The sequence below is a fragment of the Panicum hallii genome, chromosome 9 (genome assembly GCF_002211085.1).
Source record: "Panicum hallii strain FIL2 chromosome 9, PHallii_v3.1, whole genome shotgun sequence".
Taxonomy (NCBI): domain Eukaryota; kingdom Viridiplantae; phylum Streptophyta; class Magnoliopsida; order Poales; family Poaceae; genus Panicum; species Panicum hallii.
In genome coordinates, this window is record NC_038050.1 from 56,713,448 (window position 1) to 56,830,836 (window position 117,389).

A 117,389-nucleotide genomic window follows, 5' to 3' on the forward strand; every position below is an offset into this window, starting at 1 on the left:
ATTGGTTTATCCAAACAAGGTCCCATGCGCCTATGCAAGGGCCGAGGGGTTTTCCGAGACGGCAGGACGCGGAAGAGGTCAACTGGCAACACGGACGATGAACAGTACACGGACCTGACTACCTGAGCCTGTCTTAAAACTTCTGAGGAATCCTGAGGCTTCGATTAATGCGTGCGTACGATCGAGGCAGAACCGCTATTAAAAGTTCTGCGCCAAGCTCTGCTGCGATGGCTCCTCCAGCGGCCCAGCGGAGAAATAAGATCTCAAGCTCTGTTGGGGTTGTGGGCTCGGCCGGTGGGCGGGCAATGGCCAGGCAACCATGCTCGAGGCCTCTCACAGCGGCCTTCAACTCACCCATCCTTGAGCTTCTCGCTGCCCTAGCGTCGAGAGGACAGGACGAGGACGAAGAAGGTTGAAGGCTTACTTGGCAGTCTGGCAATACGGATGCGAACCTACCTGAGCCCGCTTTAAAAACCCTGTAAAGAGTCTGAGGCTTCGGTTGCATAGGTACCCGTAGTACGATGCTGAAGCAGACCTGCGGCGGCCTTAAAGCTTACCTGTAAACCCCGAGGCTGGGATTGCGACGCTGCAAGTACGAGCAGATCAGCGGCCGTCGAGCACGATCCGAGATTTGGGGTACACGAATCCATCGCAGCGCCACTGATTGGCTCAATGAATACCAGGGCTTTACCAATAAATGTACAGCATCTGCGACGCATTCGTGCGACCATTCAAGCCATCTGCGGAAGGCTACAGTGGCGGCTGGCGCACGGTATCCTTGGGAGTGAGGGCGGCGTTTACGAAACTATTCATCATATTTATTGAGCCAATGCTCCATGTAAAAGGTGTACTGCACAGTTCCTTTTTTCCTTTTGGTAAATGGCAGCTCGCCCCCACCTGCTTGATAGTATGATACAGGGTGTCGTCGCTTAAATACACACTATGGATGGGCGGGCGACGGCCTGATGGTGATGGGGTTAGCATCTAAATGGCCAGAAGGTGAAAGAATCGACAAAAATGATTCTAAAAAGGAGGGATGAAAAAATAGAGAGAGAGAAAAGAGGAGAAATTACAGCTCTATGTGCAGCGGTTGAAGCAAAACAAAACAAAATCAATCAGCAAAACCTTCCGTTGCGCCTATGGAGCCGCCTCAATCTTCTCGACAGTTTCTAGTCTCGTCTTCCGTTTCCATCCTTTCATGGTGGCCACCAGGTTAACCAACCCGACTACCTGACTTTTGCTGTATTCCTGTAGAGTTCAGAGATGGCGGCTGCTTAAGTTAATTTGTCTCAAGTATAGCAATCACATGGTATCGATGGGGAGATGGAAGTTTTGCAGAGTTCTTACTGGATGAGACCGTGCCCAGTGAACGTACTCGGTCTCCGGCAAATAGTAGGCCTGTTTGATTGGCACAACAATTGTTAACAGCAATCCCCCTAGCCAAAATTTCACCAAGACAGGAACAAAATAAACACGAAGGGAGCAGTTGTTGGTGGAGGGCATAGAACTGCACATTGGTGAATGCTCTAGGCAATTAGAGCGTACCACCATTACCTCATACAGTACAAACAATGTTGTAAATAGCGGGCTATGAAGTTTAGCGGCAACCTTCTCTAAAAGCTGATATCAGGCTATAGCGAAAACTAAATCATTTAACGGAATGATAAAATAATTAATAATCACATATAAAATTGGTCTAACACCAAAAAATAAACTCTAACATATCTCAATAACTACCCAACGGTGCCCATGCTACGTTGTCTAGGGTCCACACTACGTTCATTTAGTTGTATCGGCTCTTTTGACTGCGTCGTTGAGCGAATGACACCACTAAAATCTACTAGCAACTTGACATTTAGCGCTGCTAAATCTCGCAAAAGCTACTTTTGCGGACATTTAGCACCGCTAAATCTCGTAAACCCCTTTAGCGGGCGTGGCGGACAAATGTTGCATAGCGTAGCGGTAGATCTCCTAAAAAGCTAATAGCGGGCTATAGCAAAGCTATAGCGGGCTATTTCCAACATTGAGTACAAACTATCTACTACTAATTCACTCTGCTTACCTTTATGAAAGTGTCCACAGTTTGCAGCTTCGGCCTTACATTTGCTGATACAATGTGCTGCAACCCATTAATTAGTACCTGAAAGAATATCAAAGCTCTCACTATGGATTCTTCCATGGCATTCACTTCATAAATACTCTCTCCATTCCAAATTATGGCATCTAGACATGGCATAATCTAGGTGCATAGCAAATGCTATGTATCTAGAAAAGCCAAAATAATTATAGTTTGGAACGGAGGGAGTCTGTAATAGATCTGAATCAAAAGAATAAAACCTGCAGGTCAAGCGACATCAATGCACGCCCTTCGTCAGTGCACCGTTTCACTCTAGAGAGACCTTCCACTAAGACTTCTGCTATGCTATCTATGCCATACTCCATCAACAGGTGTTGCAGCTGTGAAGCACACAAGTTAATTCACTTATCGTGTCAGTAAATTCATCATCAAATAATTCAAAAAAAAATGAAAGCTAAATATTATTTTCTAGATGGAGAAGTAGAAAAAACTCAATTATTCTATTAAGTTTGAACTTCTTAACACCATGATAGAAATAAGTAAAGTGAGGTCAACAAGAAAAGGGGAAGAAGAAAAACAAATAGAAGGAACTATCTGTTAATTTCTCACACTAACCTCCTTAGAAATTCCTCCATGGTCCAATCTTGTTTTGTAGTGTTTGAACTCACCTAATAACAAATCAACATATCTGCAAAACACAAACACCTAGTCAGTGGCGCAACTAAAAAAACCACACCAGTAATTGCAGTCTTTGCTCTTATTATGATAATAGCAATCAATTTCCTAAGCATCTTATACTAAGAATCAGGCACATCAAGTCCCTGTGGCCTGTATTACAGACATACATATTAGATCGCAGAATTTGCTATATATTATCACAACTTGCAATGCATTCAATTACTTCATACATAGGCTGAATACTTCAATTGTGAATTTGTTAGTACAGGGCCCAAACGTGCAATTTTGTCTGCAAGAAGTATAGCGATATATACACTAAACACCAGATGCCTACAAATTGATGGATGAAGAACAAATTCAATGATACATCCTACTAGCTGGTCTACTCAACTGCTGAAGGGAAATGACCACAAATCACCTTCCTGCAGTAATCATACAACAAAGGACATCAAGGCTGCCAACATTAGATTTACATGGTGAATTACTATAAAATTAATTTATAAATGATTATGAGGAGGTACCAGAGGAGGTTTTAAAGGAAGCATAACAACAGGAGCGGAAAAGGCCAAAACAGATACCAGAAAAAAAAGATCCAAATTGTTCATATTGAGAAGGCTTAAACATGAACATACCCATTGTGTTCTATTCCAAGCTCCTTTACCTCCCATTTAGCATTTGCAATCTTATCTGGATACCTGAAAACACATGCAGTACACATTCAATTGAGTATACATATGAGGTGATTCAAAACAATAATGCAGTGGCTGAGCAAGGTACATTGATATGACTCCTAACAGTATGTCAGCATCCATGATAATGCAAATCCCAAAAAAGAAAATTAAAAGGCAAAAGGGAAAAAGAGTGGAGACTGGATGATATAATATACCCATCAATATGCAAAAGCATCCGTGCACTCATTCTGTGAATGTGCTCAGTCAAATCTGGAACAGAATCCACCTACAACAAAGAAGGGTAAACTTTGAAATCATATTGCATCTTTGGATTTACAGACTGCCAAAGGGAGATCACCAGGATCCAAAAGGAAAAGGGAGTGCCGCAAAACGTCCCAAAAGTAAAGGAACGTACCAGTGTCCTATAGAACTCGTCAACAGAAGAAGTGTTATTTTTAGACAACACTGAGTGTAGATGGGATTTAGATCTGTTCAAAACTCGAGCAACCAATGATACTGTTTCGGCGGCTGAACATCTCTCCTGAAGAAAAAATAAGTTGACATGCACTTTTTAAAATGAGGACACTGAAACTAGGGAGTCATGTACAGGAGGAAACTATCTTTCCAAACAAGTGTAAAGAAAAAAAAGTATTCTGCCATACAAAATGCTATGCCTTCTTAAACACCTAACAAGCAGAAAGGTAACTTCAGAATCACAGATATTTTCAGTTCAGCCTGTTGAAGTCATCTAAAGAAGGTTCATTAACAGTGATGAACGCTCATTGGTTTCTACAAGTACAAGGAATAAAGGATATTATCATAAATAGCTTAAGAAAAATAAATAGTCAAAAAGGACCTAAAGTCTCATGCATACGTACGTCTCCCCAGGTATCCATCTAGATTCGTTCCCTTGTCAGTATGTTACCTACATGGTACACACACCATGAAGAAATTTATTATAATCTACTTTTGCCATCCACTCTCCGCCGCTCTCTTATTCTAGACATATGAGGTATATAATCGAATTTGCAAGTCCATGAGTAACTTCCAAAGGCTAGACACCCACCAACCCCTTCGACATTGCATTACAACTTGGCATGCAATATTTGTCTCCAAACAATCATGGTAAGCTAGTACTGTCAATCTGTCATATCATCACTTCAGCTGTGGCGGCAAGGAAGGCACACCATAGAAATACGAAGAATTGTCTCACAGAAATGTGCAAAATGTATTGCCTAAAAGTTGCACAGCTACCAGATTTTGTTGACTTGTACACCTATTTTGGAACAGTTAAAATTATAAAGACAATAAAATAATATTTGACAAGTTGCTAATACTATTGAGAAAATAGTGAGAACAGATGAATCATGTAAGAGCACATGGTACATCTTCGATTTTAGAGACCACAGGAATTGGCGAACTTGACGTTTAATGAGGCAAGCTCAAGTCAGATAAGCAAAGACAATTTCACTTTTGTCTATGACAGGCATGGTAAATATCACAAATCAGTTCCACATAGAAGAGAATATGTTAAATCTGCAAACGAGTTGGGATTAAAATGATTATGTAAGCATAATAATTAAAAACGGGCACTTACCTTTAATCCATAGGAAGTGAACATTGAACTGGGAGGCGCAGTAGGCATCACATCCATTTGACCAAAAGTTGAATTCATTGACAAAGGGGATGAAGGTGAATATGAAACATTCTGTGGTTTTGTCCACTGATCAGAGTCTTGTGAAATTTTTGATAAAGCGGCTTTAAGCCGAGCTGAATACAGCACAGCCATTAATAAGGGAAATTAAAAAGGTCATCATGTATATATAAGCAGTGATAGTCAAGAAATGTGTCCATGAGAACTTTTTGTCTAACTCTAAATTCTTACATGATTGATGATCTGGTAAAGGCTTGCTGCTTTGACTCCTGTCTTGGTGCCCAAATGTCTCATATATGTAATGATAAAAGATGCCAAACAGTTGGGAGATACCCTGAAAATTTTGTCGAGCATGAATAGAGATATCCCACAAACTTCTTCCACTTGCAGACTTGCAGTTGGCTACATGGCAAACGTACTGATGCTGAATGACATAACTAACCTTAAAAAGCTCAATATTGACAATGTCCAGCTTTTGCATTAGCCTGGCGTATTTGTCCATCATCCTGTTTCCAGTGGCAATTTAGCTTCGGAAGTGATGCATAGAAACATTCTTAAGTTAACAAAAGCATTTAATACCTTAGTAGAGAAAGTGACGAGCCTGTCTGCGATGAAATGTCTCCATCTTTCCAATGTGAAGAATTGCCTTTTACAATTTTCGTTTTCGGTATCCTACTAGGCAACTGACTATCTTCATCAATGAAATCCGCTAGAAGGTCTTCATTCTCTTCATCCAGAGATGGATTATTTCCATTGCCATGATTATTGTTAACTGATGAGTTGAAAAGCATATTGGACTTTGGGGATTCGGCAGAGCCATTTTCTATCTTAATAGAAAATGGATTTTCAATCTTAAGCCAAGAAGCAAATCCGAGCCCTTGCTTCCCTGAATTGGCTGTAGTTGAACTCCCATGGAAAGAATTTATTGGCAACTTGGAACTTCTACTGGTAGGAGAGCACAGTGCAGCACCATCACCAGTTAGGCCAGCTAAACTAATTATCTGTGAAGCTTCAGCAGACATTATTGTCCAAGATTCCTTTTCCAGTACCATCTTAAGCGCCTGCCAGAAGAATGACAAAACACGGTAAGTTAAAAACATTAATGCAAAAGACACAGAATGACTCACTGCATAGAGAACACTAACAGTTTGCAATTTCCATCTTTGCACTTAGTCCAAAAGGTCTAGAATAAAACACAGTACTGACTAGAGGAACACATGCATTACTAGAAAATAGGCATTGCCTTTTATTTTCCTATTTTTAGACAGAACTACATTCAAATGCTATTATTTATGTATTTTCTAACAGATTATAATATGGATATGATAAAGTACATATCAATTGCAAACAATTCAAATGCGACTGCAGTGACTTAAGGTGCGCAGCAACTGCAAACTGATTTTGTGCAAATATAAGCACACATGCACAGAATCAACTACAATAAATGGACTGCATATGCACCTGATGCCCAGAATCAACTACAACATATGAATCCTGCAATGCCAATGGAAGAAATAAGAGGTCCGAAAATGTTCCTAAAGACTACAAATGCCTCATGCACTGCATATGCTTTAAGTTATGACTACAGTTACACTAATGCTTAAGTTGAATACAAGTTATTTGACGTACATATATATTTTGCCGGTGAAAAGACAATACGTAGTTCAAACAGACAGTCTTCAACTTCTGGCGGAACTCACTAGCTTCAAACCCACAAAATGCTTCGCCAGCCAAAATGAAAATGGCGAGATCTTCATAGTTCTTCAGGAATTGGTATATACTAGTTGAACAAACAGCCGAACTAGATAGTAAAACAGATAAGCGACTTGTTGCCAGCTGCCAAAGATTTCTTCGTCCTCTTTGAAATGTTTGTGCAACAAGTTTTGTAGCATCTGTCCTCAGCTGATAGAATGGAGAACCCGTTCCTGATGTACTAGCATCAGGATTGTTGACCTCGGATGATGATGCTCTGTTATTTTTTTCAGCTACAGAACCATCCTGAATGACTGCTGCACTTGAATGACCCCTTCCTGAATCGACTAAAGTTTCACCACTATCCTGAGATGTGCCATTCTTGTCTGCTAGATCTGGGCCCTCGGACTCAATATTCTGAAGAGGAAACAAATAAATCATGAATAAGAGCAACAACAACCTGGTATTTAAAATTAGAATAAGCATATATTGCATCAGATCCACATGTATATAGATTATTGGATCTGAAGATATGTGCAATTACCTTAAATTTATGTCATACTGAAAACAGGAAAATATTAATCATATATTCAATACATATTTCAACAAAAAAATATATAGAACAGTTGCCAAGCTCCAACTCCACATATAGAAGACAGTTTAAAAGTGATAGCATTTGACATCAAAATATGTCATTTTAGGATTCCTAGCGGTCAAACTTTTCAAGCTTTGACCATCAATACATAAAGAATTACGTAGTTTGATTAAGTAAGATGGGTGTTGCTAGAACCATAATGAAAAGTACTTAATAATTTCTAATCATTTTTGTTATACTTTTCGAACAAATTGCTAGTCAAAATGTCACCTTGTACACCATGTGGATGTCCTAAGCATCATATATTTTGAATCAGAGGGATAAAAGAAGGTTTAATCAGCTGTAAGCGTCTGATTGGTATAAATCTATCTCATCTTCTTTTGGCTTTCCGATGTGACTACATAGTCTATGTGTTCAGTGAGGCAAAAACATAAATTTTCTAGTTTCTCATATTGGTTTACTTTGAAGTGCTGAGCCTTGGCAGCATTTGCCACTCAGCCCATAACTGTTAATCAGAGATATATGGTGAAGACTTCAACAATAAAAGTGAAGGCAAAACAATAAATGTTACCTTATATCCTGGGGAAAAGCTCATAATAGCATAATATGAGCGCATCAATGAAAATAAGCTCTCAAGGGTTCTCAACAAGCAGGGGCGAAGTTTGGGCTCAGGAACTTGAACACAAAGATCACTATATGTAAACCTGCGGGGGGGAAAAAGTTTGGTTAAGTGAGTGCTTGGAGAAACCTGAAATACTGTTTGGTTCTGTAAGGCAGGGTGGTTTATCTGTAGAATGCCCCTCAACACCCCCCCCCCCCCACCCCAAAACAGGAAGGCCTTATGTATGTTTTTTCAAAAACTGGGGTGCATCACAGGATCTCTTCCTGACCTGTTTCTAGTGTCTATTCCAAACTTTTCGAATCTTTGGCCAAAATACAACCAAACTAAATCATTGGGGGCCCAAAAATAATTTGCCACACAGACAAAAAAGAAGTGGGTCCACCACTGATAAATTCAACTATGAAGCTGTCTCACAAAGTACTAATCATATCTGTATTCCATGCAACATCCAAATCATTATAATTCTATTTAAGCTTAAAATGCAGCCAAAAGGACAAATACAAGGGGCTGAATACGGACCTATTTTTCTGCGTATTATTTCCAACCTCCTGCAATTACTTCACAATTAGAAAACTGAACATAACATATTGAGACATTGGTATGGGCAATCATAAGATTAGTAAAACAAGATGGAGCACGCTGATAAAGCAAATTTAATACCTCTTCCAACATTTCTTTCAGGACACAATGTGTCCGAGAGAGTACTTCCTGCAAGAAGAAACTCTGCATCTTTTCAGCCATGCCACTGACATCACCCATCAGTGCGTATGCATCAACAGCCTATATCCATAAATAATGTTATTCTAGCAAACTAGAAAAAGAATAATTACCATGTCAATTCAAGAACCCATGAAAAACAATCTTGTGGACACGCACAGTTAGATAGCTTTCTTCATTGAAAATCTGACAAACGCCAAGTAAATGGGTGTCCAACTTTTGGATCGTTCGAGCTAACCATGCCTGCAATGTAGTCAGAGCAGAAATATCATCACAAGGATAAACATGCATCAGATCAACAGAAATGAACAATGTAGATAACTCGCTTAAATTTGAAGGTGCGGAAGTTTTTTCCCTGTTTGAATATCTACATCTATACTACTGTACAAAAAATGAATTGGCGGTGCTGGTGTGTCTTCCATCCCACCACTCCAACAGGCAGGACCAGGCAGTCAGCATTTTTCTCATGCTTGTCATTCCCCATTACATAGCTACCATGACCTCTTGTTTACCCTTCCGATGGGACGATGTAGTGGTAGCCTGGGCTAACAGATGCCGTCTCTGAAGAAATTGAGATGACTGGAGCGATGAAGAGGGCGAGGGAAATTGATTTTTCTTCCACTGGTGCGAGATTGGCCAGCGTGAGGGGTCTATGGAGGCAGCAACGCTACCTGAGCAGGAGAAGAAGTAGCAAGAACAAGGAAGAGGAGGCAGCACTGTGTCATTGTGACTTGTGAGGAGAACTGGAGCAGGGGGACAAGTGTACCAGATGGGCCAGGAAATGCGGCCTGTTCTAATTTTCTTTCTTTTCTGTTCATTTTTTGTTTTTTGAGCCTGTGATAGACCAATGGATATTTTGTTTCTATTTAACATGAATCTCTCCCAGACTTGCACAAAAGCTGCTTAAAAAGTAATGGCACAAAGCTTTTCACATTTGTCAAAAAATAAAAATTCCCACGATATAACTTGCGTGGAACTAGGCCTGGATGCTATCTAATTGCAACTGGATAACATTAGCTACCTTATCTCTTATTTAACACCTATGCAATAAATGACCATATAGAGCAGGAGAACCAAAGATATTGATAAAAGTAATTTAGGTAGTTATACATGATTTATGACCTTACTGTGTTCATACACGCTATGACATAATGGATGTTTCTATTACCATAGCAATGCACTGATAAACAACTAGCTAATGGTAAGCATACGGCGTATTGGATGTTCCGTGGCAAAGCACGGGCAGTTAACTAGTACCAACAGAAATTCGGATAGACTTAAGACAACCGACACTTTTGAAATTGAAGGAGATAAACTGGTTATAGGAGGTGAGCATAGAAAAGGATAACTACCTCGATCCATCGTCCCATTTCTTGTACAGCAGAAAGGCCTGAATAATTCTCCAAAATTTGCAAATACTCGGGCAATAATTGGAATGCCTGCAAACATCAGTAAGATATCATTAGAAACCTAACATAATTATCGCTTGTTCAGGCCAAAAGCAACAAACCTATATTCCTAGATATGATTTATGAGTTTGAAATATCATGGTAAGATTAAAATCAACGGCTGCTTGTATCACCTTAGAATAAAGAAGTATAATAATGAAGCGAGGGAAAAATAACAATAGCCAATTAAGCTCACCTGGAAGTAATTTTCTTTATCAACAAAAGTTTCAAGTTCCATCTGCATGTCTAGTGCATGACGAAGCTCTGTAAGAACAGGAAGAACATCCTGCATTATGCAAAAACTAAACCTTTTTATTTACTCCAATTCAATGTGCCTAGAAGTAGTGATACTGGAAGAGAAGAACATTTAAATTTATTGTGTCACTAGGTCATGGTCTATAAGGAAGGGTTTAGGAACAGCCACAAAGCTTTCAAGTAGATGCTGCAAAATAATAATATATAAGAGCAAGCACCTACCAGCAAAGCTTGTTTCTTCTTTGATTTTACATTGACAACCAGATCCCTTGACACTTCATTCTTTGAAGAGGTTATATGCCTTCGTCCATTCTGAAACATTGATCCAATTGTAAGGCCTAGAGCCCAAGATATCCAAAGGTACCAAACAAGCCAGAAAGGACAAGTTTCACAAGATATTACCATGCATATAACATTTGCAACCTTTAAGTCTTGTTCTAGTTCCATCACTAATTGCATCCCCTTCACTGGCCAAAACTAAATATCAGTAATCTGAAATGTCCTTAAAAGGAAGTCATCAAAGGTCACATTTTAGTGGCATAACTGGGGCAAAAGTAGCAATAGATATCTTCATTATTTCACAGCTAAAGGGAATTAAAGTTTGAACGTGTAGAAGGAGCTAGAAATAAAAAAAGGAAAAATCATGGAATTCAAAACTATCATATCCTATGCAGAGAAAAAGATAACCAAAAATTAAACCTCTTATATAGTCTGGTGGGAGACATACCCATTTCTTCATGGTGGCCCATAACATGATGTGACAATCGTTCTGCAATCTTATCAAGTTGTGCTAATCTCAAAGTAGACTGCAAAGAGGAAAACTACGTTAGCAAAACAGAGCACATTGATTTGGTTAAGAAGCGCGTGCTCATGCAGGTGGAACAAGACGTTTGTTACCAATTATGGTTATTTTTTATAACTAGAATGCTTCTAAAAGGCAAAAGGGGATCGGTTCTTCTACAGAGTTCATAGCTCCCATTGCTGAAACCGTCACCAAGCCGTTACACACATAGCTGTGTGGACTTATGCATGCACACGTCACTCAACAGTATGGTACATACAGGTTTTCTCAGCATGTGCTTCGTTAATAATGCCTTACATGAAGAACATAAGCTTCGCCCACTAACCTGCGTATCAAAATAGGTGGCATCACCACCTTCTTCTGGAATACTTTGCAGAATGTACTTTATTGGATCGAACTCCTGCAAATGATCCAAATTTCAAACTCAAAACACACAGGTCCTAGCAGGCGCAGAAAATTACATCCATGCAAATGCAGCACCCACCTCCTCATAAAACACCTCCTCGAGCTCCTCCACGGGCTCCCCCTGTGGGTTGCTCCCGTATATGGAGACCAAGTCCTCCGAATTGGATGGAAGGTTGATCCTCTCATGTGGTGGCAACCCCGCGATCGCACGTGCAGCAGCTGCCGCCGCCGCAGCTCGTTCTGGAACCTACATAAGGTTCAACACAAATGTGAGCAACCTCTACCTCATTGATCCGACGCAGTGCGAGAGAGGGCGTCAAGGACCTCGGGGCGAGGAGGGGGCGCGGCGGGGATCGGGGGGATGAGGCCAAGGGAGCGAGCAGAGCGGACGGAGCTGAGGAGCTTCTCGCCGACGCGGGAGAGGTCCATGCCGCCGCCCTGGATCAGGAGCAGGGGCAGGAAGACGAGCGGGCTGGGCCCGAACTCGAACAGCTGGTCGCCGCCGCCGCCGAAGAGGGGTGACGACGAGGAGGAAGAGGAGGCTGAGGGGTTAGTGGATGGCGGCGGCGCGTCGCGTCGCATCTCAGCAGCGCCGCCGGCCGCCGCCGGGGACCATGAGAGGGAGCGCCGGCGGCGGCTCCCAGATCCGGGCGGTGGTTAGGGTAGGCGCGCGCCGGCGGTGTCGCCGTTCGGCTGGATCGCGCGGGGGAGAGGATGACTGGACAAGGTGGTTGGTCGCTTTGGGTCTGGGAATTCGCGGGCGATGTGCAATAAAGCGGAGAGAAGACTGGAAGAGAAGAGCGGTGAGGTCAGGTAGCACGGGGGCCCGGGCCAAGGAAGGGGATGACCAGTCCGTCCCTCGCTCTCGCGAGGGAGTGATGACTTGTCTCGTGCTGTTTTTCCTTTTTTGAGTTTCCAAATGCCAATGAGTGTGTTTTCCCCCATCAAATGTTATCTCATGTGCAATTTCCATCAATAAGATATGGTTATTTGTTTTTAAAAGAGAACCTGTTCCAAGGCATTTCTAATAGCATATGCTAGCAACTTTTTTAATAGGGGAAAACATCGTATATAATGTTTAAAACACATAATGGTCCATCATTATTGACCATACGTAAAATAAATGACCATACATGAGATGGGAAGAACTTCATGGATATTGACTATACATTGGCATGCTTTCACAAGCTCCCAATTTCTATCATCAGTGCACTGCAAGAGAGGCTAAAATCGGAACCAATATGTCCGTCTGAAAAGAACTTGCAAAAACAAATTGTTCGCATTTATTAAAATACAGTTTCATTCTTTACGAACCATATTGCCCAACACATAAAATATGATTTTGATTTTTGGATTTAGACCAACCATTAAATAAATCAATGGTAGCTTGCGGTGGTGAAATCTCAAACATAATATACTACATGGCATAATAATTTTGGCGTAATGACATTCGAAAAACAAATGTTGGATGGTTTCTAGTTTGCCACAAAAGCAACAAGTTTTACTTCCATTCCAATTTATCTTAATAAATTATCTTTCATTAATATCACTCCCCTTTTATGATACCACAAGAAAATCTCTATTTTGATAGGAATCTTCTTAGGTCAAATTTCTTGTGTAACTTTAATATTGTTATTGACTAGGCGTTTATAGTAACACTTTGATCATATTACCCCTCCTCTCATAAATACTTGATACTTCGATCAAAATATAGTCGGGCTTTTAAAGCCTTGGATATCAGTCAAAATATGGCCGAGCTTTTAAAGCTTTGATATCTGTAGCTTTTAAAAAGTTTAGTTTGGAAACACAAAAATCCATGTGCATACTTTTTCTTCAACTATACTTTCATTACTTATACTTACTAGATTATATCTATATTCGAATGAGAAAAAAACAGCGGTTGAAGTTAAAACTCGGAGACCATGAAATTGTCTTAAGTATTTTTTTACTGGACGGAGTATCTCCTAACTCCCGGTGTGTGTTTTTAGTAGCTAACTCCTAGTGCCGATGTCATGTGATAAGGCGATATGCACATTCTACATCTTATATGAAAGAACCATACTTTTTGTAAGCATATGTCTCATCATCAGGCAACCCCCCATCAGCTTTGGTTAAGAGTTTTGTTCGACGATTGTTTTTATCAAATATTTGTGATACCTAAAGTGATATGGATCATGGTCATAGTTCTCTTTTCGCACAATCCAACTTGATCCATATATTTTTAGCTTAAAATTATATAAGATAAAAGCCCAACCTTAAGATTATCTAAGATTATCCACAATAAAATTTAAGACCTTTGCCACGGCCCTAGTACACCTCGACAACTCCCACATCGTTGCCCATCCCTAACTCTCCCGTCCGACTTTTTCCCTGCTAACGCGGCTCCTCCGCTCGCAGACGCCGACGGTCAACGAAAGCAGCAAAGCCACTAAGCCAGGAAGGACAGAAACCTTACGACAGCAACAGCAGTGCAGAACACAGAACAGCATGATCTCTCAAGAAACATGATTATTATTACTTTCAGTGGTGGTGCCTCCCTCTCTCCTGGGAATTTACATGTACAAAGATGGTCAGTATGAACCCTACCAAAATTCGCTTCTGATCTGGCTACCCCTTCATGGCAGATGGGGAAGACGAATAAAGAATGATTATAAGTATATGGTGCAATTCATAGCCTGTCTCTATGAACAGGAAAAAAACGGATCAGTGATTCGGATTCCCCATCCTGCCAATATCCTCCAGCTTCACCAAGCTCCTTCGGAGAGGGAGATCGAGGAGGGGTAAAAACAATGCGTATTCACAGCAATGGTGCCTTTTGTGCTGCACCTCTTCTTTCGCGAGATCATGTCTGATTGCTGCATCAGAAAACTGGAAGTGAGAGCACTGTCAGATTGAAGGTGCACCCAATGTGGATCAAAAGAAATATCGGGCTGTTGTAGCTTCAGTCACGGTCATTGTCCCAACGGCTTCTGCTTGTAACCAGACTTCTGCCTTTCGAGCAATTTCACCTTGTTCTTGAGCTTTTTGTCCAGCTTTTTTATATATTTTTCCTCCCTTTCCCGGTCAGCAATGCCAGACCAGAACACCTGACCAGTTAATGGCCACAGCCATTGATCATTTCCAGGATGCATGCCGTCATCCGCTTCTTCTGCTAGATCCTCATCCATGCTCTTCAGAAGGGTGAAATCAAAGAACTTTACCCACATCTCAGTTCTTTCATCAAGTGGATGCTGCTCTCTGGTATCCCCAGTGACAGGGTCAAGGTAGACCATCTTCCTTCCACTGTGATACGCCCAAACATTTACAAGGACTTCCAAGATTCGACAATAGCAATGCCTTTTCTGAGGTAAAAAGGGAGCATCAAATTCAGCTAAAATCTCTAAGTAATATCGATAGTACTGCAAAAAAGATAAGGTCACCTCTGGTTCTGATGCTCCAAGCAAACATGAGGCTGGCTCAGTACGGTTCACATTCAAACTATGAAGTGAATCAACAAACATTCTGCAAAACGCAACCTAAATCAAAATAATGAACACAAAGTGAATTGTCTCGTAAAAATGATAAGCAAAGTGAGAGAACTCATAAGTTACCTTGAGAACATGACAAATTTCAAAAATGATGGGGTGGGCATCAACCAGCTATGAAGAGTAGACCAACGATCGCCATCATTGGGCATTGGTGGAAGGGCTGAGACATTCTCTGGCAGTCCATACATTGTCCTAAATGCATCTTCAAAAAGAGATCTGTGACAAGAAAATACTAAGATAATGCTCCAAGGAATCAAGATGGAGTTTGACAGTGCACCATATGAGTTATGCAAGTACAGCAAAGAGTGGTTGATAAGGTCCAGAACATGAGTTTGACAGTGGTTGAGTCATCGTTAAGCTATTCCCTAAACACATAGTTTAAGGAAGATAGCAAAGTAAGAAAATAAAAAAGAACATGCTCAGGCACTTGAAATGCACCTGCAATTGCCCGCATTTAGGGAATCGCACATCGACCAAAAATCAGAAGTCTGGTCAATATCCATTGTTGACCAGTAGTACACGATATCCCCATTATTCTCTCCAGCCGTAGTTTCCTCTAAGGTTTCTTCAGCACTTTCAGACAAGGATACCTGATAAGAGGCGATTAAAAGGCATTTATCTATATCCTTCTCAACGAAAAATAACTTGATTGTTTATGCCAGGATTAGCAGATCCAATACAAATATACAATAGTATCAGACATTCAGGTAATGCGCTATTTGACTACAGGTTGAGTGGTACTGCTAAATATATCCCAATTCGTATGTCCATTGTTGTATTATGTGCTAGCCTAAGAAATGGCTGACTGGCCAAATTAATTATAGATCTACAGATCAACTTTTAGTATCGATAATCCAACTAGAGGTAAACTGAAATACCATACGTATTGGGATTTGAGCATGTGTAGCAATATGTTTTAGCACAAAGTAATTTAGATCTGACCATTATTACCATACACATAAAGTCAGAATCTAAGTTCAAAAATTAGTTTCAAAAGATGTATATTTCCAATCTAGATTCTTAAAAACAATCTCGAGTCTGATCATCCAAATCTTCCTTCACACATCAACAGTTTACGGTGCAAATAACATCTTATTGCTGTTTTGAGGGTAGTTTTGCTACATGTTCTGGTTTTGTGACGTGGACAGGTTTTAGCCAGCATATGTACCTTTGAAACCTTTCTACTAACTTGCTTGCGAGACGAATAGTTGATATGATCAGATGAGCATCAGGACTCTAGATAGATTGTTTCAATTAATCTTGACAAAGATCTAGGAACTGTCAAGGACAAACATGGCAAGATCACCGAAGTCAACACATGAGATGGAGCCTCAACAGCACCAAGCACAATTGGGTTAGGTTGTCATGATTGGTTGCATGCGCAACACACTGAACCTGGCATATGCATCAGCCAAAACACTGTGGAGGACACTGTCAAAGTAGGGAACACTCAACGGATAACCAGGTTCACCAGATTGGGAGGAAGCACCTCAGTGTCGGAGCAGTTTGGGGAGGAGGGAGAGCACCATGAGCTTGCCTTGTGGAGCTGGATTCATGTCAACACAATGCTTAGGTCATAAGCATGGTAAAGGGAGGTGAGTAGCGGGAGTCCTAGAGACAGTCAAGTTGCTGATGGCAAGCTTCGCCATGGGAGGCCCTCATTGCAAATTCTTTGTTGATGTTATTAGAGGGAGCAACTACATAGCAACGGAAGCAAGAGATGGGAGCTGACACATGGTGCTGATTTGCATGCTATCACAACTAGTTAAATGCACCTAAGGGACAATTCGGAAGGTGACTCAATGCTTGCGGTCGAACCACTTCGACACCAGATTTTTTTTTATAAAAATTCAACACCAGATTGGAAGTGAGGTGGGCTCAGCATAGGGGTTACTCTCTGGTTTTGATTGTTCAGGTATGTCAAGAGATGGTTTGGTAAGTCAGTGTGAACTTAGACAGCTTGAAGAGTTCAAGGGTGTTATATGTACTATTCTTTATCTCAAAGAGTATAATTCTCAGAAAGCTGACATAACCAATATGACCAAATCTGACATCTACAAGAAATTCGTACCTTTCTTCCAGCAGCCCGCCATGACTGGAAACCTATCCATGGTAACTTATGTACAGTATCAACTCTGTTTGCAATAGCAAACATAGCACCCAATTCACAAAGAAGCTCACGATAGTATGGGTTGTCTAGAACTGAAAGCCTGGTAACAGCATCAACGTCATCTGATCTCGGTCGCCTGCCTCCTTTCGACTTGAGACAAAATGCAAAAATAGGCATAAGCTTTGAATGAACATGTTCACCAACATACATGAAAACAGAGAATTTATATGCTGTGGGAGGTAATAATTGTAATAAATTCCAACTTTCCTAATCCTATATATGTATTAATAAATGCAAAAGCATTCCATCCGATACCAACTACCGATCATTAGTATATCAGTTCAAACAAAATTCATGCCGGATCAGGGTGGTGGCAATTTACTGGAAATATCTATAAATAGAGGACACAAGTATATGTTCAACAATGCAGACAGACTGAACTGGGTACTCCAATGCTTCCCCAGTACAAAGTCTGAATATCTCAAACTTTATAGATAGTGGTAGAGATGATGAAAAATAAGTGATGGATAATATTATAGATCACCACATGGAAAGTGGAAAGTGATATGAACTTCCAGATAACGTGCAGTTAAGTAAATCTAACAAGACTTACAAGTGTAACACCACGGTATAAAGATCCATGGTGTAAAAATGGCCATGCGCCCTCTCCATTATAAATCTCATATATACACACAGGTTGCCCAGTCCTTTCTAGTTCACCTTCGTCGCGTTCATTTCCTTCGGGCTTTAGCCTTTCTGATTTTCGAGCATTTCTGTAGACTTCATCCCATGATAGCAAAGGTCTTTCCACCCTTTCATCAATCTACATTGCAAAAAGAACATATTTGATTTCTTTTGCTAATTTAGAAAAATTAGTCTCGATAGAGAAGATAGGAGAGGTCATGCCAAAACAAGGGGAAAAACTTGCCTCCTCCATTTCTCTCCTTTCAATGTCTTCAAAGATTTCAATTTCACTTAACTCATTCCAATCAGATAATCTAGGGTAATCATATGAAGAAGTGCCATTGGTATCAGAATAAGTTGTTTGGTTACTCTGAGGGAATTCTCTAAGAATATCGACAGTCTTTGTGCTAGTATGGCTTTCAACTTCCAACAAATTATTTTCTAGTGCAGTTTTCATCTCAAAAGGATCCCATAACCATGTTCTTTCTTGAACTTTAGAAACAGAAGATGGTAATTTCGCGTATGAAGGAAAATGAATAACACTTTCAAGAAGCTTAATATGAGCTGTAATACAATCATGTGCCAACATGTTCTTGGAAAGTAGCTTCCCTTCCAAAGCAACAGAATAGGCAGTATTCAAAAGTCTTTTTTCTCCTAAAATTTGTATGAAAGCTGAAGAAACTGTGCTTGGGTTGGCAGAATCGAAAAGGAAGCCATGGACACCGTCAGTGACCTGGAACAACAACACATCTTTAAAAGTAGTGTTAAAGATTTATAGGTGAATAACATATTATGAAGTGGATGAAGTGGCATACGTATTTTGTTATAGCAGTAAGATTTGGTGCAACAATTGGAATCTCAGAGGACATGGACCGCAATAACAGAGGAGGGAAACCAGGTTCTTCTCTTAAAGATCCATAGAGAACAACATCCACAAACATTAACAGGTTCCTAATATCGTGAGTCATGGAAAATTGCTTTATGGAGCCATCAGGTAACCCCATGTGTGAGGCAAGTTCCTGTACAACAAAAATAGGATGATATTAGCACATGACTTTGTAAATGCAAGAACAATGAATTACTCAACAGACATACCAGTTCCCGTTCTAACATGTTTTGATGAGAAAAGGAACAGTAGATACAGAGTGAGAGAAAGAGCACGAAAGGTTTCTTATGAATAGCAATTGTATTCAATATGAGAGCTCTAGGCCCCAACATATGCATGTAAAGGTGTGAGTAAATATACACAAAACCCCTTATACAATGGGGAAAGTACAGAAAGGTACACATACATCTAACAAGGTTAACAGAAAGTAATTAGCTAGAAGATGGATACTCATTAGAAATAAATAGCTGACCAAAAGCATGTCCAATAAAACATACAAGCTTGAGGGCTGAGAAATTCTGAGATCTTCCTTTAGTGAAGTTCACAAATGCAATGCATAGTTACTCTAAATGCCAAGAAAAATGTGAAACAGAAAAGGAAAAATAGGAAGGCTTGGTTGACTCAACTGCCAGTATCGTTTGACTTAGATGTTGCCATGGGCACAATATGGTACAGATATTGGCTGGACAAACCAGCCAAAGCATACGAGATAAAGACAACCCATTATTGAGATAGGGATGGTATTTCTAGGAATATTTTGATGGCAAGGCATTTCTCTCAAAGGTTACTGTATAACTTGTGGAATATTGATTACCTGGAAAGTGGAGTTGTAGGCATCAGAGCCATTTCCACAGAAAAAACCAAACTGCACTCTCAGATTTTTAGTTTTTGCTATATCCAAAATGTGTGGAGCTGATGCACGCATGACTGTAGCATAATCCCACGGTACGTCATCAAAAAACAAGTAGCTTCCAACGACCAAAATAACGACATCATCTTCTTTAATCCCATGCTGCTTTCTTATAGTCTCTTCAGAATGTGATGAGCCAAATCTTTTAGCAGCCCAGATATCAACTGGGGAACCAGAAATCACCAAAAAGTTCCCAGAATCAAGGGGCGAGTATAAGAACTGAAATCAGATATCTAAAGGTCAGACAGAAACTTCATTTCATCAATTATTCTAAAGTCTTAAGTTGTGGGTAGTACATACAGGAAGGTAGCTATCTGGAAACACAACATAAGCGCATGCATGAAAATGAGCCCTCCAATCCTCAATGACATTTGAAATGGACTCGTGTGACTCTGCATAACTTCTAAGATGTTGTCCAAGACTGTCTTCGTGTATAAGCCATACCACTGGTATAAGTTGAAAAGGTTCCTGCATAAGACTGAATACAATATGAATTTGCTAAGTGCCAAACAAATAAGTGCTACAGAAAAAAGTGAAATAAATTCCATGAATGGGAAATTACATGAACAAAATGACAGGTCATTTAATGGAATAAATACTTTCACAACGACAGGAGTACATCAGCTTTTTTTGTCCAATTGGAATGCTTATAGCTAACAATTTTTTCATTAGCAAAGCGTGTTTTTATGATATGCCAACCCTGAAACATAAGACATGCAGTAGTAGAATACTCACATTGAAACAACCCTTTTCCCTTCAAGAGAGGTTAATAACACAGCATTGTACCTACAAAATTAGGAACAGAGAATATAAGTTTAATAGACTAATAAGACATGGCACAAGAATAGCAGTGGAAGTACTCCACTCTTAAAGTATTAGTGACTCACTTTGACCAGTCGACATATTTCAAATTCCCGATGTTCACAATATTTACAAGGCAAATATTTTCCCAAATATCACGCGCTTTCCCATCCGTAAATGCTAAAACCTAATTCATAGCAACACAGTGAGTAGCATGGGGAATGAAGTATTCTCAACATAGAAGAATCAAGAGTGATTACCAAATGGTTACATGTTGCAGTCCAAGTGCGCAACCTAATGGTGTATTCACCAAACTACTAGACTTTTTGCAATCTATATAAAATGGTGCTGTATCGAAGCTCACCTCGACCGCATAACCCAGACCCACAAGACCTTTTGCAACAGTTGCAAGCATCAGAGATTGTGCATCTATATTCAACTTTCCAACAGCCTGAAACAGCCGGAGCCAAGTCAAATCTCCATGAGACCATGACATGCAGTTCAGCATAAAAAACGAATAAGCATTAGACCTGACTAATAGAGAAACAGAAAAACACGCAAAACAATACTATACATGACGTGCATATCTAGGTAAGCATGTCTGTTCCTCCATCTAATACTTAACTCTGACCAGTACACATTTCATTAGTAAATCCAAGGAGAGCTCTACCAGACCATTGAAAAAAGGTAGGCATTTCTCGGTGAAACCAAAATTCACAACTACAGCAGCGAAATGGTAGGTGGCGAGCGATTTTATCAGGGTTTTGGAAACTGCGCAGGTAAGTAGTGGAGCACTCACGAGGGCCACCCTGACGGGCGCGAGGCCGGCCCACCGCCGCCGCTCGGATCTCGCGGCCTCGAGCCGGCTCTCGCCGTCGAACGCGCGCAGCGCCACGCGCGAGGCCGAGAACCGCATCTCCCCGGCGCCGCCTCCCTCCGGCAGCGGCGGCGGCGGCGGCTCCCCGCCCCCCTCCGCCGCCGCGTCGCCGTCGCCGATGGGGAGCAGCTGCCACACGACGAGCAGGGAGACCGTGAAGAGCGCGACGAGGAGCGCGAAGAAGAGGTGGCTCGGGCGGCACGACAGCCCCGGGCGCCGCCGCCTCCGCGCCGCGGCGGCGGAGGAGGAGGACGACAACGACGACGCCGCGCCCGAGGCGCCCGCGCCCGCGGTGGGGAGGTGGTGCGCGGCGTCGGCGTGCGCCCCTCGCCGCCACATTGGAATGGAACACCGCGGCGGCGGTGACGGCCGCGATCGGAGTGGCACAGGCCAACGGGTGAGGGTCAGTGGGGGTGGGGAGCTGCTCGTTGCTGTTGCTGTTACATGAGACGCGTCCCGATGCGAGCCGCGGTCGAGTCGGTCGGGTTGCCGGGTTGGGCGCGGGCTCGGGAGTGGCGAGGTGGCCGAGGAGGGGAGGAGCGAGCATGCGGGTTGGGATCAGGCGCGGCGCGGAACGGCGGAAGGAGATGGCAGAGGATGGCAGATGGCCGGATGGGTGTGAATCCGTGGACCCGCGCGGCGAGAGTACCGGAGCTCAAGCCGGCGGCGTATGCCGTATAGTACGGTATACCTTTCTCCGTAGCGTATACTAGCACAAGATTCGCAGGACGTGGATACGTATAATGTGTTCGTACGATGAAAATGGTCTATTTTACACAGGGGACGGTGACGGTAGTGGAGAGATGCCAAACTTGGCTACGCAGCAAAGCGAGCAGCATTTCATCGTGACCATCTTATAGTATGTGCCTATGCGAAGATCTGTATATCCCCCAAACTTTTGTATTAGCTCTCCAACTTCACCCTCTGATCAATAATATGTGAGCTATTTAAAATAAAATTGACACAACAGAAATTGTATTTAGACGGACTAGCTGTGATTATGAATGTACTAATGTCAATAATACTACGGGAATAATTGCGGTCAGAGTTCAAATTATAGTCAAACTACACCCTATACAAATGAATGGAGAGGGCAATTAATCTACTTTGTTACTTACTTGCAAATGCTGGAATTTATGTGTTGTAGTTGTATTATTTATGTCATGGATATGCAAAGGGAGCCGGACTGCCAACTTCTTGAGAACCCTGCATCGTCCCAAGGGGGCGACTCGAGCGGCGCCGCCCCCCCACACCCAAACGGCCTCCTCCTCCTTCCCTCTAACTTGCCTCTGGCGGAAGTCCGTCCGGCCGCGATGAGGGCGGCGGCGTGCGCACCCTGTCCTTTGCCTCCTCCACAAATCCTTCCGCCCCCATCTCTTTTTCTTGCTGAAATTTGTGGCAAAACTTGTGGCTGCTGCCGTCCCTTCTCCGACGGGCCCAGATCCGCCCCGGCATGCCCGGATCCCGTGCCTCCCGTTCGATTGGGGCCGGTCCTTGCGAATCAGCTGGGGGCGCTGCCAATTTTTGTCACCGCCGCTTTCTCTGCTGGTGCGGGCGCTCGCCCCTGAGCCCCCACGTGCCAGGCCCGGGGCGCCCATGCAAGCCTACGCGGGCGCTGCGAGGGGTGGCTCTGTCTCGCTTCCCAGCCGCATCGCTTCCCAGCCGCAGGCACGGGCTGGCCACCGGCGGCCACGCCTGGCCGGTGAGGCTGGATCTGCCTGATCTACGGCGGGAGGATGCGGATCTGCGGCATTCTTGGTCACATTGCTTCTGCCTTCCCCTAATGCAGCCTACTTGTTCTTCGTCGGCTCGTCGGTTGTTCCCACTTCATCGGCGAGGGGCTGCCACTGCTTTGCGTCAGCCTGCAGTGATCCACAGGGTGAGTAGCTCTGGTCGCCCAAGGACGCGAGCGGTGCAGGTTCTGTGGATCCCGACGTTGAGCTTGCTGGTTCTGCGTCAACCCTCGGCAGCTTGTGGGATTTCCTGAGGTAAGTTGTTAGAGTTTTATCGTTGCTGCACAATAAAAGTACCACGCTCAGCACATGGGAGGGCCCCACCTCCACTTGGGGAGGTGTCCTACCTCTGCTTGCAGGTCTAGTGAACTTCTTGGTGTTCTTGCCTCCGCTACAGCTACTTGTCTTCAAAGGCAATCTAACAGCGAGCGTCGCGCTTGGTGCACGGGGAGGTCTAACCTCCACTCGGCCTACCATCTTGCAAGAATTTGGGATCGTCCTAAGCTGCGGGGCCTCCTCTCCCACTGGTCATGGTCCTTGATTTGTGCGGTTTTTAGCTTCATCCATGGTTCGATTTGTGCCCGCTTCCGGCGTCTCTATTTCGTCATCGCTCTCCTTGTTGGTGGTCTCATCAAATCAAATGTCGGGCGTGCTCTTTATTGCCAACCTCCCCTTTGAGGCTTCCTTCCCTTGTTGGGCGTTGGATGGTTGTCAGATCTGGGCACACGGGACTATCTATGTGGCACACTTCTCCTAGGATACGGCATGGGACATGGCCTACGCCCTACATCTATTATAACTACTCGTAATGCAGTAGGATTATTCGTATAGTACTGAAACTAGTCGGACACGGTAGGAAACTACCCAAGAAGTACTCGGGTAGAACTCCTAGGCTTGTACGCAATTAGAACTTCCATGTAAACCTATCCCCCAGACTATATAAGGGCAGACAGGGACCCCCATAGGGACAATCATCATCAAAGGCAATACAAACGTAACAGGATGTAGGGTATTACGCTCTCGGCACTCCGAACCTGTCTAAACCTTGTGTTCCTTTGCACCTTCGAGTTCCTGATCTCGGCAACACCCTACCTACAAACTCACCACCTTGGGGGTATCCCTCGGTGGGCATGGTGGTACTCACAATGGTGGTAGACGGGACCCGGATATACGGTGAAAGGTGCTGCAATTAACTTGAAGGGAGGTCGGTGTTTCCGGTGAAGCTTTGATTTGTGTTCTCCTTCCACCATTAGTCCCCTTTCCGTTGCAGCGGTCCCTCATTCCTTCGGAGTTTCCTCCCCTTGTGGACGGTGGAGGGCGGCAACAGCGAGACGTAGCTACAAGGGGTGGTGGGCAGCATATGGATTTTTGCGAAAGCCGTCAAGTACGTTGTTTGGTCGTGGTGGTCGATAGAGAATGATGAGTTACCTTCGGCCTGTGCAAGTCTTAATCTTTATTTCTTTTGGGAGATGTGTTTTCTCTCTCTGTAGCCTTCTTCTTTAGTTCATGCTCTTGTGTTGTGCTGCGCTAGCAGTTGCTGATGTTATTTGTGATTTGCCACACCTTATAATATATTGTTCAAGCTGGCAGCTTGCCGGCCGTAGTTAACCTAAAAAAATTATTTATGCCATATATTCACAGAATTTCATGAACGAGCATAGAGCATGAATCAGAAAAAGTTTTATTTTGTTGTGCATAGTATTTATTTTTGATTTATGACTTCTTCTCCTTATCTTCTTGGTTGGGTTCAAACAAATGACTTCTTAGCATAGCGTTACTCCAAAATCATAATTGCTAGAGTAGGTAGTATTTATGAAATAACATGGGTTCCTAACTGGAAATAAACCTTGCTATTAAGTTCCAAGATTAAGTTCCAAGATGAAGTTAATGAGCTTTTACGTTAAGTGACCCATAGTACATGAGCTCACTCGATCAAACGTGAGACTTGACATTGTTTCACACTTTTTCGATGTAGCCATTCCCAATTTTTTAATTAGTTTCATGCTTCGCATTTTACTTCTATTGACTTTTTAGGAAAGAGATTATTATTTCTTTTCTCTTCTGCTATGTCGAACAGTTTGGTTTTCCAGTGAGCCCGCTTCTTAGTGAAGAAGGCAAAGAGTTGACTTCTACTTCTGAAGTGTAAGGAGTTGACCTTCCTTCGCCTATCTCGGATTCTGCTACAGATTGGAACAATAGTTCACATTCGTTTGGGAATACCAAATAGAATGCAGTGTTTCATTCGAGATCGTGATGGAGGACATGGCTTACGATCATCGGCTTTGATCATTCCATGAAAAGCATACGAAATCCTTTGATTGTTTATAGAATCAAAATCACTGTATAGTCTTTCTTGTTCCACTTGCAAGGCAAGGAAAAATAAAATGTTAGTTTCGTTCACTTGTGAGGTTTTCCTTCTCGAAGAACGTGGAGGCACTCTAGACAATCTCATTACTTTTCTGAGAATGGTTTCTTTGCTGTAACGTGGGGGAGCTCGCTCTCACTGGCTCGTGGCCTTGATCACACTGGGGTCCACACGTCGGTGGGACGAATCCCCTTGGAGTACTGACGAGTAGATTCGTCCACTTTTCTTGCCCCCTACTACCCCTTGCCAAATTCTAACTCCGCCCCTTGCACATGCTTATGGCTAGTCAAAAATTTTGTGTGCTCTAGGTTATGTGTGTGTATAATAGTCATCTGCTTTCTTCCAAATTATTGAAATTTAATGTCATTGTGATTTTTCACTTGCACTGGAGAAATATCATGTTGTAAGAGGCAGAGATTGGATCCACAAAGTTCAGGCAAAACACAAGCGTTCGGGGTCAAAATAAAGCAGTAACCAACCAGTGGGCAGTAGCAGCAGCAGCAGCAGCAGTTACACAGAGCATGTTACAGACAGGACAACGTGATCCCTCTACGTGCAAATCAATAACACAGTAGCAATTCAACGCATCATCCACTTTTCCAAAGGGGGACTTCAACTCAGAAGGGAGAAAAAAAACAAAAGAAGAAGATCTTGAAACGCAAAATGCTTACAAACCACCGCGAACACGCACGCTCGGCGGCGTCGACCGGCGGCCAGCGGCGCGGCGGGACACATCAGTAGCTGCAGGCGTCGTCGTCGCCCTTGACGTCGCACCGCTGCAGGGTGCAGTAGTACGGCCCGACGGCGTAGGTGGCCTTGTGGGGGCTGAAGTGCGTGCGGCGGGACGGCTTCTGGCCGGTCTTGCCGCGGTTGAAGTCGGTGAAGACGGCGCAGCCGGCGTCGCCCGAGGAGGCGAGGCGGACGAGGCACCGGGAGGGGGCGAGGTCGACGCCGTTCACCTTGCTGGGCACCTCGATGTTGAACACGCCCTGGCCGTCCGTCGCGTCCGAGCCGTGGTGCACCACCCGCCCCCTGTCGTCCACGCACGTGATGCCCACCACGCTGCCTGCGGATACACGCGCGACCGGTTAGCCGGGCCGGAAACTAACGGATCGGTCGATCGTGTCAGCGCCTCAACGGCGGCGCGTGCGTCCTGGACACGGAGAAGGTGTGCGGGTGGGCGAACGAACCTGGGATTGGCCTGGCGTTGTAGGCGTAGGCGTTCCAGTTCGTGGTGCAGTCCTGGCACTGCACCTTGCCCGTCACCGTGAAGGTCGAGGGGTGGTAGTCCGGCACCCGCGCCGCGGCGCGCGCCGCCGCCGCGATGACCACGGCGGCCGCCACCAGCGCGAGGGCGCGCATGCTCCTGATCCGCGCCATCCCTGCCGCGCTCGCCTCGAACCTTTCTTTCGCGCGTGCAGCGGAAGATCAGACGACTGGTGTTTTGTGGTTGTCGAGGTTGAGCCGGGCCGGTAGCTGAGCCAGGCAATGCAGCCATGGGTCTTTATCGGGTAGGAGTTCTCGCCCTGGCGCTCGACGTGAGCCCAACTCTACGATGGATTAGCCGCTTCAAAAACTCTACGATGGATTTGGGCGGCGACGTGCGCGCCAGTTTCTGTCGCGGTCGGTCGGTAGGCGGTAGCTAGCCTCGGGCGCCACCCATCCGTCCGTCCGTCGTGGAGGCCACCAACGTCGGCTCCGGTCTCAGCCTCTCAGGCACCGCGCCCGTTAGTCGCGAGCACGCGACGGCGAGCACGGGAGCACTGCCCCAACCGACGTGTTGACCACCAACGAACACATACGGCAACAAGAGGTCAGCGGCAATCATGGGGACACACACGTCACGGCCCCAGCGCTGGTCTTCTTCTCCCAACCGCGAGAAGCTCGGCGCCCGCGCCACCGGGCCGAGCGCTGGCCGTGCGCGACGCGGCCTGAGGAGGCCGACCTGTTCTGTTCCTCGTGCTCTGCATCTTCCCCACGGGCACGGGGCGCTCCGTCCCCTCGCTAGCGCGGAGGAAAATTCAGTGGGGACGGGCCTGCTCGCCGAGGGCCTTCGCGCTCTCGTCCGAGCCGGGGTGCCGTTCTGGAACCGTTCCGGCGGGGCTGGCCACGTCTTGGTCGCGTCACTACACGCGCGAGCTGGGTGCCTGCTTCCATCTCGCGGTGAGCAGCTCGATTCTAGCTCAGAGCTTCTTCATCGCCGTGGTTGCTTGATCCCTGCTACAAAGAGGCCAATTTGGCTGTGTTGATTGCTTCTACTTTGCTACCTCCAACTTTCAGTTCAGGCAAGGTTACCCGTTCGCATTTCCTGGGGCTCTTCAGTGTCCAGAAATTTCAGTAAGGTGGCTGAGAGAGTGAGATCCTGGGAAACCAACCTTGTTGCCGTGGCAACCAACCTGACGAGTGACGACTATACAGAGCAACTCTGGCTTTTTAACTGCTGGATGGAGGGGGAATGCCACGTGGTAGATATTGAAGGACCACACTGGCACGCTGCTAGGCCGGTCGCAACAAGAAGGGAAGGATTGATACCCTGCAGTCTGCAACACGATGGATGGACAACTGAAGTACTGAACTGCAGTCCTGCAACCAATCCAGAAATACTCGGTTCTTCTTGTGGGAAGCTACAAACGTGACCGGTCTGAATTCTGATCATCATCGGCGGGCAGTGGCAAATCCAGCAGCCAAGTGAAGAGGGGGCTCATTTCCTTCTCTTCTTCTCCCTCCCCTCTTCTTCTTCGTTCTTCCCAAAAATAGAAGGAGGCTTAGAGAGGTATCCATTAATTTTGGAGAGGTAAGGGGCTTGATCCTGTAGATCCGCCCCTGTCGGCAGGCACCAGGCAGTTTCAGAATGCATGGTCATGCCTTGATGTGCCTTAAGCCTGCAGAAAACCATTTTCTTTGGTCTCGTAACGACTGGTTACTGGCGCCTTCCTGGGGATGCTGATTAGAAGCTGCAGAGCTTCGTATGCAAACCAACGCTCTAGTATTTACAATCTGAGGGGGCGTTTGGTTCCAGCTATAGAGGTAGTAGAAGGAGAAGCAGTAGCATGTGAGGTCTCCAATACTGGTACAGCCCAAACCCGTCATGTTGCAGCTGCACCAAACAGAGGGAAAAAAAGAGGTCCTACTACTCCTAGTATTGGCAAGTATTTCAAGTCCAGAACCAACCCAGGAGATCAACCTACAATAAAGAGTGTGCTTCAAGCAGAAGAAGTGAAGTTGAAGACTGATTTGTGTGTGACAAAATGGTTTATTGATGCATCTATTCCATTTAATGCAAGTAACTCAATGTTTTATCAGCCGATGCTTGATGTTGTGTGTGCATATGGTTCTGGATATAAGGGGCCAAATTTCAATCAGTTGTCTGGTCCATTGCTTGCAAAATGTGTTTAGGAAACTAGGAGTTTTGTTGATGGATTCCGCAAAACTTGAAGGGAAACTGGTTGCACTATTATGGCTGATGGATGTACTGATAGAAAGAAAAGGATACTCATCAACTTCTTGGTCTACTGTCCCAAAGGTATTATTTTTCTAAAGTCAGTTGATGCCACAGAAGCTTTCAAACTGCAGATTACTTGTTCAGATTATTTAAAGATGTAGTCAACTATGTTGGTCCTGAACATGTTGTTCATTTTGTCACCGATAATGCCTCAAACATGGTTGCTGCTGGTAGAAGGTTAGAAGATGAGTTTCCATCAATTTATTGGTCCCCTTATGCTGCCCATTGTTTGAATTTAACATTGTCCGACTTTGGCAAGGAAAATTTAGCGAAGACTACCGTAACTCATGCATCATCTATAACAAAATATATCTACAACCATTGCTATCCATTATATCTGATGAGGAAGTTCACTAAAGGTCATGAGATTCTTCGTCCAGCACAAACTCGTTTTGCTACTAATATTGTTGCATTGCAAAGCATATACAAGCATAAGGCTGATCTTCATGCAATGGTTATCTCCAAAGAGTGGACAACCTCTGCATATTGTAAGGAATCACAAGGGAAAAAGTTTACCAAAGCTGTGCTAGATCAATCCTTTTGGAAAGATTGTGCTATTATTTATTAATTATCAGAACCAATTGTTCGGGTGTTGAGAATGGTGGACAACGATGAGCGACCTGCCATGGGTTATCTGTTTGCAGCCTTCCATGCTTCAAGAGATGAAATTGTGAAGAGATTTCAGAGAAAGAGAGAATTTGTCAGGCCCTTTTTAGAGTACATAGATGCAAGGTTGCAGAAACACTTTGATAAGAATCTTCATGCTGCTAGCTTTTGGTTTAATCCTAACAACAAGTATAATGATGAGCTTAGAGAGAAGTACAATTTTACTACTTATGAGGTTCTTGATGTGATTGAGAAATATGCTGGGAAAGATTTTGCTCTTCGAAGTTCTTTAACAAGAGAGATGAGAATTTTCAGAATGGGAGAAGGTCACTTTGGGCGTTCAACTGCTAAAAATGATCGACAACACATGCTGGCTGGTAAGTCTCCTTGTGTTATATTATTGTATTTCCTATTACATTTCAGTAAGCTGTAATTCTACTTTTTTCACATATATTATTGTGTTATATTATTGTCTTTCCTATTACATTTCCTATTACATTTTAGGAAAGTTGTAATTTCTATAGCATGTCCTGCTTGAGGATTTAACATATATAAGCTCTATACTTAGTAAGAAAAAAATGTGAGATAATACTTAGTTACATCTTTCATGGCAATAGTTACACAAATTAAGCATGTCTGCTATGAGCCCTAGGCCGTATCGTGGTGCCCTGGCCTCCGTGTCAGCTACAAGCCCTAGGCACTATCGAGCAGGAGGAGGAGCCGAGCAGGTATCTCTGTGCTCCCATTTGCCATATGGTACTCGACTCGAAACTGCTGCAGCACCGGAAGAGAGAGAGAGAGAAAAAGAAACTTCCCCCTTCCTCCGGTCCGGTGGTCTGGGGTCGGCCGTGCAAACCTCCATGGATGTTCTCCCTCGCCGCGAATCTCAGCTACGACGATGATCTTCTCCACGAGATCAATATTTTCAGTTGACGATTATCCTCCTAGAATGCCTCCGGCCAGAAATTTCCGTATTCCATGAAAAACGCAACAGCACGTATGTGCTTCTCCTGAAGCAGCATCTCAGGATGGCGAAAGGCTGAACCCCTTTTTCTGGCTGCAAGAATTCCGGGGGCGTTTTTACCTTTCAAAAGAAAAAAAAAAGAATGCCAGGCAGTACAATGTAGTCGTGGAAGGAGCCCTGAAAAAGTGAGTGAAGAAAAGTCGGCATATCAATTGCTCAACAGGCCAGCAAGAGTCCAAATATACGCTCCAGTCCCAGGAAACGATGGATGGAATATGTCAGCCTACACCAGTCACCGTGACATATTCTTCGCTGCGAAAACTGATGGAAGCAAAAGAATTCAGGTTCGCTTCGGTCGACTCGACAGGCGAATTTCGGACCGCACAGCCATGTCTTGAAGCAGTGTAAGCTTTTGGGTTAAGCCAGCAATGTCATGAGAATCTGCCACGCTCTGCCCAGGGCAGTATTGTTCATAGCAAAGAGCGGATCTACAGATGGAGGCAGTCTTCAGGCAACAAGGCTCTCAAGAGTGATGAGAGCAACCCAAAAGCTGGTGGTGGTTCCTTTGCAAGGAAAGAAACGGCCAAACGAGTCAATCAGAAGGTACAGGATGTTTTTGACAGATTCAATATGAACAACCATCACCGCAAGCAACACAGCACGCCGATACGAAGCTAGCGAGGGAGGCTGGAGGCTCTCCTCCAACCATTGCACTACAAGAGTGCCAATTCTCCTGACTCCTGAGAGATCAGTCACGACGCCATATGTTCACCGCCAGATCATTTCTCAATGAACATTTCTCTCTTCTACTGTCTGTGCTGTGCTATGTTTTCTAATGAAATGAAATTTAGAAATCTCAAGAGAAAACAATGTATGGTTCTGCTAAAAACCAACATATATCAAAAACAATTAAAAGCCACCTGGAGACTAGACATTTGCTCTGAAACTACCAGCCAGGATTCTGCAGTTGTGTTCCCAGCTGGTTCCTCAGTAGCACTTCATGTAAGATGACATAAATGTTTCTTTATACAAGTCAGATCCTCCTTTAACCATTCCTCAAATAATTTCACCATGCGCAGTGCAGTCTAGTGATGGACAGTGATACTATCATAGCAGGGCCTGAGCGACAGTCTTGTAGACTTGTAGTCCTGCACAAATCTATTCCAGAAACAAAACAAATGACATTGACATCCAAAAGTAACAATCACGACCTTAACTGAGAAACTTCACATTCATGATTATTGAAAACAGATTACTGTCTGCCCAACTTCTGAACTGCCTTTACGAAATAAAGCTACCTGTATATTTTAATAAGTACTGATCCATATATCCACAAACACCTGCTGTTCCTTAGCAGCACAGAGACCCTAGTGTGATTGGTTACCACCTAGATCGGCAGTTAAAATCCTCCATTGCCACAGCATTAAAATTGAATCTGCACAGGTTTTTAAATCCAAACAATTTTCAAGTGAAACAGGTACTGGTCCCAATTTTTCTCAACTTGACAGCCGATGTACAATTCAAATTACTAGGTTCACATGTAGTTCATGATGTTAAAATGTTCAACCTAACTTCTTTTTGCAAACCAAATCCATTGTCCTCTTTGGGCAGCATTAGTGCTCTGGGAAAGCAAATACATGACATTTAACTAAAAACTGTTTGAAAACTGTTAATCAGTTAAATAATTTTAAACTCTGTACCGTCTACTGTTGTCGAGGTGGTGAGGGATGGCAGCGTATGGTATAAACACTTGTTAGTATTCTCAGCCCCTTGCTTCCCGAAAAAAAATAATTTGAGAAACATAATTTCATGCTTAGTGAGGAACAGAGCAATATGTCACGATAAACGGCACATAACTATCACCTGATAATTTTAACAAGTTTTTCTGCATTCATGGCGTGTCTGTGACTAAAATTATGAACCCAGATAGATAACTCAGCTACCATACACTAAATCCTAGGGATGTCATCACTTCCATCAATCACATGGTCACAACTTAAAATCAGGTTTCAGTTTGCACACTAGCCAATGCCAGCGCATATATTGGATGAGGGGTTTGGGCTAAAATTAGTTTTTTTTCCCTTTGTGTTCAAGCGCTAAAATGGCACCAAGATATAGTTGCGTAGAGTCAAATCAAGACAGCAACTGATTCTAATTAAGTGAAACAGGAACACAACAGAGATTGAACGATACCTAACGAATATGCATTCAATCAAAACTAAACCATGTCTATTGACACAAACAAATTGGGTACTTGATGCCCACTATAAAAACCCCAGGAATTACACAACATAATTCATATATTACTCAATGGAAGGAGTATACTGTTAATATTGTTTAAAAAGGAATCCATCTAGCCATGTTCAATCATCAGTTCATTCTTTCCATAACAAAAACTGCCTTATCCCCAGGCCAAAAACATTACAATTACAATAGCTTCAATTGAATTGCGCTGCAGATATCTCCCAGCTCCAAAGGGAAATTGAATCCAAATCTACTTATTCCTCACACATAAGATCTAGTAAATCAATAGTATTGCTCAGTGGAAGGAGTAAGCATTACTTCAAAAAGAATGTGTATACAATAGCTTCAATTGAATTGCGCTGCAGATATCTCCCAGCTCCAAAGGGAAATTGAATCCAGATCTACTTATTCCTCACACATACGATCTAGTAAATCAATAGTATTGCTCAGTGGAAGGAGTAAGCATTACTTCAAAAAGAATGCGTATATCTTTGACTCTTTGTTCAATCATCCTTTGTCATTATTCCCCTAACAAAAATTGCCTGATCCCCGGCTCACAATACTACAATCACATCAGCTTAGAATCAAATTGAATCACGCTGCAGATATCCTCCAGCTCCAGTGTGAAATCAAATTCAAATGTACCTATGCCTGATGCCGCAGACAAAATTCAACTCAAGATCCAGTAAATCTCAAACCGGAAGGCAGACAAAATCTTACGAGCTTGCCTTTGCTCCCTCCGCCGCAGCTGCTACAATCGTCCCCTGAGCGGCGGCCGCAGCCTCCGCATCGGCCTCGAGCTGCTTCTTGTTTCGCTCGAGCGCCTCGCCGACCTCCTTGGGCATGTACTTCTCGTCGTGCTTGGCGAGCACCTCGGTGCCTCGCAAGAAGCACGCGCACTCCCGCGCCTTCTCGGCCACCTTCCTCCCGTCGTCGCGGCGGAGGTCGTCGGTGAAGGGCTTGAGGAACCCCTCGACGACGACGGAGTGGCCCTCGCGGAAGAGGTCCGGCAGGGCGCCGTCGTACCGGACGAGCACGTCGGTGATGAGGTCCGTGACGACGAACTCGATCTCGGGGGAGGACGGCGAGGGGTGCGCGACGGAGCCCTCGAGCACGAGCCCGCCGAGGCGGACGCGGGACTTGGAGGGGTCGGCGGCGAACTTGGCGAGCGCGTCGGTGGGCGTGACGTAGAAGACGAGCTGGTCCTGGAACGTGGCGAGCACGGCCACCACGAACCCACCCGCGCAGGCGAAGGCGAGCCCGTAGGACCAGAGGCGGCGGGTCTGGAGCTGCCGCGCGCGCGCCCCGATGTCCACGGCGCGGGGGCGGGAGGAGGGCCCCGCCCGCCGCGTGGCGGAGGCGAAGGAGCGCAGGAAGGGGGCGAGCGGGGTCGAGGCGGGGGTGCCGGCGGCGGCGGCGCCGCTCGGGGTAGGGATGGGGATGGGGCCCGGGTTGTGGAGGAGGGCGGAGAGGAGGCGGCCGCGGGAGGGGAGGAGGCGCGAGAAGGCCATGGGGTCGGGTCGGGGTCTGGTGGGATCTGGATTCTGGCGCGTGCGGAGGCGGAGGCGGAAGCGGAAGGGGAAAGGCGCGGCCGCGCGGGTGGGTGGTCGGCTGCCGATCAGCTTGTTGCGCACGGCACGGCGCGCAGCGCCGGGCTGGGGCTCGGTCTCGGTCTCGCAGTCGCAGGCGTGTGGTGGGCAGCGGGTCGAGCGAGCCCAGCACGCGCTCCCTGCCTCCCCGGTCTTCTTCGGGGAGACGAGGGTGGATTCCAGAGTGTTTTTTTTTAAGATAACCAGCTGTTTCAGTAATCAGGGGAGAACAAGAGATTTTTGGTGCCTTTTGGTACTGCACGCCAAAAGTTTAGTTTTGTGTTAAAGTTTGTTCGCCGTTCCGTTGAGGGCCTGGAGGAGCTTTGGTAGAAAGACTTTCTTGTAAAATTCCCTCTGGGGGAAAAGGATTCTTGTAACATTTCTTTGGTGAAGCGTTGACTTTCGGATCCTAGCAAATGGGCAAGCGACCAGAGGATGCAGCGAGAGTTGGATGTGAAAGAGGAAGTCACGGTGATACGATATTCATTTTTTTTTCCCGAACGAATGAAGCAGCCATTCAGAGGCAGCCAGCGAACAGCAGCTGGTGCAGCCATTCAGCAGCCAGCCAAGGCAGCAGCTGCAACTGCTGCAACAATTCAAATGCTCGCTAGTGCAGCAATTCAAATGGTGGAGAAAAATTACAGCCGCAAAATGCATGATGTTGTACCTCCCAATACTTATCACACACATGCACAGAATTCAGTGGCAGCGCAGATCAGAGCCATCACCTAATCCATTTGATAACAGAGGTGAGAGCAACAACAAATCAGTCGTGACCTTACACACTACATAGCAGCTCAAAAATGTTTACCAATCACACCAAACCATAAAGCCCAGCTGCAATCCAATCACGCAGTGGCAGTATCATCACTGGCAGTAGCCGCTAACCAATCTGTTGCCGGATCATTTTCTTCACCCGTCCTTGTAAGGTAGCTGCCGTTCCCAAACATGTGGGAAATGGTCATTACTGTTCACCGCTTCCCTAAAAACAGCCGTGTCATGGGCGGCACCCTTCTTACCCATAGCGACAAATGTCCATGACACACACGGCCAAGACATTTTGGCTGGTGAACCCTTTTCTGTTTATGAAATCATCATATGCGTGCTCAGGGACTGCCACCATAATATGAGTTACATCTATAGTTCATATGCACCCATCACAATATGGTGAGAACTGACTTAATCTGAATGTTGGATCCCCCGGCCTAATAATCCTATGCGCAAAAGAGACCACAACATCTAACACTTCACTGAACTTCCTGCTCTATCTGACATTTGTCTTTGACATTGTCTTGTGCCACATGCCCATAGGAACATCCCTAACGCCACAATTGATTCACATTGCCGTGTAGATTTTTCTTTTTGAGGTAACAGGAGGGGTGTGAGCCGTGTAGATTTTAGCCCGTGCACCGCCACTAAGGTTGCATGCAACAATTTGAATAAAGCATGATGAAGACGGAAATCTTTGTAGCATTTCTTACTGTTTGCAAGGTTGAGCTACCCATCGACAGCCTGTCAACTCATGCAAGGGCAAGGGTCCATCTTTCACTCCACATCCACTTGAGCTTGAAGATGCATGCGCTGCTAACACACCAATAGCTGCACCCATGTTCCACCAGTTAGACCACCCATCGCCCAAATCTGATTGTGAGTGGCTTGTGTTGCTAGAATTTTTAGAGGTCGCATTCTTTAGGGAGACCTACAGGTTGCAAAATTAAATTACACAGCCATATAAGCACACGAATTCAAATATAAACAGTAGGGGATCAGTAATTGAACATAGTAAGCAGAAATAGGAACAAGGAAAAATAACCTGCACCAGGAAAATAGGAACAGTAGGAGATCAGTAGAGGATCAGTAATTGAACAACCAAATAGGAGCTTGAATAACCTGCACAAGGAAAAGATAAGTTATGGTTAACTTGTAGCAAGCACTGGTTTGGTGAAAACAATTAGCTAGAAGAGTAGGTGATACCTTGAATTCTTAACAACCACCTCATTCTTCCAGGAGAGCTACAGCTGTAAATTAATTCACACTGTCATTCACTAAATGCATGCTCATACGACATAACAGTGCATTTTGGCATAATAATGATCAAGTACGATAATACAAATTTATATGAATAAGTACCAAGGCCCATCAACATAGACATACATGAAACATAAGTTACAAGATATGGTCTAACAAAGTGCAAGTCGCAAATTCGCAACACATATATTATGGCAAATCATGTGGCCAAGGATACATTTAACTCACAGTACTGTGCCAAAGCAAATGAATTCAAAGTATCCATGGACCGGTATCACTGATTCACTTCTTCTTGATGTTATCCCAAGTCCATCGGAGCCATGCAATTCGGTGCTCTGCAGTCTTAATGCTCCTATAAGCTGCAAGTCGTGCTCGTGACCTAAATAGCTCAGTAGCTATAAAATATAGCTCGGACCCATTAGGGACACCATCCTCTTCTACAAGTTGCAGCATTTCTCTAACCTCCTCTTGCTCACGGCTGATTGCACTCCTTCCATACCTAGTCCTTTCAATCATGCACTCATATATGCGTTTGACATAGTACTCCATACTCTTAGTCTTCTTTGACAGTGGGCTATCAACAACGTGCTCCTTCCCTGGCCCAGACACAGAATCCACACTGGACCGTCCAACATTGTCCTCTGAGCAGCTAACATTTTCCTCCGACATTGGATCAAGTTTGTCTTCACTTCCAGCACTTGGTGTTCTATCTCTACCCTTGGGTCAATACCATGATGATGTCGAGGAATGTGCCAGTGCTGCTGCCTTTCCAAGGTACCCTTGCGTGGCGAGATGACACAAGGGTCCACTGATTTCTGAAATACAAAAAAGCATCAAGTAAGTTTAGTGTCCTTGCTGTTATAAGTCACTTTGTAAAGTAACTAATACATGCAAGTTTCTTAGGTATTACCGAAAAAATGCATAGTTGTATTTCTCTGTCTGTTGCTAGTATTACTATATATAACAAAGTTTTGGGGGTACATGCACGGGATGGGGAGGAATATGCAGCTCGCAGGACATTTGATAATATTGTACATGCATGGAACAGAATCTTTGCATTGTCGATCGCCAAGCTAGTAGCACTATGGAGCATGCATGGACACTTGGAGAGAAATGAAAGCATGGTGATTGTTTAAGTTAGCATGGTTCATCAGGTGCATCACCTCGTCGTGTCCACAAGAAACATGAAGTTCATGCTCCAATCCAATATTGACCGAGTATATATAGAAAACTGATGATATGCCAGTGTCATCGATTAGATGGACGGGTTTTGTAGTAAATGCCTAGCTCGCATGAGTTCGTTCTAGCGACAAAATTACTAAATTAGGCTGCATAATCCTCCACGAGTTGAGGTAATTCGGTAAGAAAAGAATGTTGAACTGGATGAAGAGGTCTACTAAATTAAAGTCTGGGAATACTTACATGGAGCAACAATCAACAGGCTTGCAAAGCTAGTAGAAGTATCGGGGCAATCGATCATAGCAAGAAATCTGACAGTACGAGACGAGATGTTCAAATAGAGGATGGAGGGGATTGTAGATTTGAGAGATAATCACCTTGGCGGGGCGTCTCGGTCTGCACAGAGGCACGAGCGGGCGGAGGCTGGGGATGGGCGACGAGAACACCGGCCGTTGAGGTGGGCAAATCTCCTCCGGCCGTCGTCCACCTCAACGGCCGGTCTTCTTTGACAGTGGGCTATCAACAACAAATCATTTATTTTAAAATTTGTTGTGTAGCAAATCTTTAGATTTTGAAATTTTGAGCAATTTTTGTATTCAAAACTTTTTGATGTAAAGACGTTTCGGTGTCCTAGAATGGATCTTACGTAAATATTTATGCGGATGAAATATAAAAACGCTTTGAATTTAAAATTATACTGTATATAATAAAGTTGTAGATTTTGAAATTCTGAGCAACTTTTGTATTGAACACTTTTAATTTGAAGACGTTTTGGTATCCATAGTGTAGGTACGACGGATCGCACGCAAGCATTTGTGCAAATGAATCGCGAAAGCGTTTTGAATTTTAAAATTTGCTCTATAATAAAGTTTTAGTTTTTGAATTTTTTTCAAATTCAATATTGAACAACTTTTGATTTCAACGCATTTTGGTGTTCCAATTGTACATTTAATGTTGCTTATGCAGAAGTAACGGATAGAACGAGTTGTGGTTTTATTTAATTAAAATCCAAAGGTCTTCCTAAAACAATTCCTGAGAGAGAACTAGGATGACGGGTTGATTTTATAAAAATGTAAGGTTTTCTTTGCAAATCTTTTTAACCAGAAAGATTGAACTGCGGGTTGATTTTGAAAAACATCGTGACTTTATTCGCAAAATTACTAAAAAGAGAAGGCCAGACTACGGGTTGATTTCTCTAAAGTCCGAGGGCTTTTTTGCAATCGGTGTAGGAATCATACATAGAGATTTGATGCACAGAACTACAGGCGGAAGCAAAAACAGTTTCCACTATGCAGCCAATCTGAAATGAATCAGTATCGTGGAGTGTTTTGTACTGTAGTACTGTATTGTATCTGACAGCACGGTGGTAGTTATGCAACGAAGTTCCCACAAATTGGCATTGCCAGCTAACCCAATGAGCTGTGTCGTGTGTTACAATTTCAATGAGGCGATGTAAGCGAGAGCAGAAACGGAGACCATGCCGATCGTTGAAGGCCTGAGAGATGGAACTTGTGTGGTCAAGAGCACGTCCCTTTGCAAGGAGCGTCGGTGCAGCGGCAAACAGGCTGCCCTGAAACCTCCCATCCGTTAAAACCGCGCTCCAGTACCATGATGTTCTTTATCCCTGAATCCTCCTTGGTCTCTGATAGATAGTCCGAGAACATCCGAGCACATGTTGGACCTCGCACCTAGAGTGCAGTGATACAAGAGTTAGCAAGGGAAAAGATTATTTACAGATAATCCCTACAATGGACTGAAGATAAGACTTGGATATAAAATAGAGACTAAGATAAGGAACACAGATAAATCAGGATTTGTTGCATTGCTGTTCCTTCCATCAGATAATAGCGGCTGCTGCAGAACTACACAATCTGGGAGAATATTGAATGGGCACTAGTATGAACTGCTAAAGGCAGAAGTAGAGCTAGAAGATGAGATTAGTGAGTTAGATAGACTATTCAATTGGTCAACTATTTGATCAGATAATGTCTGGCCATTAATGGATGTTTAGCAGAGCCATGGACATAATAATCAGCAACATCAGGGCAAGCGAAACATCATAAGCCTTATATTCTAGCTATATAAAAGTTAAAATAGTATGTATGTCTATCCTAAAAGTAAAAAAAGCCATCATCTGCAATTTCACACACATTTCTTGACAAGCCAAAAGAAGTTCTATTTTAATGTCTCATGTTAATTATAACTCCCTGTGTTGCTTGTGAAAAAAAAACTCGCTATGTTTTTCCTCCAAGAAAAATGATTAGTAGGTCATTTAGCACAACCATCCAATGGGGAAAAAAAGAAATGCCTCTGGATAGCAAATTTTCATAGATACCTCCCACATGAAGATTCCAAATCCTAATCCAACTCAATCACGAAAAGCCCTTAGCTGAATTTGTATTGTTATTCCTAGCTAGGCACAGCTAAACTTTTTGTGTTCCAAACTAAATTTTGACCAAAACATGAAAACCTGAACAAAGCAGTGCAAATAGAGGTCTACTATGCAGGCCAGAGCGGTGCATATATAGGTTTACTATCTATGCAGGCTAATATGATCAATCTAACGAAATTACAAAGGTAGGGCAATTAATTTAATCAGAGGAAGGAATATGTGGAGAACAAGCACGAGAACAAATTTAGCATCACCAAAGCTGTTGCTGCTTAACAATTCTGTAGTCTGGTGGACATCTAAGCATAAGGTAAAATGATAGTACGATTGATTCCCAAGGAAGATCCACGCCTCTACTGTGCTTCAGACAATCATGAATCATTTGTGCCTCAAACAACACATATAATTTTCCATTTGCATAAGTGAATCAAACCAACGTTCCTTGAGCAGCATTGTCGAGGGAATCAGATTCCCCTGTATGTATAGAGAACGGGGTAAAGGCAGGGTGCGGACTTTCGGATAGAAGTGAGAGAAACGAAGGCGGCGGATCTGGTACCTGGCTGAGAGCGCAGTGGAAGACGAGGGTGTCCTTGCCGCTGGCGGCCCGCGCCAGCTCCGGCATCCGCGCCGCGAAGCTGCCGCTGGCGAAGTGGTGCGACCCCGCGATGTGCGCCTGGTAGCTCCTCTCATCGTCCCTTCCGTTTCCGATCCGTTCCCCAAAATCACACGGAGAGGGCAAAAATCAAAATTCAGGCCTCCGATTTCCAAATCGGCGCGGCGTAGGGCAGCACAGCACAGGCGACGGCCCGCAGGCATACCTGACGTCGATGATGGCGACGCGGGGATTGCCGCGCGCCATAGACACCAGCTTCGCCGCCGACACGTACGACACGCTCCTCGCCATCCCCGCTCGCCTCCCCTCGCCGTGCGTCGTCTGCGGCGGCGGTTCTGTTCAGGTGAAGAATCAGAAAAGAGTGGTCCTCGAACACTTGTCTTTTTTGAAGAATCAGAAAAGAGAAAAGGCTGGTAGGAGGCCGCTGTTCTATTTACCGATCCATACGGCCCAACAACATCTTCCGACGGAGTTCATGGGCTCATCAGCTTTGATTGAGGAATTTTTTTAAAAAAAGGGTTTTTAAAAAATTAAAATTCGAAAAAAGGGTGGCAGTTGGGAAAATTTAAAAAATGGGTGCCTCCCGCCCGATCATCGGGCGGGAGGCGTGGGGCCGGGGACATCCCGCCCAACCAGAGGGCGGGATGCTCCAAAAGCTTTTTGCAGGCCTCTCCCGAGGGCTCCTTCGCGAATAAGAAAGTTTCTTATTCGCGAAGGGGTCCCTGAGGCAGCATCCCGCCCGGCCAGAGGGCGGGAGGCATTCCGGCCAGTGGGCGGGATGTTGAGAGCTATTTTTTTGTTATTTTCCTTTGGAATTTATGATTTACAATCTATTTGAAATTCAGACTGTTTTCAAATGCAATATTGATTCGCCATACTCTTTTGTATACATATAAAATTTTAATTCAATTTTACGAAGAAAATTGCTCTATCTAAAATTCGTATGAAGATGGTTAAACGATAACGTTTTGCAACGTAGAATCCGAATATTACGACAGTACGATAGATCAACCGATTAAAAAGAAAATAGTATCATACAAAAACAGTTCAAATATAAAAGGTTCACCAAATCAGGAGTATCTACTCCACATGTCCCGGACCTCGCGCTCTCTTGGCCCTCCCGCCCCTAGTCCTAGGCCGTCGGCGTATGTGGTCCTCCGAGTACGTAAATGCATCTGGAGCACGGTGAGGACGAGGCGGAGGAGGTGCTGGCGTGAACGGGTCATCCTGCGACTGTGCACCTGGAGCGTCATACGTCTGGGATGGATCAATGATGTCAGGGCCGGCGCCGCCGCCCACCAGCTCCGACCAAGTGGCGGAGCCGCCCTCCCAGTCGTCCCAGTCCGGCACACCGAATGGACCACCGTATGCAGGAGCTCCCGTCGACCATGCATGCTGAGCATAGCCATGAGAGTACGGTGCAGCTGGCCTCGAGCCTGACGGGAGAGACGTTCCTGGAGCATAGGCGCCAAACGTCTGAGGCTCCATTCTTGCAGGAGGAAGTCCCATCGCCGTCGAGTGTATGACTACAAAAAGAAATGAAATTAGTCGTGTAAATCAAAGGTGATTGAAATGGCAATTATGAAAGACTTACAGCTTGAACTAGCGGCAGTACCGCTGGACGCTGCGTGCGGTGCTGTAGAGGTCGACGGGCCAGCTGTGTACACGTGGGCGGACGCATGAGATGAACTGGAGGTCCCCACGTCGTCTCTGCCGTGACACGTCAGTGCACGTAACGCTCGCGTCAAGCTATCTTGAATCTTACGAAAGCTGTCCTTGTACTGTGCTTCCGGTACACGCACTCCACGTTCAATCAACGTGATCTGAGATGTAGCTTCGACCTCCGCGAAGTTGATCAGATCGATCTGCATACGTAATGGGATGCAGATTACTATTGGTATCAATCTTTTAGAAAAAAAATTTAATAATTCAAGTTGCGAAATACGTACCGCGCCACGCTGGTCCTGATCACGGTACGAGGGATACGTGTCCGAAATGGTCGGCTGGTGCTGAATACGTGAAACAGTGACGTACGGACGCGTGCGAAGGAGGTACCAGCGGAGGTATGCGCCGTATGACGCGTCCGTGTGTGGGTGCCACTCGTCCCACACATTGTCACGTGCGTGAAGCCACCCTTGCACGTGCTCCTGCATCTTGACGACCCAGTTCACCTCGTTGGCATGATATCCCCTGCGCGAATATCTGTTGCGAATATTTGAAATTCAACATTGCTTTATGATAACGAATATATAAGTAATACAAAACGAGTTATCACAAACTTACTCGTATACGTTGCGCGGCACGGCCTGGAACGCTCGAGGTACGAGAGGAAACTGCTGTCGTCGCCCGAACTGCCTCATCACACGCTCGACGCAGTATGGCTCGATGAGAATATCGAACACTAGGTTTGCCTTTGTCAGCCAGTACTCCTCGTCACGCGTGCAGAGGGAAGACAACCCATGCGGCGCACGTGTCTGGATAGCCGCAGCGGTGTACGGTGTCCAGATGACATCCTGTGGCCGCATCCGATCAAATTCGGACACGAACTGAGGGTATGCTTTTCGGACCTGCTGATGTGCCCAGCTCATCTGAAAAAATTACACAACTGCATCGGTACTCCTCGTATACAGAAACGTACAACAGTATATTAAAGAGCTTAAAAGAACTTACCCGTCGATCTGTCCAAAGCGAACCCATCGTGGGGCTATCCTCGTCCCACATCCCGTACATCTCGGGTGGACAAGGCTCCTCGCTGATTAGGGGACGTGCTATGGCGAATCGCTCGTACGACCATAGCTGCAGCAGAAGTGGGCAGCCTGTGATGACGGCAGTCCTCTCCGTCTTCAAACAGGCCTGGCAAAGACCTCGGTACGTCGCAGCAAGCACTGCCGATCCCCAGCTCCACCCAGGTATCTGGCCCGGCTCCGCATCCGCAATCGCGCGCGCGTATTGCATGAGCATCTTGTCCATGTAATTGCCGGTAGAGTTGCAGAAAAGAGTCCAGCCGAACAACCATAACAGATACGCCTCCAGGTATCGTGACACCTCGTACTGCCCAGCCAGAGGGTGCAGATCCTGAGCCTGTAATATATTTGTTCAAAACTTAGAGATACTCACATATGATTCAATTAAATTAAATAAAAAATAACTGGACGTACCCTAAATTGTATTACCCAACTCTTGGCGGGGCCGGGCAAATCAGGTACATTCACAACAAGTGGCGGGTTCGCTGAACCAAACCGCTCCTGCAGCTCCGCCCTCCAGAAAGGTGGCACGGCAACCGGGCCAACAGCTTCACCCGCAATGGGAAGCCCGAGCAGGTACGACACGTCCTGCAACGTGGGGGCCATCTCCCCGCACGGCAAGTGGAACGTGTGCGTCTCCGGACGCCACCTGTCCGCCAACGCTGCAAGTAGAGAGCGGTCCAGCTGCATCCGCTTCTTCGCGCCACCGTCTTGGCCGTCGCCGGCCTGAAGCATACGTGCGAGTGGCAGCAAACCAGCCTCACGTAACCTGTATATTTTGCATTGTGGTTACAATTATCTTACACGCTATACATTAGTTTCGTAAAAAAATATAAAGTATCACCTGTCAAGCCAGCGGTCGTCCAGGTGCAACAACTCCTTTGCTACACGAGGGCGCAACTCGTGAAGCTCCTGCCCCTCCACCGCAGCCAGGTACGACCTGTGCCGTTCGTCGATGTGCGCGTCAAGGAGCTCTGGTGTCTGCACCATATCTACATGAAAAATATAAGTACCGTAAGACATATTCCTACAAACAATTGAAAATACTAAAAACTATTTATAATAGAACTAACCTAACAAATTTTTTGTAAAACCTATTCAAAATACTGAAACCTATTCGAAATATAACTACCCTAAAAAATATATCTAAAAACTACTGCAATTATAAAAACTATTCAAAATATAACTAATTTAAGAAATATATCTAAAACCAATTGAAGATACTAAAAACTATTTATAACAGAACTACCCTACAAAATATTTCTAAAAACTATTCAAAATACTGAAACCTATTCGAAATATAACTACCCTAAGAAATATATCTAAAAACTACTGCAATTATAAAAACTATTCAAAATATAACTACCCTAAGAAATATATCTAAAAACTACTGCAATTATAAAAACTATTCAAAATATAACTACCGTAAGAAATATATCTAAAAACTACTGCAATTATAAAAACTATTCAAAATATAACTACCGTAAGAAATATATCTAAAAACTACTGCAATTATAAAAACTATTCAAAATATAACTACCCTAAGAAATATATCTAAAAACTACTGCAATTATAAAAACTATTCAAAATATAACTACCCTAAGAAATATATCTAAAAACTACTACAATTATAAAAACTATTCAAAATATAACTACTCTAAGAAATATATCTAAAAACAATTGAAAATACTAAAAACTATTTATAACAGAACTACCCTAAGAAATATTTCTAAAAGCTATTAAAAATACTGAATTCTACGTATAACTACTCTAACAAATATTCGTAAAAAATAATTAATAATTATACGATTATAATACCTCCAAACCGACGTGTGGACAGGGCTTCGCCGCTTCCTCTCCTCTCCTCCTCTCCTCTCCTCCTTTTCTTTTTTGTTGATTTTTGATGAATTTTATGAGAATTAGGGGGTGGGGGGGCTTAAATAGGTGGTGGGGAGACATCCCGGCCGTTGGAAGGGCGGGTTGCCCCTCCCGGCGACCTCCCGCCCGTTGGGGGGCGGGATGCCCCTCGCCAGAACGTCCCACCCGCTGGGCGGGAGGTCCCCCGCCCGTTGCAACGGCTGGAGGGCGGGACGTCCCTCGGAAGACCCCCGCCCGTTGGAACGGCGGGATGTTGGCTATTTTCGCGAAGAGGTTTTCCTCCCCCCGCCCGTTGGGTGGGCGGCAACTCTTATCCCGCCCTTTCATTGGACGGGAGACCCCTTTTTTCGAAATATTCCAAACCGGCACCCTTTTTCAAATTTTAATTTCTTTTTAACCCTTTTTTTAAAAAAATTCTTTGATTGAGAACCCCTATGCACACGCCTCCACTAGCCCAGCTACAATATTTATAAGCCCAATTTATAAGAACATACTGGACCAAAATTTAATTTTCAGAATTGGCGGGGGCCGCGCGAACGCGTACCCCCTCTACCACAAATTATGACGTCCACTCTCCCACTTGGGGAGATGGTAGACCAACGCACCCACCAAGTGCAATGTGGGCCATTGACCTAGGCCACGGGCCTTCTTGATCGCCCGTCGACCCCGTCCAGGTAAGTATGTTGGAACGAGGGCAGGGGCGATGGTTATGTAGCCTCCTCCCTCATCCCACCCTGCGTGAGGCAGCGTGGTGGTACTAAACGAAACGCGCCTCGCGCCTCGCGCCTGCCTCACCCTGCCGCGCTGATGCTGCCGCGGGAGGGAGTCGATTCGTTCTCTCCGTGGGCTGTTTCTGCGGCCCATGTGGAGAGCCCATAAGATTTTCAGACTCGTGCGCGCCGACCTCCTTTTCGGGCTCTCTCACCACACCGACCGGCGCCACTGCTTCCAAAATTTTTCCTCTCCTCTTTCCCCCATTCTCGGCGAGGCTCGGCCACGCAATGCCGTCGGGGTCGGGCTCCCGGCGGAGGCGGCCGCGGCGGGCGGGGCCCCGTCTTACTGTGGTACTAGTGAGCTCGTCCAGCTCGGATGAGGAAGGGGGCGAGGAGGAGGAGGAGGAGGAGGAGGAGGAGGAGGAGGAGGAGAGCGAGGAGGAGGAGGAGGAGGAGGAGGAGGAGGAGGAGGAGGAGGAGGAGGAGGAGGAGAGCGAGGGTCCAAGGAGGCGTGGCGGTGGCGGTGGGGAAGCTAGGGTTTCGGCGACGGAGGGTAAGGCAGTGGCGAGCGGAGGCGAGGCGGAGGGGCCGAACCTTCCCAGCTGCCCCATTTGTATGCTCGCGTGGACCGCCGACGGCGCGCATCGCGTGAGGTGAGGAGGAATTGTACGCTACATTGATTTCGTTGATTTGCGAACAAACTTGCCGTCTCGTGTGGCCCTGAACTTCTCGTAATTTGCCGATCTCATGCCACCGTGAGTTAACCGAAACCATAATGTTCGGAATCGGCTTGCTATAGCTTCTAACCAGTTGTAATTTATGCTTCAGATCTCATGCCACCGTGGATTAACTGAAACCATAATTTTCGGAATCACGAGCTCTATAATTGGGTGTAGTATGAGAGGATTTCTATGAGTGTACAGTTGCTATGTGTTTTAGAAGTCTCTTGTTCTGAACATAAGTGTATTGACTCACTGGAGATTATTTGAGCATATCACTCTGCCTGATAGGCAAATTTATTGAACGCTAGGAATATGACAAAAGAAATAGCATTAAGTTTACGATCTGTACCAGTAACTGTTATGCCAGAAAAGGGTAATTGTATGACTAGTATGGAACCGAATGTCCTGGGTCCATTAATCCACCAGCCTGTGAATTATGGTTGATCAAGGCAGGAAGCATGTCAAGGTCCATGGGTTTTATTATTATTTTCTAATCAATTAGGCATTTAGAAAATTGCTAAGGATAAAAAATTACACTTATTATGTGTTAGGATTTTGGACTTTTGCTGATTTAGTTGCACATACCTGCTTATTTTCAAATCATTATGAGTGGAGGGTCTTAAATTGCTAACTGTGTGATATGCCACATCTAGTTGCATTCCCTGTGGGCATGTCTATGGCCGATACTGCCTAGAGAGGTGGTTGCTACAGTGCGGCAAGAAAAAAGCACCGGTATGCTGCCTATTTAATTGTATCAGAATAATAATGTTATTTGGCTGAATCCTTCTGATTAATCAGATCCATTATTTGTATACTTATTAGTGTCCTCAATGTGGCAAGAGATATAAAGAAAACAACATTATCAACCTCTATGTACCAGAGATTGCTGTTCCCAATAATGATCTTGAAACGGTTAGTTACGCTTTACTTTTCATTGAAGGTATTGTGACCATCTAGTGATGCTTATTTGATTTATGCAGCAAGTATTGATGTTGAGAGAGAAAAATGAATCTCTTGAGAAGCAAGTAAGCTCCCTTTTCTTTGTACCATCTGCATTTTTACTTGAACCTGATAATAGTATAACTCTGTCCTTTAGCAATTACCACAGGTTGCATATCTTTTCCCAAAGCTTATGCGTTCTTTATGTTTCCATGCAGCAAGCAAAGTTACTTGAGGAGATAAAAGAGCATAAGGTACTTGCACAAAAAGTAGGGTTACCCTTACTGATGTATTTAAACTAAATTGAGCAATATTTCTGTGCATAAATCTTTTACACGCTCAATAGAGGGCCATAATTAATCCTTTTATGTTTCCTTGTATTACCTGTAGAGGCAGATTATGTTGCACCAAAATGTAATATACGAATCAACCTCGAAGAAACAGGTAGAGCACTAGTAACGCTCAATTTTTAACAATTAGTCATAGTAATAAAAGCTTCCATGTTAACATTTTTTACAATCAATTTTGAAGAAAATGACAGAGCTGACATCAGATGGAACGCCAGATGCAGAGCCAATTGCCTCACTTACAGAGGACATTGACCATAGAAATCTGTGCAGTTTCGTTCTCCAGGTCTGTTTTTAGTGCAATCTGATTACCTCTTTCTGTTATACTTGATGTTGCTATGTTGAGATTTATCTTCTGGTTCCATTTGGCTATGCGGCCTAATTTAGCTATACCTGTGTACTATTACTTATGAAGCATATGCCAGCCACTTGTCATTCCAACTTCAATCACACAGTCTATAACAGTAGAACTATGAAGGAACCTTATCATTCATTGACTCTATCAACATCTATGTTTTGTAGAATGAGTTTTTGGTTGACGGAGCTCGGGTCATGGGCATAGATGCATCAAGTCAGGTTATACTCACTTCTGGAAGGGGACCTGGAGTTGGTGCTGAACACATCCTGACAAAGGTGCATGTCTAAACAGATGCTTTTGCTTATTGAATTCAGGTGAATTATGCTTTTTACTGCAAATTTTGGTTGCTTATTGACCTTTGGCAATTGAATTCTTTATTTCAACAGATCAGCATGTTTGCTAGACAGGGAATGCAGAAAATCGACCTCCCTCCTGATACTAAAGCTATTAGGGACATCTGTATACTGCCTAGGGGGCATGCTGTTTTTGCATCACTAGGCAGGAAGTTGTCTCTTTTCAGGTCTGTAAATAAAGTGTGAGTTTTTTTATCTCACTATTGTCTTGCTAACATTTACTCTGATATCTGACCTTTGTGCTTATGTTTTATGTCTCAGCATGGCAACCAACAATGTTGTCCTTCAATACAATCTACCGGTGATTCTTTAACCTTTGCAATTTCACAAAACTTGCAAGTATTTTTATGCTCTTCTTCTGCTGATTCAAAAACTGCTACCAAAAGTTTGTTCCTGCATATATTTCTTCCTAAAGTATTTAAATACTATGGATGGTCCTTTCTGTTATTTAAGGCTGGCTATCTGCAGGTCTGTTCTGTTTCTGTTTGTTCTGTTGTTGTAGCTTTAGCTCTTGGATATCAGAAAATCACTTAGGGCAAGCACTTTAACCTTCAGAATATTAAACTAAACTGTGGAAAATGGAAAATGCCAGAGCACTTGTTTTTGACAGAGACATGTATACTTTTTTCTTTAAATTAAACTATGGAAAATGTGAAATTGCTTAAGTAGGTGAATTAGTGAATATGTGTTGCAGTTACTAAGTAAGAGAATCAGCGAAAACGTGAAATTGTTTATGATGACCTGTTAATCTTCTATGTTTCAATATCCTTCAGGCTCCTGGTTGGTCCTGTTCAGGGGATCATACTAGTTCGACTCATCTTTATACTGGGTTACAGGTTGACTTTTCAGTATGCTGTTGTGATTTTATTAAGCTTTTTGTGCACTTTGGAGGGTTGAACAGAAATTCTTCTATAAAAAAAATTTCAGAATGGGATGCTATTGGTCTTTGATATTCGTCAAACTTCAGCACCTTTGCATTGTATGATGGGTTTATCCACACACCCAGTCCATACAATCCGCTCTGCTGTAGATGGCAGTGGTTCCAGAAAGGTTTTCTCTGCTTCTTCTATAGGACCCTGCATTTGGGATGTTGATGGTGGTGAAGACAGGTATGCTTTAGTTTGAAAAGTCCATACACAGTTCCAATTGATGTGCTTCTCATGGTCTTTGAAACGTTGGATTTGGTTATTTGTAGTTCCAATGTTCAAGTTTGGGCTCTTTTCAGGCCAAATTTGCTAAGTGGGATGGAAAACCAAGGGGTCTGCATTTCTCTTGCATGCGCCCCTCCATCAAGTGATCTCCTGGTGGCTTCCTACCGCCCGAAAGTTGAGCTGCCAGATGATAGCGCCACACCCCAAGCGATTACACCACAATCACCAGCACCCACTGGTTCAGGAAAGCTAGGGCACCATACACTCCTAAGGAGGGCCACCACAACATCCTTTGCCAAGGACCAAACCTGCAGCGGTAATGTAAGTGACTTGCGAATGTCAAAGTCTGCAATCATACCATGTGGAGGCAATCAGCATCTCTTTGCTTATGGTGATGAGTCGCTGTACGGAGTCCGGACATGGCGGCTGCCTTCGTTTCAGACATACACTGATCTCAGGCCCCACAGACAACCGATCCTTGATCTAAGGTTTGCTGAAAGTTCAACTGGGGAGAGGTACCTTGGGTGCTTAAGTGCTGAGAAGCTGCAGGTTTTCACAGTTAGGTAGCACAACAGAGAAAACCGATTGACTTCATTCTTTAGCTTTGTTTTGCGGTAGCTTTGCATGCTAACAAATAAACATTGGCGATTCACTAACCCTTTGTTGTACAAGTACAGACCACTATTGCTCTGTACAGTTTTTGCTAAATGGTGTGTAAAACCAAGATGTGCAATTTTGTAAGAGGCTCCAATATATCACTGTCAAGGGCAGGGATTCCATGTTCTGGAGTTTTACTGATGCTGCATTGTGCCATAAATCAAGGGAACAAATGGTTACTCCCTCCATTTCAAATTATAGGTTGTTTTAGCTCTCTAGATACATTGTATTTGCTATCCACCTAGATATTAACTGTGTATATAGAAAAGATAAAACGAACTATAATTTGAAACAGAGAGTAGGAATTATAGGTGGGAATGGTTGCTCCATGGAGTGGACTGGACTTGCTACATCGACCCAGCCGTTGGGAGTAGCAAACTACTACCTCCGTATCAAATTATAATTCATTTGAGTTTTTCTAAATATATATATTTTGTTATGCATTTAGATGTACACTAGATATATAGTAAAATTATATATTAAAAAATAAAACGTTGTTTTTATTTTGCGGTGGGAGTAGCAATCTGTCACACTTTAGAGATGCTTCTTGCTATGCCGATATTTTCAGTTTGTATCGTACCAGTATCATCATTGCACATCACTATAAGACGTAACATCAGGCATTCACTTGTTCTTCTTGATACCCTTTCGACCAAATTCAGGACTCATTTTTTTCGTACCATGTCTTAATAACTTCTTTCGGATTGAAGCAATTTGCATCCTTTTCCACTGTTTATTTTTTACTTCTAAGTTGCGCTTAGACACGCGTTTGATTTGGATATGATTGGGAGCTGCAGTTGCAAATTGCAACGACCCTCAGCTCTGCAGTGTGTAGCGGTGCGGTAGTACAGGTCAGCACTCGGGGTAGAGCGCGTGGTCCCTGGATGAGTCGAGGCAGTAGTAGTACACCATGGAGTTCCGCTGCGCCCACCGCATGGCGGCCTCCTGCTGCGGGCTGAGCGCCGCCGACGACCCCGACGGTGACGCCGGCACGGGTCGGCAGCCCTGCGGCGCGTCCGCGGCGCACCCGCCGATCTTGAGGTCCGCGAACCGCGACACGAACGGCTGGTAGCGGTAGTCGGCGCGGTAGCGGCCGCCGTCGGTGGCCCAGTCGGAGGCGTCCCAGATGGAGCCGTACGCCCACATCTCCCGGTCCGGGAACGTGGCCTCCGTCTTCCTCTCGTACCGCCGGATCGGCACGTCGTCCACCAGGAACCTGCAGGCGAACCAATCGTGAATCGTCTGGCTTGCAGGTCATGTGACCGTACAAAACGAGCTACGAAATGTGTTGTCGGATCATCATCTTCCTGCAGAGAGAGAGAGAGAGAGAGTTACAGGATCTGGTCGGGGTTCCAGATGATGGCGTAGTGGTGGAAGTCGGCGGTGGGGTCAAACCAGAGGTGGAACCTCATCTCCCGGCCGACGATGGTGCCGTCGCCGCTGCCGCGCACGTACACGTTGGTCTGCAGCGTGTACGGCTCCCCGGGGATCGTCCCCAGCAGCTCCATGTCGATCTCGTCGTGGTGTCCCGGGTACTCCTCGCTGTTCGACAGCTGCAGCAGCCACGCATTGCATTTCATCAGCACCATGTCCCAGCGGAGCATCAGTGTTCACCATTGCATTTAGAGAGAGAGGGGGGGGGGGGGGGGGGGGGGCATTACTCACGTAGAAGGCTGTGTTGACGCCGGCGGTGTAGCCCGGCTGCACCCTGACCGACGCGCCGAAGTAGCCGTTCCGGTACGCCCGCGCCGACTTGAACCCGCTGCCGGAGCTGCGGTCCATCCACAGCGTCAGGGACCTGCCGTCCGGCGATAGCGTCTGGTGCTGCGGGCCCCACAGGGTCCGGTAGCCCTCGGAGAAGGACGACGGCCGGAGCGTGGCGCTGGGGTAGTAGCCGGGGGAGGGAGGCTGCTGCTGGCCGGCGCAGGGCTGCAGCTGCAGCGTGAGCAGAGCAAGCGTGCATGCCGTTGCCAGGAGAAGGGCAGCTGCCCGCTGCACCGACCTTGCCATCTGGTGATAGTGCTAGATGTGCCTAGTGATCTAGTGTGCGTTGCGTGTGATAAATCGATAAAATTTCGGTTTGCAAGAGGCTTTTTTTATAGGCGAGATCAGAGGCCTGTATGGTAACGGTCCCACGGAGTAGGAAAATGTTGTTAAGAATTCATTTTTAAGAAGAGAGTGGGGACAGATTTGTGAGATTAGGGGCCCAGGATGAACAAGTGCAGTGCACTACGAGTGAACATGATCTTGGCCCCATAAGAAAACGCAAGGGACTCGGATACTGTCACCCCTCACACAAGAAATGCGTCGCACGCTTTCTTACGTGAATCCTACACTTTTGGTTTGAGTTGTTCGCAAACTCTGATCGTGTGAATACTGAGTAACTGAACCTGGAACAGTAAGCATTTGGTTTGCGAACGCCTCCATGCTCCTTGTTTATTCTTCACACTGGCGGCCAAGTATGCTATGACGCCGCGCTTTGGGTTTATTACCCGCCAGCAGCAAAGAATAAAGGGTTGAGATTTGATTATCTAGTAAATTTTTCTCACCCCTTCCTTTTGATCCAAGTAAAAAAAAAGAAAGTTCTTTCCTGCATTAATCAGGCTTGGCATTTGTGTCCCAGACGGTCCAAATTATCGGCAAATTGCACAAATTCGACGAAAATGACTTGCTTCATCACCAAAAAAAAAATCTTAACTTGCTGAAAAAGAAAAAAACAATTCCATGTTCAGTGCAATTTTAAGTCATACACATGATTGCTGTTCACCATCACTACCGACACACGGTTCACTGGCATACTGAAAATGATACACCACTGATCGCCTCAGCTTGAATGATGGTCTTTCTCTTTGTGGTAGCTCACACCTTGGATCATTTGGCTAATCAGTACGCTCACCAGCAGCACTGCAAAAATTCAAAGATATGATTCGCACCAACTAGATCTTCGCTAGTGTATCACACTTGGACCGATGCTGAGTTAGATTGTACTCAAAGCGGCAGAGCTTAAAGTCGAGGACAAACTCTTGAAGCTCAACTGTTGACGCAGCATGCATCTGCACGGCTGCTCCTTGGTGTCGTCCTCATCGTCACAGGCTGCACAGGAGGGCCAATCATGAGATTCAGATGTCATCGTCACAAGCGCACAGAAAACTGCCTTTCTGAATTCTGAAGGTGAATGATCAGCTTCAGTTTCTGACTGTTCAGCTCGCTGCAATGGCCTGAAACCCCCGACGCAACTGGTGTTCAGTTGTCCTTAGAACTGGATTGAATTGGACCGATCACACTTGATTCTGCAATCTGCAGTGCTCTAACAAGATAACTGATAAAACAAATATTCTGCTTTTTGGTAGCCTCTTTTTCTTTGAGGTTTACTATTATATTCTACTGGCAAACATCATCTCTTGACTCTTGTGCAGATAGTAACTGGTGAAGAAAGTTTTCTGGAATGTGTTAAACTGCATGTCTTTTTTTTTTTGAAAATTTAAAACTGCATGTCTTACCTATTGGATCAGTATGATCGAGGTCTAGATCTAGAGAATCTAGCTTCCTGCAGATGCATCCATGTGGACACTACTCCTGTAACACTCGGAGCGAAATTAGATGCACCTATGAACGACCAACCCAATGAAATTTTTGTGGACCCATGCTTAAAATGTTCATAATCTTGAGCAACAATTAGTTATATGGCATATGCATCTTTAATACTCGGGCCCCTCTATGGCACTTGACATATACAGCAGAACACCGGGACCCCCCTTTAGTTTGGCTTCACTTGCCGACACCAACGAAAAAATGTGAAGCAGAGAAAAAACACAGCCCATCTACATGTTGAAATATAGCACATGATTTCTTCCTGGGAAGAAAGTAATGTGAACACTGCTTGAGCATAGAATAGTCAACAAAGTAATATCAGTTCTGGATTTCAGTTATAGTGTTCTTTGAACATTTGAACCTCTTCTTATATGTCTGGGACAATAGGGACTTTGATTTGATCTTCCATGATAATCTTATCAGAGCAACAAGGGAACAATAGGAAAGTATGATTTGATCTCACGATAATCTTATCACAGCCACTGCATGCAACTGTACCATTGTGGATTCGTGGTGTTGATCGAAATGGCAAATGGCTGAGAAGAAATCAGAGCAGCAGCGAGCTAAGACAGCAGAACTTAAAGTAGCATTGCGAGTCTTGGATGCAAATGCAAGTTCAGGTATATATAATATTTGAGTGAGATGGACTAAAAACACGAGTCATTGTGGAGAATTAAAGTTTTTGCGCACACCTGGCCATTTCTACTTCCACAGTTCAGGATGTTTGCGACGATGATTTCCAAATGTTCTTGTCTAGGTGCTCGAATAATCTTATATAAAATTTGCTCAAATCTGAAGAGGACATGGTGATCGCTGGGACTAACGTTAGGGACACGAAACTAGGCAATTTAATCAGACAAGTGAAAGAAGAATGCACTTGAAAGTCGGTTCATAATCTGAGACAAACCAAGCATTTCGTCGAACAGAATGGTGGTACCAACCTCTAAATCCTAACGCCATTGTGTGCCATGGTGGCACTACGGCAACGAGGAGCATCAGCTGCGCGGGTACAGCGTCCTGAGGGCGTCGACGATCGGGCGGAAACTGTCGCGAAGCGGGACGACGGAGACGACGCGTAGTCGCTCGTCTGCGGCGCCGGTGCTCCTTTTGTTCCTGGCAGAGGCGCGCAGCACCACCCGGCACATCTCCCCGCGCAGAGCCTCCGCGGCGGCGCGGGCCGAGCCCGGGTGTGCGGCGAAGAAGCGCGCGAGGTCGTCGGCGGGGCAGCCCATCAGGGTGCGGGCGGCGCGGTTGAAGAGGACGACGGGGACGACGCGGTCGTGCGTGGCGAGGGAGAGGAGCAGGCGGTAGACGCGGGTCGGGGCTGGTTGGCCGCCTCCGCCTCCGCCTCCGCCGCCGCAGGCGAAGCAGGAGACGGCGCCGTCCGGGAGCGCGAGTTCGCAGCGCGGGCAGGAGAGATAGGAGAAGTCGGACGTGTCGACCGCCATGATGGTGCAGAATGGCGGCGTCCAAGTCGCCGCCGCGCCGCCGTCACCGCCGGCGGTGCACGCGGCGAGCGGCATCTCTGACTCTCTGTTCCGTTCGGCCCAAGCCCAAAGCCCAAAGCCCAAGAGCTATCTGCTGCTTATCCCCCCCCCCCCCCCCGCCCCCCTTTTTTTCGATGTTTCGGGGCCCGTTAGCTCTCCGCACAAGCGGCCGCTTTTCCTGCACCGTTAATTGCCGATCGGACGGTCGAAAAACACGTGCGCTCTCTGGATAGCCTGGATCTGCGCCTTCTTCTCGACCTGGTCGCAAGCTCCGTTCGGACCAATCCCCCCCAATCCGGACACGTCTCCGACGTCGCCGCCGTGCTCCTCCGGCGAACTGCACCGGAGCACCCTCGGAGCTGCACGGCGACATCGCTGCGTTGCATCTGGAACTCCTGCGTCCCCATGCTGGATATTCGCCCTCCTTTTGGTAAGCCCTAGCCTTGGTCGATTTCGCTTGCGTCTCTAGTATGCGCGGCAAGAATTGAATCCTGCTGCAAGACCTATTTCCGTTGTTTTGCTCTTTCTTAGTCGGATTAGATGCAAAGCTGCATCTCCTTTGGCGGTTATTACCTATGTAGTTTCGCGGCCCTAGGTTTTTTCCCGGACGCTTGTGTCTGTAGCGTAGAGGATTGGAGTGGGGATCTTTTTGCGACGGGAGCGGTGTGAAATTGATCAAGCACTTTTTGGCAAGGATTCGTCGTGTTAAGGTGATGGTGGAGTGGGAGGAATTTTGAAAGAAACATAGTAAAATCTGACGGCATGTTGTAGTGTGTTGGAAAAATGGGATATTTCGTTGGAGGAGACTCAAGACTAGAACGCACTTGCCCGATGCTATGACTTGAGAGAGGGTGATGGAACTTGAGCATCCTGTAGTGAAGGTGGTGGTGATTGTGGGACTAGGGTTGGATCTCAGTCTGGTTTTGGCGTTTTGCTGTGGACAGGAATGAAGAAGAGCAGAGGTTGTGGTGTTTGTTGAAGTGTTGAAGGTGCCGATTGGCGTGGAGTTGCAGTTTGGTTGGAGCTTGGAGTTTAGAGGGAAGATTTCGTGATGAGCAGCCGCAGCCCGCCGCTGAAGGACCGCAGGATGCGTACCGAGCGCACCTCATACCGTGACGCACCATATCGGAGGGACAGCCGCCGTGGTCCGAGCAGGTTTGAACTTACCTAAGTCAAACAGGATGAGTGTTTGACATTGTTCATCCAAGCATTACTGCTAACTCTCGATATCATGTATATATTGGCCCAAACGCTATGTAAACAGGTTTTACACGAAGTTTAAGTTTGTGCTTGTGGTAGAATAACTTATTTGTTTGATTTAGATGTGAATGGTTTGAGTTATCCCACTATAATCACTTTGTGCAGCATAAGTAAAGGGCACTTGATATTGGATCATGATAATACTCTAATTTATCTGCAATTCTAGTAAAGAGAAGTGTGACACAATATGGTAACAGTGGTTTAAGAATGAGTTCATGTTTTTGCATGGTTTTAGAGGAAACAACCTCTGTGCGAGGGTTGTAATTGGACATGAGTCATGACAAGAATGGTGTAATTACAAATCAATTTATGTGAAGCTGTAATATAAAATTATCCAGACGTTTGGAAGTTTATGTATCCTATGGTTATTTCTCTGTCTGTTGTGCAGGTTTCATAATGATTTGTGCAACAACTGTAAGCGTCCTGGGCATTTTGCTAGAGAGTGTCCTAGCGTGGCTGTCTGCCATACCTGTGGGCTTCCTGGGTAAGAACTCTCCATTATTCTGCTTACACTGATGCTCTTATATGTTGCTAGTGTTGAGTTTTTCCATCATTCATTTACTAGCAAGTGCACTTTACTTGTAGTACTAGTACATACCATGTGCTTTAAATTAAAGTGCACCTGAGGTCCTTAAAATTTCGTGGATTCAGATGCCTACTTTTGAGAATTTACGGACCTACTGATGAAAATCCAGAAAATGTTTAAGAACCCCAAGTGTGTTATAATAACACTGTTGTTATAAGAATACCTTGTAGAACTTCCTGGGGTGCATGTTGTGCGTGCTCTGTAGTGTGGATTTCGTGTTGTTTGGTTAAGTTTAACTATTCTGGGGCATCTTGTGCGTGCTCTGTAGTGTGGACAAGGGGTGCATGTTCCCCAAGGGGCATAAGCCCATGTTCTACCTTATGTTATTTTTTATGTTCTTGTCATCCTGGAAGATACTTCTAGCATCATTCATTTATTTGTTTAATGAAGTTCAATGCATCTGTAAGCAATTCATTGTTGTCTTTGGCTCTTATTCCATGAGACCTGATCTCAGATTTGATTTGATTTTTATTATTTGTCAGATGATTAATTACGCTGACCTAGAAGCTTAAGCCATACATAATGCATTCCTTATGGCCATGCATCTTCATCTTTTGAGCTGATATAGCTTTTCAGACTAAAATTTTAATGTTGCAGGCACATTGCAGCTGAGTGTTCTTCCAAAGGTATCTGCTGGAACTGCAAAGAGCCTGGCCACATGGCTAACAGCTGCCCAAATGAAGGGATATGCCGTAACTGCGGCAAGTCTGGCCACATTGCAAGAGACTGCACTGCTCCGCCAGTGCCACCTGGAGAAGTGATCCTTTGCAGCAACTGCTACAAACCAGGTCATTTTCATGAGGAATGCACCAATGAGAAGGCCTGCAACAACTGTCGGCAGAGTGGCCATATTGCCCGCAACTGCACCAATGATCCTGTTTGCAACCTGTGCAATGTTGCTGGTCATTTGGCCCGTCAGTGCCCCAAGTCTGATACATTGGGTGAGCGGGGTGTGCCACCTCCCTTCCGTGGAGCCGGCGCTCCATTCCGTGGGGGTGGTGCTCCCTTCCGTGGCAGCTTCAGGGACGTCATCTGTCGTGCCTGCAACCAGGTTGGCCATATGAGCCGTGACTGCATGGCTGGTGCCTTCATGATCTGCCACAACTGTGGTGGCCGTGGCCACATGGCTTATGAGTGCCCCTCTGTGTCTCTCATGGATCGCTTCCCCCCACGCCGTTTCTGAAGGACGTCCAAGGGCAATTCAGGGTGTGTTCGTTTCCCTGCCTCTAAATTTTAGAGGGGTCACATCAAAGAGAATCTTGTCATTTAGAAGTATTAAATAAAGTCTAATTACAAAACTAATTGCAGAACCCCAGGTCTAATTCGCGAGACGAATCTAATGAGGTATATTAATCCATGATTAGTGGATGATTACTGTAGCATCACTGTGGCAAATTATGGATTATTTAGGCTCATTAAATTTGTCTCGCGAATTAACACCCATCTGTCAAAAAAAAATTATAAAAAGATTTTATTTAATACTTCTAAATGATAAGATTCTCTTTGATGTGATGGGTCTAAAATTTAGAGGGGAGGAAACGAACACCCCCTCAGATGACTTTTACTTACGGCCCTCTAAGTCAAGAACAATTTTATTTTTCATTTGCTTTTTATTTCTAAACTATAACGAATTCTAGCTACTTCAGATGCAATATTTAGCTGTAATTCTGGGATATGCTATTTAACTGTGATGTTCTGTTGAGGATAATATTAGTGGATGGGAATACTTATGAATTCCGAATTCATCTCAGTGAGATTTTAATCTTATTTGGACTTGAAACATCAGAGGACGTTTATTCTTATTAGGCTTTCAGTGTTGTAAGTTGTAACTGGAGCTCCCTGTGTGAAAACTTATGTCCATCAGAACAGAAATCGACAAAGGACCACACGGACGCGAGTTATACAGGATGCTGCTGATACACATATCTGGGCCAAGAGGCTGTGGAATAAAGTCTTAAAGTGTTAATAATGTTAACCAGACTTAGAATGTTTCAATTTGCCATGGTACATCCGAAGTTAACTATTCAGAACTGGACTGAATACCTAGTTAAAACTCGACTTAGAATATTTGGTACATCAGAAGTTAACTATTCAGAACTGGACTGAATACCTAGTTAAAAAGCGAAACACTGGGACACCAAGGCAAAGTTTCTCAAGAACTATACAGCAATTAATTCAAAATAATCAAAGCATGCGTCCATGAGAAGACTATCTGAGAGTTGCATTGTTATTGGTCAGCGTACAAGTTCCATAGAAGTTCACAAACACTTGAAAACACAGGGCAACGCAGCTGAAAGCTGAATGCCTGTTTCAGAAATCAGAACACCACGCATGCCCAGCCCAACTCAGGCAGATCTCCCATTTCGTGATGCCACAGTGAACTCGATCGATCATGGAGACACTCAGGAGGCACTGTATCGAGCAATCTAGTCCAATTTCGCATAGCTGAGTCCCTTGCCATCTCCTTTCTCACCATCATTTTGCCCAAGATCCTTCAGCTACATCCGGGAGGTCACGTAAAAAAAAGTTAGCTACTTAGTCAACTCAATAATTTATTTAGCATATAGTAATCTTAAATATTTAAAAATCCCTTGTTATTTCTAAGGTACCATAGAAAAATGTTTGGCAAAGCTGTCAACGTAGAAAAATACCTTTGCTAGGTACGCCTTGTGGAATCTGTAACCCTGAAAGAACAAAGCGCTCAGCATCAGAACTCTGACACTTCCATCACTTCTTAGTACCGCCTTTTGGCCTTTGTGTAAAAGGAGAAACTTACTCTATCAGTCCCATACAGATAATCACAGTATGTGAAAACAGAAGCAAAATTGCTTTGGCTCTGGCCTCCTACATAATGATGATAGTCATGGTATTCTGCTCCGCCATAGAATGGAATATACTTCGTCGGAGTGAATGGGAAATCAAAGCTGCAAAATTATAAAACTAATCACGTTTCTCCTCATGTAAGGATCACAAATACAAAGTAGCTGCCATGGTGTCATGGACAGGGGGAATATCTGCTGTAAAATAGTACAAACTGAGGTACATCCTAGCTGAGATGATCTCATACAGGGGGGAAAACAATTTTGTAGTTATAAATGGATTGTATACAAAGATGGAGCAAGCAAAAAGAACCCATATGATATGTTTGATATTAGTAGATCTCGATCCAAAGAGTTACTCTAGACTTGGTGACATGGTAGTTAATTTCTATCATATATAGAGAAACTAGAATTTTTCATTGTCTCCACCTAAAATGAAGGACAAGAAATGTACCCAATAGTCCAATACAATATGAGGAAACATGATGAGTAACTTGTGTCCACTTTATTATCAAAAAGAAAACCTAGATGCAATGTACTGCAACATCATAATACTAAGAAAAAGCAATTTCCATCCAATAAGATACAAATCAAGCAATTGTTTCTACGTGACCCACTGATAGACCTACGAGTCATTCAAGTGAAGCTGCACCAATGAATCAGCGAATCCTAAATTTGCCAAGCCGCAATATATTACATTTTTCTGTTCCTAGGTGCCTAGGTGTTGATCCCTTTCATATGTACAAGCGAGCATAAACATTATTAGTCAGATTTTGCTAAGCTCGTACTCTTCTCGAATACGCAGGAGAGCTGTGTATCATTATATTAAGAAGAAAATGATTTTTCTACTAAGCTTCGTAGTGAAAAAAGATCATTTGAAACATTCTGTTAAGGATTCATAGGTCGTATCCTTTTGTTAGTGCAGCAAAACTGTATGTAACAACAATTAAACTGAACATTTTGTTCTAATTCTCAAGCCATTAAATTTATGAAATTTTAACCTACAGCTTCAAATTCTGTAAGTTTGTTTTTTATTAACCACCAAAGACTCAAAAGAGTAGCAGCCAATTCTATCCATGCTATATACTTTCTTCATTACCAGGTCCTCCCAAAGAAGTACTCCCTCCATTCTCTTTTGATAGTCTTATTTCCAAAATTGAATTATTCTCTTTTGATAGTCATATTTAGGTTGACATCTTGGGAACAGTATGGATGGCCCTTCGATTCCCGTGCAGAGTAACTTCTCTAGAAAAAAGATTGGTGCGTGTATATGATAACATCGAAACCGAGGAGTCATAATTAATGAGATGATAAGCAAGGTACTTCTTCTTGGTCATTGTACCAAGATGAAATAGGACTATCAAAAGAGAATGGAGGGAGTATATAACTAGAAAAAAATCACTGCTAGGAAAACCCTAAACGGTAAACAGGTGGCTAAGAACTCTCAGGCAACTCAATCAGTTATGCAGACAAACTCTGTTCGCGGCCACCTACCAGCAGTCATTGTCAGTGTCCACCAAAAAAAAATACATCAATCACTAAGCAACAAAGACATCCACCTAAAACATTGCAATATCACTCTACAGTATCATTACAAAAGCATGCCACACCAAATCAATAGTTGTATGTTCGTTCCAAAGATAGGAAAAATAATATAAACTCCATACCCGCTGTGTGTATCGATAGCCTCCACCTGGCGGAGTACAATCCAGACCCAGAACGTGATCATGTGGCCTGGAGCGATGGCTGGCCCAACAAAGGAGGGGATGCCAAGTATCAGAACCTCAGCCCAGTGTGCGTATGGAGCTGCGAAGCCGATAGGTGCCGTGAACTCATGGTGGACGTGGTGGATTTTCTGGTACCCCCACTCCCCGTGGAGGAGCCTGTGGATCCAGTAATTGAGGTAGTCCTCAACAAGGAAGTATACCAGCAGCTGAGCGGCCATGTCTCCAAGGGACGGCAATGGAAGCTGCGTGTGAATTCCCACCATCTGCATTGATATTAAAGAGCATTTTTATATGAATGTATAATTTTAGCACGATGTGAAAAATGGAGGGAGCACCGGACGAAAATTTTCTTCTGCTTGTCAAGAGTATGTGAACTCAGGGAAATCTTCTAAATAGGACACAGCTAAGAAGGGTTCTTGGAGCAAAACCCAGATCAGGAATTCCTCAAAGGAGAAGAAAACATGCAGAGAAATGTAATCAAAATTCTTGCATCTGAGAACAACAGATCGATCAAGCGGGCACAGGGACATGGGAATCTAAGCGCAAGAACAGTAAGGAAACGCGATCTCTTGTACAGAAATCCGCCCCAGGACCCCAAATCTCATGAAGTAATCAGACACATTGCGCAGATTCACCGGGGGAGAGGGACAGGATGGGCGCGGACGGACCTTGACGGCCGGGTAGGAGACGAGCTGGAGCGGGCCGATGACGAGGAAGAAGATGCGGAGGACGTCCTTGTAGCAGCGGACGAACTCCGCCCTGGAGAGCCGCACCCGGGGCTGCAGCTTGTACGGCGAGACGGCGGCGGGGGCACGGAGCTCGAGGAGCGCGACGGGGAGCGGGGCCAGCGTGAAGACGACGAAGAGGAAGAGGATGTTGCAGCAGTAGAGGTGGTAGTCCGACACCCCCGCGGTGTACCGGAACCACAGCGCCTCGGCGGGCGTCATGGCCCGGCCCAGCGCCGCCTCCGCCTCCGCCGCAGTCGCGTAGGGCAGCATCTCCGGCGAGCACCCTTCTGCACCACCGCGGGCGGAGTGCGGGACCTGAGTGACCTGTCCGCAATTCCCGGGGTTCGTGCCGCCGCCGCCGCCGAGCAGCTCCCGCTTTCGAGGCGCTTCCGTTCGCCGGCGCCTTCCTTCCTTCCCCCTTGCTATGGAGGAGACGAGGAGAGTGAGTGGTGGGCCGGCGGAGAGAACGAGCGGCCCCCCGCTTTATGCCGGCCGGATCCAGTCCCTGGCGTGTGGGGCCGGGTGTGGGCTGTCCGGCGTCCGCGGTGCCGCCTTGGCGTGGTGTGACACGAACCTTTGGATGGATCCCATTCCCTCCTCACATGGGGCGCGCGCGTGGGTGGCAGGGCACGTGTGATGCCTCTCGGCTTTGGATCAGCGTTTGTTCTGGGGCGAGATGATTTTTGGTCTTGAGGTTAAAGACAAATCCAGAGGTGACATGAGAGTGTAATCTGTGGATGCATGAGAGTCATCTAATGCTGCGAAGCAATCTGGGAAAAGATAAAGCTAAACCGCCTCTTGGTACGCATGAATGCATCAATGGATCAAATGTGGTCATAAGTTATCCTGGAATAGAAGATACTTTAATTTACTCTAAGTTAAAGCGGTCTAAGATTGATCAAATTTATAGGAAAAAATATTAACACTATGACATCACATCAAATAGTAAATTATGAAAATATATTTTATAATAACCTAATTATTCTTATTTAATATTTAAAATATTATTATTATTCTCGATCAAACTTAGAACAGTTTAACTTAGGATAAATTAAAATAATTTATATTTTAGGATGGAGGGAGAGTACATGACATCTCTATTTTCTATGATAAGGAAGGTATATGTGTTTGAAATCGGTTGCATGATTTTGGTGGATTTTTCAAAAATGTTCGTGAGGAAAAGGAGTGTAGGAACGATTTTATACGAATTTATTTTCAGCCTCGTAAGAATATCAGTGCATTTACATACAGTCGTGGAAGATGCATTTGAAATTTGAAAATGGAGACGGTGCCTGATTGGGACAGGGTTTGTGTTCGTCATGGCATGCATTTACTCGTGCGTCAACATTGGAGTACACTGTACACAAGGACTGCATGGAAAGCCTCAGGACGCACGTACACGTGTGCATCCCCGCATTCGCACGTGCCGTACATGAAGGTTATGAAGTGAACATTTAACAAAAGTTCCTTTTTTATGTGTGTTATCAAGGCAACGCATAAAATTTACCTCATGAAGCGGGGAAAACTTTGGGCCTGTTTGTTTAAGTCTGTAGGCAAATTTTCAGCACGAAAAGCTAGAAGCTCAAATAAACAGTGAAATTCGTAAAACTAGAAAGCTGAGTTTATATGGAAAGTTAAAAAGCTCAGTTTTGTATATATTTTTTTAGCTTTTTGAGCTTAGAAAGTTAAAGGCATCGTATAAAAGCTATTATTGGCTTTTCAGAAGCAAAAAGTCAGCATAAGCTTTCCAGAAAAGCTCCAAAAACTGCAGCTCAAACAATCAGATCCTTTATAATCAGATATTATATTATTGGTGGACCCTCTTCAACATCTGAGTGCAGATTTTCATATGGTGTTGGGGCAAAAAAATGGACTGGTGGTCTACCGGCTGCCGCCCCCTGATCTATAACCACAGTGCCACACGCGACACACCACACGCTAGCTTTGCTCATATTTGGACAGCTCTGAGCTGTCGTGCCTCTCCTTTTTTTCCCTTCTCAAAAAATAGAGAAAAAAAGGATCATGTCATTTTCGGCCACTCTTTTCTCCTAGCAGCTTCCTGAAAAACATTGTTTTCATTTTCATGATAGGGGACTGGCTAGTTGGATTGTTGGTACAGTACTTATGACACAAGGCATGCATTAGCAATCGAATTTATGCTATTTTCATCGTGTGCATGCAGGACCGACTATGCGTCTATGCCATATGTATTCCGAGAAGATGTGATCATGGGCACAAAAAAAAACAAGAAGGCTATGCTCACTTCGAGATTAGATCCTGCTACATCTAACGTTTTTACTTGTGGAACATTAATTATTTTTCATACCAACATGAGGTAAAAGAATATTCATGAGTAAAAATATTTAGATGATGATCAAGAGGTGGGAGGGAGTTTCTATAATCAAAGCGGGGAGAAACCATGTTTTACATGTGAAAAGAACATGTGTCAACAAGTATAGAAAATTGTGAACTTCCAAAAAACGCCCCCGCATCGTCTTCGGAGGTGGCTCGGACGGCTCCCCCGTCGCGCCGTCCTACCCCCACCCCACCGCCGCTCTCTGCCTCCGCCACCGCCGAAGATGCCTGCCGGAAGTCCAGCGAGCGGCGAGGAGGGCGGCGGCGGGGCCGTCGTTTTCTCCGTCGTTCCCATCTCTCTCTCCATTCTTTCACCCCCTCCGGTCTTCCTTCCTCCTTGCGCCCTGGACATGGCCGGCGGCCAGATCCGCTCTTGTGGAGATCGGATCCGCGCGCTGGTGGGTTGGCCCCGTGTTCCACCAACCGTTCCAGGTTGATTACAGCGTTGGCCGCCTTCGACCTCGGCGGTGGTGGGCGAGCCCATGGCCTGGTTGCAGCGGCCTCCTTCAGAGGCGGCCACGGCGGCGGCGTGCGGCATTGCGACGCCCGTCTCGGCCGTTGCGTTGGCTGCCACGGCGGCAGCGGCTTGCGGCACGGAGGCGCTTGGCTCGGCCGCTGCGCCGGCGGCCACGGCGGTGGCGCATGCAGCCCGGCAACAACAACACATGCAGCGGCGGTGTGCGCGACGCTTGTGCTGTGCACACCGGCGCCAGATAACGATGGGGACGCCCGCTTTGGTCACCTGCACCACTCTTGCCGTTGCACCACTCTTGCCGGCCACGGTCAGGACTGCTGCCGTTCCTCTGGGGCTTGGCCGAGGTGCTGGCGAAAGCTTGGACAGCGACGTTTGACGCTGCTCCCTCGTTGCACCTCTCCGCCCCCGTGCCGGATGTTGCGGGTGAAAATCCAACCCATCTTGGGCTGGTGTCAGCGGCACGTTTGGCGACGTGACCTTCTTGAAGGCGACGCCAGGCTAATCAGGATGGTGGCGACGGTCATCGACAGGGTGTGCTACCTCTTCTCTTCCTTTCTTCCTCCTATAAATAAAAAATGTTGCTTGTGTTGGTGTGGCTTGTGTCGAGGACCCAATCCGACCAGGCAGGCTGTGCAAAGGTTCTAGTTGACGACCCAATCCGACCGGGCAGAGTGAGTTGAGGTCTCGGTCGATGTTCCAATCCGACCTAGGCAGCGGGGATGAGCCGTGTCTCCAGAGGCTCTCTGTCCGCGCAGGTGGTGCAGCGGAGATTCCAACGGCGACACAACGAAGGTGAGGTTTTGGAGCGGCTCGGTGGTACTATATCACCCTTGACGGCGAAGCAAGCCTGGATCCTTGGAGAGTCCAGCGGTAGGAGTGGCGAGGCCCCCGTGCGCTTTAAGATGGTGTCCGAGGAGTGGTGTGCGGCGGTGGATGTGGCGAGGCCCCCCACGCACGCATTTGAGTTTAGGTCTGGGTCGATGTCCCAATGCGACCTGGACGAGGAGTTGTCTCGGAGTTTCAGGATTCGGGGCGGTATTTCAGATGTTTGATGTGTATGGTGCGGCAGCGGCACTTCGGCGAGGGGTTCTGCATGGCGGTTGCTCTTTTGGTGTGGTGGCGGTGGGCTCCTCTATTAACTTCTGCCAACGTAAGGCCGGAGTTGGGAGATCAGTGATTGTGTGTGCGTGATCTGAAGACGACGACGGCATGATGGAGGAGTCGTGGTGGCTACTTGGCTTGCAGCGGACTGCGGCGGCCAGTTCTGCATGGCAGCGGTTGGTTGGCGTGGGACATGTCGGGGACAACGGCGCTCGCGAGGTGGGCTGCCTGTCGCCTTCTTCTTGGGTAGCGGTGGTACGGCGTGGTGGTTTGTTTTGTACGGAGTCGAGTTGAGTTGTGCAACCGTGTTGATGCTCCAATCCAATCGTTGTTGTTTGAGGCGAGTTCGAGAGGAGTTGTGCGGTCGTGTTGGTCGGTGATGGTGTCGTTGTTGTTTGTTGTGATGCCCAGTCTGGATGTTATTTCTTCTTTTTAATACAATCGGCAGCTCTCCTGTCTGCTTCGTTTCAAGAAAAATATAAAAAATTGTTTAGTGGGTACTGAAAATAGTTCCATTATAGTGGGTGGGTCGTGGATTGGTTATTCTCCATCAGCCGAAATTAAAATATTTCCCATATAACCTATTCGTGAAATTCCATTACGCTTTGACCCCATTTGGTTCATCAACTGAGCAAACGTATCAAGTGATTTCCGCTACTTGATTGCCAAGATGTAAAATGTGGGTATACTTGTAGCTGTGCTCTTTGAAGATTGTAGATTGTAGCTTTTTATAATCTAAAGTTAAAATGACAAATATGCATACTTTTTGTCAGATTCCACAATCCACCGCCAAGGTTGTCAACATGGCATATAGACTATTGAGACAGGTATGTAGCAGCGTATAGTTTTCATGCACGGCACGTCCGGTGAGCAAGAACAGACAGGTGTCATCGAGCAAAGCACGGGACGCAACGACTCGATCACTGAACCGCTACTGAACTGCGGTGCCGTTGGTTCCGTTCGCACATAGTTCCAGGGTGAACGCAGACACCAAATAAAAGCATCAGATCGACCAGAATCTGACCGGTTTTGTTCTTCTTGAGGTCACGAGTGCCCTACTGCTGATCTTGGTTAATCTTCTTGATCATGCAGGCCGTGCGTGAAGGTCATCGAGAAACGCCAAGCTCAATGTTCAGCTGAAACCGGGGCTGATGGCTACTCGATGAACCCTACATACCCTAATCTACATGGAGTAGAGTAGTTTAGGATGACAAGTTGCTTCGCTGATCTCGTCGACTTGTTTGGCACGTGAGTTCCAACCAATGACATCCCAACCCGACCTGCTTCCTTGTCTCTTGCTTGATCTGTCCGCTCCAGATGCGGACCGGTCATCATATATAATACAACGAGACGTGCTGTCTCGTTGCTGGGCAGAGAGAGGTGTGTGAAATGGAAGCAAATCCTTCCTGCACAACTCGTGACATGCGCAGGCTTGTCTCCTACGGGTGCTTAAAGAAAGTAAGCCCTGGAATATTCGAGCTGGCCCCTGCCACGGAGGGCGCGTATAATACCACCCTCTCAACATGCACGCAAAATAGCAGTTGAGCATCCGTTGTTTTTTTTTGGTATACACACAAAATGGCCCGTCTGAAATAATGTTGTGTGGATAGTAATGCTAGGATCTACTGTGATCTAAAATAATTGCCTCAATAAAGTGGCAGGGAAAAGTGGGGGGGGGGGGCGGGGGGGGGGGGGGGTGGGTTAGGTACATCATCAGGAAAAGTCTCCAAAATCTCATTGGTTTGTCATAAGCTGCCCGTTGGCCAATGAAGATTCTATGTACGAGATGCTGGAAGTTTGGTATTTATTTCGAGAGAAAATAAACTGATGGTTCTACTTCTACAGCTCTACCTTGGTATCGTTTTCCATGCCGAGCTTCCTGCAACAATTGAGTCAAGAGATAGATGTATGTATCAGACATTCAGACTGCAAAGTTGTCACAAAGTATGCAGCAGGTTCATATCATTGTTACCTGTAGTTCTACGCGTACCAAAAAGAGTTACTGGTCTGCATTAACAATCCTAGAATCCTAACAGTCTAACACTTGGTGAATTCAGGAGATCGTCTCATGGTTTTCCCAGTGTTGAATGTTCTTCATAGGCCTTGTCCTTCTGCTTTGCCCATTTGCTACTTTAGATTCTCTTCATTCAGTGTTCTTTCCTGTCTGCAAGCATAAGGGAGGACTTCACCTGATGTTCCAGAATCAGGAAAGACAGAAGAACTACACTGATGTTAGTACAAATCAGAACTAACCAGCATCTCGTGGTCTCCCATTATTTCCTCAATCACCTCACCGAGAACCTTCTCTGAACTGTTAGGAACAAGTGCAGCAAAAGCAGCTGGTTCCAATCCTGAAAAAAGAGAGGACGAAGAACAATCAATTTTATGAGACATGACCTGCAAGCATTCAAGTTCAGCCTATTTGATCATTGAGTTTCATCTAATCTGTTTCACCATTTCATAATTTAATGTAGAACTTTTGAATTACCAGTTTCTGGGAAGGCATTGATGAACATCATCATCTCCTCACCAGTCAGACCAGAAAATATGCATATCCTTGGCAGTGAGTCTGCAATCTGTGAATTGGACATGCATCTCAGCTAGAGTGCTGTATACAAATTCAAGGGTAGGAAACAGGAGCTCGACAAATATTGTACTATTATTTAAAAAAATAAATATTGTACTAAAAAGTTAGGTTTACAAATGTCTTTAGTGAAAACCTTCACAGCTTCTAAATTAGACTGCTCAGTGTGCATGGCATCCCACAAGGTTTGCTTTATCATCTCCTCTGTACAATGAATCACCTGATTCAACAAGTGAAAAGCATTGTGAGAACAAAATCAAACAGACTGGGTAAGCTTCCAGGATTGCATGTAGCAATTAAAAAGTGTAATCACACTGGAGGCAACAAGAAGAAGGCATTATAAACTGAAGGGAGGATGCTAATAAGTCTACCATTCTTGACATGTTTTACAACACAGCACAGATAGGATTTTCCTCAGAGTTCCACCTCATATGATTGTGCTAAAAAAGAGTAAGTCCTAATCCCTAAATTCCACTCATATTTATTTCCTTTCTTTTCTAACTATAGAGTACATATATGGGTTCCGTTCAAGTTCCATCTGCAATAACATGTAGCAGAACTACTCTCTTGATCACAGCAAAAGTTGGTAGCTAACCTAGTAAAAAATTCCTAAATCAACGGTAAAATTGCAAAAGTTACTACCGTGTCTGTCGGTATATGAAATAAACAAGTGACTGCATCTCTCTAACCAACATGTAAATGTAGATGAATAGGCTGTGATGCAACTGGAAAATTAAGGCATTCTTGCATATGCCAGTGGCTGCAGATGCAGAACTTGCCTTGAGGAATTCACCTTCAAGCTCTTTCAGGAAGGCCTGAATCTGCACAAGTTGTGGAACTCACATTAGTTGAAACTGGCAGTGCAACACAAAGTATTATTTACTAGTACTGCCCATGACACTAAATGCAATACATATCTGATATTTTATTGTATTCTTTTAGGAACATTGAATGCTCAGGTTTCTGGGCAGATGATGACATGGCTACACGGTTCCATGAAAAGTAGACGTTGGCCGTACAGAGTACATGAAAACTCAGGTACATGATATACATGTCGTGTGCTTGGTGGAATTTAACAGTGCACGTTATGTCTGTCCATTTTTAACTTTACTGCCGTTTTTTCCTGAACCAGAAACTGCTAAGGATCATCTTTCAAGTGCTCTGTTATTTCAAATGTATTAGTGCCAAAATGCAGAAAAATACTACTGTTCTGCAAATTGACATCGCTGATTACCTTGACAGTTTCCCCTTTCTCAAATCCGATAAGCAATAGCGCCTGAAATCCACACATAATATAGCGCAATGTCAGCATTTTTTCAAGTAAAAGCACTACAAGAACGCAACGATGTGGAAGAACAAGTGAGCAACCGCGAGCCGTGACTCACCGGTGGGCCGTACATGGGATCGTCCGCGTTCAACGGCACGAACTTGGAGTCCTCTTCCATCAGCTCGGCTGGAGCTCCTGGAACGCACGCGCGTCACATAGTCGAACAGAAACGAAGTTCGAAACTACCTGAAGCGCGCAGTTCCACGGCCACGCCAAGCATCTTACCTTCGGGAGGCAGCGACCGGAGAGGGCCACGCCACCGCCGTCTCCTCGGCGGCGCCACCAAGATGGGGGCGGGACCGCGCGGCGCCGGCGCACGGTGGAGGGGGATGGCGGCAGCGGAGCGTGCGACGAGCACGCGGTGGAGGACAATGGCGGCAGCGGGTGTCGTAGCCATCGGCGCCGGCGGCGAGGACGGGGAAAGTTATCCTCTTCGCTTGTGGCCTCTCTCTTTCGCTGCGCCTGCGCTTTGCCAGCGCGGCTCGTTGGTGTGTTGCCGCTGCCGCTCAACACCAGCCGTCCGATCAGCATCGTAGGGCTTCTGCATCGCGGGTGGTTGACTTCGCGCCGGCGAGCGCGAACCCCAAGGCGCCATGGGTCGCGGCCCCGGCCCAGCCCACTCGGCTACATCAGTTTGGACCTCGACGACCGAACCCGCCGACCCATCCATCCCCGAACCTGTGCCGTGCCGTGCCACGCCGCCGCCGTCACCGCCGCCGCGACGCCATGGGGAAGCGATCCGGCGGCAGGAAGCTGCCATTCTTCACCAGATCCTCTTCCTCGTCGTCCTCCTCCAAGCGGAATCGCTCCGCGCGCCGCCTCCCTTCCCTTCCCAAGCAGGACAACGCGGCGAGGGCTCTTCTCGCATCCCCCTCCGACGCCTCACCGTCCGCGACCCCGGCCACCGCCGCGGCGAGGCAGACCGCGCAGCCGCCCCCTCCCATCTCCGTTTCCGCGGGCGCCGGCGGTGTCGTGTCGGGTAAGGTCGGCAAGAAGAAGGGCAGCGCGCGTCTGTGGATGCGGCTGGACCGGTGGGGTACCTCCGAGATCGTCGAGCTCGACAAGGCCTCCATCATCCGGCGCGCCGGTCTGCCCCCGCGGGACCTCCGCATCCTCGGCCCTGTCTTCTCCCACTCCTCGAGCATCCTCGGTGAGCGCCCTTCCCCCCATTTAGACCCGATCGCTTTTGGTGGTGGCAAAACCAAGAAGACACATTGTGGTGTCGTACTAGTAATTTACAACGATTAATTCTGCAGCTAGGGAGAAGGCGATGGTCATCAACCTCGAATTCATCAGGGCGATCGTTACTGCCGAGGAGGTCCTCCTGTTGGACCCTCTCGCGCACGAGGTGCTCCCTTTCGTTGACCAATTGAGGCAGCATCTTCCTCTGAAGAGCCTGGTGGGTGGCAATAATGGTGGATGTGCCCCGGATGGCAATGGGGAAAAGCAGGACGGCTCACCTGGAGGTCAGCTGCCCTGTCTTAATGAGGCGACCGGGGCAGAGCACGAGCTTCCATTCGAGTTCCAGGTGCTAGAGGTCGCCCTCGAGATTGTATGCTCGTCGCTGGACTTGAGCGTGGCCGACCTTGAGAGGCATGCTACTCCGGTGCTTGACGAGCTGACCAAGAATGTGAGCACGAGGAACCTTGAGAGAGTGCGGAGCCTCAAGAGTCTTCTTACCCGTTTACTTGCCCGTGTGCAGAAGGTATCATTAAAGAGATATCATTTGTGCTTAATTCCTCTGTCTATCCGGATTTAAATTTTTTTTGGCCATTTGACTGTTCATTATTGTGCTTATCAATTTTGTAGATCATAAGCCCATTGGAATATATTTCTACTGAGATAATCCTAATTGATTAGTTTCCAACAGTCTATTCTATTGCAACAGTGGAGATGTCACTGAGTTTTTTAAACAACCCTGAATACTTTATGGCAGTGCAGCTTAGATTAGAATATCTTTGTATTACTCTTAGTTGCTTGGGCATAGAGTCACTAACTTGTATTAGTTTTAGATTGCCTCATACTTGTCGTAGTTGCTTGTGCACAGAGTCACAAACCGCTCCAGCGCAACATTCTGCTCTGAATCTTCTTATGCCCTTTGCAAAAGGAACTGCTTGATGCACTTGCTTCGTGTATCCTTTTTGGATTGGCAAAAGAGGCGTGACAAATAGGAATAAAAAGGGATCACACCAGCTGTTTTTTTTAATTACATTATAAGGTTTCTTCCATTCTCTCTTAAGCTTAATAATCTTACTGTTTAAATTGGATTGTTATGAGCTGGCAAGTTTTCTGTTGCTCTCTCATCTTGATGATATCTCATATGCTGCTATATTGGGATCTGTTATGTATTTTGTTGTCTTATCAGGTGAGGGATGAAATAGAACATCTTCTAGATGATAATGAAGACATGGAACATCTGTATCTGACAAGGAAGCAAGTACAAAATCAGCAGGTTGAGACTATAATGTCATCTGCTACTTCCAACAGTATTGTTCCTGCCGGAACAGGTGTGGCCAGGCTGAACTCTAGCTTTCGGCGTAGTGTGAGCATTGCTACCAGCATGCATTTGGATAATGATGTGGAAGATCTAGAGATGTTGCTTGAGGCCTACTTCATGCAGCTGGATGGAATTCGCAACAGAATTTTGTCGGTCAGTCCCTTTATCCATATTGAATTAGCGTTGTAGCTGTTCTTCTGGATTGTTGGTTCTGTAATTATTTGGTACTCTTATGATACAGGATCTACTTGCTATTGAAAGCATTTAGTTGCAAAGATAAAATTTCATTTCATTTTTTTGCAAAACATAAAGCTCAGTTTATATAAGGTAACAAAATGTCAGATGTTGGCTTATCTCTGATTTCTGGTGAAGAAATCATTTGCTTTGGTGTTTCCATCAAGAAGCTGATAAGGCATATGTTGTTTGCGTGATATTATTCGTTGTTCTGTTTCATATCTATCTTGATGTGGACATTGATTTCCCCTTGGAAATTTAACAGGTTCGCGAGTATATTGATGACACAGAAGACTATGTCAACATTCAACTCGACAACCAGCGGAATGAACTCATTCAGCTCCAGCTTACACTGACCATTGCATCCTTTGGGATAGCTACCAACACATACATAGCAGGGGCTTTCGCAATGAACATCCCATCCACTCTGTATAGCATCACCGATGGCAGCCTCTTTTGGCCATTTGTTGGGGGCACCTCATCTGGCTGCTTCGTAATCTTCATCGTCTTGTTAGGGTACGCCTGGTGGAAGAAGTTGCTGGGTCCTTGAACATGAAGTGAAGGAAATCCATGGGAGAGAGTCTGGTCATGGTTGCAGAAAGGAAGCATGCGCTTCTAGGTTAGAGAACCGTGGGTATAGCAAGAAAACCGTATATAACACCTCATGAGTAGTCAATAAGATGAGTACACTGTAATTTCTCATCGGCACAAGCTACAAGATGAGATGATGTAATGGTCAATATGCTGTCATCTTAATATCAGTAGATGTAGCACTTGTTGGCGATGGAAAAAATTGTTGCCATTAATTTATAGATCCGCAAGTGCTTGTTTTATGTACAGTTTTCAGTTTTTTTTCCTGCTCTAGAGCTACCATATTTCTTTTTTTTTAAGTATTGTGCTTCAGTTTTTGGGCAATCGCCAGGCCGGCAGGTGATGTTGTTTTGTCGACTATAGCCACATCCCGTGTCCAGTTTACTGAGCGATATTTGTTACCTTATATAAACTGACGGATTTTTTTTGAAGTAAAAAAACTAACGCAATTTTAGAAGGTATGTAAAGAGAGGAAGGGCTCTGATTTAGGCTACGGCACCAAAAGTGCTTATCTGCGGTACACATAGCATTGATAATTTTGATAGAAGTTTTATTAGTGTATACTACCTCCGTTCTAACAACAACAACAACAACTAATTCCAAGCGCTCCTATCCATAGCTAATTCCTTAGCGATATTCCACTCCTTAAGGTCTCTCTTAACCGTCTCGTCCCAAGTTAGTCTAGGTCTATCTCTACCTCTCTTTACATTATCGCCCCGCTTTAAAACTCCACTACGCACCGGCGCCTCGGGAGGCCTCCGTTGTACATGTCCAAACCATCTCAACCGATGTTGAATCAACTTCTTCTCGATAGGTGCCACCCCGACCCTATCTGGAATCTCTTCGTTCCGGATTCTGTCCCTTCTTGTATGCCCGCAGAACCAACGCAGCATACGCATCTCTGCTACACTTAGTTGCTGGACATGTCGCCTTTTTGTAGGTCAACATTCAGCACCGTATAGCATCGCTGGGCGAATCGCCGTCCTATAGAACTTACCTTTTAGCCTCTGTGGCACCTTCTTGTCACAGAGGACGCCCGAAGCCTGCCGCCACTTCAACCACCCGGCTGAAATTCTATGTCTAACATCTTCATCAATGTCTCCATCTTTCTGAAGCATTGATCCTAGATACCAGAAAGTATACTTCTTGGCCACCACTTGACCTTCGAGGCTAACGTCCCCATCCTCATGCCTAGTCGGGCTAAAGTCGCACATCATATACTCGGTCTTGGTCCTACTCAGTCTGAACCCCCTCGACTCTAACGTGTGTCTCCACAGCTCTAACTTCATATTAACCCCTACCCTACTCTCATCAACTAGCACCACATCATCAGCAAAGAGCATACACCAAGGGATATCACCCTGTATGTCCCTTGTGACCTCATCCATCACCAAAGCAAATAGATAAGGGCTCAATGCTGACCCCTGATGTAGTCCAATTTTAATTGGAAAGTCACTGGTATCGCCATCACATGTTCGAACACAAGTCATCGCATCCTTGTAGGTATCCTTGATGAGGGTAATATACTTAGTTGGAACTTTGTATTTTTCCAAGGCCCACCACATGACGTCTCTCGGTACTTTATCATACGCCTTCTCTAGGTCAATAAAGACCATGTGTAAGTCCTTCTTCTCCTCTCTATATCTCTCCATCAACTGTCGGACTAAGAAAATCGCCTCCATGGTCGACCTCCCAGGCATGAACCCAAACTGGTTTTGGGTCACCCTTGTCAATCCTCTTAGGCGATGCTCGATAACCCTCTCCCAGAGTTTCATCGTATGGCTCATCAGCTTAATCCCCCGGTAGTTAGTACAACTTTGAACATCTCCCTTATTCTTGAAGATCGGTACTAATATACTTCTCCTCCATTCCTCCGGCATCTTGTTTGACTGGAAAATTAGGTTAAAAAGCTTAGTTAACCATACTACCGCCCTCTCGCCCAGGCATCTCCACACCTCAATGGGGATGCCATCGGGACCCATCGCTTTACCTCCCTTCATCCTCTTCAAAGCCTCCCCGATCTCTGCCTCCTGAATCCTCCTCACAAAGCGTCTGTTGGTATCATCAAATGAGTCGTCCAACTCGAAGGTAGGACCCTCATTTTCCCCATTAAACAACTTGTCGAAGTATTCTCGCCATCTGTCCTTGATCTCCTCATCCTTCACCAGAAGTCGATCTGTCCCATCCTTGATGCATTTGATTTGGTTTATGTCCCTTGTCTTCCTCTCGCGGGTCCTAGCTATCCTATAAATGTCCTTCTCTCCTTCCTTCGTACCTAGCCGTTGATACAGATCATCAAAAGCCTGACCTTTCGCTACACTTACAGCTCGCTTTGCAGACCTTTTCGCTAATCTATATCCCTCGATGTTGGTTGCGCTCTTGTCGAGGTGAAGGCGTTTGAAACACTCCTTCTTCTCCTTAATAGCCCTTTGCACCTCGTCATTCCACCACCAAGTCTCTTTCACTTCCTGCTTGCCTCCCCTACTCACACCAAACACTTCTGAGGCCACCTTCCGAACACATATCGCCATCTTTAGCCACATATCATCTACATCTGCTCCTTCTTCCCAAGGCCCCTCGCCTAGCATCCTCTCCTTAAACGTCTGAGCCTCTTCCCCTCTAAGCTTCCACCACTTCGTTCTCGCAATCTTGGCACGTTTGTCCCGGTGGGCACATACCCGAAAACGAAAATCCGCCACCACAAGCTTGTGTTGGGGGACAACACACTCCCCAGGTATCACCTTACAATCTAAGCAGGCACGTCTATCCTCTCTCCTAGCAAGGATAAAATCGATTTGGCTCGAGTATTGTCCACTATGGAAGGTCACTAGATGGGACTACCTCCGTTCTAAATTATAATTTATTTTATCTTTTCTAAATACGTATATTTTGCTATGCATCTAGATATACACTGTATCTAGATACATAGAAAAATTATATTTCTAAAAAAGCTAAAACGAATTGTAATTTAGGATGGAGGAGTATATCCTTATTAAGATGACCGTGGATGATAGAGGGTGACAGGGTGTTAGCCAGTTAGGTTTGACAATTTAACATCGATCGAATCTAGCATCCTCTGCTACCGATGTGATTACCTTCATCATTTTTTTTTGTTTTAACTATATTTACACCCTGTGACAAGCTCAGGTAAAACTTATCCTTTTCTATTGACTTATCTCATTCTCGAAATTCCTTGTAATTTTGAGTGGGGTGCTGAGGAGCTGTCGGGTCTTGGATCACTCAAATTTAGTAGCTTCCGCAGCAAAAGAAAAAAAGAATAGTAGCTTTGTTGTGGTTTCAACTTGGTTTGTTTCTCAATTCTTTTATATTGATCTTTTTGTTGACTTTATAATTCATTTTCCACCAAGCTAATGGTTAGGTAACATATTCTACATATGTATTTTTTTGTAAGGTAACATTTTGGGAAGACTTATATTTGTATAGTACTGATATATTTTATTTTCTATCGATGATTGAATATGACAAGCAAGGGTCTATAACCATGCCGAAAAGAAAACAAAGTGTTAAAATCTTTATTAGTCTTCTAAAAGAAACCCCCTCTAATTTTATTCTCTCTTGATCCAAACTCGTTAAAACTTAACTTGGGATTGTAGCCGTTAAGCATCCTTGCTCACCACAAGGTGTGCACCGCTCTCAACTTCGTTGCACCCTTTTGTTTTATAAAAATGGTAAATCTGCTAAGCGTTTGCCTCACCATGTCAGCATAGGAGAGGCCTTGTCGACGAACCTGAGCTGCGCCCAGCAGGTCAAGGCAACAATTCCATCATCCATGGAAAACACGCATCATCAGTTCAACGTGCTGGACAACCAGATCAGTCATGGGATAGCATGATTTGCGCATAAGAAGGGTGCGATGAACTATTATCACAAGTTGATCCGGAGAATGTACAGCCACCTGATATCCCATGAGTGAATCTAAAGGGTAAGAAAAAAAGAAGAAGAAAAAAAAGCTAAGAATAATCTAATCTTATACCTTGCTATCAGTACGCTAGTCACCAGGTTGAGAATCTAAAAAAGGTTTTACAAGAACACGGCAGATGACAAAATACACTACAGCTGATCACAACTGCTGCTCTTCTTTCTTCTTTTTTTTTACCTTTTCCTTTACTTTCTTTTGATCTTCTTGCCTGGCCCCTTCACCTCCAGTATGGTTTCAGTAAGAGCTGTTTAGCTCTGTGGGAACTGAGAATGGAGCAAGGGTGTTCGAAGGGATTGGAACACCACCCCCACGGAGAGAGACTGTGGGTCTGCTCCAGGCAGCAGTTGCCGTGGCATTTGAATCGAAAAAGACCACGATGACAGTTATATCATCATGGAAGTGCCTCCTCACCCCACGATCAATTTTCTTGAGGTCGGAATACCTCATCTCCCTCTTCTTCGCTGCTTCCTGCATTGCAGCCTTTACTAATCTTCGAGCAATTCCCTGGACATAAGTAAGATCAATGTCAAGAAAACAGCAAGTAATATCTTTTTGTAAGAGATATAAAGAAACAAAAAGAAATTGCAAATAAGTTGTGGACTCATGGTTGCACCATTCTGCCTGTTAAAGTACTTCCAGACTTGTTTAGGACAACGACACGGCATGCAATATACACTATCACAATTACTTGTCCTAATTAAATGGTAGCAAAAACTATTCAAAAATACTTCAAGAATACAGAAGAACATGATGGTGAACCTTTTGATAGAATTTCAAAGTGACAGGTAAAATGTATGTTAGTGGTCAAGGTTTCAAGGGATGACTGCATGCATTCGAGGATAACATTGATTTAGTTAGACTGTAGTATCAATAAGTTTTGAAAGCAAATGTGTTTGCTATGAACAAAATCTGTAGCTTTGGGGAGGTGTGAGAAATATAGACAAAGCAGTCACAAAATATATCATTGTATTTCAAGTTGAATGCAAATTGCCAAATTTACACATAAGACTCCCACCAGACACAAATACATGCCTTTTTGACACAAATGCAGTCAAAATATATTTTATTTTTTTAGAACTGTAAGATTGAAAGTCATGCGTTGATTTGTCTCAGGAAGTATTTCATAATTTCTTTGGTTTCTTGATATACTGCACTAGAAATCTGTGGTCAGCGTTGCATTTTGGACACGGTGCCATTGTCAGGAGTATCCACCAACTAAACATCTTACTAAGTCCACAAGCAGACATATATATACTGTCAATAGTCAAGATTACATGAGTAGATACTCGACTGAATCACCAAAGATTCAAGTGACACAAAAAATGGTGTAGAAGATGAAGATTAAATTCCAGATTATCCTGGCGATGGTCTAATACGGTATGAGGTGAAGAACACAAACTTGCATGAACTAAGCCACAGAGCAGTTTCCTTGTAGATCCATATAAACTTGAATGCTTAAATACTTCAATAGTAGATCCATATAAACTTGAATGCTTAAATACCTAGAACAGAGGAAATGCTTACTCTGGTACAATTCTCAAATTTAACAATCTAAGTGCCTCCATACCATGGCCTTCATCTACTACACTATCATAGAACTTGTTACATCTTTAGAAACCTAGAACAGAAGCTTCTAAAGACATAAAGATAGTATACTCTAAAATTTCCTATACAACAAGGTACATCCATCTACCTCACCAGGAACATCAGTCAAAGCTTGATTAAATTACGAAATAAAATGTAGTTTCATAGTTTTGAGCAGGCAAACAATAAAAACAAACTAGCACTGCATCTCCAAATAACCAAGATACAGAAAGATAAACATAAGATAAGAATACATACATTTCGAGGGCTACTCTGGACCATGTCAACAGCTTCCTGATTACTAAGATGCTCCCAGAGTCCATCAGATGCAAAAATGATGAACTTATCAGTTGGCTGTATTTGGTGTACAGTAATTGCTGGATCAGAACTAAGAAGTGGTCTCCTGAAAGTTTCCTGAAGGCGAAACTTGGAGTGCAAAGGTTCTCTATTGAACTCCGGTTTCTTCAGATATACATCTCCAATTGACCTTGTTATCTGCAAAACATCATCATACCATATGAGATGCCTGGAAGCATAGCAGTTCAAAATGCAACATTGCATGACAGAAGTCCCTTGTAAACACTAAGCATCAGAAGTAACTGGCTTGAAAAAAATTGACTTAATAGTTACTAGTCGACCAAGATCATCTACAAAATAATTAACCCACAAAATGCACCTATTCATATCTTGTGTCTCACACAGCAACATCCGTTTAAGGCACAGCATTAACATTAAGTTCACTTGGAGATTGCAATAAGAACATTGAGTTCAACACCTTACAACGTATTGGTTATGGTTCATAACAACATTGTCATATTACTGCACCCTGTTGGTTTTTGAGCAAGGAAAATAGGATTGTCCATAACTGTAGAATAATCATAAACACACATGATGTGGCTCTGTAAATGGAACCACATAACATCAAGCCAAAAGAAAATGCAACTATAAAATTTCAATTTTTATACAAGGTTACGAGAAACTTTTTTAGGACTGTTCAAAATATTTTGATACGTAAGTCAGAATGAATAAACAAAAACTAGAACTTTTATCTTATGAAAATTACAGTTCAAGCTCTTATACCTGGATGATGCCCTTCACACGCCAAACATTGTGCTTTAGGACCACAATATGGGGATCGTCAGGATGTGCTGCCTGCAGCTCTCGTCTAACCTCCTCATAGGATGCATTGTGTTCTGCTGAGAGCTGCATTGCCAAAACCTCTCCAGTTCCCTTCACTAGTCTCCCAAGAACAGCACGGGAATCCCCAAGGTTTGCAACATATAGAGTTCCACTGCAAACCACGCCAACAAGACAGCAAGAGCCAACCGCTGCTAATTGAGGTCTCAATGACCATTGGCTACTAACTACAGAAATGAACCCCTCCTCAGTCGCTCGGAAAGCCTTCCGAATCACATCTGCTGACATGCACTTGTGCTCAGATGCAAATCCTGAAAAAATAAAGTTTGTCATGCAAAAGGCATATATGAAAATAAGTAAGCAGTTAAAACATATTATGGTATAATTAGAAGATGTGACAAAAGACACTATCCTTTTTGAATCATCAATAACTTTTAGCAGTTTTATAATTATCACACTATTCCATGCAATTATGTGCTTAAATTCTGTTCCGAATCATTGAATTTAGGGGTAACGTTGGTCCTTTGTCTAAACATAATTGCATTTAAATTTGTGCGCGCTTTTCCATATTAGTCTACATTGGACAACATTCTATGCAATGCACGCATACAATCAAGATCCACCGAAATGGCAAATATCTTTATTTAACAGCAATCAGCATCAACTATACACACTTGCATAGCACAAAACCGGATGTAGCAATCATAAATCTGATAGCATAGCTTGATTGTTACTTGATCTAAAGCATGAACTTCAGCAGCAGTAGAGGCCTTACTCCTCAGGTGGTTGAAGAGATGATCATTGATGTAGCGCGCCGTCTCCGGGCCACCATGCCCATCATAGACGCCGACGAAGGTGCCTTGGAGGCTGGGGTCCGTTGCGCTCAGCGGCCCGGATTCCACCTGGCTATGGTCCTCCAGCAGGTTGTTGGCCTGGACCACGGCCATGGAGAACTCACCGTCGACGACCTGCCCGCCGTCCTTGTACCACAGGAGCCCGTCCTGGCGGCCGGCAGCGTCCGATCCTCTGCGGGGGCGCCCGGCCGGCGAAGCCGGCCCCCAGCAAGATCTCAAGTAATCCATCACAGCCGATAGCATCCCTCATCTCCGCCACCGCCCCATCGCCCACTTGGTCACGAAGACCATTTCTTTACCCTTCTGTTCCCCAATACCTTCTTCCTGCCCCGTCGCACCCGCAAAATCTGCAATCGGAATCAAAGGGGGGCGCACATGAAGATGAACCGCCGCGCATCTAGCACCCAAATTGCATGATCAAAGGGAGGAAGACCACCAGGTCCACCATACTTTCCTTGCATTGGGAGGAGAAGCAAAAAAAAAAGGAATTACCTTTTCTAGGATATTTTTCCCTAGTAGCTGCGCGCCGGATTGCTGCGCCCGCGATCTCTCAGCCAGGGGAGGGGGGCCTTAGATCTGGAAACCTATCGATCTCGGCCGCGGAGACGGCAGCAAAGATTGGGTTTTTGTAGAAACGGTGGGCTCCTCCGCGGGATCCAAAAGAAGCAACCAGGAAACCGAACCGAAAAGACTAAAAAAAGATGGGCTGTTCCGCTTTGCTTCTCCCTCCTCCTTCCAAGTCTCCCAAACTCGATCGAAGAACAGACAGACAGATCAGAGCACCCGCCTCCGCTCCACCGGGTATATGAAGAGCGGAAGCAAAGCGAGAGAGAACAGAAAAACTGCAGGAGAAGCAACCAGACCGGGACGGGAGGAGGGGCTAGAGAGAGGGGAGAGAGGAGAGAGGGAGGGAGGGTCCTGGAGGGAGGTGAGGCAGAGCCAGCAAGGCAGCGCTCAGAGATGGGCTCTACTCTACCGGTCCTAATTTCTCAAGAAGGGATTTGGGAGCGGTGGCGACTGCCTGCTCCGCGCTGCTGCGCCTGCGACCTTGCTGTTCCATTAATCCCCCACCCTTTTTTTTTCCTCCTCCGCACTGCAGCATTCTTCCCCAGAAAGAAAAGCCGGCATTTATAGTGCCCACTCCAAAGCCCCCTTTTTTTCCACCCTTTTCTCCCCCTTTTTCTAATCTGCGTGACGAGCTGCTTCGGATTGTACCCCTTGCTCGCCTCATCCTATCGCCTCGTTTGACCTGTTTCACATCACTACTAGTTTTTCACGCATGGGTGAAAGAATTAGGTAGAAATGGGCCGCTAGAATTCTACGAGGTGCAGTGCAGGCCGGTGAGCGCGAAGCAATGTGCCTGCGCCTCCTCGGGCAGGGTAACGCAGATGCTGATGCCATGGACGTCGCGCAAGTCAGGACGCTTCATGGTCCGTTTCCCATTGCGCGTGTACACGGGCGTTGTCGCAGCAACGGAAAAACGGCTTCGCTCGCTCGCCCGGAGAGAAGAAACAGTAACCAAATCGTTTCTTAACGGATTCAGCTTGAACGTCGCTTGGCAGCTTGTGCTTTTGACCCGACCGGTGCTCAGTTCTCGGGGTAACTGCCGCCCGGTAATTCAACACGATCCTCTCAATTCCTCCGATCAAACCATTCATTTTCCTTTACCAAACACTTTCAAAGTCGACGTGTACCCGTACACTAGACCCCCGGTAACCATTAGCCGTGTGGTGGTACCCATTTTCCTCATACAATACAAGTGTTTTGGAAATGACAGTTTTAAATGAAACGACCGTACGTAGCGCGGCCACTTTGCCGGGTTTTTTACTCGCCGGACCAAACCAAACCACGGACGGACAGGACGGACCTCCAGAGCGCCGCGGCACGGCGAGTCATCTTCCGGGAAAATTCCTGAGACCGGACGGCTGCCCCCGCGCCGCGCCCCAGGGCCGCCGAAACGGCTCGGCGCGCGCGCCAATTGGCGCGCGCCGCGGACAGTCCAGCCCGCAGCGTGGCGTGGCGTGGCGAGCGTGCGTGGAGGGAGTGGCCGTGGCGGCGGGCGGCGGCCACGGCTGGCATGGGAGAACAAGGGACAAGCCGGCTTACGCGGCCGTCCACGTCGCTCGGCAGCAGAGGCGACCTCGCGCTGCCTTTTGGCAGCAGCAATCCGCCTGCCGAGCGAGAGAGCGACTGGAAAGTCCTCGCGCTGAGCCGAGCGTTGGCCATAGTTTTATTTCCCCTTGTGTTGGGTTGGTGATGCTGGCTCTTGTACTCTTGTGACGCTCAATGCGGCGCGGTGCCGCTGCCGGCGCAGGCCGAGAGGTGCGTTCAGACCGACAGCCCGAAGGGAGAGATCTCCGATCGACCGGTGCTCGACGTGGCGTGAAGCGATCGGTGCTCCGGCGCGCGCGAATCAGCAGCGGCCGGCCAGGCGCGACAGCGGCGGGGCTCGCGGGCGTGCGGCCGCCGGTATTGACGCCTCGGCGTCCTTCATGGGAGTAGATTAAAAGATCATTGGGGCCGTCCCCTCGTGCCGTGGCGGCCTGGCTGGGACGCGGCATGGTCCGCCCGCGGGCGCCGGGGTGGATGGGGAATCGGGGATCGATCGGGTTGGGCTGGGGACCCGACCCCCTCGTGCGCGCCGCGCTGCCTCCGCTGCGTGGGTGCTGGCTGGCGCTGGCGTGTCCGGCGACGCGTCCGTGCGCGCGCCTGGGGCTCCGCGCTTTTCGGCTGAGCTGTGCCTTCGCTGGTCTCCACGGCGCCCCGAGGCCGTCCGATCGGGATCCGGCGCGTGCTGCGCGGGTCCGTTCCCCGGCACCGGCCGCGCTCCCAAGCGTGCGCCGACCTGTCGTTGCTTGCTTGCCTGCCTGCCGGTGGTCCCCCGTCGTGACCCGCTTGCGTTGCCGATTGCGCATGTGGTGTGGCTGCCAAAAAATATTGCTAGCTCTCTCTACCGTGCGCGCCACCCGGGCCCTGGTCAACAGCTCAGGATTATCCTACCGCTTCAGTTGGGCATGTCTATTCCCCCCCACCTTCACGTGTGGGCACGAATGGGAGGGAACGTGGGGATCTTTTTGATAAAAATCCATTCATACTGCGGAGATAAATCAGACAAATTATCCACGATCTTCAACTCGCCGCATGATGCTCAGCGCTCATTCGGTGAAAAATTACGCAATACGGAGTAGGTCAGAGCAGGAGAACCTTTTTGGATGAGATGGTCAAATGGAACGATCGAGGGACTTTTCCTTCCGCTTGTGACAAATTCCGACATTTGCTATGCATAAAAGCGCAAAACACGGTGCAAATTTTATGGACCCAGTTTGTGAAATCCTACAAGTTATCCCACCCCAATCTGCACCGGCTTGCGAGACAGCCACCCCGCGCCATGGATGTGCGCATCCAAACAGCTGCAGCTTTCAGAATCCAGCAGTAATCCACGAGCTAATTAACCACAACTTAGGATGGATCCAACCACGTACTGTACGTGCTTGGCCCATCCATGCATCCATCACACCGTACGAAAGCAAATCATGAGGGGGAATCATGCGCTGCATCCAACCTAGAAAGCCATCAGCCCATCAGGGTCACCTTTTTCTCGCTGCCCCCCCATGCACCGCACGCGGCGCGGCGGATCCCGAATGCGCTGAAAGCAACCTGATGCGGACGGGCGGGTGCAGCGTTGTGTTTGCTCCGGCAATTAAAGAAAGACGACGCCGCGCTGCTGCTCCCGTACGCCCATCTACATGTGCGGCGACCGCAGCTAGTGCGAGGCGAAGCACCGCGCAAATGGTGGAAAGGCCGCCGCTGGACGTGACGACGTCTCGAGAGCATGGCTTTGCACGTGGGGAGCTCGATCAGGATCCGAGGGCTAGACTAGAGAGCCCAAAATGTACCCATCCATTATCGTGCAAGCACACGCTTTTTTCGAACATAAATTTGTTATGTAATTTTTTTTACAAAGACGCACTTATATACAAATAGAAAAAGCGGTTAAGGAGTACTATATGTTCACGGAGGCACTCGATCTGCATACATTCTTATTTTGTCGCGCGAGTAGTCTTTAGTTTCCTAGACCAGCAGTGCAGCACGTGTTGCTATGTTTACAAATATAGAAAAAAAACCTTATGAAATTACTTATTGACTAGTAGTACATTCCAAATCTTGCGCACGGTTCTGATTATTACCTTCCAAATCATGCAATTAATTTCCTTCTAAAAGGTGCGTTTGGTTCAACTCTGAGCCGTGAAAAAGCTGCTATCAGATCTCTGCTGTGAAAAAGCTGCCTTGAGATGCCTGCTGTGAAAAAATTGAAAGTCGTTTGGTTCAAACTGCTGTGAGTTGTCAACTGTGAAAAAGTTATATATTGTATTTATGCAAATTGACAGTATACAATATTTCTTTGTGATGACCAAATTCTTTTTTATTTAAATCTTTATTTATATATATATATATGAAAATATTTGGAGTTAACTTTTTTGTATTCTTTTTAATTTTTATTTTCTTATATATAAAAAAGAATTGAAAGGGTATATATGTGACCAATAGTAGGTGTGTAGTTTTCACAAATTCGGAAAAGCTGCAAAAGTAAGGTACAATCTGTTTTTAAATTTGTACTAAGAAAAACGATTTTTTCAAAGCAGCTGCAGAAAAACTGAATCTCTTTGGTTCAGCTTCTGCTTTCTGAAAGTAGAAGCAGATTCAGAAAGCTGAACCAAGCGCAGCCTAAAAGGCTGCGTGGAAAATACTTATGACCAGGAACCATTACAGGCCCGCATGCCATTCGGTTAGTTTATTGATGACCGGCACACAAACTAAAAAGTCGCTTACTGTCAATCTGAATCTCTCTCTCTCTCTCTGTTTTTTTTTTGTCATGATAGCTTAGATTCGTTGCTGCTTGCTTTGGACCCGACGTATTTATGGCTTCCATATATAGCTTGGAGTGCAAACCACGATTGGAGCGATGCGAAGCACACGGAGAATACAGGGACGCCCGGTGACGGATTTTTGGCATCGTGCGGCGCCGCTGCAAATTTTCTACGGCGCGCCGATATATAGTACGCGTGGTGGCGCGAGCGTACGATTGGTGGCCGTGTCCCTGTTCTAAGCACGAAGCAACCAGGCGTGCACATCGCCCTGCCAAATTTGACCCACCGATGTGGTGTAATTCTAGATTCATCATAACACAAGGTATGGACACGGTGCATGCGCGTGCTGAAAGCTTGTGTGCTCCGGGACGAAACACCGAACAGTTCTGTCATCGGACCCATTGCTCAAAAAAGTCAAAACCTCAAAGCTCTGCTGCAAAAAAAAAATAATCAGATGATAGAAGCTCAGAGGCTAGCTAACCGGACCGGAAGATGATAGGATCGTTTGTACTTATCCTAAACATGACATGGATTATATACAGATCCTTTTGACATACTCCGTACACTTGCAGGACCACCATTGTCGGTCTCGTTAGAGTTGAACGGGTGTGTAAATTGGTGACCCTTAGGTGCATCTCCAATACTCTTTAGTTTAAATATTTATATTAATTTTTTAAATTAAAATCCTATTTCTGTATTTTAAACAAGTAGCATAAAATTTTGAAGCAGCCTTAGTTAAATGTATAATTAGTTACACGGTAACCGTAGGTTCGACGAAGGCTAGCTAGCCAGCAACTACTGCATGTACTGATCGGAATCACCCTCTTTATTAGTTGACCTTACGTTCTACTAGTACTAGCCTGTAGCCTCTGGCATGAAATCCGAGAGGAGGTTGGCTGAGTCAGAGCACCGTCAGCACACACTCAGGTGCCTGCTTGCTGTTCTGCTCTTTCACGCGGCTGCTGCGCTACTCGTCTGCACCCCACATGTGACCTATGTGAGAGGTAACCCTAGTCCACACCATACCATGGCCGGACACGCGATTGGAGGAGATGCAGAAACCTGAAGAAACGCGCTCACATTTCACGCCCGCCCGACGTCCGTACGCGCGCGTGGCGCGGCCCGCCGGTCAACCGGGCCCGGCCACACGTACTAGGCAGGTTCTCCGATTTTTCGACGCCACGTGACTACGACCAGATGTCCTACCCGTCCGAGCTGTCCGGCCGGCCGGTCGAGATCCGCCGGCTCACCGGATCAGACGTACTAGGGCCGGGTGGACGGCCACGCACGCAGACGCAGGCGTCCATGCGCACGGGGCGACGCGGCTCGCTCGTGGAATTATTCGTGGGCGGAGGCGGAGCGAGACGCGGGGGCCAAGTACAGGCAGCAGCCACGGAGAAGGGCCCCCCGCCCCGCCCCGCGCACGCGAACGCCCCGATCGCCCACATGCCCGGCCAACGTGCGCCGGCGATCAGGTGTCCGATCCGCGTACCCGGACGGCGGGGTCTGGACTCGGCGCGGTGTTCCAGGACGCCTGCGCCGCCGCGGCGCGCGCATCGGGTGGGATTCAGGGGCACATGCTGCATCCGCCGCGGTACTGCTGCCGCGGCGGCTGGCTGCGTGCCTGCACCGGCCGCGGCGGCCGGTCCGGTGGACAGGTCAAACCCTCATGTACAGTGTATTGATTTCATCTGAACCCGCGTCGCTTTCTGCTGATCTCTGAAGCGGCCGACCTGTCGAGTGATAGTCAATTCCCGAGCGCCACAGGACCGGCGTGCGGGCGGGGGCGGGGCTCGTGGGCGGTGGCTGCAGGTGCATGCAAGGCAGCCTAGCGAGCTGGAAAGCACGCACGCACGAACGCGCCTACGGTTGAGTAGGGTAGGGTAAAGGGAACTGGCAAGTGGCAAGGAGGATTCTCTCTTTCGCTCGCTTCAGTAGAGTGAAGTACAGGGAAACCGGAAGCATGGCGAGATTCCTTCTCGTCTCTTCTCTCGCCCGGTCACGACTCAGGCAGGCGCTCCGCGCCATTGCTGGATAGATCACAGGGGCACCATCCCACCATGCCTTTGCTTGCGTGAGCCAGCTTTCGTAGTCCGAGTCCGAGACCCGCCCCTTGCGTGCATCACACGACGAAATCCCCGTGCGTCCGATCAGTGAGGCTGCCCGGCCGAGCCGTACGATCGTTTGACCCGTTAGTTCGATTCTGCCGCGTCGCTTAGGTCACTTGCCAGCTGGGCGATCAGTACTGTATGCCGCTGGCTGTGCGGCGCACGTCCGACGCATCGGCATCACGATGCGAAGGTTGTTGACATGCCTATCGACACAAGGTTCGTGCGTGCAGGCAGATAAGGCAGACGACGAACCGATGATGACGCGTGCCTATCTGATCCCTTATCTGCTGACTCCACGCTCCATTTTTATCCCGATTTTTTGTTTTTGGCTGTTGCTGGTACGTAACTGACGACGCAACGGGATCCGGCTTGAAAGCCCACCGCTAGATTTTGTGCTCGTAGTGGGATAATAGGAGGAAACGCACGCCGCCGGGCTGCAGCCTGCTGGAGAAAGTCAATCCAGCTAGCCCGCCGGCCCGTGAAAGCAACGCCGGCCGGTGAATAAGGTCAAATGCTGATAGCGCAGTAACCCCTGGACATACGCGTGTCGACGACGAAGAAGAACCGATGCCATGATGGCTGGCTGAGTCCCTGCCGTGGAAATCTTGTTCACAGTATGCTGCACGTTTTTAGTGACACCTACACCATGTGCTGTCATCTCGAGTGTATCGTCATCAGGCCGTGCTAGCGGTCAACGCCCATCATGAAGCTCTAGAATTAAAGTCCAATGCATCATTACTCACGTTCTAGGTTTCGACTTAGTTTCAGCCCGGCACTGACCAACAAATCGGTTGATCTGCGACTTGGACCAATCAGCCGCGGCTAGTACTTCCTCTAAGGTTCAGATCGCGTGGCATACTGGCATCGAGTGCTGGTTCAACTTCCAGTTTTCTGACCGTCCGGTCAGAGTTCGGATGACAGGAGGAAGAGGTACAGTAGGTGATTCGTGTCAAACCTCCAACGAGCGTAGCAGACCAATCATCTCCAACCGGTGTATCGGTTGGCAATTGGCACTGTCCGGCGGGGAGCCGTGCCACGGCCACGGAAAGAAACGAACGACGGCGGAGGCGTACCGGGACGGCGACGCCGTCCGATCCCCTCCATAGAAATCAAAGGCCACCCCGACCGACCGCTGATCTCAACTCCCATCCCGGCCGTCCGTTCCATCCAAGGATGCAAACATCGCATCATCTCGTGAACTGCTTGGACGAGATGGACGGACGGTGGGGCTGTGGGGGCAGCATCAGCAGCTAGCCATGGACGACGCCCCATGTCCCAATGCCCGGTGGTAATAGTCTAGAACATGAACCCTCGCTCCTTGTTTATTTCAACCGAAGCAAAAGGAAATGCTTGTTCATCTATCTCATCCCCACAAGTTATCTTAACCGTTGCGTGATTTGGACTTCGGCGGAGCCAGTCACGCTCACTACTGGTGGCTGTACAGGTCGGTCGCTGTCGAGTGTCTGGTCAGCCTCTCCGCAGATCCGCTCTAAGCTAGTGCTAGATTTTACGCGCGCCTGGATCTACTTAATTGGAAACTCTTACATGAATTGTTTTTAATGTAAAATCTTAAAGGAAAAATGATAACTTTGAAACTGGAATTTCCTTCGGTAGCATGTGCTCCTTGTTTTTCCCCCCCTTTTTCCGGTCTAGTAGTAGAAAACTGACTATCTTGCGTACGTATCATTGGCGAAATGATTAGGGCCGGTGGACGTGCAAGTCGCATTTAGCGCGGGCATGATGATGATGCTTGTGGAAATGGCAGGGCACGGCATCATCACCCCTCCGGTGGTCTCGTCTCGTCCAATGAGAATCACGCACGGGAGCTTCGTGTTTGGTTCGGTAGATAAATAAATCTCGGCGAGGAGGAGCCGGAACCGAGCTACAACACAGTTGTTTTTGCCGGAATCGGGGACCATCCCAGTCGAGGAGCTGTCTGCTCAGGTCTCAGTCACAGTAGAGTAGACTAGTAGAGCTCCTCCTCAAAAAAAAAAAAGAGTAGAATAGTAGAGCAGCCAGTAGCCTGCCCCGGCGGCGGTCAGCCACGGCTTAAACAATGCACGGATACGGATTCGCCGTGTCCCTTTCCCTGGCATGTTTGCTTGCTCGTCACTCCGTCTCGCACGATGCGACGACGAGCTGGTTACAGAAGCCACTGCTGCCTGCCGCCGTGGAGAATGATAGATGGGCAGTGCTCCCCACCAATGGTGGGGATATCCAAGAGCAAAACCTTGGGACTGGGCTTCCACGAGACATAAGCCTGGTTCACACGTGGGCTCCAGATTGGGCCGGCCCATCGAGCGTTCGGGCCCCTTTGTTTACAAAGAGCAACTGAGCAAGAGAGGCCAGCCACTCGCCACCACTACTTAAAATGCGGCCCACTAAAGAACCGACTCGATTGATGATGACTTCTCCTCAGCGTGCTTGGTTTCTGTTTGTATGAAGCTCTCTCTGTTCATTCAGGCGGCTGGTCGCGTTGCGTCCGGGCGACAGAGCACTAGGGCCCTACCGGCGCTACCGCCCTAGGGCAGCCGAGCTCACAGTTTTGCGAAACCAGACTGGCTGGCAACAGCCACTGCAGCGCGTTGTAATAATGGCACGCGCGGTGTGGCAGGCATTGCTGCCCGTTTTAGTACGGGGCCTGCCTGAATATGGCAACTGCAGGCTCGCTGCAAAGCAAATGCTGAGACCAAATCTGGACACATTCTTGCTACCCCATGTACTCAGAATCTGCAGATGAGCACGACGTGAACCCACGAAACCAAGCCAGATCAGAGTTAAGACACGCGGTCTCTGAACCACTCTTTAATCTCTTATCCACATACGGACCCATTCCATCTCTTGTCAACATACGATCGTCACATCACACATTCACACGTGCCGTTTTTCTCTCTCATTTTTTTCTTTTCCGTTGATCTTTTACAGGGGACTGGTTTCTTTTCGTTACCAGAGAGCACCATTTCCCTTGCGGGCATCCGGTGCCGTCCCGCAAATCCTACTCCACTAACCCACCCCAAGCAGCCAAGCTGGCAGCAGTAACAACCGATCGGCGACTGATACGAGCACGACTCCACGGCGGCGTTTTTTTTTTTGGGGGGGGGGGGGGGTTGGGGTGGGCAACCACGACGGCGGTTTACGGAGCCACGAACTGCCGGCGGCGATGGAGAGTTCAGATGTCTCGGCGGCAGAGCGGGCAGGAGCCGTGCCTGTGGAGCCAGCAGTCGATGCAGGGCACGTGGAACACGTGCCGGCACCCGGGGAGCCTCCGCGCGGGCTCGCCCACCCGGAAGTCCTGCAGGCACACCGAGCAGCAGAGCGCCTCCCCCGCCGCGTCCACGGCGCTGTCCGCCGCGATCTCCATCGCCGGCAGCCGCCGCACCGCGTCCGCCGGGAGGCCCCTGCTGCCGCCCGTGTCGAACAGGTCGCTCGTCTCCGCGAACGGCGAGCTGATGGCGCTGATCTGCGTCCAGAGAAAAAAGAAACGTTGAGAAGAAAGTTGCAGGGCGATGAGCCAATCCGAAGACCAGTCGAGCAACTAGAAACGCATCATCTTGCTAGTGGATGGGGGCCAAGCCGGGCACGTGTTGATTTTTTTTTGATACTTAAACGTGTCGAAATTTGAAAGGGCGCTACCAAACAAGCAGCCACCCGCTGGTTGGTTAGTTGACGGTTTGCCATTGATGCCAGCAAAAGCTTCTTTTACTTGCGGGCGATGACCTCGCCTCACTAAAAGTGATCTAGCAGACGACAGGCACCAGCACCAGATTTTCTTTTAAGGCAACTAGCATTTGCCGTAACTAACCGTGCTATTAAAGGGATACCTTGTGCGTGTGTTCTTGGAAGAGATGCAAATACTGGCGTTGGATGAATTGGCTTCTGGACAACGTATAGTCTGGACCTACTGCTACTCATCGTGTGGACAGGTTTTTCTTCATGGTACCAGATGATGGTATTATTCTGCTGATTTGGCATTTTGGCTGACTGGATTGGGTTGATGATCAGCAGCAGAGCTAAGACACTAAAATTTTGCTGACCGATGAACCGACATTGTCCAGTGGAGGATGGGAGTATCGGCAGATTTTCTGAAGTGATAAGGCTAGCCGGAGTGTACGAGTGCACAGTACTGTTTGCCACTGTTAAATAAAGCTGGCGCCCATACTTTCAGCAGCGTTGTCAATTCGAACTTAGCACAGGACGGCAACAGTGGACGCGAATAGCTCTCGGACTGACAAAACTCATCGTGATCTTTGGTGCATTCGGGCTGAGGTCGAGTGGCTACCTGACTCTGCACGGCGCTCTGGACCGCCGGCCCCACCTTCTCCCGGACCAGCCTGCCGCTCAGGAGGCTGGAGATGATGTCCACCTGCGTGTACAGTAGCCGAGCACAAACGGTTCAGTCAGACAGGTACCGAGGAACACTATGCAGCAGCGTCTTTGATTCGACAGGAAACTGGCTCATTCCTCTCTCTCTGCTTTTTTTTCCCGAAGAAAACAACTGGCGCCGCTGCAGGGAAAAAAAACATGCCATGGGATTGGGAAGCAGTTGAAATGTGAAGCAGAGAGTAAATAAGAAGGTGAGATGCCATCGGGTAGCATCACCAACCTCGCCCCACGGAATCCATGGGGCACACCTAATCAGTCTTCGTCAACATCAAACCCCATTAGGCCGCGAAAACGAGAGTGGTGTGCTCCCACAGTTTCGCAGCTCGACCTCTCCAAGCACCAAGAGAACGCCGAAGTTAAAAACCTATCGGTCGTTGTGTCTTACTGGGTGTTCTCTTCACAATTTGTCAATGGCGATCGGATTATAGACAACGATTGCGAGGGGAATAGGGCCATGCCGTTTCGAATTTTGCAGTTCGGCCTTGGGTTGGGGCAGGCTCAATCCACAGCTGCTGAGAATTTAGAAGCTGCTCTTTCTCCTCAGCCGGCGATTAATTTGAGAGGGTACAAGGCAGAAGCAGAAGCAGATCGGAGAGCAGGAGGTTAGTGAATGCGCGTACCATGTAGAGGACGGTCCAGACGCCGGAGTCGCCCGAGTGCCAGAGGTCCCGCGACGCCTCGGCGACCTCGATGGAGAAGACGGCGCCGGAGATGGCTCCTATGCCGGCGCCGCGCAGCACCCCGCTCTCGGTCGCCAGCCCGATCATGGAGCCCGTCACCGCCCCGACCAGCGACCCCACTGCAAATTCATCACAGTAGAAACCCTGCTCAGCTCGGTCACTAGCGAGTAGCGACTCTTGCCTGAGCACCCACACAAATACCCGCGCGAGCACGCACCGGCGGCGAAGACGCAGGTGGCGACGACGCAGAGCACTCTCCCGGCCAGGCCGCACGCCGCGGAGCCGAGGCCGGCGCCGGCCCACTGGCACGGCTCCGGCGCCGAGCTTGGGCTGGGCGGCAGGTCCATCCGGCCCGGGGGGACGAGGAAGAAGATTAGAGGAACGGGGCCGAGGAGACGCCGAATCGGCAGCCGCTCCTGGCGTGAGGTGAGAGTGAGACGGCACGCGCGCTGGCGAGTGGTGAGTGGTGCTGACGCGGGAGCGCGGAGAGCTCGGGGACGGGGCAGGTGAGGTGAGTGCGTGTCTGGGAGCGCGGAAGGGAGGCGAGACCGCGGGAGCGTATAAATAGTGGCGGGGAATATAAAAACTGTGGTCTGGTAGTCCGGTGTGGAGCAGCCGCTGGTTTTGTTCTGTCCCTGCTGCCTCTCTCTGCCCACGCGGCCACGCACGCCCGACCTGCCTTGTCCGCTAGCCGCTTCTGCCCGGCCGGCCCCGTCGCGTCCCCGTGCTGCTGCGGCACGCCGGTTCCGCACCTCACCGACGGACGCTTGGGACTCCGTCGCGGCGGCGAGTCCGTCGGTGCCACCGGGTTCCGCTCTTCAGGCCACGAGTTCAGAAACTCGCAGACGGGTTCAGAATTTCCGGAAATGTTGGGCAGCTGGGCAGTAGCTTGGAGTGCAGCGGCCTGCTCCTTCTCGGAAAGGACGACCTACCGGTAGCTGGCCGCACGACGTGACGACAGAGGACCATCAGGGGAAGAATTACAGAAAACCTAGCGGGGGTTGCCATTGAGTATGGGCGTGCATTTCTTCAGAGTTTCCTTCGGGTACACAGTACTTGCAGGAGTGGAGTTACTCCATGGCCTGGCCCCCGCCGGTTTGGTGTATCAGCATTCAGCAACAAGCACGATGGTTTGCCGAGCGTGGCGTGCGATCTCTGAGACTCTGACTGCTGCTGAACGCCAGCGGCTTCAACTGAGCGTCCGTCCCTGTCAGGGATCCAGAATTTAGTTGAACCTGAAAACGACGCCCCGATCGTAATTTTGTACTGGCGTTTTGAGTCATCACCTGCCCTCATAGACTCATACAACAATGCTGCGGGCTCTGCCTGTAAAATGCATTTTCCCCATTCTTCGTCTCAGCTATCTGTTTGGACTGGCATGACCAGGTAGGGGAAAAGTGCTAACCGCCAGATAGGAATCTGAACTCGTTTTCTCTTCGAATAAACAAATCGGAACTCCAAACTCAAGAGTCTTGATCGATGTTTACTTCCACACGGAAGACGCGCATCACACCCATGGGCCGGGCTCGGCGAAAACATTTGGAACAAAACCGGCAGGGTCGGCGTAGGCGCAACCAAACTGGCATTATTGTATCCTCCGCCACTTGAACTGAAGAAGAAAACATGCATCAATCGAGTCCCCGTCAGCACCGGCAGGGTCGAATTGTATAAAAATATAAACGATCCATCCATCTTTCGTCGCCGGCTGTTACTAGTAAAATGCTTCTCCTACACGCGCCGCAGTCGACCAAATTGTACCAAGCGAGCCAACAGGCAACATCATAGCATGGCAATGGTGGCCGCCGATAATATGGAGAGGGTGGGATGGGATTGTCTTGTCGTGGTTGAGCTCGTGGAGCTGACGGCTTCTAGGGAGAGGGCTCGGGAAGAAATAAAAGAAAGGGAGTCGGCTACTACCAGTAGGAAGACGTCGGATGGGCAAGGGAACAAATTATGGGGGGAAGAGTTGTTTGAGCTTGAATACGAGCACTCGCCATTCATCTGATCTTCTCAAGTTCAAGTGCCGTGAACGGTAGACCTGACAAGCATGCATTTTCTTTTTTTTAAAAAAGAACTAACAGGAGAGCTGCTTGTTTAAAAAGAGGAATAAAGTCTAGAGAGGCGATGAGCAGCAGCCTAGCTCCAGCAACAACGGGTCTAACACAAGAACTACGCAAGCCGAGCTTAGCTCGGTTGGTGTGGCTCCCAGATGAGGAGCGCACCTGCCCGGGCTCGAATCCGGTTGCGTGCATGCTGGGGCATGGCTCTTCTGCAGTACGTCACAAGCCGTCACGGTAGCACCGATGGGCCTCTCTCTGTTGATCTTACCTAGTAAAAAAACAAACTACAGGCACTTCAAAACACTCATCCTCACAAGACAACCAAAAGAGGAAAAGAAGCTCTATAAAGAGAAGCGGCTACTACAAACACCGAAGGGTGGTGGTTAAATGCTTTGCTCCAGCTGCCGCTATCCAAAGTGAAGCTTTATCCTTGATCTGTTGCACTAGACGGTGATTCGTGTTACGTTCCTTCTAGATCGCCCAACACTGGTCTGATTTGTCCATCACTGGTGCACTAGTGCACTGAGTGAGCTTGTGCGCAATTATTCAGGAGTTCTCACTGGGCACCCATCAGTCCTTACAAAATAGGAAGAGGTCTGTCTCCGACGCCCGTCTATATGGAGGGATGTACTCGTGCTCGGCCAGCCACAAGCTGAGCAGGTTTCTTACGGTAAAAATTATCCATTTGGATTCGAGTTCTTAACTCACTGCTACAGAATCTCTCATTAGTTTTTGCCTTTAGTTCCGGTTGAGGTTGGTTCTGAGCCGGATCCTGTCCAAAGGCTAGGTGATGGAAGGGCTCTTTAGTCCCGGTTGGAGCGGAACTAAAAATCTCTCTTTTATTCTCGTTAGAGGCTCCAATCGGAACTAAAAATTTAGTCACAGTTGGAAATACCAACTAGAACTAAAGGGTCACATTTTAGTCCCCGGTTGGAGGCTCCAAGCGGGACCAAAGGGGTCTCCACATGTTAGTTTAAAAGAAAAGCATCTCATGTAGAGTGATATGTGCTGTGTAGGTGGGATGGTAAGAAAGCTACGCTCGAGGCAAGATGTCTTGAGCTTGAATCCGTGGACCGCAGGGTTGGGTGTACTTGCGCTAATTAAAATTTTGGACTGGTAATGCCTTTAAAATCCATGGAACCGGGACTAATGGCTTTAAGAACCAGGACTAAAGACCCAATCCAGCATGGGGAATCCTATTTTTCTGAATTTATTCATAATTTAACCGGCGCTATTCTTTGGGTGGTAGACGACGTGCCCGTTGACAGCGAGACGTCTATGATGACTTTGTCAATCTCAAGGATATGCTGGTTCAGTCTATCGAAGTTGTTCATAGCGGTACGGTTGCGTGTGTATATTCATAGGGTAAGTATGTGTATAGATGTGAGGGTTTGTATTTATACTTTGTTTTCAAAAAAGTTAGTTCATACACGGTTTGTTATTGCTAGCCCGGCAAAAAAGCTGCATCTCGGCAGTGATATAGTTTGTTAAGATTGCCCCAGGAAATTGACCTTGAATAGACAGGATTTTTGTTAAACACCGAAAAGCAGTTGGTGTTGGTGTTAGATCAACTCATGGGCTTGTCATTAGTCACTCTCAAAAAGAAAATTAAGGTGAGCATCTGTGGGTCGGGGATCAATTTCAAATGGCCACGATGTGATGATAACAATAAAAATAGCAAGAGGGAAACCTAGTGGCCTATGAATGGGTATGGGTATGCATTCCTGCGGAGTTCCGCTCGGACAGCTACGTACGTGCAGCCGTGCAGGAGCGCCCGGCGCCCGCCGCTGCCGGTGTCATCATCCATGCCTTGGACACCGGTTTTGTTCATCGACATGCACGGTGGTTGATGAAGCGTATGGCCTAGGATTTTGACAGCTGAATGTCACAACTCACAAATCGCAACCGAGCGTCCCCGTCAGCAATTCAGGTTTTGGCTGAAGCTGAAAACGATGCCCCTTTTGTAACATGTACTTGCATTTGGGTCAACTACTGCTAGCATATAACAATGCCGCAGGCTCTCCCATTCTTCGTCTCGAGTTTGTTAAGACTGACATGACCTGTCAGGCACGGCCGTGAATAAAAAACTGACATGACCACGTAGGGAAAAAAGTTCTAATAGAAGGCCAGAGCCACAAGTTTGATTGTTTTCTTTATTTTCAGAGAAAAAAGAAAGAAAGAAGAATGTCGCCTCCATTATAAAGAAGAAAAGAAAAGAATGCACAGTATCATTAGGAGCACAATGTCGCCTCCATTATAAAGAAGAAAAGAAAAGAATGCACAGTATTATTAGGGGCACAATGTCGCCTCCATTATAAAGAAGAAAAGAAAAGAATGCACAGTATCATTAGGGGCACATTTGAAGAAGCTATATTATTCCAACCGAAGGCCCCTCTAGCATCAACGCATCGACATGATTTGTTTCGAAGTACGCGCCGATCGAGTCCACATCATCACCGGCAGTTTCAATTATGGGCGAAGGGAATGGCAGAGCTGACTCGCGATCGCGCTTCCAAACAGGGCTAGCAACTCTACACGTCCTGCGATGCGCCAATACCCGCCATCGCCAAGCCCACAGGGTGGACAGACAGGGCGCGACACCGCTGACATGGGCGCGCAGAGCCGCGGCCGCGTCCCGGGCTACTGGCACCGGCACTGGCACTGGCACACCCGTGGCGTGGCGGCACTGCGTCGCGCAGCGCCTTGCCACGCTGCGCCCGTGCAATAACTCGCGGCGCCGCAGCGAGATCTGCTCCCAGTTATGGCCGTCGATCCGGGGCGCGCGCAATATCTCGCGAAAAGAACAGAGCTCGTACTGTTCCCCGCGCGGCTTCAATCCCTGGCATGGCCTCCGAAAGGGAAGGCGACGCTCGCTCGCTCTTGCATTGCATGCCTATGGTTTCCTCATCCCCTGGGTGGTGGTCTGGCCCGGCATTGTTCATCGAAGGCGCTGCTGGTCCAGGGAGTCAATGGATGGATCGACGATCGACCGAACGGTTTCACGATGTGTGGGCGTGGAGACGGGGGGCGTGGCGCGCACTTGTTGCGGACGCGGTGGATTCCGACGGGACGCGAACGAATGCGGCGAGGCTCAACTGCCGGCAATTAAGCCGGGCGTCGCCGGCGCTCGACAGCGGCGTGAGCGAACCGCTTGGATTAATGGAGCTCGATGCGTTGCCGTCACTGGCAAGTGGAGAGCGACGTCGTCTCTTCTGGCGCCGAGCTAGGCATAGCTTCTAGCTAGTGCGCGTTAGGGGTTTCCGATGGGATGGCGTGGCGTAGCGCAGCACACTGTTTCGGCTGGATTCATTCCTAGGGAGGAGTGGTTTTGCTGACCAATCTGACCCGCCGCTCGACTCTCGGAGTTCAGAAAGCGTCTCTGGTCTGATCGGAGACCACGGCGGCGTCGACGGCGAAGCAGCGAGCACTGCAGCAATCAATTCCGGCGAGGCGCACGTACTGCAATAATCGCGACGTCGCGATCGCCGTCCATGCGTCCATGAATCCCGAGCAATCACCACCCGACGGCGACAGGAGCGACGGCGGCCCGCGGTCGACAGCGAGATCAGGAGATTCAGGACACGCGGCCGGGCGTCTGGCAAGGACGAGACTGCACGAACGCACGGATAAACCTCGACCCCGGCACCGGAGTACTGGACGCACGCTGCCACTGGCTCGCCGAACCTGCACTTCAGCACTTGCAGCAATGCAAGCTGATCGATGACATGACACATAGTTGCCCACAGCAGGGTAGTATACTATAGTACAGGTGCACAACTTGCTGCCAGGCAGCCGCATGGGCAACGGGTTGAGGCAGACGAGTTGCAGGTCAAAATCAACTGGAAGCTTGGAACCTGTTTTTTTTAAAAAAAAAACAGAGAAAAAAAGATCAAGTGGAGCCAAGAACGCAGGCGGCTGCCGGATCGGAGCAGCTGGGATTTCAGATCACTCGTCTCTGACTCGCTAAAAAAATTGGGGATTATTGTGACAACAAAGAAAGAGGCCGGCGTGGCGTGTGACGGCACGGGCCGGCCGGAGACTCTACCGGGATCGATCAAATGGATGCGCGATATGGTCCATGATCATCATATATATAAATGTCAAACCTACCACTTAGTCGGCTGGTGATACGTCAGAGGCGACGAGTTCGTCGATAGATAGGCCACCGCATTTGGGCCAAGCGGCGGCGGCGCTGCCCTCGCGACGGCGACCGCCGGCTTTGGCCGGGCTCTAACGCCGACGATCATTATTGAACAGCAGCGGCATCCGGCAGCGGATCAACAAGAACAGCAGCATCGACAAGAAGAACGTCCGGCAATGGCGACCGTTTAGTCTGTTGCTAGTGGTAGGTCGCCGCTCGCGCGTCATCGTGCATCGGTTTTGATTTCACACGCGGATCGGAATGAGGCCGAGGCCGACGGGTGCTGTGCGGCGAGACCGGTGGCGTAATGGCGATCCGCCGATGGCACAGCTCGCCATGAAAATGGCGTTGGGAACTAGTACCGCGTCGGCGTCACCGCTGCATGTTTGCTCATCACCACCTCATCGTCATGGCGTGATGGTCTAGTCCAGACCCTGTTTTATTGGTAGGTGACGCGGCTGTTCAGTGCACTTGCGCACGCTCCCGCAAACAGTGACGTGGATGCGCAGCGGGACATACGGCTTCGAGGAGAAGGATGAGACCATCTGGTGAATTTTGTAGTGCTCGTCCATGTCCATGATGCCCAGTTGCCCGTGGACCTGGCTTCATTTTTCCTATTCTTTGGATCAGATGATTGCCGCCTCGTGGTGCTACGGCTACGGATTATTATTTGAGTGGCCGGAAGATTGGACTGGACTCCTCGTCGGACGCCAGGTGAACCGAACGCGCGCCGCCTTTGAAGTGTGAGGGAACGGGATGCTGGAGAGCAAACAAGTGGGTGGCGGAGAACAAGTATCTGGACTAGGCCAGTACTGCCTTGTTTGGAAGGCAGGACAAATCAGGACATGGTCCTGCTCTAGTCCTGCGAGTGCCAAAAATGCCCGAAAGTGCTGATTCCGGAGCCTGGAAAGTACTGTAATAGCTAACCATTAAGAGCTCGGTTTTCTTCTTTGCTGAAAAGGACGTCTTCTTCTTCGCAAAAGAAAGAAATAAAGAACGACATGTTAGCAGCCTAGAGGTAACTTTACACAAGATGGCAAATAAGTTGATTGTTTTGGAATTTCAGCTAATAATCCTCTCAAAAAAGATTCTAGGTTGTTTCGAAATGACCTAGGACTTGTTACGACTACTTGTTCTAACAAATGAAAAAGATTAGAAGAAAAAAGTGTTCCAAGATTTGGATCTTCCTCTTTATCTATACAATCGGTTCGTTTAAAGAAATTTATTTTGAGAGATGCCAATTATACTATACCCAACATAAATGTAGTTTTTCCTGCCTTCATTTTTTCGTTTTGCAAATTCCGGACTTCATTTACAACGGGCCATATAAGAGAAAGGGCCCGTTCCGCACGGGGGTTCACACGGCCGTTCAGTTTTTTTCATCCAATTGGGCCGGACGCGACAGCAGCGGACTTCGTTCCTTTGAATGGGTCTACAGCCCACGAGACACGATCTCGGATTCCTTTTTTCTCAGCGACCCCACTCTCGGGCTGTGCCTGTGCGTTTGGTGGACTCTCGAACGACGCCGCGCTTCCGTCCGTGCTCTCTTTGAAAGAGGCAACCACGTACTCGACATGTATGTTTCAAAACGTCAATCTCAAAAAAAAGAAAAAGAAAAAAAATGTATGTTTCAAAACGTATGCAGTCGATCGGTATGCGCTGTCCGTCCATCACGAGCATGATATTCAGCTGTCCCCTAGCCAAGATCACACAACTACGTACACCTAAAGTAACAAAGTTCGTTTTTTTTATGAAAAGGAACCGTAACAAAGCTCTTGTTTCTGTAAGTTGATATATAAAGAGTTGTGCTGTTCAATCTGAACGGGCATTTTGTAACATGTCTCTCATGTGCATCGTGGGCTCGTGGCAATCTTAAAACCCCATTATAGTTAAAAGATTTAGCTGCTCTTTTTTTTTACCATTTCACTTTTTTACTACTACCTTTTGCCGAACCTCTCAGGAAGTTTCACTGTTTCCCTCGCACGGTTTGTTCAATTGTTCTGGGATTTCTGCGTATCTACGTCCGTATTCGAGGGTCTGTTTGGTTTCTCGAGACTGAACTTTAATCCCATCATATTAAATATTTGGACAATAAATAGAAGTATTAAATATATGCTAATTATAGTATCCATTACATAAATGGAGGCTAATTCGTGAGATGAATCCATTAAGCTTCATAATTTGATAATATTGTGCGATAGTAAACATGTGCTAATGATGGATTGATTAGACTTAATAGATTCATCTCTTGAATTAGTCTCATTTTATGCAATTGGCTTTACAATTAGCTCATATTTAGTGCTTCTAATTGGCATCCAAATATCCAATGTGACTCGAACTAAAAATTAGTCATATGATCCAAGCACCCCTGAGATACTGACCAGCCCTCAACAAATTCTCCGTATTCATTACCTCCATTTCCTGTACGTCTTTATTCTGTGAGATGAGAAGAACCCAATTGTCAACTCAGTTACCGTGGGTAAAATATCGCCAGAGATTATCTCCATTAATTATCTAAAGAAGACCATGTTTAAAAAAAATCTTAGTTGAAACAAGCATCAGGAGTGCAGAGCAGCAGCACTTCCTGGGAAACAAGAGGCGCGCACCCTGCACGAACACAAGCACACAGCACAGCCATTCCGAAATCCCAACGCCGCCCCCGAGCTCAGTTAGCTCGAGGGATCATGCATTATTCGTTGATCCGACCGAAGTCCCCTTCTCCTCCGCGGCGACGACGCTCTACGCGTCCTCCGGTATGCCGTCCAGCGCGGGGCGCCACCCGCCGCGCCGCGCCGCGCCCGCGGCCTCGTCCTCCTCCTCCGGCTCCGAGCGCGGCGGCGGCGCCGCCGTGATGCGCCGGCGGCAAGCGGCCGCGGCCGGCCCGCCGCGCTGCCTCCGCGCGACGGCCGCGGCGATGCGCTCCAGCTCGGCCCCGCTCACCACGACCTTGGCGCGGACCCCGCCGCCGTCGCCGCGCGACACGACGGTGACGCCGTGGAGCGCTTGGTGTCGCCGCGGGCTCCCGAAGCGGAAGAAGCAGCCGTGCATGCTGATGGCGGTGCCGATTGATTGTTGTGTGTTTGTCCGCGGCCGAGCAACTGGCCATGGCGCAACTGCTCGGCGCATATATATAGACGCGCTCGAGCTCGTGTCCACCACCCAGGCACCCACCAACTTGCGGACGATCGAGCTGAGTTGATCTCATCTTCCTTCGGCTGCCGCTACCTGCTACCTCATGATCCGGCCGGCGGCTTGGTTGGTTCTTCGATCGGTTGACCCGGGGATTGGAATTTTGTTCGGTACAAGTCAATGGGGGTATTTGAATTCGATTCCACATGGCTCGATGATTCTTGACATTCTTGTATGCCATCGGAGGCGTGGTGCCACGATAAGTTGGCGCCGCTCTCGCGCAATCATTTGCGTCGCCGCGCGCACCAGGAGGCCAGGGGCTTAACCGACCATCATGCTGTGCTTGTGTTTGTGTGTGTAGGATGGATAGATACTGCCTCATGGTTGTGCGTACGTACATACTAAAACTGCTAAGCAGCCCACTGATTGCCTCGCATTATTAATTGTGAACTCCGGAAGCCTATCATGCATGCATATTCTCGTACGTTAGCGCAGAAAATAAAAGAAAAACTGTATACATGTTCTCGTCTGTGTGGTGCGTATTTGGCTAGCGTGTCCTGGGAAACATGCGTGTACCAAATACAGCCTCTGCAAGGCGATGAACAGTACACCATGGTTGGTTTATGGTAACTTGCGATCAGTTGGTAAAAGCGCTTGCAGCAACTTACAATTAGTTGCTATAGACTTTTAGCAACCGACGCGATCTGTCGCTGAAAGTGGGGTTGCTAAAAGTCTTTAGCAACCGACCACCTCTTTAGCAACCGACCCTCCATAGCTGCTCTATATCTTTACCAACCGATTGTACAATCTATTTAGCAACCAACAGTAAGTTACGACGCCTGATATGATCTGAATAAATGGCACACTAATAACAATTGTTAATTCAAGGCTATTTGTCATGGAAGATTCAAAATGCCAACTGAGTAAACAAGCAAGAAATCATCACAAATGACTTGTATCAAGTTAATGACTTCATTAAGCAATCCTTCACATGCTCATAAGTTACCATCATCTTTCCAAATCATCCAACTAATTAACTAGCTAGCTAGTTTTTTTGCAAAGCAACCACACTTGGTTTACAGCACAATGTTTGCATGTTTACAAAATCATTCACAAAATACTTCCATGTCATCTACTTGAAACGGTCCTGCACAAAGTAGCTTGTGTCATCCAATCCTCCAGCACACACTTATCAACATTCTTCAGCTTCTGTCCCTTCCTGGACACTAAGAGTATACAATGAGTCAGTTATCAAGTGAAAGCAACGATGACCAAACAAAACAAAGAAAGTGCCAAACTCAGTTATCAAGTCAAAGCAACGATGACCCTAACAAAGAAAGGGCACTGATCATATGCAATTTTAACTGACTACAGGAAAGTCATAGGTTGGTTCAACCATTTAGTTCTTTTTTGAATTGCTTCAGTTGTTATTCCAGCTAACATTGTTATAGAGTGCTACCCTAAGTACAAACAAAAGTAGTTCCAATAACAATTAGGTACCAGGCTATTGCATAGTTCTATCTCTATCTAGCATATGAGTACATGTTGAGTAGCAATGCATTGCCGGCGGAAAAAAATCAGAACATGAAGGCATGCAAAAATCATGGCAAAACAGGAAACTGTTTATTTTTCCTGTTTTCAACCATGCGTAAAAAATTAAAAGACAAGAAGTGCTTTGAACTGGCAGCACTTAGGGATATCTTTATTGCAGTTTACATGAGTACAAAGGACTCAACAGCGGATGCAAAACATGTATCTACATCAAGTTTGAAGGCTGCCAAAACAATCATCTTTTTTGGGGACAAAAATGCAAGTAAACTACAGCAACATTGAAGGCTGCCAAACCAAGCAGATTTCTATTGCAAAACAATCATCTTTCTACCATGTTACCACCAGAAAAAGGTCAATAGCTAGGAGACTGAAATTAAAACTTCCCCATTCAGCTACAAGCATACCATGAAACCACACAGTCCTCTTAGTAAAAATAAAGATTTCTAATTGCAAACTTATGAGAAGGCTGGTGCATTTGTCAACAAAAATATATACCTGAACCAGCTAGTGCATGCAAAAGAAAGTATTCACCCTTTGAAGCATCATAAGTTCTCACACCATTAACAAACATATCAAGCAGATCATAAATAAGTGGCTGCTAGTAGACATCCATATCACTGCCAACAGAATACCGACCGGGGATTAATGCAGACATGATGAAATTTGAATCCTTCATGCACATTGAAGGTGGAAAGTTGAGTGGGATCAAAATGCCAGGCCAAATACTGTAACTAACATTCATAGTCCTATACGGATTGAAACCATCGGTGGCAAATGCTAGGTGAATATTGCGACTATCAGCAGCAAATTCAGGATACTTCTGATCAAAATCCTTCCACAAAAGTGAATCAACGGGATGTCTAAGCAAGCCATCTTTTATTCGGCGTTCTTTATGCCACCTTGTGAGACTTGCAGTTTTAGAGGATACAAACAATCTTTGAAGTCTTTTCTTAATAGGAAAATAGCGAAGAACTTTCTTAGGAACCTTGTAATCCCGTTTCCCATCTAGACTCTTCTTTTCCGATTTCCAACGTGATGCATTACAATTCGGACATGTATCAGATTTTTCATGCTTCTTCCAAAAGAGGATGCAATTATTTTCACATGCATGAATAGTAGTATACCCAACTCCCACCGATCTGACCACTTTCTTTGCTTCATGAAAATTTTTAGGAAGTTCTAAACATCTAGGCAACACATCAGCAAGTAGGTCTATCAACAAATCAAAACTTCTATCTGTCCAACCTCCAATAAGTTTGATGCAAAGTAATCGAACTAGGAAACGTAGCTTTGAGTATTTACTGCATCCTGGGTATAATTCTTGACTATTGTCTTCTGCTAACTTAGAAATTGCAGCTACATCATCACTAGGTGGCTCAAAAGATTCATCATGCTCCATACACCCTCCATCATCTAAACCACAGGCTAAGTCCCTAATCAACTCATCTATATCATCATCTTCGCTGCGTTGCTCAATAAACTCATCTATATCGTCTTTATTCACAAAAGATGAAGCAACTTCTCCATATAAGGTCCATGTTTGGTACCCTTTTAGAAAACCATCACATATCACGTGTTCTCCTACTTTACTTGCCTCTCTCCAAAATGAGTTAACACACTTTCGACAAGGGCATAATATCTTGTTCCCTACTGCTGAATTTCTAAACGCAAAAGCTAGAAAACCATTCAACCCTTTTTCATAGACCTCCGTCTCCCTAAATGCAATTCCTATGTTAAAAATAAATATAACTACAGCAGCAAACATTTTTAGTTATTATGAACAAGTTGTTCGGTACCTAGCCTCATTGGTGATCCACGATTTATCCATACACCTTTATGTGAGATACGAAACAACTTTCAAATATGGAATCTAAAAACAGATAACAAGCATCAAAATATAGTTGCATATTTTTGTCATGTACATAACTCAAAGGCAAATAGAAAAAATTAATGAGTGGGTAAGCAAAATTACCCTTTGTGTGAGCTGAGGTTTGATAAGATTAATGTCAATCTCCTTCCAATGAGCAAAGCTTTGCTGAAGCTGAAATCGGTATCTGCAAAGAATGTATTGTTTTAGGATCAGCAAGCAACAATATTTTGACTGATCGAAATAGATGAAACTTGGATATAGGGTATTGCAGATACGAGAGCAGATTGCTTGTCTCCTTGGTTGTCCTTCAGATCTACACCAGGATAACCTAAGCAGGTCATGTTTTTTCCCCACCATCTAAACCAGAACTACCAGGACTTAATCCATCCCATTGTGATTTGGTACATGAGTCAGTAAAGTCACACTGTTGCAAAGATATCAATAGCACTCAAAAGATAAAAAGAACCTCAAGAACCTAAACCATGCTCGAACATTGGTCGGGAAGCATTTAACACATAGCAGCAACATCAGAATTTAACACATAGCTTAGCTCCCAATGCCTCACCTCACTTGCAGTAGCGGTCGGCCTTCTTGCGCACGCGGTCGAGCCTCAGACCGCTGGACGCGGATCCAGTGAGTGAGGGCCAGAGGAGGGAGGAGTGTGGCGGGCTGACGGTGGCGGTGCACACGAAGAGAAGAAGAGGGGGCTGGGGCCTGGGGGGGGGGAGCACAGGGGAGCGACTGAGGGAGGTCGAGCGGGTGTGGCAGGGTGGCGGGCTGACGGCGGCGGCGGCGCAGCGCACAGAAAGAGAGAGGAGGGAGGAGGCTCGCCCGCTCGGGAGTTGGGGGAGGGTCTGGGCCGGCCGCTCGGGATTGGGGGTGCGGCACACAGGAAGAGAAGCAGAGGGGAGCTGGGGGGCGGCGGGTGCAGCGGGCTGACGGCGGCGGCAGCGCGGTGCACAAGAAGAGAGAGGAGTGAGGAGGCTCGCCCGCTCGGGGTCGGGGGTGCGGCGCCAGGAGGAGCCACCGGCGGCGTGGGGAGGAGAACGGATTGAGCGGGGAGAAGGACGAAGCTCCAGGGCATGGGGAGGAGAGGGGAGGAGGAATCGGGTTAATTTGGGGTGCGGAGGGGTTACGGTTTGGGCAAAAGGCGCAGATAGACTTCTATTTTTTTCAAGAAAAGGCGTGTAAAGTTCTTCTTTCCGCGCGTAGTTTGGGCGCGCACGGGAGTCTGCCCGCCTAAATCTTTTAGCTACCGACTGCCAGTCTGGATATACAATATTTACCAACCGATTATCTGTTGATATAATTTTATAGTTTTAGCTGTTACAAAATAGATCTACACCGCGGGGGGGGGGGGGGGGGGCGCGTAGCCCCCCCGCACCCCCCTGCACCCCCAAGGCGTCCCCGGTTGCAGGAGTCCATCAGAATGGGCCACTTCGGCCTCCGCTTTGCTACGTCCGAAGTCGGCCTTTATACGTGCATATATAGATGAATTTGGATCACAACTTAACATTAGCAACTGATCACCTGTTGCTAAAACTTCTTTTAGCAACCAATTTTCCGTCCTAACATTTTAACAACCAACAGCCAGTAGTTAGTATCAGTTGCTAAATATCATCCGTGGTGTAGTGGGAGCCTTGCACACATTTGGAAAAAGAGGAGCACAAGGGTCTTCGGAGGTGCGGAGGCGACGATCCAGCAACTGCTCACACACATCAAGAGAGGTGTTGAGTTGTGGATCGAAGCGGGGAGCCATCAAGCTCGGTTGTTTAGTTTGGGAGTAGTCGCTTTTCTTATAAACTTTGGCCCGAGCCATAACATGTAATCTAGCTTAAGGCGGATCGGCGCATAAAGTCGTGACGCGATGTGTAACGTTCAATTTTTCTATCTTAATACAAAGATGCAGATCTTCTGCATATTAAGAAAAAAAGCGATGGAGCCGCCGCCGCCTCTCCCATCCGACGAAACCATTGGAGATGACGAACGAGGAACTGTGCGCGCCTCAAGCGGGCCATGGCTGTTGCTCGTGTCCCAACAGGCCGAATCAGTAGTCCTCTTCCTAAGCACTCCGCGGGCCGTGTGCACGCCGGCCGCGTGCATGCCGGCCGCGTGCGCTCGAGGGCTACAGGGCTCCCATCTGCAGCCTGTGATGAGTGGGAAGGAACCAATCACTGAAGATACAATTCCTTCAATGCCATTGAAACTTATTATAACCATCCTTTATATTTTATATAGGGCTGGATAATGAGCCGGCTCGGCTTGGCCCAGCCCAACTTGTTAAGATAACGAGTTGGCGCGGCTCCGCTCGGCTCAATATCTTAACAAGAAGAAAAGCCTACTCTGCTCGGCTCGGTCCAGCTCGCGAGCTGAACACTAATGGCGCCTCCCAGGCAGTTTGTGCCACATCGCCAAAAAGAATAAGCGAACCGAGAGGGCAAGCAGTGGAGGGAGGCTGGGGGCAGCTAATTGGATTATGCAGCGGTCGAGCTAGGGCACGGCGGCACGCTGGCGCCAGTGCTGGTGAGTTTGTGCTGCCACGGGGGTAACGAGGGCAGATAGATGAACAAACAAGGTAGGGGAGAGAAGGCCGCGTGAATCGGGGCCGTCGAGCAAGTCTGGAGCGCTATGGGGTGGGGGCGGCGGACGGGTAGCGGCGTGCTGGTGAGGCCGCGCAACCGCACAGATTTGGAGCGGGTCGCGTGCGGGGGTTCGTGGGAGCGAACAAGCAGCCGCTGAGATGGTTTAGGGGCGGTGGGTGCTGAGGCATTAAATCAATAGGAGCACGAGGTATCAAGCCATAAACAATCTCAAAAGGGCACATCTTTGTAGTAGAATGCATGGAACGATTATAAGCAAACTCAACATGAAGCAAACATTCTTCCCACAATTTAATATTCTTCTTTAAAACAGTCCTTAACATGGTAAACAAGGTTCGATTAACAACTTCAGTTTGACCATCAGTTTGGGGATGACAAGTGATAGAAAATAGAAGCTTAGTTCCCAATTGTGCCCATAAAGTTCTCCAAAAGTGGCTAAGAAATTTAGCATCACGATCAGAAATAATTCTGTTGGGCACACCATGCAAACGAACAATTTCTCGAAAGAACAATCAGTAACATGTGTAGCATCATCAGTTTTATGACATGGAATAAAGTGTGCCATCTTAGAAAATCTATCCACAACCACAAAAACGCTATCACGTCCCTTCCTAGTTATAGGCAATCCCAACACAAAATCCTTTGAAATATCCTCCCAAGGAGCACTAGGAACTGGTAAAGGCATACACAAACCATGCGATTTAAACGTGACTTAGCTTTTTGACATGTAGTGCAGCGTGCAACAAATCGCTCCACATCTCTTCTCATTTTTGACCAAAAGAAATGACCAGCAAGTACATCCTCTATCTTCTTTGCACCAAAATGCCCCATCAAACCACCTCCATGCGCTTCCTGTAACAACAACAAACGAACGGAGCTAGCTGGAATGTATAGCTTGTTAGCTCGAAACACAAAGCCATCATTGACGATGAATTTATTCCATGCTTTTCCATCCTTACAATGCAGCAAGACATCCTTAAAATCAGCATCATTCACATATTGTGTTTTAATTGTGTCCAAACCAAAAATCTTGCATTCAAGTTGTGTCAACAAAGTATATCGCCTAGACAAAGCATCAGCAATGACGTTCTCTTTCCCTTTCTTTTGTTTGATGACATAAGGAAAAGATTCAATGAATTCAACCCACTTAGCATGTCTACGATTCAGTTTTCCTTGACTACGAATATGTTTCAAAGATTCTTGATCAGAATGGATAACAAACTCTTTGGACAACAAATAATGCTGCCATGTTTCTAATATGCGCACAAGAGCATACAATTCCTTATCATAAGTAGAATAATTCAGAACAGATCCGCTCAATTTCTCATTAAAATATGCAACATGTTTACCATCTTGTAACAAACACCACCCAAACCAATTCCACTAGCATCACATTCAAGCTCAAAGGTCTTATTAAAATCAGAAAGTTGGAGGAGAGGTGCATGTGTCAACTTAGCTTTCAACATGGTGAACGCATTCTCTTGTGTGGTGCCCCAAGAAAAAGGCACACCTTCTTCGTAAGCGCATTCAACTGTGCCGCAATAGTGCTGAAATCCTTCACGAAGCGACGATAGAACCCAGCAAGTCCTAGAAAACTCCGCATCTGTGTGATGGTCTTTGGTACAGGCCTTCCTTAAATAGCTTCCACTTTGGCTTGATCAACTTCAATTCTCTGTGGAGTAACAACATAGCCAAGAAAAGATACTCGATCTATGCAAAAGTCGTACTTTTCAAGGTTATCCAATAAACGTGCATCATGTAAAGCAGTAAAAACAATACGTAAATGATCAAGATGTGCCTCCATGGATTTGCTGTAAATTAATATATCATCAAAGTAGACCATAACAAATTTGCCAATGAAAGCACGCAGAACCTCGTTCATTAATCGCATGAAGGTACTAGGTGTATTAGTTAACCCAAAAGGCATGACTAGCCAGTCATATAACCCGAACTTAGTTTTGAAAGTAGTTTTCCATTCATCTCCCAATTTCATACGAATCTGGTGGTACCCACTACGCAAATCAACTTTGGTAAACACAACAGCACCACTCAACTCATCAAGCATATCATCCAAACATGGAATAAGATGTCGATATCAAATTGTGATATTGTTAATAGCCTACAATCGACACACATACGCCACATACCATATTTCTTGGGGACTAAAATAACCGGAACAGCACAAGGACTAAGAGACTCACGTACATAACCTTTATCGAGTAGTTCTTGCACTTGTCGCTGAATCTCTTTTGTTTCTTCCGGATTGGTCCTGTATGGCGCACGGTTGGGCAACGATGCACCTAGAATCAGATCAACTTGGTGCTCAATCCCTCGTATTGGTGGCAGCCCTGCTGGTATTTTAATTGGAAACACATCAAAATACTCCTGCAAAACATTAGCGACAGCAGGGGGCAAGTAGTGCTGCATATCGTGAATGGAAATCAAAGCATCTTTGCACACGAAAGCATAGACAACAGAAGTGGTAGCAATCAAGTCATTAATATCAGATTTAATAGCAAGCAAGCAAGTTCCTTTCAATCGTATCTCATCTTGCTTATTAGCAACCGACTTAATAATTTTATTGATCTCACTTTTAGCTTTGGCAGCTCTAACAGTATCATCACGCACAATAGCTTCAGGAGATATAGGAAGCAACACAATTTTTTTTATCATGGTGCAAGAGCAAAAACTGATTTGGTCTACCATAATGCACACAATCCGTATCAAATTGCCAAGACCTACCGAGCAGAATATGGCAAGCTTGCATAGGCACAACATCCCACTCAACAACATCATGATATGATCCGATTGCAAAATTAATGCGCACCAGCCTCGTTACCTTAGCCTTACTACTGTTGTTTAGCATTGAATGTGATACGGATGTGGGTGTGGTTTGGTGCTGAGTGCAAGCTTCTCCACCATTTCGCTGCTAGCCAAATTGTTGCAGCTATCTCCATCAATAATTATACGACAGGAACGCTCTTTAATGACACACTTAGTTTGGAACAGCGTGTGTCGCTGATTTTGCTCCGCCTTCTCCATTTGTGCACTAAGCACACGCTGCACAATGAGACTCTCGTAGTGTTCGGCTGCACCTGCATCAATATATTCGTCTGGTGTTCCCTCATTACTTGCATGGTCAGCAGCAAACAAAGTAAGTGTATAGTCATCAAAATCACTAGCAGGGGAATACACACCATCATCTTTGACCACCAAAACGCGCTTGGTAGGACAGTCACGCTGCACATGCCCAAAACCCTTGCACCAATGATATTGGACATCTCTTGTTCTACCTGTGGATGCAACCGAGGAAGCATTAGCGGCTGGCTTCCGGACAGTCTTGGTTGCTGAAGTGGTGGGAGCAGCCCGTGGCTTGTTGCTGGATGGAGAAGGTGCTGCTGCACAACTCGGTGAAGGAGTTGGTACAGGTGCACGTCCGCCCATAGAAGTATTCATGCGTGGCTGCCGTGATGTAGATTTACCTGCAGAAACATTAGGCCTAGTACTAGCACGTCGTCCATGTACCTCTCTTTCAGCTTTACAAGCAAGATGGAACAAACGGGTTACGTTAGTATAATCTTTATACGCAAGAATGTCGTGCATTTCTCGATTTAACCTGCCCAAAAATCTAGCCATAGCAGGTTCCTCACCCTCCACTAAATTACAACATAGCATACCCATTTGCAATTCCTGATAATATTCTTCTACACTTCTAGTGTACTGCCTTAATTGTTGTAACTTATGTAACAGATCATGTGCATAGTAAGAAGGAACAAATCTAGCCCGCAAGATCCGTTTCAAAGCATCCCAAATTTGTGGCATATCATCAGTATTTTTCTTGCCATGTTCTATCCATCAAACAGAAGCAAAATCAGTGAACTCACTAGTAGCAGCTCTAACACGTGCATTCTCAAAAAAATCATGGCATGCAAACTTTTGATCAACAACAATTTTCCAAGTAATGCATCAAGGTCGTATATACCATCAAAAGGAGGTATCTTAAACTAAATCTTGCTGAAAGAATCGTCATTGTTGCGTACCTCACGTCGGTGAAAACCACCCATACCTCTACGATTAGTGCGTAGCCGTCAGCGATATCGAGCGTCTTATTCATACTGTTCAGTATCAACAATATATTTATCCTCCCAATCATCACGCTGTTCGTTGGTCTTCGCATGGAGCTCATCAAAACACCGTAAGAGAGCAGTGAGACTCTTGTCAATATTGCCGACCGCTGTCTCCAGGCCCGTAAGCTTGGTGTTGGTGGCAATCTGTGTGGCCTCCAATTGTCCAATCTTATCATTCGTCACCTGCATATCATTATCAAGTCCCTCGGTGTGCCGCTGCACCTGCCTTTTAAAATATTATATGATGCCCCTAGTACGTGGAGACTGCCGCAAGTTATGATCCTACTCCTCGGAGCCTGCCATGGTGAGAAAAATAAGGACAACAAGAAAATAAGTGACATTGTAAAATCCCTATAGCTAATAGGGTGTAGTTACGGCAAGGCGCTCACTTTCAACCTGTTGCACAAGCTCTTACCAATTCTTACCTTGCTGCCAGGAGGGGACGGCAACAAACAAGTCCGCAACCGTGGAATGAAGTGTATCGGTGCTGCAGCAACAAGACCTGTGGAGCTGTAGTCGAATATGTAGAGCTGTAGGTGGGTTAGAACAAGGAAGTACTAGCACCACGTTAGTCACGAAAGCGAGCTGAATAATCGTTCAACGGTGGCACTGTGCTGGTCCTAGTCTAGACCGTGCTAGAGACGCGAGCCTGGACACAAAGGAAGTCACAAAGCACCACCCCGAAAAGAAGGGAAAAACAAACGCAATGAATTAGCCCCTGGCTTCTTCCTCTTTTTTCTTTTCTTATTTTTCTTTTTTTAACACTGATCCTTTTTTTCTTTTTTTTCAGGGGAAACCTCAAAAACAGATTCTATGAACGAAGGAATACAAGTGAGTAAGTCACCACACATACTTTTTCCAGAAAGAGTAGGGGTATATAGGTAATTATATATATATATGAAGTATGATTGCCTCTAGTGGACAGTTCGGACTCAGATTCAACCAACACTGAATTCAAGTCGGACTTGATAACAAAGAGACACTCTGATTCGGCAACCGTGAGATGAATAGGCTACCCGAATTCAAGTCGGTCTCGGCCAACACGCACTTAACCGATTCCAAGTCGAACTTGAAAACTAAAGTGTATTTTGATTCGGCCAAAACAGTGATTAAAAAGGCAGCGTACATGACCAAATCTGACAAGAACTCAAAACTCTAAAGGACTACAACTAAGACCAGCAACTCGACACAACCAATGCAACCGAAAACTCAATAAGCCCTAACTAAGCAGTACTAGTAAAGGCTCAAAAGGGTCTATAGGATTGCGGTGGGGAGGGAAAAAATTTCTACTATTTTTGGCTTTTTCTGGACTGTAGGAAAATAAGAATAGTGAAGCATTGGAAGTCTCTCACCGAACAACCTTGCTCTGATTACCAACTGATGTGAACCCGCTAGGCTTTGTTCCTGATCTTTCGATGGGAGGCGTGGGATAACTCGATTGATGGAGGAGACGATGTTCACGGCCCGACTACAACCTTCCAAGGATGCTGCGCTTTAGCAACCGATACACCACCTCCTATGGTTGCCGCGATCTTGTGGAGCGCGACCCCCGGCCACTAGGGCACTCGTCCTGCAAGCAATCGAAGAACCAGCAAGAACAAATAGAACAAGTACTGAAATTACAAGATGTAACTGAAGGTTTCAAACCGAATCTTAATTATGGTGGGATTCCGAAACAAGTGGACGGGCGGCTGGATCCGCACGCGCGTCTACAAGGAAGTAGCAAAAACTAAACTTGCATCTAACAAAACCTGAGTGTTCTTGACGGCGGCTAAAGGTTATAAAGAAGTGGAAGAATGACCACAAGGGTGCTGGGGTTGTGTTCCAACCCTAGGACACATGCGACTTGGACTCAACTTGATACACGGCCTGTTGGGTCAAAATAGGGTGACGCAGCACCGTGGCTGAAAAGGATTCTATAGTAAATCGAGGATTGCGGTTGACTACGAACAGATATGGAGGTGATTCCAGATCCTTTGGAAAGTAGATTTGCTAAGCTTTTCAGGAAATACTTGAACGACCAAAACGGAGTCCGGATGAAGTCGTGGCGGCCGTCACAAGTCGTGTCTATCCTGCAGTCCGAATCCAGTCTGCGCGATGCCTCTTCCTTGATGGGTAAGCCGACGAGCACGAGCGCGAGTAATAGGACCAAGAGGTGTTATCGAAGTAGATAATGGTGTAGGTGTGGATGTATGGTTGGTGGCGATGTCCTCATCAGTTGGGGCCTAGGGTTTCAATGTTGGGCTTATTTGGCCATATTTTGAGCTTCTAAACGTGGCAAGCCTGCTGAAATGCGTAGCTTGTTAGGCTCGCGAGCTGCCTTGAACTCGCTCATTATATTAACGAGCAAAAGGTCTAGCTTAGCTCGTTAGGAAATTGGATCAAGCCGAGCCGAGCCAGCTAAGCGAGTTAACGAGCCACAAGCATTTTGTCCAACTCTACCTTTATATGCCATCAAAATATAGCAATTTCTTCGTTGCCATCCAAATTTCATTTTCCATCCCCGTATGCCACTCCCGTTCCTCCCCGTTAGATTTCGTATCTCAGCGTCTCCTCGTCCTCACAAACGCTAGGCTAGGAGCCTGCCAGGACCCAACCTCGCAGTCCTTTAAAAAAACACAGGGATGTAAGTTATATTTATTTTAGATCATTAAATCGATCAAAAAACTTTCTAAAATAAACTAGGATGGTATTGTGCGTAATTAATTTAGGAGAAAAAATAAATTAGAATAGCATACCATTGTAATTATTTAGTTGACCAATAAAATACCATTAGATACCCACTTACATCCCTGCTCGTCTCATGCGCAAGCCCCGCGAGAACGCTCTAAGCACTGCAACCACCGGGCGAACTAAAGAGCCCCCCTGCGAGCTGGTTGCTGGACAAATCCAACTGCGCCAGACTTCTCATTCCGGAGAGCTACAACGGCACTGCTCCGACCAAAGCATCTTGAGAGGTACAGATCGTCCAGCTCGTGGCCACTGGAATTTCAGTACACAAATCCAACAAGTTCTGCAACTCTCGCAGTTCCCCAATGTCAGTGGGGATCAGACAAATTGCTGATCTTATATTGATTGCTCAATTTTACGATCGTCACCGGAACTAGTAAAGTAGCCCGCGCTAATAGCGCGGCTAGTACCGCTTCAGTTATCGTAGCGATAGTTAATACTGATTTATAACTTTTTCTTTTATGCTTTGAGCAAGTGGCAATTTCCTCGCTGATAATTAATATCTTGGCGCATGTATGGTTCACAACCATTTTTTCCTATTGTTTTGCCTTGTTTTTTTTTTCTATTTGATACTCTTCTAGGTTTTTTCTTTTCTTTTTCCTTGGTAACCTTGATACCCATAACTTGTGGACATCATGAATAGGGCTACAATAGCATTCTCAGCCCAGCCTAGTTTCTCAAATGATGAGTTATGTATAAGATTATTTTTAGTTGTTATTCTTCAGATGTTATTCTTATATTAGCAGCTACTACATCAATGCTCCATCTTCTTTCTTGCATCTAGAGCAAGCAATTTCTTGCTAACGATCAATACCTTGATATGGAGCACCATAAAACGTACCTATACCCTACTTTATACTCCACTAAATTATTTTTGGACCCAATTAGATTGACCTCCATAGTTCATGTACATCAGGATGCGGGACTTCCGACCTTAATATTCTCATGCTTTTTATTAGCTATGTACCTTGGCCTCTACAGCTAGTGTAGTGCATTATTTTGCGCTTTATTCCTCACCTTTGCCATTGATATACCATTATTCGTAGTATGGTTCCTCTATGGTGCACACCCCCTCCATCTTGATCTTCTGGGTATTCATGTTCGCACTCATCATGGTGCCTCATTTACTTTTATGGCATCTTGATCTTGACCAATAGTATTTCATATCCTTAAAAATCGCTTGATCTTAACACCACGCTAGAATTGATCTTATAATGCGATCTCTCTCTCTCTCTCAGATACAATGATTGTTTTATATTATTATTCTAACTTTAGCTTAACTTGATTTTAACATATACAATCTCTTTATTTAGGTATTTCAGGATAATGTATTTTATAGATGTTGTTGCATCCTAGTATTTACTTTCCAAGGTTATAAGTAAGAGGAGATTGGTTTATTTCCTCCCTAGAATTGCATCTTAAAGTCATCAAACCATGTATTTCCACCACAATCCATAGTATAAACTTTCTAAATTTCATCACTATTCTCATACTTTAGTTTCTAATCCATATCCATGATTGCTGAGATCCGGCTAGCCTCTGTAAATAAAATGGAGCTGGAGCTATTTCCACTTCAAAATGAAAAAAGATCGAGCCCTCAAATCAATCAACTAAAGTGATTTCCATTCTTCTCTCTCTCTCTCTATATGTGTGTGTGTAGGATCATTCCACATTCATTTATCTTTGGATACTTTGCATAGAAAATCTCCAACCATGTCATATTTATGGGTTGAATTGAATTTACGTCCTGGCGAAATTTAGTTTAGACTTCCTAAAT

The 117,389-nt window shown here is 46.3% G+C and overlaps 13 protein-coding genes, 1 long non-coding RNA gene, 1 other non-coding gene and 1 pseudogene across 27 annotated transcripts; 3 read left to right on the forward strand and 13 right to left on the reverse strand.

Moving 5' to 3' along the window:
- Nucleotides 1–796: 796 nt before the first annotated feature.
- Nucleotides 797–12,440, reverse strand: LOC112875075 (syndetin). The gene is made up of 25 exons (XM_025938768.1): nucleotides 11,941–12,440; nucleotides 11,696–11,863; nucleotides 11,537–11,611; nucleotides 11,137–11,215; nucleotides 10,812–10,876; nucleotides 10,632–10,721; nucleotides 10,351–10,440; nucleotides 10,059–10,145; nucleotides 8,866–8,949; nucleotides 8,650–8,769; nucleotides 8,509–8,537; nucleotides 7,939–8,071; nucleotides 6,710–7,189; nucleotides 5,660–6,141; nucleotides 5,523–5,586; nucleotides 5,312–5,414; nucleotides 5,024–5,196; nucleotides 3,842–3,967; nucleotides 3,642–3,712; nucleotides 3,388–3,450; nucleotides 2,693–2,765; nucleotides 2,338–2,457; nucleotides 2,063–2,140; nucleotides 1,348–1,398; nucleotides 797–1,248 (listed from the first exon to the last, which is right to left on the reverse strand). Exons 1-25 carry the CDS (start codon nucleotides 12,196–12,198, stop codon nucleotides 1,138–1,140), a joined length of 3,273 nt encoding a protein of 1,090 aa, XP_025794553.1. The 5' UTR covers nucleotides 12,199–12,440; the 3' UTR covers nucleotides 797–1,137.
- A 1,671-nt stretch (nucleotides 12,441–14,111) lies between these two features.
- Nucleotides 14,112–22,281, reverse strand: LOC112877424 (annotated as a pseudogene).
- A 3,659-nt stretch (nucleotides 22,282–25,940) lies between these two features.
- On the reverse strand, nucleotides 25,941–26,889 carry LOC112873176. The gene is made up of 2 exons (XM_025936197.1): nucleotides 26,700–26,889; nucleotides 25,941–26,575 (listed from the first exon to the last, which is right to left on the reverse strand). Exons 1-2 carry the CDS (start codon nucleotides 26,887–26,889, stop codon nucleotides 26,244–26,246), a joined length of 522 nt encoding a protein of 173 aa, XP_025791982.1. The 3' UTR covers nucleotides 25,941–26,243.
- A 4,252-nt stretch (nucleotides 26,890–31,141) lies between these two features.
- On the reverse strand, nucleotides 31,142–34,442 carry LOC112873634 (cytochrome c-type biogenesis protein CcmE homolog, mitochondrial). Of its 6 annotated transcripts, none has more exons than XM_025936647.1 (2): nucleotides 33,554–34,441; nucleotides 31,142–31,739 (listed from the first exon to the last, which is right to left on the reverse strand). In XM_025936647.1, exons 1-2 carry the CDS (start codon nucleotides 34,334–34,336, stop codon nucleotides 31,689–31,691), a joined length of 834 nt encoding a protein of 277 aa, XP_025792432.1. In that variant the 5' UTR covers nucleotides 34,337–34,441; the 3' UTR covers nucleotides 31,142–31,688. The 6 variants fall into 6 exon arrangements, with proteins under 6 accessions (XP_025792432.1, XP_025792430.1, XP_025792431.1 ...); XM_025936645.1 differs by having other exon boundaries at nucleotides 31,147–31,739; nucleotides 33,546–34,440; XM_025936646.1 differs by lacking the exon at nucleotides 31,142–31,739 and adding an exon at nucleotides 31,894–32,016 and having other exon boundaries at nucleotides 33,546–34,442.
- A 732-nt stretch (nucleotides 34,443–35,174) lies between these two features.
- Nucleotides 35,175–36,708, reverse strand: LOC112876981. Its single transcript, XR_003225422.1, has 3 exons — nucleotides 36,389–36,708; nucleotides 36,228–36,304; nucleotides 35,175–36,113 (listed from the first exon to the last, which is right to left on the reverse strand). It is a non-coding gene; the product is annotated as an uncharacterized LOC112876981 (long non-coding RNA).
- A 2,173-nt stretch (nucleotides 36,709–38,881) lies between these two features.
- On the reverse strand, nucleotides 38,882–41,011 carry LOC112873505 (arsenate reductase 2.1). Its single transcript, XM_025936464.1, has 3 exons — nucleotides 40,829–41,011; nucleotides 40,567–40,705; nucleotides 38,882–39,309 (listed from the first exon to the last, which is right to left on the reverse strand). Exons 1-3 carry the CDS (start codon nucleotides 40,912–40,914, stop codon nucleotides 39,139–39,141), a joined length of 396 nt encoding a protein of 131 aa, XP_025792249.1. The 5' UTR covers nucleotides 40,915–41,011; the 3' UTR covers nucleotides 38,882–39,138.
- Nucleotides 41,012–45,766: 4,755 nt separating this feature from the next.
- Nucleotides 45,767–45,927, reverse strand: LOC112878435. The gene has a single exon (XR_003225760.1). It is a non-coding gene; the product is annotated as a U1 spliceosomal RNA (small nuclear RNA).
- A 514-nt stretch (nucleotides 45,928–46,441) lies between these two features.
- Nucleotides 46,442–50,622, forward strand: LOC112873877 (E3 ubiquitin-protein ligase RFWD3-like). 6 transcript variants are annotated; one of them, XM_025936967.1, is made up of 13 exons: nucleotides 46,442–46,611; nucleotides 47,334–47,412; nucleotides 47,503–47,592; nucleotides 47,661–47,705; nucleotides 47,838–47,888; nucleotides 48,010–48,063; nucleotides 48,151–48,252; nucleotides 48,489–48,599; nucleotides 48,711–48,844; nucleotides 48,939–48,978; nucleotides 49,451–49,513; nucleotides 49,605–49,786; nucleotides 49,903–50,622. In XM_025936967.1, the coding sequence occupies exons 1-13, from the start codon at nucleotides 46,574–46,576 to the stop codon at nucleotides 50,393–50,395; spliced, it is 1,482 nt and encodes a 493-aa protein (XP_025792752.1). In that variant the 5' UTR covers nucleotides 46,442–46,573; the 3' UTR covers nucleotides 50,396–50,622. The 6 variants fall into 6 exon arrangements, with proteins under 6 accessions (XP_025792752.1, XP_025792753.1, XP_025792748.1 ...); XM_025936968.1 differs by having other exon boundaries at nucleotides 46,443–46,611; nucleotides 47,838–47,873; XM_025936963.1 differs by having other exon boundaries at nucleotides 46,448–46,611; nucleotides 47,838–47,873; nucleotides 48,016–48,063.
- Nucleotides 50,623–51,003: 381 nt separating this feature from the next.
- On the reverse strand, nucleotides 51,004–52,534 carry LOC112873878 (xyloglucan endotransglucosylase/hydrolase protein 31). The gene is made up of 3 exons (XM_025936969.1): nucleotides 52,151–52,534; nucleotides 51,821–52,038; nucleotides 51,004–51,701 (listed from the first exon to the last, which is right to left on the reverse strand). Exons 1-3 carry the CDS (start codon nucleotides 52,493–52,495, stop codon nucleotides 51,338–51,340), a joined length of 927 nt encoding a protein of 308 aa, XP_025792754.1. The 5' UTR covers nucleotides 52,496–52,534; the 3' UTR covers nucleotides 51,004–51,337.
- A 627-nt stretch (nucleotides 52,535–53,161) lies between these two features.
- Nucleotides 53,162–55,649, reverse strand: LOC112873881. 2 transcript variants are annotated; one of them, XM_025936974.1, is made up of 3 exons: nucleotides 55,018–55,649; nucleotides 53,521–53,578; nucleotides 53,162–53,389 (listed from the first exon to the last, which is right to left on the reverse strand). In XM_025936974.1, exon 1 carries the CDS (start codon nucleotides 55,597–55,599, stop codon nucleotides 55,072–55,074), a length of 528 nt encoding a protein of 175 aa, XP_025792759.1. In that variant the 5' UTR covers nucleotides 55,600–55,649; the 3' UTR covers nucleotides 53,162–53,389; nucleotides 53,521–53,578; nucleotides 55,018–55,071. The 2 variants fall into 2 exon arrangements, with proteins under 2 accessions (XP_025792759.1, XP_025792758.1); XM_025936973.1 differs by having other exon boundaries at nucleotides 53,162–53,578.
- Nucleotides 55,650–55,777: 128 nt separating this feature from the next.
- LOC112873880 (zinc finger protein GIS2-like) lies at nucleotides 55,778–59,150 on the forward strand. The gene is made up of 5 exons (XM_025936972.1): nucleotides 55,778–55,993; nucleotides 56,508–56,718; nucleotides 57,212–57,307; nucleotides 58,007–58,614; nucleotides 58,964–59,150. Exons 2-4 carry the CDS (start codon nucleotides 56,615–56,617, stop codon nucleotides 58,590–58,592), a joined length of 786 nt encoding a protein of 261 aa, XP_025792757.1. The 5' UTR covers nucleotides 55,778–55,993; nucleotides 56,508–56,614; the 3' UTR covers nucleotides 58,593–58,614; nucleotides 58,964–59,150.
- Nucleotides 59,151–59,556: 406 nt separating this feature from the next.
- LOC112873879 (methylsterol monooxygenase 1-1-like) lies at nucleotides 59,557–63,154 on the reverse strand. The gene is made up of 5 exons (XM_025936970.1): nucleotides 62,624–63,154; nucleotides 61,896–62,218; nucleotides 60,186–60,333; nucleotides 60,061–60,093; nucleotides 59,557–59,907 (listed from the first exon to the last, which is right to left on the reverse strand). Exons 1-5 carry the CDS (start codon nucleotides 62,951–62,953, stop codon nucleotides 59,836–59,838), a joined length of 906 nt encoding a protein of 301 aa, XP_025792755.1. The 5' UTR covers nucleotides 62,954–63,154; the 3' UTR covers nucleotides 59,557–59,835.
- A 5,240-nt stretch (nucleotides 63,155–68,394) lies between these two features.
- LOC112875805 lies at nucleotides 68,395–70,994 on the reverse strand. 2 transcript variants are annotated; one of them, XR_003225216.1, is made up of 9 exons: nucleotides 70,751–70,994; nucleotides 70,584–70,660; nucleotides 70,433–70,474; nucleotides 69,978–70,019; nucleotides 69,335–69,418; nucleotides 69,103–69,190; nucleotides 68,868–68,965; nucleotides 68,587–68,778; nucleotides 68,395–68,493 (listed from the first exon to the last, which is right to left on the reverse strand). XR_003225216.1 is itself a non-coding variant. In XM_025939781.1 (8 exons), the coding sequence occupies exons 1-8, from the start codon at nucleotides 70,920–70,922 to the stop codon at nucleotides 68,758–68,760; spliced, it is 624 nt and encodes a 207-aa protein (XP_025795566.1). In that variant the 5' UTR covers nucleotides 70,923–70,994; the 3' UTR covers nucleotides 68,516–68,757. The 2 variants fall into 2 exon arrangements, 1 of the variants encoding a protein (XP_025795566.1); XM_025939781.1 differs by lacking the exon at nucleotides 68,395–68,493 and having other exon boundaries at nucleotides 68,516–68,778.
- A 138-nt stretch (nucleotides 70,995–71,132) lies between these two features.
- On the forward strand, nucleotides 71,133–74,095 carry LOC112875804 (putative magnesium transporter MRS2-G). Its single transcript, XM_025939780.1, has 4 exons — nucleotides 71,133–71,675; nucleotides 71,782–72,230; nucleotides 72,891–73,175; nucleotides 73,522–74,095. Exons 1-4 carry the CDS (start codon nucleotides 71,252–71,254, stop codon nucleotides 73,804–73,806), a joined length of 1,443 nt encoding a protein of 480 aa, XP_025795565.1. The 5' UTR covers nucleotides 71,133–71,251; the 3' UTR covers nucleotides 73,807–74,095.
- Nucleotides 74,096–77,700: 3,605 nt separating this feature from the next.
- LOC112874549 (probable protein phosphatase 2C 72) lies at nucleotides 77,701–82,466 on the reverse strand. The gene is made up of 5 exons (XM_025937925.1): nucleotides 81,855–82,466; nucleotides 81,284–81,709; nucleotides 80,452–80,819; nucleotides 79,630–79,866; nucleotides 77,701–78,291 (listed from the first exon to the last, which is right to left on the reverse strand). Exons 2-5 carry the CDS (start codon nucleotides 81,603–81,605, stop codon nucleotides 78,022–78,024), a joined length of 1,197 nt encoding a protein of 398 aa, XP_025793710.1. The 5' UTR covers nucleotides 81,606–81,709; nucleotides 81,855–82,466; the 3' UTR covers nucleotides 77,701–78,021.
- An 8,646-nt stretch (nucleotides 82,467–91,112) lies between these two features.
- Nucleotides 91,113–93,914, reverse strand: LOC112876255 (NEP1-interacting protein 2-like). The gene is made up of 4 exons (XM_025940320.1): nucleotides 93,622–93,914; nucleotides 93,345–93,523; nucleotides 92,621–92,704; nucleotides 91,113–91,801 (listed from the first exon to the last, which is right to left on the reverse strand). The coding sequence occupies exons 1-4, from the start codon at nucleotides 93,749–93,751 to the stop codon at nucleotides 91,511–91,513; spliced, it is 684 nt and encodes a 227-aa protein (XP_025796105.1). The 5' UTR covers nucleotides 93,752–93,914; the 3' UTR covers nucleotides 91,113–91,510.
- Nucleotides 93,915–117,389: the final 23,475 nt, after the last annotated feature.

Bases quoted from the DNA above. Each gene is read 5' to 3' on its own strand.
- LOC112875075 (XM_025938768.1), bottom strand. From the start codon at position 12,198: ATGCGACGCGACGCGCCGCCGCCATCCACTAACCCCTCAGCCTCCTCT. The intron at 10,146-10,350 runs GTGAGCTTAATT...TGATGTTTGCAG, and splicing joins ATAAAGAAAATTACTTCCAG to GCATTCCAATTATTGCCCGA. The intron at 6,142-6,709 runs GTACGTCAAATA...TTCTTCTGGCAG, and splicing joins TTCACCGGCAAAATATATAT to GCGCTTAAGATGGTACTGGA.
- LOC112873879 (XM_025936970.1), bottom strand. From the start codon at position 62,953: ATGCTGCCCTACGCGACTGCGGCGGAGGCGGAGGCGGCGCTGGGCCGG. The intron at 62,219-62,623 runs GTCCGTCCGCGC...ATATCAATGCAG, and splicing joins TCTCCTACCCGGCCGTCAAG to ATGGTGGGAATTCACACGCA. The intron at 60,094-60,185 runs GTAAGTTTCTCC...TTGTTCTTTCAG, and splicing joins ATCTGTATGGGACTGATAGA to GGTTACAGATTCCACAAGGC.
- LOC112875805 (XM_025939781.1), bottom strand. From the start codon at position 70,922: ATGGCTACGACACCCGCTGCCGCCATTGTCCTCCACCGCGTGCTCGTC. The intron at 70,661-70,750 runs GTAAGATGCTTG...CGTGCGTTCCAG, and splicing joins CCGGTCGCTGCCTCCCGAAG to GAGCTCCAGCCGAGCTGATG. The intron at 68,779-68,867 runs GTTAGTTCTGAT...TTATGCTTGCAG, and splicing joins TGGGAGACCACGAGATGCTG to ACAGGAAAGAACACTGAATG.
- LOC112873176 (XM_025936197.1), bottom strand. From the start codon at position 26,889: ATGGCGCGGATCAGGAGCATGCGCGCCCTCGCGCTGGTGGCGGCCGCC. The intron at 26,576-26,699 runs GTTCGTTCGCCC...GTGTATCCGCAG, and splicing joins CAACGCCAGGCCAATCCCAG to GCAGCGTGGTGGGCATCACG.
- LOC112874549 (XM_025937925.1), bottom strand. From the start codon at position 81,605: ATGCTATCGGCTGTGATGGATTACTTGAGATCTTGCTGGGGGCCGGCT. The intron at 79,867-80,451 runs GTATAAGAGCTT...GATGTTTTGCAG, and splicing joins GTGTGAAGGGCATCATCCAG to ATAACAAGGTCAATTGGAGA. The intron at 78,292-79,629 runs GTATGTATTCTT...ACTTATGTCCAG, and splicing joins TCCAGAGTAGCCCTCGAAAT to GGAATTGCTCGAAGATTAGT.
- LOC112873880 (XM_025936972.1), top strand. From the start codon at position 56,615: ATGAGCAGCCGCAGCCCGCCGCTGAAGGACCGCAGGATGCGTACCGAG. The intron at 56,719-57,211 runs GTTTGAACTTAC...TCTGTTGTGCAG, and splicing joins AGCCGCCGTGGTCCGAGCAG to GTTTCATAATGATTTGTGCA. The intron at 57,308-58,006 runs GTAAGAACTCTC...TTAATGTTGCAG, and splicing joins CATACCTGTGGGCTTCCTGG to GCACATTGCAGCTGAGTGTT.
- LOC112873878 (XM_025936969.1), bottom strand. From the start codon at position 52,495: ATGGCAAGGTCGGTGCAGCGGGCAGCTGCCCTTCTCCTGGCAACGGCA. The intron at 52,039-52,150 runs GTGAGTAATGCC...TGGCTGCTGCAG, and splicing joins GCGTCAACACAGCCTTCTAC to CTGTCGAACAGCGAGGAGTA. The intron at 51,702-51,820 runs GTAACTCTCTCT...GTTCGCCTGCAG, and splicing joins TGGAACCCCGACCAGATCCT to GTTCCTGGTGGACGACGTGC.
- LOC112873505 (XM_025936464.1), bottom strand. From the start codon at position 40,914: ATGGCGAGGAGCGTGTCGTACGTGTCGGCGGCGAAGCTGGTGTCTATG. The intron at 40,706-40,828 runs GTATGCCTGCGG...CGGAAACGGAAG, and splicing joins GTCGCCATCATCGACGTCAG to GGACGATGAGAGGAGCTACC. The intron at 39,310-40,566 runs GTACCAGATCCG...ACTGCACTCTAG, and splicing joins TCCACTGCGCTCTCAGCCAG to GTGCGAGGTCCAACATGTGC.
- LOC112873877 (XM_025936967.1), top strand. From the start codon at position 46,574: ATGCTCGCGTGGACCGCCGACGGCGCGCATCGCGTGAG. The intron at 46,612-47,333 runs GTGAGGAGGAAT...TGCCACATCTAG, and splicing joins GACGGCGCGCATCGCGTGAG to TTGCATTCCCTGTGGGCATG. The intron at 49,514-49,604 runs GTTGACTTTTCA...AAAAAATTTCAG, and splicing joins ATCTTTATACTGGGTTACAG to AATGGGATGCTATTGGTCTT.
- LOC112873634 (XM_025936645.1), bottom strand. From the start codon at position 34,336: ATGGCCTTCTCGCGCCTCCTCCCCTCCCGCGGCCGCCTCCTCTCCGCC. The intron at 31,740-33,545 runs GTAAGATTTTGT...TTTCTGGAATAG, and splicing joins GAGGGAGCAAAGGCAAGCTC to ATTTGTGCAGGACTACAAGT.
- LOC112876255 (XM_025940320.1), bottom strand. From the start codon at position 93,751: ATGGACCTGCCGCCCAGCCCAAGCTCGGCGCCGGAGCCGTGCCAGTGG. The intron at 93,524-93,621 runs GTGCGTGCTCGC...ATGAATTTGCAG, and splicing joins CACCTGCGTCTTCGCCGCCG to TGGGGTCGCTGGTCGGGGCG. The intron at 91,802-92,620 runs GTAGCCACTCGA...CTCTGGACGCAG, and splicing joins AGAGCGCCGTGCAGAGTCAG to ATCAGCGCCATCAGCTCGCC.
- LOC112873881 (XM_025936974.1), bottom strand. From the start codon at position 55,599: ATGCCGCTCGCCGCGTGCACCGCCGGCGGTGACGGCGGCGCGGCGGCG.
- LOC112875804 (XM_025939780.1), top strand. From the start codon at position 71,252: ATGGGGAAGCGATCCGGCGGCAGGAAGCTGCCATTCTTCACCAGATCC. The intron at 71,676-71,781 runs GTGAGCGCCCTT...TTAATTCTGCAG, and splicing joins CCACTCCTCGAGCATCCTCG to CTAGGGAGAAGGCGATGGTC. The intron at 73,176-73,521 runs GTCAGTCCCTTT...GAAATTTAACAG, and splicing joins TTCGCAACAGAATTTTGTCG to GTTCGCGAGTATATTGATGA.